Source organism: Microcaecilia unicolor, chromosome 5 (assembly GCF_901765095.1).
Source record: "Microcaecilia unicolor chromosome 5, aMicUni1.1, whole genome shotgun sequence".
Classification (NCBI taxonomy): domain Eukaryota; kingdom Metazoa; phylum Chordata; class Amphibia; order Gymnophiona; family Siphonopidae; genus Microcaecilia; species Microcaecilia unicolor.
In genome coordinates, this window is record NC_044035.1 from 222,251,439 (window position 1) to 222,395,617 (window position 144,179).

At 45.0% G+C, this 144,179-nt stretch overlaps 1 long non-coding RNA gene across 2 annotated transcripts; it reads left to right on the top strand.

Moving 5' to 3' along the window:
* The first annotated feature begins 9,843 nt into the window (after positions 1-9,843).
* Positions 9,844-113,401, top strand: LOC115470552. Of its 2 annotated transcripts, XR_003942220.1 has the most exons (4): positions 9,844-9,934; positions 17,450-17,580; positions 110,694-110,794; positions 113,237-113,401. It is a non-coding gene; the product is annotated as an uncharacterized LOC115470552 (long non-coding RNA). The 2 variants fall into 2 exon arrangements; XR_003942219.1 differs by lacking the exon at positions 9,844-9,934 and having other exon boundaries at positions 17,408-17,580.
* Positions 113,402-144,179: the final 30,778 nt, after the last annotated feature.

Consider the following 144,179-nt stretch of genomic DNA (forward strand, 5'->3'; position numbering starts at 1 on the left):
AGACCAGTACTGAACACAATACTCCAGGTGCGGTCGCACCATGGAGCGATACAACGGCATTATAACATCCGCACACCTGGACTCCATACCCTTCCTAATAACACCCAACATTCTATTCGCTTTCCTAGCCGCAGCAGCACACTGAGCAACTCATGAAAAAACAAGCTCATTGAATCTATTTAACAAAAAGGTATGATCTACTATATCATAAGGCCCTAATACATCAAACTACAGCAGCACTGATGGAACTCCATGGCTTAACAGCTGCTTAACCTTAGTGACTAATGTTATAAGCAGGGATTCGGTACTGTGCATTGGCTTGAATCCATATTGAGAGCTATGTAAACTTTGAAGCGAATCCAAAATGACATTACTTGAGATGCCACCAAGGATTCCATTAATTTATTTAGCCATGGAGGCATATTTTCAAAGCACTTTGGGAGGCTAAGTTCCATAGGTTTCTATGGAACTTTGGGAGGCTAAGTGCTTTGAAAATGAGCCTCATGGTATACTAGCCACAGAATAAAAGTTGGACACTACAGACAAATCAGCACCTGCAGATTTGTAATTGACATCAATATAATGTTTCCTAATTCTAAAGGAAAATGCCCTTTACTTGGGAAGCCTTTTACAAAGCCACGCTAGTGTTTTTAGCTCATGGTAAAAATCGCTAGCAATAAACGCTGAGATGCCCATAGGAATATAATGGGAGTCTCGGCATTTACCGCCTGCTGATTTTTATCGTGAGCTAAAAACACTAGCGTGGCTTTGTAAAAAAACCCACTAAACATGTTATTTATCAATAATGTTAACCATTGAACCAGCTCTATAGGGATATTTCTTAATACTACTACTACTACTACTTATCATTTCTATAGTGCTACTAGACGTACGCAGCACTGTACACTTGAACATGAAGAGACAGTCCCTGCTCAACAGAGCTTACAATCTAATTAGGACAGACAAACAGGACAAACAAGAGATAAGGGAATATTAAAGTGAGGATGATAAAATAAGGATTCTGAACAAGTGAACATGGGTTAAGAGTTAAAAGCAGCATCAAAAAGGTGGGCTTTTAGCTTAGATTTGAAGACGGTCAGAGATGGAGCTTGACGTACTGGCTCAGGAAGTCTGTTCCAGGCATATGGTGCAGCAAGATAAAAGGAACGGAGTGTGGAGTTAGCAGTGGAGGAGAAGGGTGCAGATAAGAGAAATTTACTCAGTGAATGGAGTTCCCGGGGAGGAATGTAGGGAGAGATGAGAGTGGAGAGGTACTGAGGAGCTGCAGAGTGAATGCACTTATAGGTCAATAAGAGGAGTTTGAACTGAATGCGGAAACGGATAGGAAGGCAGTGAAGTGACTTGATGAGAGGGCTAATATGAGCATAACGACCCTGGGCAATAATATAATAGGCAAAATTTGCCTGCCAACTTTTTTTTAGCTTAGAGTGAACCATGTGCCAGTGGGATTGCATGATATGAACCAGTCTCTGCACTATCTTAGAGAATGGTAGTAGACATGTAAAACTTCTTCTTCTACCTGGTATCTGTCAGCGATCAGCAGGTCTCTGTGCAAACCATGCTCTTACATAAGCTTGTTTCACTGACTTCAATGGGTAGCCTTGTTTTAAAAATCTATCCTTCAATGAATCAGCCTGTTTTTTACAGTCTTCCACTGTAGAACAAACTCGCCTCAGGTAGAGCAACTGGCTAATAGGAAGATTGAACTTCAACTTGAACAGATGAAAATTAATAAAATGTAAGAAATTATTATTTTCTACAGGTTTCCGATATAATGAAGTCAAAAAGACATTATTCTCCATTCTAATTCACAGATTTAAAAATTCTATTTTACAAATATTATTGATCATCTGAAAATGCAAATTCAGATCCAAGATATTCATCCAATCACAAATTTTTTTTAAACTGCTCCTCTGTGTCAGTCCACACAAAAATATATCATCTATGAATCGTTTCCATAAAAGTGTATGCTGGAACTGAGGGGCTGTATAAATATATTGAGATTCAAATCTGTCCACATACCAAGGTCCCTACATAAGTACATAAACATTGCCACACTGGGACAGACCAAAGGTCCATCAAGCCCAGCATCCTCTTTCCAATAGTGGCCAATCCAGGTCACAAATACCTTGCAAGATCCCCACAAAAAAGTTCAATACATTTTATGCTGCTTATCCCAGAAATAAGCAGTGGATTTTCCCCAAGTGAATTTAATTCAGAACTTTTAGTACAAGAGCAGTGCTGGGCAGACTTCTACAGTCTGTGCCCTGAGAATGGAAAGGACAAATCAAACTTGGGTATACATATAAAGTATCACATACCATGTAAAATGAGTTTATCTTGTTGGGCAGACTGGATGGACCATTCAGGTCTTTATCTGCTGTTATTTACTATGTTACTATCTATATAAATAATTCTCACCTTCAACGTTCTGAAGCTCACTATGTGGCAGGGAAACACTGAAGCCCTGTAGTGTTCTAGGCTGTCAGCACCACTCACTCTCACTCTCACTCATAGACCGCCCTCAGCCACACCCCATCCACACATAATTCACAACCCCAACATTCTAAACGTAAATTTGTAGTTGCAAGATCCCATGAGTGTCTGCACCGCCCTCACGTCACAACGTGATGACGTAGAGGGCGGAGCTATCACACTCAGCGAATCGCATAACAAGACGAAATGTGACGTCAAAAGCATCACAAACAGTATCCCCACAACTCCGGGATACTGCTGGCTAAACTGAAGCCAAAACCATACCTGCCATCTTCGCTGACAATATTTCCAAGTTGCTGCCTGCTAAACATGCCCCTCGCAATCGTCCTGCTTGCCCCACTTCCACTCCGGGCACCCCTGCCGCACACCCCTTCCAGCATCACGTGGTTATTCCTGTAGCCGCTAATAGCTCTACCTCCCTCCCGGGACTGCTCTCTCCTTCCTTCGCTCTGCGCCCACAAAACCTTTCACTCTCTCCGGAAACAAACTGCTGGTGGAAGCCTAGCCCGGCTCTTACTCTCTTCCTCAACCATTCAATGCCGCGTGAAAGAAAAACAATGCCCTCGAGGCCTCAGCTTCTGTGCCTGCATATTGCACACAAAAAAAAACACACACACCGATTCCCAACGCCAACATCCGCCCCACAGCTGAGGCTTCAAAACTGAAGGAAGGGACACGACACAAACACTGCCATGTGAAACAAAAACAATGCCCTCCAGCCCTCAGCTTCTGTGCCTGCCTATTGCACACAACAAAAAAACATAGAAACATCTTATACTACAGCAAAGCTCTGCTCTCTGGCCCTCATGATCAAAAGCAAACTCTGGCGCTAGAGGCTGTTAACGCCATACTAGCGCCAGAGTTTGCAGCCGACCCATGATCAGAGCCCTCAAGTGCCTGAAACAGCGCACTCGAGGGCTCTCAGCGTAAGTAGCATGCAAATGCATGCTAAACAGGGCTTCTAGCGCAATTAGCTTGCAAATGCATGCTAATTGGCGCTTAACGCATTCATCCCCAATGATCAGCGACCAGCGCGCCAAAGATTGGGTCGCTGGCTGCAGCAAAATCGCCAGCTCCTTGCTGGTGTTAGATTTTGCGGATCATTGGGGAGGAATGGTGAGCCCTGTCCAGCATGCAGTTGCATGCTGGCAGGCCCCTCTTCCCCCCCAAGGCAAATGCGAACGGGGGGGCTGGAGGTCCGGTGGACCTCCGGTCCCCCCGACGATCCCCCCCCCATGTTCACGGAGGGCTGGAGATCCGGTGGGTCTCCAGCACCCCCGAACCCACGCCGCCTCCCAAAAAACGCTATCCTACCCTCCCACCCACCAACGGTCATCATTCCTCGACATCGAGACAGGCTTGGGTTCGGGCTGCTCTTAGAGAGCTTTTGTCTGATACCGATGATGAGCGCTCGTGGGAAGAGGAGGAAGACCCCAGATACTTTTCGGAGGAAGAGTCATATGGGGTTCCCTCTGATCCTACTCCGCCAAGAAGAATGTCTCCACCTGAGAGTCTTTCTTTCTCATCCTTTGTTCGGGAAATGTCTAAGGATATTCCCTTTCCTATGGAGGTTGTGGATGAGCCCAGGGCCGAGATGCTCGAGGTCTTGGATTATCCTTCTCCGCCTGCTGAGGTTGCAACACCCCCCTTGCATAATACGCTCAGGGAAGTTCTTATGCGAAATTGTTCGTTCCCTCTTTCTAATCCAGTGGTCCCCAAAAAATCTAAGTCCCAGTACAGAGTCCATGGAGAACCTGTAATGATGAAGTCCCAACTTCCTCACAATTCCATGGTAGTGGACTCTACTCTCAGAAGAGCCAAGAGTACTAGAGACCATGCCTTGGCGCCCCCAGGCAGAGAGTCTAGGATTCTTTTGGGAGAAAAACGTTATCAGGCCACTATGCTCGCAGCCGAGATCCAAACATACCAGCTCTACACGAGCATCCACTTGCGGAACTCGGTGAGGCAACTGTCTAGTTTGGTTGAAGCACTTTCTCCGGAGCTCGCCGAACCTTTTCACCAGGTGGTCAGGCAGCAGAAGGTGTGTCGCAAATTCCTGGCCAGGGGTACTTACGACACTTTTGATGTGGCATCCCGAGTATCTGCTCAAGGTATTTATTTATTTATTTATTGCATTTGTATCCCACATTTTCCCATCTCTTTGCAGGCTCAATGTGGCTTACAATACAATCATAGAAAATAGACATTTAGTGTTACAGAAGAATCTTGGGTAACATGATAATGCTAAAACATAATCGTAATATAGCAAGCAGATATTATAAGACAGTTCTGAATATATGTGGAGGAGTGGTGTCTGTTCACATTTGTTGATCTTTGTGGTATGCCTTATTAAAGAGATGGGTCTTCAGTAGTTTGCGGAAGTTGGTTAGTTCGTAAATCGTTTTTAAGTTGCGCGGCAGTGCGTTCCATAACTGTGTGCTCAGGTAGGTAAAGTTTGATGCATGCATTAGTTTGTATTTTAGACCTTTGCAGTTGGGGAAGTGCAGATTAAGGAATGTGCGGGATGATCTTTTAGCATTCCTGGGTGGTAAGTCTATCAGGTCTGACATGTAGGCTGGTGCATCTCCGTGAATGATTTTGTGAACTAGGGAGCATATTTTGAACGTGATGCGTTCTTTAAGTGGGAGCCAGTGTAGTTTTTCTCGTAGGGGTTTAGCACTTTCATATTTTGTTTTACCAGTGTTCTGGGCTGTCTGAAGTTTCTTGATTATTTGCTCTTTATGGCCAGCGTAGAGTGCGTTGCAGTAGTCTAGATGACTGAGCACCATTGATTGTACCAGGTTGCGGAAAACAGTCCTTGGGAAGAAAGGTCTTACTCTTTTTAATTTCCACATTGAGTGGAACATCTTGTTTGTGTTTTTCGCGTGGCTCTCAAGTGTTAGATGTCGATCGATGGTAACTCCAAGAATTTTTAGGATGTCCAAAATTGGAAGGTTTAGATTTGGTGTGTTGATGGTGGTGAATTTGTTCGTGTTATGTTGAGAGGTAAGTATTAGGCATTGGGTTTTTTCTGCATTAAGTTTCAGCTGAAATGCATCCGCCCATGAATGCATGATATGGAGACTTTGGTTGATTTCATTGGAAATTTCTTTTAAATCTTGTTTAAATGGGATGTAGATCGTTACGTCATCTGCGTATATGTATGGGTTGAAGTTTTGGTTTGATAATAGTTTGGCCAAGGATATCATCATTAAGTTGAATAGAGTGGGTGAGAGGGGGGATCCCTGTGGGACTCCGCATTCAGGTATCCATGTGGCTGAAGTAGTCGAGTGGATGTCACTTGGTATGATCGTGTGCTTAGGAATCTCTTGAACCAATTGAGAATGTTACCTCCAATTCCGAAGTACTCAAGGATATGTAGTAGTATTCCATGATCAACCATGTCGAAAGCGCTTGACATGTGTGAAGGGGAGGATAAGGGTTTTGCACAGATGGAAGTGGAGGAGGGAGAAGGAAGGAGGCTCAAGAGCCGAGGGAGACAGAGCAGAGCCCTACCTTTAATCATTCCTCAGAGAGAGAGAGAGAGAGAGAAGGAAAAAGGTAGTGCCCCCTAGTAAATGGAGGTGGGAGAAGGACTACATTTCCCAGCATCCCCGGGGAAAACCCTGGTATAGGGATTATTGGCCCCAGCATTCCCCGGGAGAAGGCTCTGACAAGGCAAGGGAGGGGCACCTGGAACATAATCAAGTAAGAGAGGAACAGCAGACCAGGGTGGAGGAGAATGAGTCCATGGACTGGCAAGCTGCTGGAGAGCAGGAGCAGGAGGCAGGCTCTGAGGAACCTATGGACCTTTCCGCCTGGGCTCATGCCTTGAAAACTAAACTGAAAAACCAGGTGAACTCTTGGTGTCAGAGCTGGGCTGAAAGTGGAAAGGGGAAAGGTCATGCGGGAGAAGAGTCAGTGAAGTAATAGAGTGACCCTGAATGGGGGGGGGGGGGGGGGGATCTTTTCCTCTTTCCCAAAAGAGTTCAGGCTGTGTTCTTCGAAGAGACTGTGTGTCTGAACTGAGTGCTAAGGCATTAAGCACTGTGGATTTTGAACTGTTGGGAAAACAAACCTTCTTTTGTGTGTGGGAGGGGAAAGTAAGCTACACTGTTTTTTTTTCCTTTTTGTGGGCTGAGGCCCACAGAACTGTGTGTTTTGGACTGTTTGCAGAAACCTCGTGGGGGTGGACAAGATACAGGGATTCTTTTTGGGGTGTGAAGTTGGACTACAGGGGAACCTATCTGTGGGGACTGTTAACTGGGCTCCAACGGATTTGTGCAGCCGTTGGAAGGGAACTTGTTTTGTGTTTCTGCTGTACCTGGGCCCTGAGAGGAAAACAGGAGCAATTGTTTTGAAGGGCTGCAGGATTCCTTTTGAAAGTTACTGAACTGTGAATCCCTGACAATAAAGGAGTGGTCGCTAAACATGGCCGTTTTCCACAAGATCTTCCGAGAGTGGGGCACCCCCTCGGTGGATCTTTTTGCCACTCAGATCAATCACAAAGTCCCTCAATTCTGTTCCAGACTTCAGGCCCATAATAGACTAGCGTCAGATGCCTTTCTCATACATTGGGGGACAGGCCTTCTGTATGCGTATCCTCCCATACCTCTAGTAGGGAAGACTTTGCTGAAACTCAAGCAAGACTGTGGAACCATGATTCTGATTGCGCCTTTTTGGCCCTGTCAGATCTGGTTCCCTCTTCTTCTGGAGTTGTCCTCCAAAGAACCGTGGGGATTGGAGTGTTTTCCGACCCTCATCACCCAGAACGAGGGGTCACTTCTACATCCCAACCTCCAGTCTGGCTCTCATGGCCTTGATGTTGAGAGCTTAGAAATTGCCTCCTTGGGTCTTTCAGAGGGTGTCTCCTGAGTCTTGCTGGCTTCCAGGAAAGGTTCCATGAAAAAGTGTTATTCTTTCAAATGGAGGAGGTTAGCTGTCTGGTGTGACAGCAAGGCCCTAGATCCTTTTTCTTGTCCTACACGGACCCTGCTTGAATACCTTCTACACTTATCAGAATCTGGTCTCAAGACCAACTCCGTAAGAGTTCACCTTAGTGCAATTAGTGCTTATCATCAACGTGTAGAGTGTAAGCCTATCTCTGGTCAGCCTTTAGTAGTTCACTTTATGAGAGGTTTGCTTCTGTCAAAGCCCCCTGTCAAACCTCCACCAGTGTCATGGGATCTCAACGTCATTCTCACCCAGCTGATGAAAGCTCCTTTTGAGCCACTGAATTCCTGCCATCTGAAGTACTTGACTTGGAAGGTCATTTTCTTGGTGGCTGTTACTTCAGCTCGTAGAGTCAGTGAGCTTCAGGCCCTGGTAGTGCATGCACCTTATATCAAATTTCATCATAACAGAGTAGTCCTCCGCACTCACCCTAAGTTCTTGCCGAAGGTGGTACATAAGTACATAAGTAATGCCATACTGGGAAAAGACCAAGGGTCCATCGAGCCCAGCATCCTGTCCATGACAGCAGCCAATCCAGGCCAAGGGCACCTGGCAAGCTTCCCAAACGTACAAACATTCTATACATGTTATTCCTGGAAATTTGGATTTTTCCAAGTCCGTTTAGTAGCGGTTTATGGACTTGTCCTTTAGGAATCCGTCCAACCCCTTTTTAAAGTGTCGGAGTTCCATCTGAACCAGTCAATTGTCTTGCCAACATTCTTTCCCCGTCCACATGCCTGCCCTGGTGAAGACAAGTTGCACACCTTGGACTGTAAGAGAGCATTGGCCTTTTATGTGGAGCGGACAAAGCCCTATAGACAGTCCACCCAGTTGTTTGTTTCTTTTAATCCCAACAGGAGGGGAGCCGCCATCGGAAAACGCACAATCTCTAATTGGCTGGCGGATTGCATTTCCTTCACTTACACCCAAGCTGGTCTGACTCTGGATGGCCATGTCACAGCTCACAATGTTAGAGCCATGGCTGCGTCAGTGGCTCACATGAAGTTAGCCTCTATTGAAGAGATTTGCAAGGCTGCAACGTGGTCTTCAGTCCACACATTCACATCTCACTACTGCCTTCAGCAGGATACCCGATGCGACAGTCGGTTTGGGCAGTCGGTGCTGCAGAATCTGTTCGGGGTTTAGAATCCAACTTCACCCTCCTAGGCCCATTTTGTTCTGTTCCAGGCTGCACTCTCACGTAGTTGTGTTTCTTTTCAGGTCAATTTCTGTTATGTCCTCGCCGTTGCGAGGCCGAATTGATCAATGTTCATTGTTTTGAGTGAGCCTGGGAGCTAGAGATACCCCAATTGTGACAATAATCAGCCTGCTTGTCCACGGAGAAAATGAAGATACATACCTGTAGCAGGTATTCTCTGAGGACAGCAGGCTGATTATTCTCACAAACCCACCCTCCTCCCCTTGGAGTTTCTAGTTTCTGGTTTGCTTTTTATTAAACTGAGGGACTCATGCTCGTGTCACGGGCGGGAAGCCATTTGCGCAAGTGCGGTGCATTCTGCTCGCGCGACGGAGCGTTCAAGAGACTTCTTTGCTTGCTTTCAAGATTTTGCTGGTCTCCTGGGCCATCACAGACAACAACCTAATCCTATATAATAATTCTCACCTCCAACATTCTAAAACCTGGATGCCTGTGTCCGTAACCTTCTGGGTCTCCGAAGCCTCAGCTGACGTCACTGCACCCATTATGCCGTCAAACCAGGGGGAAAAAAAAACTCGCAGCTGATCCTGTCCCCCACCCCCACCCCCACACACAACTGGCTCGCAAAAATAGTTGCCCGCCAAAACACAAACTGAACATGCTCGAGACTACCTGAGTCAGGTAACCTGACGGCAAAGATGCGCTGAACAGCGGAACACCGGTGCCCGCAGTGAAGCGGTGAACACCCTCCCTCCTCAGATACCGCTCAGCTGGCCTTCCCACGGACGCAAACAAAAGCGGAAACCGCTCAGCTCGCCTTCCCACGAACGAGAACAGAACAAAACAAAAACGGAAAAAAGAAGCAGTGACTGAAGCGCAGAAAACACCCTCCCCCCCACCAAAACAAAAGTGGAAAAAAGAAGCAGTGACTGAAGCGCAGAAAACACCCCCCCCCCCCCCCCCCCGCAACACCGGTGCTGGCTGTGAACCGGAGAAAAGCCTCCCTACCGTCAGTGAACCACTGAACAGTCTCCCTCATCAATTCTGCTGACGTTAGCGAAAAAAAAAAAAAAACCCAAACGCGATGAACACCCTCCCTCCACAGTTAACGCTGTGCTGGCCGACGCACACAAACACGGAAGAAAGGTAAGCAGGGAGGGCACCATCGCTAAATACAAAAATCCCTGTCTTCAAGTAGGAACCAAGAGAGAGGGAGGGAGGGGGCAGGGCCTGCAACACAGACATAAAGAGAGCAAGGAAAGGAGAGGGTCATGGAAATCAGTTCCACACAAACACAGAAGAAAGGTAAGCAGGGAGGGCACCATCTCTAAATACAAAAATCCCTGTCTTCAAGTAGGAACGAAGAGGGAGGGAGGGAGGGGGCGGGGCCTGCAACACAGACATAAAGAGAGCAAGGGAAGGAGGGAGTCATGGAACTCAGTTCCACAAACACACAGTCTCTAACATACACACACAGACACACTCTTAATCCCTCTGCCTCACTCTCACACACACTCACTCTCGGACTCCCACAGTCTGTCTCTCTGTCTTACACACACTCACACACACACAAACACTGTTTCTATGACCGCCCCTGTGGCCCGGCACACACACTCTCTCACAACAGACGGAATTAGAGCAAGGGAAGGAGGGGGTCATGGAACTCACACACACACACTCTCACAACAAACGGAATTAGAGCAAGGGAAGGAGGGGGTCATGGAACTCAGTTCCACACACACACTCTCTGTATCTCTCTGTCACACAAACACACAGTCTCTATCACACACACACACACACACACACACACACACACACACACACACAGACACACTCTTTCAATCCCTCTGTCTCACTCTCACGCACACTCACTGTCGGACTCACACAGTCTGTCTCGCTGTCTTACACACACTCTCACGCACACAAAAACTGTCTCTATGACTGCCCCTGTGGTCCTGCACATACACTCTCTCACATCAGACAGAAGGACAGCAAGGGAAGGAGGGGGTCATGGAACTCAGTTCCACATACACACTCTATATATCTCTCTGTCACACAAACACACAGTCTCTATCACAGACACACAGACACACTCTTTCAATCCCTCTGCCTCACTCTCACACACACTCACTCTCGGACTCACACAGTCTGTCTCTCTGTCTTACACACACTCTCCCTCACACAAACACTGTCTCTATGACCGCCCCTGTGGTCCTGCACACACACTTTATAGAAATTGTATGGTTACAAACAAACAAACAAAAAAACATTGCTCGCGCCCGTTTCCTTTAAAACAGAAACGGGCCTTTTTTACTAGTTGGAGAATAATCAGCCTGCTGTTCTCTGAAAATACCTGCTACAGGTATGTATCTTCATTATATTGGTAAGACAGATTTTAATAACCACATACTGAGCTATATTCACTCTTCACTTTTATATGCATGTTTCTTATTCACCTTTTATACAGTTTGTGATTTATTATATATGTAATAGTTCAATAAATAATGTACATTTTATTTTAGCATAAGTGCAAATCATAGCTAATATTTATAAATTTTTATTAATTTGTCACATCACAATTTATTCTTATTATATTTTGTATGCTTTATGAGTATGTCTCCTACTACTATCATTGTGGTATAGAATACTCATTTTCTATGTAAGCTTATTAGTTGCATGGATACCAGCACATCTTGTTTTGTTTTATATGCATACTAGTAAAAAAGGCCCGTTTCTGGAATGAATGAAACGGGCGCTAGCAAGGTTTTCCTGGGAGTGTGTATGTTTGAGACAGAGAGCCAGAGTGAATGTGCGGGTGTGTGACAGAGTGAGACTGTCTGTGTGACAGTGTGTGTGTGAGAATGAGAGTGTGTGACAGGGCCCCCTCCCCTGTTCCTAATGCCCCTCACCCCGTTCCCTCCCCTCCTTTTCCTCCTCCTTCCCACACTTTGGGTTCCTTAAGGCTTTCAAAAGTCTATGTACCCCCGTGGCCCTAACACACAGTGTCCGGATACCCCACCGCTTTCCTCCTCACCCCTCCCCCAAGATGTAATACTTTCACGTCCTTCATTTTTTTTTAAGTGTCCTATCTACCCTGTGTACAAATGCCCGGCATTCAGATTGTGTTCCTCTCGTAAATTTTCATTTCTTTCATTCATTCAGAACTTGCCCCCCCCCCCCCCCCCCCCGAACACTTTTGGTTCCTTCAGTCTTTTAAAACTGTCCTATGTACCCTGTGTGCTAATGGCCAGCATTGAGATTGTTTTTCTGTCCCCAATTTGCATGTCTTTCAGTCGTTCACAACTCCCCCCCCCCCCCTTCTCCAGTTTAAGACTTTTGTTTTCTTCAGTCTTTTAAAACTCTCCTATCTACCCTGTGTCCTAATGGCCAGCATTCAGATTGTTTTCCTTTCCCAAATGTTCATGTCTTTCAGTACTTCAGAACTCACCCCCTCCCCCCTTTTAACACTTTCGGTTCCTTCAGTCTTTTAAAACTCTCCTATCAACCCTGTGTCCTAATGGCCAGCACTCAGATTGTTTTGCTTTGCCAAATTGTCTGTCACTGAGGTCAGTGCGTGCCTGCCTAGCAAACCACTTCCGGCAGGCACAGTCCCAAGCACATCCTGTTGGAGATGAGAATTATTATATAGGATGTGATAAGGTGTAGTTCCCTTTATGAAAAGCAAGGCCCCCCCCCCCCCCCCCAACTGCCCACTCTGCCCAGAAAGTATGATAGAACTCAATCTTATAGGGTAACCATTTGGATTTGAAGTTGGTCCCTTGACCCACTCATACAGTTAGGGTGAAGACATGGGACCCCTCTGTGGGAGGTAGTAGTTTAGCAGGGAATGCTACGTGGGAGGTGACCACTGGGGAGGGGGACTAACCTTCTAGGATCTGTGAGCATAATTACCTGAGTGCTGGAAGGGCAAGGCAAGCATCCAGTGATTGAAATAAAAGGGTCATTAACATAAGATTTACATATGCAAGTAAAGCAATGGACATTCCTTGTTAATAGGGTTATAGAAGGGATAAAGACCCCTGATAGGCCTTGGTGGTTATCTCTTCTCCTCCAGACTTTGTGTGGGAACAGTTGGGGTGAATTGCTGGGTGGTTACCAACTCACCCTAACCATAAGGGGAGAGTCAATTCAAGACCCTACGGCTGGGGAACCTAAGGAGTGTGAGATGATTTTGTTGCTTTGCTGCTGGAAGGAGTTGTGGGTGGCCTGTTGGTGAAACAATCAAGGATTATATTTTGCTTTGGATTATTATCTTCACTAGAGGTTATTATTAAGAGATTCCAAGATGATTGTGGACTAACCTTTGGTTTGGACTATTATCAAGGGACTACAAAGGGATTGTGGACCAACCTTTTGCCTTGGATTACTATGTTTGTTGTGGAATAGTCACAGTTGTTGATGTCTGTGCCTTGCTCGTCAGTGCCCTATTCCATCTAGACCCATTAGAGTTACCTGCAGTTCTAGCTAGTAACCTGTGGGGTCACTGTTGAGTGGTGAAAGCCAAGCTGGTGATGTCATCAGTGCTGAGCCCTTCTTAAGCTGGCTTTTGTGTGCACTCAGTGTTCTGGCAATGATTCCTGATTGAGCTCAGGCCTGCCTGAGGCTCTGCTAATTCCATCTGCTGTTTCATCATCAGGCCATGGCCTGAAGCATTGCTGCAGATTTCTCCTTCTTGATCTGTTCCAGTGAAGCCTTCTTCCAAGCTTTGAAGTCCTGAGATCTCTGTTCCAGGGAAGCTTGCTTCCAAACCTTGAAGTCCTGAGTGCTCTGTTCCAGTGAAGCCTGCTTCCAAGTCTTGAAGTCCTGAGAGCTCTGTTCCAGTGAAGCCTGCGTCCAACCCTTGGAGTCCTGAGAGCTTCTTGCCCTTCAGCTGAGTCCTCAGTCATCCACAGTGAGTCCCTATTCGCTGGCTGCAGTGAGTAGGCTCTGTGCTGTGTTTTGGACTGTCTGTGCTTGGAGTGCAGAGGGTTCTGCGTGGGCTGTTCCTGGTTCCTGTTTGCTGCGCTGTACCGGTGTGTCTTTTGCCTTGGGAGCATTCGGCTCAGGTACTTCAGAGACTGTTATTGATTTGCTTGCCTTGGGAGCATCCGGCTCAGGCAGTTCAGAAACTGTTTGTTTCTACAAGAGACTATGTTGAGTTCCTTTACTTTTCTGCTGCTCATCTCTTGTTTCTGAGAGAGCTTGCCGCAGAGGTCCCACGGCTTACATGAGAGTCCTGACAGAATGAACCTTTATCTGACTGCCAGCGGTCTTACCGCTTCCAGCTAAGTGCTGCTGTTTTCTGTTGCCTGCCAGGGTGGGGCTTTGACTAGTCTCTTGTGCTCTTATGTTTGCTTCTCTTGTACAGCTAGGCTGTCTTACTATTTGCCAATATTGTATGCTTAAGGTCTTGTTTTGCTTTAGCTAGTGTTAGGATTTGCAGCGAGGCTGCTTATTGTCCTCTCTTCTCTTACATTATTGCCGAGCTGTTTGTTTGCCTTTTGATTTGTGTTCTTTTGCTGCCATTAAATCTACCATATTTCACCTCCACTTGCTATCCAGTCCAATTCTTTGGGATGCTCTTGGGACTGTCTACCTAGAGGTAGTTGAGTGATCCTCATGCAGCTGCCTCTGGGCCAAGGGCTCACAAATGTCACATGAATTATTGTAGTTGCTTTGAACTACTATAAAAGGATCATGGACTAGCTGGATGATCCAACTGGGACACTGCTGAACTTGGAAGGAGAGACATCTACATGGTCACTCGGCCCACACTATCGGGTGGGTGGTGATGTGAAAAGGACACTTAGCCAACACTATTGGGTGGGTGACAACATGACAAGGACACTTGGCCCACACTATCGGGTGGGCAGTGGTATGACAAGTTGTGGCAGTGATGGAATCAACTGAAACAGCCTGGAGAATAGTTGATATATGTCCCCTCAGGGAAGGGTCTCCTACCCAGGAAAAACCAGGTAAACAGTACCTTGACTGAGGGGAATGTGCTCAAGGGGTTTCTTTGTGATACAGAGGAACAGAGGGTTCCCATATTAGGCAATCTGCACGTGGGTTATGTTTTTTTCCATTCCACAGGACCATGGTGTCAGAGGCCTTTATGAAGTGGGCTGTGGAGCAGATGCAGGTCCAACCGAAAGCAATGGACTTTCAATATTCAAGAACTTTGGAGCAGTATGCACAACAAAAGCAGCCACTTCTATGGTTTTTGGAGACCCATAACCAGGAACTACAAAACCTCGTGTCCAGACTGCACCAGAAGAAGGTATAGTGAAGCTCTGAGGTGGGACACTTAGTTGATGTGACCAGGACACCTAGATTAGTGTGGCAGAAGGAGTTAACCCTCACTAAATTGGGACCAGAGAATGATACAGATGATTTTTTAACTACTTTTGAGTGGGTAGCCACTGTTGCAGGCTGGCCTCTTGAACAATGGGCTATCCGACTATCTCCTTACTTTTCTGGGGAGGTCCAAGTGGATTATAAGGCTCTGGATAGTACTAAAGCCCTGGATTATGCTACTGTGAAGTCAGCTATCCAGGACAGATTAGCCCTCACTAGGGAAAACTACTGAAGAAAATTTCAATGCCAGACTTTTTTGAAAGGGGATAGACTGAAGGTTGTGGCCCAGCACCTTATGGATTTGGCCTCCAGGCAGTTGGAGCCTGAGAAATGGTCTTGAGAGGAGGTGGCCCAGCTAATAGAACAGTTTTTGAACATTCTCCCTCCACCTGTAAAGACCTGGTTGACAAGGCAGAGTCCTGGGTCTATTGAAGAGGCTACCTTACTGGCCATGTGCTACACGACAGCAGAGGAAGGTTGGAGGGAAAAGAAAGATGAACCTGTCTTGAGAAAAGCCCCAGTCAACCCAGGGAAAAGGAAGGCCTACCCTAAACAGGTGATTTAACCAGCCAGAAAACATTTCTGACCAGTTAAATGGCTTTGAATATCGACCCATTTATTTTTCTTATTATTTGGTCCCTATATCTGGTTTCTGCTTTCCTTTCCTCTGTCATTTCTTGACTGTTTTCCCAAGGTCTCCTTGTCCAACATCCATCTTTTCTCTGCATCCCTATCCACCTTGCCAAGCACTGCCCCTGTGTCCCTGCCACATCCTCCCACCATGTTGAGCATCTTTCCGCTCTCTGACCCTATTCTTGTTCTTTACAACATAACTCTTCTGTATTCCTATTTCCTCCCCTCCAAGTGCCAGAGTCTTTCCATTTCTCTACCTTCCATCTTGTCCCCCACCATCCCAGCATCTCTTCCTCTCTTTCCCCCTCTTTCTCTTTCCTTCCCTTATTCCTGCAACCCAGCATCTCTCACTTTCTCTGCCCCTGTTCTTCAAACCAGTGACACAGCCATAAGGTCCCCCCTCACCTTTCACTCAGACCCCCTCTGCTTTAATGGCTGGCAGGGATACCAAGCCTCACCAGCCAAGGAGGTGTCCTACACAAGTCCTTTATGTGCTGTCTGAGCAGCACTTAAATCAGCAGGTATGCTTCAGCTGCTGATGTTTGCTTTCTCATGCATGCTCAGGTTGTGGCTGAAGTGCTTCGCCGACCAGAGCACTGCTCTGCCAGCATAGGCAGGACTCACGAAGGACACGTCTTCAGCTGGTGGGGCTTGGCATCCCCCACAGTAAAGGAATACTTTAATGTGGTGGCGGGGGGGGGGGGGGGGGGGGGGGGGGGGAGAATACCTGATCTCCTCAGTCCATCTTTAGATCCCCCATAATGGGCTTCTGGTTATGGCACTGCTTCAAACTTGCTTCTGCTGGTAGTGCCAAAGAAACTCTGCTTCTGCTGACCTAGCATCTTCCCTCTGCCTTGCCCCCACCCCCTGAAAAAAAGAACTGGAAGTAGCATCAGAGGAGGTGTGGCATTGCAGAAGAAAAGTCCTGTGCTGGCTGGAAGTTGTGTTTCTGTAGCACTACCAGCATAGGCAAGTTTGGAGGACCATAGGGGCTCGAGGAGGAGAAAGTGAGAGATGCTGGATCACTAGTTTGAAGATATAAATTGAAGATGGCTCCTTGCTCCCACTGGCAATCTAACAATATGTGAGATTGTGGCAGTTAGATTTGTGAGATGGAGAAGGGGCCTGAATGTGTGTGTCATGTGCCAACTGTCTGTGACTTGGCATGTCTGCCCCCTCTCCCAAGTAAAATTATTACTTTTTCTTTTGTTATCCTCCTACAGTTGCAGTACTTACCCTCCCTACCCTCACAGGCAATTTTTAAGCAGGCTTACTGTTCTGGGGTCACCAGGGAGCCTTTTTGTACCTTTGGCATCTGCAGCAGGAATGAGCTGTGTCAGCATTAGCACATGGCAGCCACTAGCGCATTGTAAATTTATGTGCGTGACCAAAGAGAAGCAAAAAAAGCACATGTAATTATTGAAATTTCATGTATGAACACTATTTTCCTCCCTAATTTAAACATGTCTACAGAGGGAAACTGTGCAAGTGCTTAGCCACGTTTGAGGAGGCACTTTTTATTCAGTCATGTTACCTTGGTAAATTCTTATTTACCTGTATAGATGTACTTGAATTGTACTTTCCTAGTGCTGTGAAAATAGTACATATACTAAATTTTCCATCTCATATTGATGTATTTCATACCACTTGAATTGTCCCACTGGTGATCCTCTAAGCCTCAAAATTGAAACAACTGAACAGAATAACTTTATTTTACTATATTCTAGAAGCAATTTGCATATGAACATAAAGGAAGCATAAGTGACTTGCTGCAAATGATTTTATTGTGATTTTGATTTAATTTATGGTTTTTTTTAACTTCTTGTTCAGGGAATTTTAGATTCTCTTCAGATCTCCAGAGGATTGAGAGGACTTCTGACATGATGGAAGCATCAATCATACAGGAAAAGGAGTTTCAGGCTTGTACTGTGAAAATAAGAGAGTTACTAGTGACAAAAGGGGTAACTATGACTGACTGTTTTGGTTATAGCAATTTCGAAGATGATGATAGTACTGTATAAAGATTGCCTCTGTACAATTGACATTGACCCTGAGACCTTCTGAGACCCTGGTAGTCTTGCCCGATTTTCATTACCTAAGAGGAGATATGTGAGGTCTTGGCAGAGAGAGACTGAAAGAAACAAGAAGCCCTATTTGGAGATCTGTTGTAGAGGAGGAGTGTGGACTCCTTCATCAACCCTGAATGTTAAGAGTGATGAAGGGGAAGACACAGTACCATGTGGCACATAAAAACATGCTATCTCCAGGGCTTGGCTGCCAATATCTGATTGGTGGATTATGGAATATGTCATGTAACATCTGTCTGAAGTCCCTTGTTGAAGTTTATCCTTTGTGTAGTGGAAAAACTGCTTATCCCAAAAATCTTTTTAAAAAACTCATGCAGAAGTATCTTTCATAGGTGTAATGAATGTGTAGAAGCTGAACTAGCCCTTTCATTATAACCCTTGCCAAAGCAGGTAAAGCATAAATCATTGATGCAGTAGAATGCTTTTTGAGTACTATCACTGCATCAAAGATTAACTTGATCTCCTAACATAATCTGTTGCTTTTTACGATAGTGTAAAACAATGACCTATGAATGTCAACAACATATCCCATGTTGTTGCATATTAAATGAAAATGAGCAGAAAAACCCCTCTCCCACCCTGGCTCTGTTAACTTACCTATGGGATCTATGCCTAATACCATGAAGCTGCCTACTCTTCACTAGGTCTCCTTCCCTAATCTTGTTTCCACAAATCTCTATCTTCACTGCCTTATTGTACATCCTTGACCTGTATTTCTATATTTGCTTAATTTTATGTAAGCCACATAGAACTGAGTTCTCGACTCAGATGCTTGTGGTGTATAAATCCAATTAAGTAAGTACACATGCTAAAAAGCACCCATATATTTTACAAGTGTGTGAGGGATTTGAATATTCCCCTTTCCCCCCATATTGAGTCATTGCTAAAAACATAAAACAGACAAAGCAGGAAATACTGGGGACTGAAGCATCTGCTTATTTGATTATTCTTAAAATGAAACACAACAAAGGAACTCCCAAAGATAGTATTTCCACTAAAGTAAACAGCTACCTCATGTCAGTGAATAAGTTCCTGTTACATGCCTATTACATAATCTTTAAATTGTTCAGGCCCTCGGACAACATGCCACATATAATCCAGATGAATGTGAGCATCACAGTACATGCTATGATAGATTGCTTGAGAAAGCCATTAATTTTCTGATCGATGTGATGAAGATGCACAGCGGATGTTGTCTAGATGCTATGATCCATATAGTTTGTTTTGCAAAAATAATTGTGAATGAGGTATAGTGATCAATTGGAATTGGTCTTCTGCTTAAAGAATTTTGGTACAACAGAACTTAAATGGCTGCTGATGTAATCATGTAGTAAAACAGAGATGTCAAGAGAAACATGGAAGCAGATCTAAAGGAGTTTGAAGCAAGACGTGCTCAGGACCTCTTTTGAGATATTTGTCCAACCAGGAGAGCATTTTCAGCTGACTGGACAATGAACTGCCTTTGACTTATTGTGTGTATACTGATAACATCACCTATTCACACTTTAATCTTCCTATTATCTTTTGGGTCAAATAAAATTAATTAGGGAGTCCTTTTACTAAGGTGCGCTGAAAAATGGCCTGCGCTAGTGTAGACATGTGTTTTGGTTGCGCCTGTAAAAAATGCCTTTTTTAACCAAAAATGGACATGCGGCAAAATAAAAATTGGTGCGCATCCATTTTGGATCTGAGACCTTACTGCCACACATTCATTTAGCGGTAAGGTCTCACACGTTAACAGTGTGGTAATCGTCTATGCGCATACAATGCCGATTACTGCCCGGTTATCGCCGCACGCCAGAAAATAAAATATATTTTCCAGTACGATAGCAGATGCATGTAAAAATTACTGCCCGTGCCATGCGGTAGCCGGGTGGCAGTTGCAAATTGCCATATGTTGTGCGTGCATAGGTGCCAATGTAGCTTAGTAAAGGGCCCTAGATGACTAGGGAACTGAGCATCTAAATGGGTCAATTAAAATAAATTAGATGGATAGGGACACATCACACTGACATATTACCTTATAACAGACGCATATTTTTGAAATGCATGCCAATTGCATACATTCCTTGTCATTGTTCACCTTATCTTCTGGTGCTCCTTTGGGCTTAGTGTCAGGTTCTGCAATATTCAAACCAGTTTAAGATTTATTCAAGTCAACAGCATTCATTTATTAAGAAAAAAAAGAAGGAGCTTCAGAAAGAAAATTCATATTTTAGGCCTTTATGGTACAACTGTTGCAAGTTCTTAAAATCTGACGTATAAATATATTGTAAATAAATAAGTTGTAGTCACTGAAATTACTGATCTTTATGTACAGTTGGCTCATTGAATTACAGAAAGACAATTCTAAAAGGGTCATTAAGCGGATGCTCTAATGGAAGTGAATGTTAAAGATTGTTTTTCAACTCTGTCTTTGACCAAAAGTTAACTTTTCTTGTAAATACAAAAATCAAGTTGAAATGCAGAAGAAAAGACACAGCTATAACCAATTTGGTATGTGACGGGGAGGATGGCATTTGTTTTCGGAAGTCCAGCTTGGCCACCTGGGCTTGGGAAAGCATGTGACCATGTTCCCACAGACCTAAGCAGAGAAGCATTCTGTAATTTTCCTTAGAAGCATTCTGTAATTTTCCTTAGCTCTGGGCATGGGCTCGGAGCCTAATAAAAAGGGAGGGCTTGTTACAGCAGAGTGGGAGCTCATCTGTGAGTAACGTATGGACTGCGCAGAGGGTTTGTTCCTGGTCTAAAACTCCTGGCTCTCGCTGTGAACCAGGCCCCCCCAGCTGATCTTAAGAGCCTGGATGATGGAGACCAGTGATGTTGTTTGTATAGTGTAATTATTGCTTCTTTTCCTGGTCTAAGAACTCTTGGCATTGCTTAGATGTAGAGACCAGTGATGTAATGATTGTTTATACAGCTAATTATTGTATATGTGCTAATCATTGTATATATCCTAATCATTGTAGAATTTAGCTCCTCTAATAAAGGTTTTCATTTACTTATTACGAATCCAAAAGAATCCACAGTAGTCTGTGTCAGTGAGACAGGCTGTAAATCCATAGCAGTTCAGATGCCTAATCCATTTCCTGCCTCTAGATAGAATTGCCTACAGCTAAACCATTCCAGATAAGCATATGTCTGATATGCTCCTAAATATCTTACAATTGATATTAAAATGTTTATCAGGATAGCAGAATGAAATATACTATACAAAATTTAAAAAGTATTAATATTTTATTTATTTACAATGGCTTGATATGCTACCAATCACACAAGAGAGCTGCTGAGCAGTTTACAGAGCTTTAAGGGAAATTAAAGAAAGGGAAACTCAAAAATGGGGGTGGGGGTGGGGGGGGGGGGGGGAAACATTGATAAGAAGTTGAGAGAGAAAGTAGAAAGAACTGTCCATGCTGTGAGGAAGATGGAGCCAGATGGGGAGCAGAGGATGACAGGCGAGAGAAGTAGTGAGGGAGAAGATTGCGGGGAAGGCTGTCCACACTGGGAGGCAAAGGAAAAGGGAGAGGTTAACCATAGGTGAGCTGGAAAAAGCCAGGATTTGATCTGGTTCTTGAATTTGGGGAAAGATGTTTCCTGGCTAATATCTAAAGAAAGGGGAGTTCCTTAGATGATGCCCAAGGTAGCAGAAGGCACAGTCACAAGAGATCCCTAGGCGAAGTCTGGCAGAAGAAGCAGGGAAAGAAGTTCTTGTTATGAAGAACACAATATATGGGAGGGGACATAAAGTGTTGAGCAGATTGGACAGGTAGTCAGGAGAACCAGGCACCAAGGCCTTGAAGACAACTGTAAGAATTTTGAATTTGAATTAGGCAGAGATTCGCAACCAATATTCATTCCTTGTAGTTAAGAAATTCTGGGACCAGATAGAACTCATTGCACATCATTTTTATGTCAAGTATTCTTCCTCGTGTACATTTTGGTCTTCAGCTCAATTAGAAGCAGCCTCTATTGGGCTGTAACACTACAAACCTTCATTTACAACTACCTGGGGAGTGTTCTATTTTACTGGCTCATCCCCCAACTCAGCCTCTGCAGCAACTGATCTCCGCAAGGGGAAACCAACATTGGCTCCTTCCAGAATCCAGTTACCATACATCCTAAGTCAGCCACTGGGTCACTTCTTCTCAACTCAATCCTTGAGGCACATCTAGCCAGTCAGACCTTCAGGATTTCCACATGAGTATGAAATTGATTTGCATACCAAAATTATTAATATGACTGTTGCGCAATATGATTTTTATTTTGTAATATTGATTTATTTCAGTAAAAATATATGGGCCAATATGAAGAAGCACTTACATGGCTGGCAGTGGGTCAACCACATAAAATGCCCCCCCCCCCCCCAACAGCATTCCAGTTGCTGAACTGCTGGAATGTGTTTTAAAAGGGGTGGGATTTGGGTTAGGCCAGTTGTGACGCAAATTTTCACCTCAAATAAATCAAAATGAATTTAAATAAAGACCCTATTACCTCCTTGGCTAACTTTTACATTGCTTATATGCTTAATGTATCCCTACAGTTGAAAGTTCTTCCAAATATCTAATCCCAATCTGTAGTTAAAAAACGTTTCTTTACTTCTTAACCCCTTTGTCTTCATTCTCAGTCCTCAAGGTCAGGTTTTCAGGCTGTCCCGAATAAATATACATGAGAGAAATGTACACACAATGAAGGTAGTAGGCAGGTAAATTTCCTTTAGGTATATTCATTAGGATAATCTGAAAACCTCACACATTGGCAGCTTTTGAGGTCTGGGAGTGAAGATCAAAGTCTGAGCCCTTTCCTAGAAGAGATGGGGACCTGATTTTTGTTATATTTGTAATTAATCCTTTATCTGTTTTTGAACTCTGATATCAAGTTAGCCAACCTCACCACCCATCAATCTTTTCCCTAAGCTAAATAAATATAGTAGTTAATGTATTGTCATAATTCATATTATCATGGTATCTATTTTATTCATGTCATTATTTTTACCCCCCCCCCCCCCCCCCCCCCCCGAAGTCTAGTCTTTGGCTGTCTGTGCTGTATACAGACTTTACACATATTAGTGTGTGACATTCACACTGAGTTCTGGAGAGTTAAGAGAGGGGGCATGCAAAACATGTGGGAAGCAATTTTATAACAATGTGTGAAATGTCCCCCTTAAATTTCCATTTAATGCACATTATCTAAAGACAAACTTAAAACAATTCATCTCATTATATTCACCTCTCTGGGACTTGGGTTTTTTTTTTTTTTTTTACTGTCCAGAGATATTTTCTAAAGACAACAAATAGGCACCTATGTTCTCAGAACTATCCATAATATCCATAATAGTGCACAAATTGTTGTGAGCAAATATACACCTGCTTTGATAGTATAAATATATAAATGTGTATTTTATATAATGCATGCATATACTGCAGCTGTGCTCCAGGTCTTTATGTAGACTCTGTAGAAATAGATGCAATCTTCAGGCATTCTTACTTTTTATACCACCTTGGCTATTTTTCTCACAATTGCTCCCCTTCATACTCTTCTTGCATAGATTGTAGGTCATAACATTTCTTTTTAAAAGTCCAGCAGTTTTTTTTGTGTCACAGGGCTCCTTTACCCCTCATATTTAGCAGGCAATAATGATTTTCTGACAGTTCAGGCCTGGTGGCAGACCTGGAACTATTTGCATTTTCTTCTTTTTCTCCTATTGCAGCTGAAATGGAAAGTGGCTTCTGGCCTGGATTATGTACCTTTTTTGGGAGGGAGTCAGAATCAGATGGGGCTGGGGGGGGGGGGGGGGGGAGAGATAAACTGGTAGAGGCAAATATGTGAGTTCTATCTGATATTCAGCCAAGACCCACACATGTGCGAGTGGCGAGCAGCAGTCTAGTTACACTCAGATATTGAATGCCTGCCCGGACAGGACACAGCATTGAATATCCAGGTCTAACTTAGTAGGTGACGGTCAGCTTTTGAAAACACGCTGACTACCATTGGCTAAATACTGACCGTCAAATGTATTGTTATCTTATCTTTTAGCTGCTTTGTGTCCATGGTCTACTTACTTTGTAATCACAATATATGGAAGGGGAAGGAGGTGCAGCTGGAGAGACTGGGTGTGAATGCTTATTATATCCTCACAGAGCCAGTCTTCTGTCATTGTCATTGTCCTATTTTGAATTAAGAACTGTTTAAAAGATACAAAACATGGAGTAGGGTTAAATGCTCAATATTCTCAATGAACAAGGGTGGATAGTGGGGTTTATGCTGGGATGGCTGCTTTTTAACATATTTATAAATGATCTTGAAAATGAGAATAATGAGTGAGATGATTAATTTTGTTGATGACATATAAGTACATAAGTAATGCCAGACTGGGAAAAGACCAAGGGTCCTTCGAGCCCAGCATCCTGTCCACAACAGCAGCCAATCCAGGCCAAGGGCACCTGGCAAGCTTCCCAAACGTACAAACATTCTATACATGTTATTCAAAGTTGTTAAATCACAAGAGAGTTGTGAAATATTGCTGGAGGACCTTAAGAGACTGGGAGACTGGGCATCCAAATGGCAGATGACATTTAACGTGAGCATGTGCAAAGTAATGTATGTAAGAAAGAGGAATTCAAACTATAGATACATGATGCAAGGCTCCACGTTAGGAGTCACCACCCAGGAAAAGGATCTAGGTGTCATTGTTGATGATACACTGAAACCCTCTGCTCAGTGTGCAGCAGTGGCTAAGAAAGCAAACAGAATGTTAGAAATTATTAGGAAAGGAACGGAGAACACAATTGAGAATATTATAATGCCTTTGCATTGGTCCATGGTGCAACCACACCTCAAATATTATGTTCAATTCTGGTAACCACATCTCAAAAAAGATATAGCAGAATTAGAAAAGGCACAGAGAAGGGCAACAAAAATGATAAAGGGGATGGTATGACTTCCCCCTGAAGAAAGTCTAAAGTGGCTAGGGCTCTTCAGCTTGGAGAAGAGACAGCTGAAGAGAGATATGATAGAGATCTATAAAACACTCAGTGGAGTGGAACAGGCAGATGTGAATCACTTATTTACTCTTTCCAAAAATATAAGGACTAGGAGATATGCAATTAATTTATTAAGTAGTAAATCTTAAAACAAATCGATGAAAATATTTCTTCACTCAACATATACTAAAACTCTGGAATTTGTTGCCAAAGAATGTGGTAAAAATAGTTAGCATGGAAAGGTTTATAAAGTTTTAGCCAATTTTCTAAAAGAAAAGTCATTAAGCTGTTATTAAGATGGGCTTGGGAAAATCTACTGCTTGTTTCTGAGATAATCAGAAACTGTTCTAATATAGCCATGCTTAGGTTTTTATGATCTGACTGCCAAAGGGGAAGGAAGGTAGGAAGGAAGGAAGGAAAAAGTCAGGTTTTAAACATGACATGGTCATGTTTGGTATGGGTTTATTAAAGTGATGTCCAATAGTCCCGGAATGCATTACGTGATCTATGGACCTCACATTTGGTTCATGCCATTTACAGTAACTGAGCTCCCAGTCATTTCTACTCTGTGTTCTCAGGTATGACCATATTGCTACGGGTTTTGAGATTCAGGCTCAAAGTTTTATGTCATTTAACAACACAAAATAATATTAATTTATCAGCTGCCAGGTGTAAATATATCTTGGAACTGATAAGAGGACATCAGCATTATACAGCAGCTTGAAACAAAAGGATATATATATATCCTATTCCCAAGATATCATTAATTCCATTTCTGTGGCTGCTTTTCTTTAGCTTACAGTAGTTTTGTTTCCAGTGTCTTTTAATTTAGAAGGCAGGAAAGTAAGGAAAGTCAGAGAAAAAAGAGAGTAATATGATTGTTGATAGAGAAAGGGAAACAAATGTGCATTTTTCTGTTTATAGAATATATATATGCATTGATATTTTTATGTTTATAGAGATATCTTATTTATGTGCTACAGATTTTTATGTATGTGCATTTATCAGTTTCCATTGTAATTTCTAGACTCCTGAGGCAGGCAGTATTGCCAAAACATGGTGCCATGTCGAGTCAACCTTTTAATATGGAATAAAGTGTATATTTTTCATTTCGTCTCCTTGGCTTTTTGGAACAGTCTTGTTGATCATGCTACTTCTCCTTTCCAATTTTCTTGCTCATAGTGGATCCTGTTTTTCCACTTTGGTGGTTGATCCTTATAATTTAGGAAGCAGGAAAGTAAGTAAAGTAAGAGAAAGCAATTTGGTTTTTGAAAGAGAAAGGGGATCAAATGTGCATTTAAAAAGGGTAATTTAATAAAATCTTTTTCCACAGGTAAAGCTTATTTTACATGTGTTTATGTTTATTAGTATTTGATATATCACATAATCTGGAGCACAGGTCAAAGCGATGTCCGCAGGGACCTAAAGGGACGTAGGGCCCTGTTTACTAAGCCGTGCTATAGGCACGCTAGTATTTTTAGTGTGCTAGAGTCACCCATAGGAATATATGTCTCTAGCATTAGTGCATGCTAAAAATGCTAGCGCACCTTAGTAAACAGGGCCTCTACAGTGCTCATGGCACACAACAAAGATTTAGTAAGTGACGTTTCACTGAAAAATGTCAGGTAATCTGTTATTGCTAAAACCTCTTATATTGCATTTTAACTTAACTGTTTCAAAGGCCTCTTTTATGGTCTATAAGATGATTATGGAGAAAAGTCATTGTGTGGCTATACAAAATTTTAAACTTTCAGTTTGATATATCACAAATCAACAATATTGTCTATTCTCCCATCTGTTCCTGAAATAAACTCACTTATGGGGCCTCTCATCAATTTAAAACTGAAACTGAAGCACTCACGTGAATCCTCCTTTTCTTCAGCCAAACAATAGGACCCTAACACCAGTGCAACCAGCAGAAGTGGAAAGAACTGGGATGCCATTCTGCTACTCAGTCTTCTGTTATCTGTGCACAGCTGAGATCTGGGATAGAGTTTGGGGTAGAGAGTGGTTCATTTTATACTTTCCTAATTATTAAATAAACCCCACCCTGACATTTACTTAGGGGCCACTTTGGACTAGTTATATTACTTTGCCTGTATTACAACAAAGAATTACAATAGCTTACTTGTTTCACTTTAAATGGTTTGTTCATACTGATAAGGAGAATAATGAGCTGGATTGGAACTTTGTTTGTTTCAGTGCCAGAAACTAAAATTCTTGAACCATAATCTAAACAGGGCCAAAATTATAACTACATAGTTTATCAAGTGCTGAAAAAACATCAGCAACAATGACGTCCAATAAATGATGCATTTTCCAGAGAAAATAATAGAAACATAGAAAATTATGACAGATAAAGGCCATATGACATATCCAATCTGTCCATCCAAATCATCTACTGTTTTTTCATGCCTCTTCTACACTTTTTTGAGTTCAGATACAGTCCTTCTCGCTAATATTTTCACCAAGAGGTCATTCAATTTATCCACCACCCTTTCCATAAAGAAGGATTTCCTTAGATTACTTCTGAGTCTATCCCCTTTTAGCTTCCTCTTATGCCCTCTCATTCCAGAGTTTCCTTTCAGTTGAAAGAGACTTGTCTTCTGTAGATTTATGCCATAGAAATATTTAAATTTCTCAATCATATCTCTTCTTTTGTCATTTTTTTCTACTGCTTGCCCTGGTATTGGTAGCATGGAATGTTGCAATTCTTTGGGTTTCTGCCAGGTACTTGTGACCTGGATTGGCCACAGTTGGAAACAGGATATGGGCCGGCTATTCCTATGTTCATATTGATGTCTATGAATCTGTCCCTATGTGCATTATGGCAGAGATCACTGACCATTTTAGTGTCACCTTCTAAACCAGCTCTTATCCTATTTATATCTTTTTGAAGGTGTGGTCTCCAGAATTGTATACAGTACTCAAAATGAAGACTCACCAGAGACATTATTACCTCCTTTTTCCTGTTGCCCATTCCTCTCCCTGTTCACCTAAACATCTTTCTAGCTTTGGCATTTATTTATTTATATTTATTATTTTATATCATTTATACCCCACATTTTCCCACCACTGGCAGGCTCAATGTGGCTTACAACATTTAGGAAACATAGAGTAAAGTACAATAAAGTGAAAGGGATATGGATGGCGTAAAGTTACAGGGGCAAGATAAAGTAATTGAGTTCAAAAAAATCTTGACTTTTCTACCTGTTTGGTCACCTTAATATTGTCAGAAATGATCACCTTCAAGTCCCACTCTTCTTTCGAGCGCAGAAATATTTCACCCCATGTGACTAAATGCCCAGCTACCCGCCTGGGGTTACCCCGCGGCCACTTAGAGGATCTATCCCCAGCACAACTCAGATCTGCCTACATCTGCTTCTTGTGCTCTACACTAGCACCCTCCTCCCACCAACTGAGTCACTACCACCTCTGGGTGAGTCTCCCACTCTTAAATTATCCCCAGTGATTTCTAGGTTACTGGAGGCCACACTCCCAGTGGTCCCACAGTTCCCAGAAAGCACTCACAGACCCAACACACAAACCACCAAGATTCTTTATCAGTTTAGACAGGCAGAGCCAACAAACTAAATATTGATTATTTTCAGACTTGAACAGTGAAACATAAAAAGTGCAATCAGCAAACAATGACAGATAACTACTACTACTTATCATTTCTATAGCGTAAAATATGGATCAATTATTAAACAAACTAAACATCTGTATACTGTCTAAACATTACCTGGGAAGATTAGGACATATAGCTGCTCACAAGTTATCAAATATAACTGTTTTACAGGGCCTTAGCAAAGAAATCCCTCTCTCTTTTCTTCCTGGCTTAGACTGGGGAAAAAGCCAGTAAAGCTCCTGGGCCAATCAGAGCACAGAACTACAACATTCAAAAATAGCTGGTTATATCACTGCAGCACTTCTTCTTTCTCTTTGTTAACTAAAGAAGGACAGATCAGTTCTTTATGACAGCTAAACCTGCTGGCCAAACAAAAGAACTTCTCTTCAGGAAATAATTAAGGCCGTTTTTTAAGGCTTAAAACACACTGTTCTGTCACACCACCTAAATTGTACTGCTCCTTCAGGTTTCTGTAGTCCAAGTGCTTAACCCTGTATTGTTAGCATTAAATCTTAGCTGCCAGTTTCTGGACCATTTTTCTAGTTTTTCTAGGTCCTTCCTCATGCTAAGCACACCATCAGAGGTATCTACTGTATTATGGAGTTTTTGCATCACCTGAAAAGAGGCAAATCTTACCAGACAGCCCGAGAGCTGAACCAAGGACTGATCTCTGTAATAAGAACATAAGAACTTTAGAACATGATTGATTATCTCCCAGTTAACAAAAGGTTATATGTGTATGCTTGATGCAAAGAGCTCCTAGCTCTCAGAGAATGAGTTCATTCTCTTGAGAATAAAGTAGCAAACTTGGGGGAACTGAGGGTTACAGAGAGGTACCTTGTAGAGAAGTCCCACCTTCAGTCTAGCAGCCCCTGTGGTGTCTAGGAGGGAGGTCTCCTAAAAGGAAAGCATCACCCTGGTGAAGTATGATGGCAGGGCCAATCTTAGCAAGTGCAGGGCCCTATGCAGACCAATTTGATGGGGCCCCACCCTAGCCCTGCCCCCATCCTAACTCCACCCCCACCCTAGCTCCACCCTCACCCTAGCTCCAGGGCTAGCCTCCCCTCCCTCCGAGCTCCCGGGCCGCTCCCTCCAAGCTCCAAGGCCCCCAGCTCCAGGGCTTTCCCCCCCTAGGGCTCCCAGCTCCAAGGCCCCCCTCCCTCCCTCCCTGTCATTTTTTAACACCCCCATCCAAAATCTAGTACTAGGTATGCCGAGAATACAAAACACTCAGGACCTATAGAGCAATTCTACCATACCATAAGCAGTCATTTCTACGAATCACACAAAGAAAAGGAAAACATCTTAAAACACTACAGTGAGCACTAGGATGAGTCTCGCGGCAGTGTTCTGAACTGTTTGGAACTTTTTCAACAGTGAGGCCTGGCAGCCTGCATAATTTCCGCTGCAATAGTCCAAGTGGGAGAGGACAAGCCAGTGGACAAGTGTGCGGAACAAATCTCTAGTAAGGAAGTATCTTATGCGCCGAAGCCTCCACATGGCATGAAACATTTTTTTGGAGACCAAGTGCACATGATTGTCCAGCTGGAGATGTGTGTCCAGTTGCACTCCTAAAAGCCGCAGGCTGGTGGCAATCGGAAGGGCAGAGCCCAGTACTGGGAGCATTGTGTCATTTACTGGGGTGTAGGTGGACGAGAGGATAAGACACTGGGTTTTGTCCTTGTTTAATTTGAAACGGAAGACCTGAGCCCAGTGTTCTATGGAGGAGAAGCAGGCATCAATGAGGTGGACAATTTCCGACACGGTGGTGTGAAAGGGAATGTAGACTGTAATATCATCGGCATAGATGAAAGGGTTGAGGTCCAGTTTTGCAAGAGCAGCAGCTAAAGGCATCAACATAATATTGAATAAGGCAGGTGAAAGTGGAGAGCCCTGCGGAACCCCACAGGAGGCCTTCCATGGGTCAGAAGTGACCGAGTTCACTGTGACCTGGTAAGTTCTTGTTGTTAAAAAACCCTCAAACCAATGTAAGATAGGACCCCCTATGCCAATAGAATCCAGCAGATGAAGTAAGATTTCATGGTCCACCATATCGAAGGCACTAGACATATCAAATTGTAGCAGTAAAACCTTCCGTCCAATGGATAGCTCTCATTTGAAGTTAGATAAGAGGGTGACCAGGACAGTCTCGGTGCTATATTGAGCTCGGAAACCAGACTGAGAGTGGTGGAGGATATCGAAAGCAGTCATGAATTCGTTGAGCTGGACGTTGACCATACTCTCCATTAACTTGGTAACTAGGGGTATCGAAGCCACTGGGCGATAGTTAGAGATGATGTATGGCTTAATCTTTAGGTTCTTCGGAATGGGGGTGAGAAGGATATTACCATGGCCTGGTGGGAAAGATCCAGTACTTAACATGAAGTTGAGGTAACTAGTCAGATCTTCAACAAAACACTTTGGTGCAACTTTCAAGAGGTGAGTCGGACAAACATCCAATCTGCAGGGTTTGTTGGAGAACTTAAGTAAAGCAGTGGATACCTTGTCAAGTGATAGATGGCTAAAGTTGGTCCAAATGCGATCAGCCGGACAGACACCCGTTGGCATGGTCAAAGATTCCAGGAAGTTGTCCACATCGGAGAGGCAGCTAACAGTGGAAGACCGCAAGGTCAGGACTTTCTCATTGAAATAAGTTGCAAGTTGGGAAGCAGAAGGAAGATCAGCACTGGAGAATTCTAGAGTACGGGTGTCAAGGAAAGAGTTTATCAGCTGATATATCTTTGTGATGTCCCGGCCAGCAGACTGTAGCTTAGTGGAAAAGTATTTGACCTTTGCTAGCCGGATAGACACCCGTTGGCATGGTCAAAGATTCCAGGAAGTCGTCCATATCGGAGAGGCAGCTAACAGTGGAAGACCGCAAGGTCAGGACTTTCTCATTGAAATAAGTTGCAAGTTGGGAAGCAGAAGGAAGATCAGCACTGGAGAATTCTAGAGTACGGGTGTCAAGGAAAGAGTTTATCAGCTGATATATCTTTGTGATGTCCCGGCCAGCAGACTGTAGCTTAGTGGAAAAGTATTTGACCTTTGCTAGCTGTGACAGCTTTTCCAAGCACCCAGCGCAAGATCCGATTTCCGTTTACGCCAAGTTCTTTCCAGACATCTTGTCTCTGTTTTTAAGACTCTGAGATCACCCGAGAACCAGGGCGTGGAGTTGCGGAGGTAGGAAGTCTTGAGGTGGATAGGTGCAATATGATCCACCACAACCTTGCAGTGATTTTCCCAGTCAGAGAGGTAGGTGGGCGTGGCTGGTTGCAAATCCACGCCGCAACCGTAAAGTGACTTCCAGAATAGGCTGGGGTCAATGACGCCTCTAGAGTAATATTGTCGAATTTGACGGGGCTGGGGGAGGCCTGAGGTTTGCCAGCGCAAAGAAAACTGCAACTGGAAGTGGTCCGACCAAGTTGTTTCATGCCAGCCAATATCATGTAGGGAAAAACACTTACTGTCCAAGAATTTATGCGAGAGGAGATCTAGAGAATGGCCTTTACAGTGAGTCGGACCAGCTGTAGGGCATTCAAGGTCGAAGAGGCGGAGAAAATCTAGGAACTGGGATGTATCCGGAGAGGCAGGATTATCCAAATGAAGGTTGAGGTCACCCAGAAGGAGTATATTTGGGTTATTTAAGCAGATGTGCGAGATGAAATCCAGTAGCTCAGACTGACTGCTAGACCAGGCAGCCGGGGGTCTGTAGACTTTGTACTTTTTCAAAGAGTGAAAAATCGATTCACTTTCATCCGTTCTACACTACTCAGCATTTTATAGACCTCAATCATATCCCACCTCAGCCATCTCTTTTCCAAGCTGAGGAGCCATAACCTCTTTAGCCTTTCCTCATACGGGAGGAGTTCCCATCCCCTTTATTATTTTGGTCGCTCTTCTTAGAACCTTTTCTAATTCCGCTGTATCTTTTTTGAGATACGGCGACCAGAATTGAAACCAATTCTCAAGGTGAGATCACACCATGGAGCAAAACAGAGTCATTATAATATTCTTGGTCTTATTTTGCATCCCTTTCCTAATAATTCCTAGCATCCTGTTGGCTTTTTTGGCCGCTGCTGCACACTGGGCAGAAGATTTCAGCGTATTGTCTATAATGACATCTAGATCTTTTTCTTTTGTAAGAACATAAGAACATAAGTATTGCCATACTGGGACAGACCGAAGGTCCGTCAAACCCAATATCCTATTTCCAAAAGTGGCCAACCCAGGTTATAAGTACTTGGCAAGATCCTAAAACAGTACAATATATTTTATGCTGCTTATCCTAGAAATAAGCAGTGGATTTTCACCGTCCATTTTAATAATGGTCTATGAACTTTTCTTTTTGGAAACTGTCCAAACCTTTTTTAAACTCTGCTAAGCTAATGGTTTTTACTACATTTTCTGGCAACGAATTCCAGGGTTCAATTACACATTGAGTGAAGAAATATTTTCTCTGATTTGTTTTAAATTTACTACTTCGAAGCTTCATTACGTGCCCCTTGTCCTAGTATTTTTAGAAAGAGTAAACAAGAGATTCACATCTACCCATTCCACTCTACTCATTATTTTAGAGACCTCTATCATATCTTCCCTCAGCTGTCTTTTCTCCAAGCCGAAGCGCCCTAGCCGCTTTAGCCTTTCATCATAGGGAAGTCGTCCCATTCCCTTTATCATGTTCGTCGCCCTTCTCTGTACCTTTTCTAATTCCACTATATCTTTTTTGAGATGCGGTGATCAGAATTTCACACAATATTTGAGGTGCGGTCGCACAATGGAGCGATACAAAGGCATTATAACATCCTCATTTTTTTGTTTTCCATTCCTTTCCTAATAATACCTAAGATTCTATTTGCTTTCTTAGCTGAGCCCCTAAATCTTTCTCCCACTCTTTTCTGTATTAAAACAAGAGTATTGCAAGGTAGCCATTAATAACGTATATACCCTTGGCTCTCTTTTGGTATGACTACAAGAGATTTACAAAAAAGCTCATGGTCTGACTCCTATTCTGCAAATCATAGCTATATCACAATGCTGTGCACAATACATCAACTTAAGTCACTAAAAATAATGTTTTGGTAGTAAGTTAAATTTCAATTGCAAAGACAGACCCAATATTTCTACTCCACTCAGGCCAAATTATAACTGCATTTTGTATTTGCAGTTTTGGATTCTACAAAAAGTAAAAATGCAAAAAAATAGAGAACCCACTATAAAATGAAAACATTACATTTGTTTTTGTGAATTCTTTTTTGAAACCCTCTGTGGTGGAAACTACTTCTTTTGTCAAGGCCACCACCCACTTTTTGAATATCTTACTAGAAGTTGACAACAACTGGGATGAAACCTTTTTGATGGTCACTTTAGACTTCAAACCATTATTCACTTCCATTCCACAAGACCAGGCCTTAACAGTCATCTAGAAGGTCTTGGAGATACGTCCTAAGCCAAATGAAGTCCCCACGGAATTTATTTTTGAGCTAGCCCGGATAGCTCTTAATGAGAATTTCTTTCATTTCAAGATATTTTGTTTTACAGTCATCTGGAGTAGCATTGGGAGCCACTTTCGCCCCTTCGTTGGCTAACTTGTTTATGGAAGAATTTGAGAGACAGTGGCTTCAGCATTCCCCATACAGCAATTTGATGTTTTGTATGGCGCCATTACATTGATGACATCTTTTAATTGCGGAAGGGCTCCAGGGATGATTTGTTTCAATTTGTGGAATGGTTGAATGATTGTGACCCAGTGATACAGTTTACCTTTGATTATTCCTTCAACAAAATACATTTTCTAGATGTGTGCATTGAACAAGAGAAGTTTGTGACTGACACAAACAAGAAATCTACTGATTGCAATACTTTACTGGAGTACAGAAGTTGCCATTCGAGAACACTGAAAAACAGCTGACCTTTTTCACAATTTTTGAGATTTCGCAGAATTTGTACCAATGATGAAGACATCAAAAACATGCAAAAGATTTATTTAATGATGTTTTAAAGAGGGGTTATGTAGGAGTATTTACCTGAGATCTCACCTTTGCTGGTCTTGGCCTATACAGCCATTGTTATAACAATATGGATTTTACAGCTTCTGGCCTGTATGCATCAGTAACCATCAGAAACCAGCTTGGTTACAAAAAGGAAAATTACTGCTGAACATACCATGATGACTTTATCCAAGGACATATTATTTGTTGCAAACTAGCCCAGTTATCTCCTGGGAAGATTGGAACAGAGAAACACACATGGCTCCAGGAGTATGGGATCAGACAGGGAGTTTTGCATGCCATCGATAACAGTTTCATGGCTACAACAAAGGCTCTTTTCATGACCATGAAGCTGGCTGAACATTATTACACCGTCTGTGATTGGTCCACAGGTATCATATGACCCATGGATGCCAAAAAGTTGGACTGAAGAAGAGGAAGAGAGAAGGGAGGAACAGAAGACTTGCAGGAGGATAGAAGGCTCAGAAAGAGCAAGAGACTGGTTTCCTAAACACCAGTGAACTGCATACCTTGTAACAAACTCACAAGGTTAGCTCAGCTACAATATACGGCCTTACCTAATGACTGTCAGGCTTATTTTCGAAAGAGATTGCCGGCGATCTTCCGACACAAATCGGGAGATGACCCTTAGAATCATCCATGAAGGATCTCATCCAAGATGGCCGCGGTATGATTGGCGTCAGCGGACGCGTTACGATCCAGCTCTAGTAGACACTGGAAAGAGAGCCTTACCTGCCGTTTGCGATGGGTAACAGACGGGGGAAGGTCAGGGAGACTCCCTCTCTCCCTGGAAGTAAACCCCCGCTCCAACAGTCGACACTTGAGCGGTTTGGAATCGCCTCTGGTTCAGAAGCGACATCTACTCCTGCTGCTGGAGCCAGCGTATCAGAGCTGGCCGACAGTGTCAACGGGGCTTCCCTGAGCCCTGTTCTGCGTGCAGCGCCCCCTCAACCAGGAAGGGAGTGCTTCGTGATGAGTCCTGCTGTTCAAACCCCGACGGAAGAAGAGAGCATTCAGGGAGGGAACCTACACGAAGCCGGAACAAATGCTGCCAGCTTGAATATACCAGAGGGTAGTTCTGCTCCTGTAGTTTCTACTACAATTGTGAGTATCCTGGAACAAACTGCTAGAGCACCTCAACTGGTTTTCGAGGGAAAAGAAAAACCTGCTGTAGTGACGTTAGAGTCACTTTGGGAACTGAATTCTTCCACTCTCTCTGCCTTACAGACTTTGATAGCAAAGAATACTGAAAGTATCAAGGCTATAGCCGAGACTGCATTAAAACAATTACAAATTAATGATTACCAAGCTATGGAGGTAAAAACTCTATCTGAAAAATTTGCAAAAATGGAACTTGTGGAACAGTCTTTGATTAAGGACAGGTGTTTTGCCTCTAAGCGCTTGGAGTATTTGGAGAATCAATCAAAGAGACTTAACCTGCGTATTATAAACTTCCCAAAATCGCCACTTATTACTCCAGTACAAATGGTTAAGAAATATCTAGTGGAAGTTCTGGGAATGACTGATAGTTCATTACCACCTATTACAAGAGCATATTATTTACAGAGTACTGGTAAAGTACCAGATAATTTAAATCCTTCAGGTGGAATGAATCTAACTGAGTTCCTAGAATCCTCTCTGGAGGTGGTCACGCAAAGGATAACTTTGTTGGTGACATTTGCCCTGGAGATAGATAGAGATGCAGTGCTTAGGCTGTCCTTGAGACATCTCAATTCTTTATTTTTGGGTTCAAAAGTAAGGGTTTTCCCGGACCTTTCCAGGGAAACCCAGAAGAGACGTAAGTTATTTTTGCTACTGCGTTCAAGGGTAGTAGCACTTGGTGCAAATTTCAATTAAAGTTCCCTTGTGTTTGTAGGATTCTATACCAAACAAAGCAATTTCAGTTTTTTGAACCCAATCAATTGGAGGATTTTTTGAAAAGCAAAGAGGGTGTGATTGTGAGAATTTAGACCCAAATGTAACACTGTATAGCAGCCTGGAATAGGTCATTCTGAATATGACGCAATCTTTTGATAAGTATAATTGATTGAGCTTTGTTATATTAGCTTATAATTATAAATATTTTTCCTCTTGGGTCAATTACATTTATTTGTGGACGATAGTTATTATTTGCTTTTTAGAAGTATGATTTTGTAATTAAAGATGGAATTATTGCATGTATCGTGTAATATTCAAGATTGATTGAATATTGTATAATGAAAAAATTTGAAAAATAAAATAATTAAAAAAAAAAAAAAACAAATCGGGAGATGGCCGGCCATCTCCTAAAACCGGCCAATTCGGTATAATCGAAAGCCGATTTTTGGACACACTCGCCGGCATTCCGTCGCGGAGGCAGCTAAACTTCAAGGGGGTGTGTCGGCAGGGTAGTGAAGGCGGGATGTGGGCGTGCTTACGAGATGGCCGGCTTCAGCTGATAATGGAAAAAAGAAAACCGGTGATGACGAGCATTTGGCCGGTTTTACTTGGTCTATTTATTTTCACGACCAAGTCTCAAAAAGGTGCCCAAACTGACCAGATGACCACCGGAAGGAATTGGGGATGACCTCCCCATACTCCTCCAGTGGTCACGAACCCCCTCCCACCCAAAAAACTTTAAAACATTTTTTTGCCAGCCTTTATGCCAGCCAGCTCCATGACAGCAGTATGCAGGTCCCTGGAGCAGATTTAAAGCCAGGTGCACTAATCGGTAAGGGAATCAGTAAGGGAAGGGCATGCATGAAGGAAATCGCATGCAAATGAGCTGCTCATTTGCACGCGAATTTCCTTTCCTAGGAGGGGAAGCCAGTCAGCCAGCTCGTAAAAAAAAAAAAAGGATCTTGCTGATCAGTTATGTTATGACTTACTTGTTCTGGAGTGCTGTATTTTGTGATACTGTTTTGAGAAATGTTCAAGAAAGACTTCATACAAATTTTAAAAAGTCCCTGCAGTGCATTTTCCCTTGATGACCATCCCTGACATGCACTTCCCTTAATGGCCGTCTTTCTCCCCGAACCGGGAAATCAAAACTGTTTTTGCTCATAGCTTTTTTAGTAGTAACAGTGGGATTTGAACAGGCCACCTCTGCATCACAAGACCAGTGATGTAAACAGTTGGCCACAGCTCCACTTAGTTGGATGTCCCTCCCTTTTGATTATACCCCTTCAGGTCTCTCTCAGCCAATCATCAGGGATGGCCATCAAGGGAAAATGCAGGGCAGGGACTTTTTTAATTTGTATGGTCTTTATTGAACATTTCTCAAAACAGTATCACAAAATACAGCACTCCAGAACAAGTAAGTCATAACATAACTGATCAGCAAGATCTAAATATCCAGAAGTACCAGTGCACTATGAATGATGGCCCCTCCCACGGCCAAATGCCTTGGATTTGGCCGGGTTTGAGATGGCTGGTTCCAGTTTCCATTATTGCTGAAAAACAAAGTTGGCCATCTCAAATCCGGCGATCTATGGCATTTGGCGTGCCCCAACCGTATTATCAAAACAAAAGATGGCTGGCCATCTTTTTCGATAATATGGTTCCGGACAGCTCTTTGCGGCGCTGCCAAAATAGATCGCCGGCCATCTATTTGGCCGGCGCCATTCGATTATGCCCCTCCACGCCATCCAGAATACAGATCTCGGACTTATTCCTGGACTGAGAGACTCGCTGAGGCTTCAGCTTGAGTCTCAGAGGATGAATCTGCTTCTTTACCATTGGAAGTCTGCCACAGATGGCAAGGTGATATGGATATACTACCTATGGTCATGGGGATAATTAGTCCTTAGATTTTGTCTGAGACAGATGGGTTTTATGTCATGACTTGTGGTTTGTGAATTTAGCTGTTAACTGTGTATTTTGCATAAGACGTGTGGTATAAGTTCTCATAATGATCATTAGGATATCAGCATTGTGATTGGTTGTGTAATCACTCATTTAGTTAGTCCATTAGGATAATCAAATATTATATCTATATTTTGGTGATAATCTATTTTTATAGCAAGTTATTTTGTATTTTGCTTCAGAACTATTTATATATATATTTCTTTAACCAATAAATAATATACTGTATATATATTCCATCTGTGGCATTGTTCCTTTTTCCAGCATAGCTAGCTAGCCATTGGGCCAAAGAGGTATGCTTCCCCTAGACACAAGTCCAGAATAATTGCTATTTAGTAGTGTTCTGTCAGCTAAGTACCTCCGGATATATATATTAGGAGTTGTCCTCCTGGATATATACCCCTACATACTGGAAGCTCGACGCAGTCCCTTTCTTACATATTCGGGCAGCTCGTCCAGTTCCCATACAGTTATCCTCATAATATATTAAGATCTGTGTACAAATGAGCGAGATATAAAAATAGAAGTTTGTTATTGACATCAAAAGGTTGTTCTGAAGATTCCAAGGAAGTTTGTGTAGTCAGATATTCAAAGGGTGGGGATGTGGTTATGAATGCTTTACACAAGAACTGGGAAATCATGAAGACACACAGGAGGGTGGGCTAGTGTTGTATGGGAATTCTTATTATAAAACACACCAGTGGCCCCTGTTGGGCCCTAAGGACATACTTTCTATTTTGCTGGCTAATTTGATGTTGTCACCAGGTAGTTTATTAAACTCTCCCCCCCTTGTTATTTCTTTCTTTTATTGTTGATTGGGTTGTTCTTGACAGCATAGCTATTCTTTGTACTAGTATGGTGCTTTACACGGTGTTATTGGTGATAATAAAGATATTTAAGAAAAAGAAATATGATCACTTAATAATTTGACTTGGCAAAAGATTTGGATTGTATTACATTTCATAGATATTTAGATTTAATTGCATAATTGGGCTGGCAACAAGTATTGAATGAACATACCTAGGAGGTCATACATTGGAGGTCATACATTGGATTTAGTTTTTATTGACCATGATTTCTATGAATACATTTTAACTTTCTTGTTGCTGATACTTGCTAATGAATAACTTCAACTGTGAAGGAAGGCAAGTAAAGTTTCCTCTCTATTGTGTACTTTAAATCTTCAATAAAATATTTGATTGGAGGAAAAGACTTCAGATGCTCGGCTTTCACTGAATAAATTTTCTTCAGTGTGAGTGCCAGGTGAGCTTCTTCATTAGCCAAAAACCTCTGTTTCATTATTTAAGTTTTGTTTAATTAATGTAATGCTCTTTATGTTCATTTACCATGTATATGAATTTAAATATATTTGAGGGCACTTATCTTTATTGTGGCTTTTGTATTTGGGTATTCATACACAGTATTCAAAATTATGCAGAAATTTGATAAGGATGAGTATGATCGACAGAGGCAGGAATTACAGCAGCAAATAGCCAAGCTCCAAGAGTCAGTACAATTGATGAATATAAAAAAGATAAATTGAGATGAGTGGGATTACCAACTGGATTGAGTATATTCATGGAATTAGAAAGAGCAGGAGCCCTTGAGAAGGAAGAAGGGTCATTGGGAGATTCTGATGAGGGCAGTAACGGAGCAAGTAGTTCCTCCTGAATCAAATCATCGGAGGACGAGATAATAGACAATCAGAATTCCAGCAAAGGCTGTTTAAAAGGCAATTTAAGATCACAAGTCAAACCTCCAGGGGTGACAACAGGGAGAACAAGGGCAAATCAATATCAGCAGTGAGCTTCTTACCTGGGGCAGAGTTAACGCCTGATCAGTTACATAAGTACATAAGTACATAAGTAGTGCCATACTGGGAAAGACCAAAGGTCCATCTAGCCCAGCATCCTGTCACCGACAGTGGCCAATCCAGGTCAAGGGCACCTGGCACGCTCCCCAAACGTAAAAACATTCCAGACAAGTTATACCTAAAAATGAGGAATTTTTCCAGTCCATTTAATAGCGGTCTATGGACTTGTCCTTTAGGAATCTATCTAACCCCTTTTTAAACTCCGTCAAGCTAACCGCCCGTACCACGTTCTCCGGCAATGAATTCCAGAGTCTAATTACACGTGGGTGAAGAAAATTTTCTCCGATTCGTTTTAAATTTACCACACTGTAGCTTCAACTCATGCCCTCTAGTCCTAGTATTTTTGGATAGCGTGAACAGTCGCTTCACATCCACCCGATCCATTCCACTCATTATTTTATACACTTCTATCATATCTCCCCTCAGCCGTCTCTTCTCCAAACTGAAAAGCCCTAGCCTTCTCAGCCTCTCTTCATAGGAAAGTCGTCCCATCCCCACTATCATTTTCGTCGCCCTTCGCTGTACCTTTTCCAATTCTACTATATCTTTTTTGAGATACGGAGACCAGTACTGAACACAATACTCCAGGTGCGGTCGCACCATGGAGCGATACAACGGCATTATAACATCCGCACACCTGGACTCCATACCCTTCTTAATAACACCCAACATTCTATTCGCTTTCCTAGCCGCAGCAGCACACTGAGCAGAAGGTTTCAGCGTATCATCGACGACGACACCCAGATCCCTTTCTTGATCCGTAACTCCTAACGCGGAACCTTGCAAGACGTAGCTATAATTCGGGTTCCTCTTACCCACATGCATCACTTTGCACTTGTCAACATTGAACTTCATCTGCCACTTGTTAAGCATAATACTAGGGTTTGTTCCAATGGTGCCTTATGATCCCTTTCATTTGAGAGTAGCTTTCTACAGGTTTGTATGTAAAGTGCAATTAAAGATTTATTTTTATGGAAAATCCTTTTGGTCCAGATATTTGTAAACCTCCATCATGATGGTATCCTCCAGGAGCAATGAACCCAATAGTGACTACTTTTAAAGAACTTGTATTGTGTGATTTGAAGATGATTGAAGAGAAACACCATATGGATAGGAGTTATAATCTTACTAAGGATCAATATGAGGCACTGAGAGATCTAAGTGAGTCACAAGATTTGGTTGTGATGAAGGTGGAGAAGGGTGGAGCCACATTGGTACAGACTCAAAGCAGTTATTTAGGAGAAACTAAGAGACAATTGGCGTATGAGATAGCATAACGGAAAATTGCAGATAATCCAGTTTTGGAACTGTAGAGAGTTATTAAGACCTTGGTAACAGCTGCCCTAAAGTGGGGCATGCTGACAACTAAAGAAGGCTCTTTTCTTATGAAAGAACATCCTCAGATGCCACAGATATATTTTGGCCTTAAAATCCATAAGGATCTAAATTGTCCACCTGAAAATCCAATAGTATCAACAAAGAATTTGGTCTTAGAACCATTGTCTAAGTTTGTGGATTGCTTCTTTCAAAAGGAAGCAAGCATGGTTCAATCATATTTAAAAGTTTCCTCACATTTATTGCACATACTAGAATCATTACTTTTATTTATTTATTTGTTACATTTGTATCCTACATTTTCCCACCTTTTTGCAGGCTAGATAACTAGAAGATAGAACATAGAAGATAACTAGAGTTATCTTCAACAATGTGGCTGGTTATGCACATGAATACCTCGAGGGAGCTTAAGAAGTTATAACTAAAGTATTGGATAGACACCCCTCACCACAGAGGATATTGTCTGAGTTTCTACTTGATTTATCTGAATTGCTGATACAACAGAATTATTTTTATCTTAAAAGGACTTATTATCAACAAATCCAAGGGGTGGCGATGGGGCTTTATTAGCCCCATCCGGTGGCACATTGTATGTGGACAGATTTAAATTTCAATATATTTATTTGGCCCCTCAGTTCCAGCATATACTTTTATGGAAATAATTCTTAGATAATATATTTTTTCTGTGGTCGGACACAGAGGAGCAGTTAAAAAATAATTGTGATTGGATGAATACCTTGAATCTGAATTTGTATTTTGTGATGACCTATAATAATTGTCAAATAGAATTTTTAGATCTGTGAATTAGAAAGGAGAATAATGTTTTCTTGACTTCATTATATCGAAAACTTGTAGAAAATAATAATTTCTTACATTTTGGTAGTTTTCATCTATTCAAGTTGAAGTACAATCTACCAATTAGCCAAGTGGTTCCCAAACCTGATGCTGGAGGCACCCCAGGCAGTCAGGTTTTTGGGATATCTACCATGAACATTCATGAGAGAGATTTGCATGCAGTGGAGGCAGTGCTTGCAAATATCTCTCAAGAATATTCATTGTGAATATTCCAAAAACATGACTAGCTGGGGTGCCTCCAGGATTAGGTTTGGGAATCAATCATCCAGTTCCTCTACCTGAGACAAGTTTGTTCTACAGTGAAAGACTTTAAAAAACAGACTGATTCTTTGAAGGATAGATTTTTAAAATGAGGCTACCCATTGAAGTCAGTGAAAAAAGCTTATTCAAGAGCATGGTTTGCACAGAGACTTGATGATCGCTGATAGACACCAGGTAGCTAAAGAAGTTTTACATGTCTACTATCGTTCTCTAAGATACTGCAGAGACTGGTTCATATCATACGATCCCTCTGGCACATGGTTCACTCTAAACTAAAAAAGTTGGTAGGCAAATTTTGCCTATTAGATCATTGCCCCTCATATTTATTGAGAAATATCCCTATAGAGCTGGTTCAATGGTTAACATTATTGATAAATAACATGCTTAGTGGGTTTTTTACAAAGCTGTGCTAGTGTTTTTAGTTCACGGTAAAAATCAGTTGGTGGTAAACGCCAATATGTCCGTTATATTCCTATGGGCATGCCAGCATTTACCACCAGCTGATTTTTACTGTGAGCTAAAGATGCTAGCGTGGCTTTCTAAAAGGCTTCCCAAGTGAAGGCATTTTACTTTAGAATTAGGAAACATTATATTAACACCAATTCCAAAATTTGCAGGTGCTGATTTGTCTGTAGTGTTCAACTTTTACCCTGTGGCTAGTATACTATCCAGCTTATTTTCGAAAGAGAAGGGTGCCCATCTTTTGACACAAATTGGGAGATGGGCGTCCTTCTCTCAGGGGCGCCCAAATCGGCATAATCGAAAGCCGATTTTGGGCGTCTCCAACTGCTTTCCGTCACCGGGATGGCCAAAGTTCCTGGGGGCATGCCGGAAGGGTAGTGAAGGCAGGACAGGGGCGTGCCTGGGTGCGCTTAAGAGATGGGCGCCCTCGGACGATAATGGAAAAAAGAAGGGCGTCCCTGGCGAGATTTTAGTCCACTTTATTTGGTCCCTTTTTTTTCAGGTCCAAGTCCCAAAAAACTGCCCAAACTGACCAAATGACCACCGGGGGGAATCAGGGATGACCTCCACTGACTCCCCCAGTGGTCACTAACCCCCTCCCACCCTCAAAAAAACAACCCACCCTCAAATGTCATACTCAGGTCCATCGCAGCAGTATACAGGTCCCTGGAGCAGTTTTAGTGGGTGCAGTGGACTTCAGGCAGGCGGACCCAGGCCCATTCCCCTCTACCTGTTACACTTGTGGTGGAAAATGGGAGCCCTTCAAAACCCACCCAAAACCCACTGTACCCACATCCATTCACCCCTTAGGGCTATGGTAGTGGTATATAGTTGTGGGGAGTGGATTTTGGGGGGGCTCAGCACCCAAGGTAAGGGAGCTATGCACCTGGGACCAATTTGTGAAGTCCACTGTAGTGCCCCCTAGGGTGCCTGGTTGGTGCCCTGGCATGTGTATAGTTGTGGGGAGTGGGTTTTGGGGGGCTCAGCACCCAAGGTAAGGGAGCTATGCACCTGGGACCAATTTGAGAAGTCCACTGTAGTGCCCCCTAGGGTGCCTGGTTGGTGGCCTGGCATGTGAGGGGGACCAGTGCACTACGAATCCTGGCCCCTCCCATGACCAAATGCCTTGGAGTTGTGCATTTTTGAGATGGACGCCCTCAGTTTCCATTATGGCCGAAAACCGAGGGCACCCAACTCTACAGCCGACGATCTCAGCAATGTTGAGATTTGGGCGCCCCCAACCATATTATCGAAACAAAAGATAGATGCCCATCTCGTTTTGAAAATACAGTTGGCCCCACCCCTTCGTGGCGCCATCCTCCGAGATGGGCGCCCTTAGAGATGGGCGTCCCCGATCGAAAATATCCCTTCACGGCTAACTAAATTAATGGATTCCTTTGTGGCATCTCAAGTAATGTCAATTTTGGATTTGTTTCAAAGTTTACATAGCTCTCAATATGGATTCAGGCTAATGCAGAGTACTGAATCACTACTTATAACATCAGTCATTAAGGTTAAGCAGATGTTAAGCTGTTGAGTTCCATCAGTGCTGCTGCAGTTTGATGTATCAGGGGCTTCTGATACAGTACATCATACACTTTTCTTAAACAGATTGAATGAGCTTGGTTTTTCATGAGCTGTCTTGGTTTGGTTTACAGAATTTCTTAAAAACAGGAGGCATTGTATTACAAAGAATGGGGAATTCTCAAAAAGTTGGAATCCAGCTTATGGAGTCCCCCAGGTCTCAACATTGTCCCCTATCTCCCCTTTATTAAACAAATCTTTAAAATCTGTTTAATAAATCCTTGGAGACGGGAGACGTTCTGTGGGATTGGAGAACAGCGGATGTGGTCCCTCTTCACAAAAGTGGTGATAGGGAAGAAGCTGGAAACTACAGGCCGGTAAGCCTCACTTCGGTTATTGGAAAAGTAATGGAAGCGATGCTGAAGGAAAGGATAGTGAATTTCCTGGAAGTCAATAAGTTGTAAGATCCGAGACAACATGGTTTTACCAAAGGTAAATCGTGCCAAATGAATTTCATTGACTTCTTTGACTGGGTGACTGGAGAACTGAATGAAGGACATGCTATAGACGTAATCTACTTAGATTTCAGCAAAGCTTTTGACACGGTTCCCCACAGGAGGCTCTTGAATAAGCTGGACAGGCTGAAGATAGGACCTGATGTGGTGAAATGTGTTACGATTGTGACCGTGACCTCTCCCAGACTTACCTTATTCTGGTGGTCAGCTTCTGTGCTGGCTTCTGTTTCTTCTTTCTGTGTTGCTAGAGCTGGCTCTGTGTCTGTGGGCTGGCTGCTCCCAGCATGAGTCTAATTGCTTTACTATACTGCAGCTGTGTGTGTTACCTGAGCTAGCTGCCTCTGTGTGCTGGTTGCTTCCAGCGTGGCTCTAATTGCTCTGCTATACTGCAGCTGTGGGGGTTAAGCCTGAGTTACCTCTAGCTGTTTCAGTATGCTGCCGGCCTGTGTCTGGTAGTGGTGACATCATTAGGCAGGGCCTTGATAAGGAAGTGGTGTTCTTCCCTTCAGGCCCGGGCCTTTGCAACGTTTGCATTTGCGCTTGCTATAGGGCCAGGTCAGTGTTAGTGCAGTGTGCACTTTTGACTCTTGTGTTTAGCTTTCCTGCTTTTCCCTTGGTAGCTCCCCTGCTTTCCCTTTTGGTGCTTTAGAAGCACTTTTGGGTTTGGTGCTTTAGAAGCACTTCTGTGTTTGGGGCTTTGGAAGCTCTTCTGTGTTTGGTGCTTTAGAAGCACTTCTGTGTTTAGTGCTTTAGAAGCACTGCTGATTTCTGTGTTTAGCTTCCCTGTTTTTTCCCTTTTGGCTCCCCTGTCTTCCCTTTTAGTGCTAGGAGCTCTACTGGTAGTTTGGTGCTTAAGAGCACCGTAGTTAGTTTAGGGTTGTAGAGCTGTTGTGCTTGGTGCTTAGGAGCACCTGTGCTAGTTTATGTGTTAGGTTCCCTGCTCTTTCCCTGTGGCTCCCCTGCTTACCCTAGTAGTGCTTAAGAGCACTCCTGTTATTATAGGGCTTTGGAAGTCCTTCTGTTTGTGTAGCGCTTAGTAATGCTGCTGTTAGTTTAGTGCTTAGGTCTGTTAGTTTACTGTTAGGAACACTTAGTTTAGGATTTAGGAGCACTTCTGTTGCAAGCTTGTATGAGTATCCTGGTCCCTGTGTTATCCGGTATCTGGTAAGTCCTGCCGGCCACTCGAACCCAAGGGCTCAACCCTTGGGGGGCAGTGGCTAAGTGCAGGTGAAGCTGTACGGACCAGTCCAGGGTGCTCCAGTCCGGGGGATTCCAGTCCAGTGTTCCAGTCGTGTCCTCCAGTCCGGGGGATTCCAGTCCGTGTGTTCCGGCTCGCTGGGCGGTGCCTACAGTCCTGCCGGTGCCGGTGTGCTTGCCCAGCGTTGGTTGGTGGGTTTTGCCTGCTGCTGTTGCTCCTCGTCAGCAGCCCAAGGGCTCACGTTTGCTCCAGAGCCAGGCCCCGCGGGCTCTGAATCTGAGAACCTGACAATATGGATTAGGAACTGGTTGACAGACAGATGCTAGAGGGTGGTGGTTAATGGAATTTGCTCAGATGAGGTAAAGGTGAGTAGTGAAGTGCCTCAGGGATCAGTGCTGGGGTCAATTCTGTTCAATATATTTGTGAGTGACATTGCCGAAGGGTTAGAAGGAAAAGTTTGCCTTTTTGCGGATGATACTAAGATTTGTAACAGAGTGGACACCCAGGAGGGAGTGGAAAACACGAAAAAGGATCTGCAGAAGCTAGAAGAATGGTCTAAGGTTTGGCAATTAAAATTCAATGCGAAGAAATGCAAAGTGATGCGCTTAGGGAGTAGAAATCCACGAGAGACGTATCTGTTAGGCGGTCAGAGTCTGATATGTACAGACGGGGAAAGGGATCTTGGGGTGATAGTATCTGAGGATCTGAAGGTGACAAAACAGTGTGACAAGGCGGTGGCTGTATCTAGAAGGTTCCTAGGCTGTATAGAGAGAGGTGTGACCAGCAGAAGAAATGAGGTGTTGATGCCCCTGTATAAGTTGTTGGTGAGACCCCACCTGGAGTATTGTGTTCAGTTTTGGAGGCCATATCTTGCTGTAAAAAGAATTGAAGTGGTGCAAAGAAAAGCTACAAGAATGGTATGGGATTTGTGTTACAAGACGTATGAGGAGAGACTTGCTGACCTGAACATGTATACCCTGGAGGAAAAGAGAAACAGGGGTGATATGATACAGATGTTCAAATATTTGAAAGGTATAAATCCACAAACGAACCTTTTCCGTAGATGGGAAGGAGGTAGAACTAGAGGACATGAAATGAGATTGAAGGGGGGCAGACTCAGGAGTAATGTCAGGAAGTATTTTTTCATGGAAAGGGTGGTAGATACGTGGAATGCCCTCCTGCTGGAGGTGGTGGAGATGAAAACAGTAATGGAATTCAAATATACATGGAATAAACACAAAGGAACCCTGTTTAGAAGGAATGGATCTATGGAATCTTAGCAAAGATTGGGTAGCAATGCTGGAAATTAGGAAGCAAACCCAGTGCTGGGCAGACTTCTACAGTCTATGCCCTGATCATAACTAAATAGATAGGCATGGGCTGGAGTGTACATTTTAAGGGGCTTGGATGTTAGCTTCAGAAATTTTAGTACGAGAACAGTGCTGGGCAGACTTCTACAGTCTGTGCCCTGAGAATGGAAAGGACAAATCAAACTTGGGTATACATAGAATGTATCATTTACCATGTAAAATCAGTTTATCTTGTTGGGCAGACTGGATGGACCATGCAGGTCTTTATCTGCCGTCATTTACTATGTTACTATGTTTAAATGCCTCATATTTTGATTCCTTCTTTGGTTTTATCTGATCTCTGTGGGAACTCATCCCATCTTTTCTTTTCTTTTACCCTATAGGTTTCAGTCTGCTGACCTTATAAGGTTGTTGATGGGCTTGTGGGTTCTCTTTGTTTGGTCTGGCCTGTGTTTGGAATATGGAAGGAATTCAGGAGTGAGGGTGGGGGTCCAATTTTATGTCTGTTTTTAAAGCTGTGTGGTTAAGGGACTTTGTTTTCTTATGAGGATGTTTTTTGTAAATGATGTTATTGTTCTTATGTGAAATTCACTATGCTATATTATTGTTGTTATCTGCTGTTCGTATGTTTTCATAAGGGTGGAATACAAAAAACCTTTTACAGGATATTGGCTTTGAAAAAGTATAAAAACAGAAACATCAGTGTTTTAAAATAATATTTAACACATGAGCCAAACAAAACTTTGCGTTTACTTCCTTTGTGAAACTAGAAAGAAGAGTTTGCGTTAGTAAATCAGATCTATATTTTATGGAGATTAAAACATTGAATGGAATAGAGTCTGCGCGGTGTCTGTTTCACTTCTTTATTTTAACAAGGATGATTAAGTATAGGTGATGTGCAGGGGCATAATCGAAAGGGACGTCCTCGTTTCGATTCTTATATCTAATAATGAAACTTATCTTCAACAATCAGATCCAGGGGCTCTGCTGCCCGACATGCATGTTTCGCTCAAATAAGAGCTGTCTCAAGGACCTCCCCTAAGATTTAATCTAGCGCCAGCTCTGACAAGTAAGTTCTCAGAAAAGGCAGAAAAGGTGAGTCAAAAGAGGGGTCACGGCCACAATCGTGACACCTGCATACTGGTGTCACTAGGGTTACCATATGGCTCCAGAAAAAGGAGGACACGTTGATCCAGTCCAGGTTTTGCTTCCATTGAAAGCAATGGAAGTAAAACCCAGACTGGCTCAATCTGTCCTCCTTTTTCTGGAGCCATATGGTAACCCTAGGTGTCACAGACCTGAGTATGACATCTGAGGCTGGCATAGAGGCTGGCAATCAATATTTTTAAAGATGTTTTTTGAGGGTGGGAGGGGGTTAGTGACCACTGGGAAAGTAACTGGAGGTCATCCCTGATTCTCTCCGGTGGTCATCTGGTCATTTCGGGTGCCTTTTTGTGCCTTAGTCGTATATTGATTGCCAGCCTCTATGCCAGCCTCAGATGTCATACTCAGGTCTGTGACACCTAGGGTTACCATATGGCTCCAGAAAAAGGAGGACAGATTGAGCCAGTCTGGGTTTTACTTCCATTGCTTTCAATGGAAGCAAAACCTGGACTGGATCAACGTGTCCTCCTTTTTCTGGAGCCATATGGTAACCCTAGTGACACCAGTATGCAGGTGTCACGATTGTGGCCGTGACCCCTCTTTTGACTCACCTTTTCTGCCGGTCAGTTCATGAGCTGGCTTCTTTTCTGCATGGTTGTGTTTGTCCTGTGTGTTCCAAGCCTCACCGGTGTTCAGTGTGTATTTCCTGTTTCTGTCCTGTAGGGTTTCCACTTCCTCTGTGTTTCAAGCCTCACTTTGGGTTCTGTGTATTTTCTGTCTCTGCCCTGTTATAAGGAAGTGGTTCACTTTCATTCAGGGCCTTTGCAATGCCAAAGGTCCCCAGGTTAGTCTGTGTGCTTGTGAGCACTTCTGCCTAGATCCTTGTAGCTTTGCTTTTAGCCTGTGTGCCCGTGGGCACTTCTGTTTCTGTTCTTCTCTGTTTGTTTGCTTTGTGTCCAGCCTACCCTGCCTTGCTTGTTCTAGTCCCTTCTACCTTAGCTTCAGCCTTAGTTCTGTGGTTTGTCTGTGTGGGTCAGCTTTGTATCCTGCTTGTATCTGCCCTGCGTGTCTTTACCTTCAGTTCCTTGCTGTTGTATCTGCCCTGCATGTCTTTACCTTCAGTTCCTTGCTGTTGTAACTGCCCTGTGTGTCTTCAGCTTCAGTTCCCTTCCTGCTCGAATATCTTGAATCCTGTTTCTGCCAAGCTTGTTTGTAAATCCTGAATCCTGCTTGAGGATCCTGAATTCAGCCAAGCTTGTTCCAGCATTTAGTTCCAATCCAGTCAAGCCCAGCTTGTTCTGGTATCCGGTTCCAGTCCAGCCAAGCAAAGTCCGTTCCAGCATTTGGTTCCAGTCCAGCAATCTTGTTCCAGTATCTGGTTCCAGTCCGGTCAAGCCAAGTCCGTTCCAGCATTTGGTTCCAGCCCAGTCAAGCCAAGCTTGTTCCAGTATCTGACTCTAGCCAAGCCAAGTGTATCCTGAATCCTGCCCAGTCTTGCTTAGGGGGTTTTGCCTCCTGCTGCCACTCGACAACAGTAGGCCAAGGCCTCACGTTGTTCCAGAGTTCACGCCTGGTTGCCCAAAGCCTGGGAACATGACAGAAGGTCCCTGGAGCAATTTTAGTGGGTGCAGTGTACTTCAGACAGGTGGACCCAGCCCCATCCTCCCCTACCTGTTACATTTGTGGAGGAAACAGCGAGCCCTCCAAAACCCACCACAAACCCACTGTACCCACATCTAGGTGCCCCCCATCACCTGTAAGGGCTATGGTAGTGGTGTACAGTTGTGGGTAGTGGGGTTTTTTTTTTGGGGGGGGTTGGGGGGCTCATCATACAAAGTAAGGGAGCTATGTACCTGGGCGCAATTTATTAAATCCACTGCAGTGCCCCCTAGGGTGCTTGGTTTGTGTCCTGGCATGTCAGGGGGACCAGTGCACTAGAAATGCTGGCTCTTCTTATGACCAAATGGCTTGCATTTGGTTGTTTCTGAGATGGACGTCCTTGGTTTTGATTATCGCTGAAAATCAGAAACGACCAAGCCTAGGGACGACCAAATTTAAGGATTTGGATGTCCCTGATGGTATTTTCGAAATGAAAGATGGACGTCCATCTTGTTTCGAAAATACAGGTTTCCCCACCCCTGGATTAGGATGTTTTGCGAAGATGTCCAAATCAAAACTTGGACGTCCCTTTTGAAAATGCCCCTCTATATCTTCTTTGAAATACGGCAACCAGACTTGAATACAATGCTCAAGGTGAGATTGAGTGGAGGAGTAGCCTAGCGGTTAATGCAGCGGACTTTGGTTCTGGGGAACTGGGATCGATTCCCGCTGCAGCTCCTTGTGACTCTGGGTAAAGTCACTTAACCCTCCGTTGCCCCAGATAGATCGCTTTGGATGTGGTTGCAAAAACTGTAGAAAAGATCACACCATGGAGCGATACAGAAGCATTATAATATTTTTGGTCTTATTTTGCATCCTTCTAATTTATTCCTAGCATCTTGATTGGTTGTTTTGGCTGCCGACACACACTGGGCAGAAGATTTCAGCATATTGACCACAATGACACCTAGGTCTTTTTCTTTTGTGCTGACTTCTAAAGGTGGACCCTAGCATCAGATAACTATAATTTGGATTATTCTTCCCAATGTGCATCACTTTGCATTTGTCTACATTAAATTTCAACAGCCATTTGGATGCCCAGTCTTCTACTACCACTACTACTACTTATTCCTAAGGTCTTCCTGCAATTTTTCACAACACGCATGTGTTTTGACAACTTTGAATAGTTTTGTGTCATCTGCAAATTTAATCACCTCACTCATTACAGATCATTTATATATATGTTAAATAGCAGCGGTCCCAGTAGAAATCCCTGAGGCACTCCACTGAGAAAAATGGCCACTTAATCTTACTCTTTGTTTTCTGTCCAATAACCAATTCTTAATCCATAGAAGGACATTGCCTCCTATCCCATGACTCCTTAATTTTCTCAGGTGTCTGATGAGTTACTTTGTCTAAAGCTTTCTGAAAATCTATACACACTACATCAAATGTGGAATGCACTACCAAAGAGTGTGAAAACAATCCATGACCATCTAAACTTCAGGCGATCATTAAAGACCTATCTGTTTTGCAAGGTCTATCCTACTGACCCATCTTAAATGTCTCAACTCTGCAATGCATCAAAACCTTACATCGTATTGGACATTATATATTCCTTATTTCATAAGTACATAAGCACCGCCATACTGGAAAAAGAAGGGTCCATCAAGTCCAGCATCCTGTCTCCGACAGCGGCCAATCCAGGCTTCAAGAACCCGGCAACTCCCCCCCCCCCCCCCCCCCCCCCCCAAAAAAAAAAAAAATTAATAATGTTCAATGGACTTTTCCCTCAGGAATCTGTCCAAACCCCTTTTAAATTCCGTAAGGCCAGCTGCCGTCAATACATTCTCTGGCAACGAGTTCCAGAGTCTAACTACACGCTGAGTAAAGAAAACCTTTCTTCTATTTGTTTTAAATCTACCATATTCTAGCTTCATCTTGTGTCCCCTGGTTTTGTTGTTGTTTGAAAGTGTAAACAAATGCTTCACATCTGTCCGCTCTAATCCGCTCATTATCTTGTAGACTTCTATCATATCACCCCTCAGCCGCCTTTTCTCCAAGCTGAAGAGCCCTAACCTTCTCAGCCTTTCCTCATAGGGAAGTCGTTCCATTCCCTTTATCACTTTTGTCGCCCTTCTCTGCACCTTTTCTAATTCCTTTATATCTTTTTTGAGATGCGGCGACCAGAATTGGACACAATATTTGAGGTGCGGTTGCCCCATGGAGCAATACAACGGCATTATAACATCCTCGTGTTTGTTTTCCATCCCTTTCCTAATAATTCTCAACATTCTGTGCGCTTTCTTAGCCGCGGCAGCACACTGGGCAGACGTTTTTAACGTCTTATCCACAATGACTCCCAGATCCCTTTCTAGGTCCCTTAACCCCTAACGCGGAACCTTGCATGACATAGCTTTAATTCGGGTTCCTCTTACCCACATGCATCACTTTGCACTTGTCAACATTGAACTTCATCTGCCTCTTGGACGCCCAATCCCCCAGTCTCGCGAGGTCCTCCTGTAATCTTTCACACTCCTCCTGCGACTTGACGACCTTGAATAATTTTGTGTCATCTGCGAATTTAATTACCTCACTAGTTACTCCCATTACTAGGTCATTTATAAATATGTTAAAAAGCAGCGGTCCCAACACAGACCCCTGCAGGACCCCACTAACTACCCTTCTCCACTGAGAATACTGACCATTCAATAGTACTCTTTGCTTCCTATCTTTCAGCCAGCTCTTAATCCATAGTAATACCCTACCTCCGATCCCATGACTCTCCAGTTTCCTCAGGAGTCTTTCATAAGGCATTTTGTCAAACGCCTTTTGAAAATCCAGATATACAATATGCACCGGCTCCCCCTTGTCCACATGTTTGTTCACCCCCTCAAAAAAATGCAGTAAATTGGTGAGGCAAGACTTCCCTTCACTAAATCCGTGCTGACTTTGTCTCATCAGCCCATGTTTTTGTACGTGCTCTGTAATTTATTCTTGATATTAGCCTGTACCATTTTGCCCGGTACCGACGTCAGACTCACCGGTCTATAATTTCCTGGATCTCCTCTGGAACCCTTTTAAAAAATTGGCGTAACATTGGCTACCCTCCAGTCTTCCGGTACCATACTTGATTTTAGGGATAGATTGCATATTGACCCTTATTGTACTTGTATACCCTAACCTTACCTGACCCTTATTTTATAATGTGTTTAACATCTACCGGACCTGGCAATCGCCTTTACGGTATTATGTAAGCCACATTGAGCCTGCTAATGGGTGGGAAAATGTGGGATACAAATGTTACAAATAAATAAATAAATCTGCTAACCTTTATCCACATGTTTATACACGTCTTCAAAGAAATAAAGCAAATTGGTGAGGCAAGACCTCCCCTGGCTGAACCCCTGCTGGCTCATTATCTACCTCTTCATTTTATGCTATATACTCCAATTCTCCTATCTTACTTTTAAGGCTTCTAACATTTGTATATAGACACTTAAAATTGTCTTTTTTCATTGCATCTACAGGCTGCTTTCAAGTTAATGGGGAGAATTTGCATCCTTTACTCTGTTCTCACATTGAACACTCCTGGTTTTCTTTCACCATTATGGAAACCTCTCTATCGAGATTCCTTAAAGATTGTGTTTTCATAGTACCCTTCAAGAATGCTCCACACTGAACCATTCCCTCCTGGGTGATTGTTGGCTCTCCTCTCCTCCATTAAAGATTAGGATTTAAAAGAGGAATTGTAGGATATTGATAAACAGAGTTAGAATTTTAAAATAAAAAAAAGCAAGCAAACCTTATTAGCTAGTCTCCATACCCTTTTCCCCATAGTCTTAAAACTTGAAGTTTCTGCCACAGCTTAAAGTTTAGGACTTAAAATAGGAATTGTAGGATATTGATAAACACAGTTAGAATTTTAAAATAAAAAAAGGCTAGCAAACTTTATTAACTAGTCTCCATACCCTTTCCCCCATAATTTTAAAACTTCAACTTTCTGCCACAGCATTAACAGTCTCTCGAAGGCACAGAAGGGCCCAGTGAAGTCCTCATTTGGCTTCCTGTACCTCCCTCCCACATTTTCCTATGTCATTGGTACTCACATGTACCAAAACAGCCAGCCTAAAATCCTTTCTAGGTGATGCATAATCTAACAAGCACCTCCAGGGCTCCAGGTATTATTGTGTGAGCTCCAAAACCAGGTGGCTATAGTCGGGCCAGGTTTCTGAACACACTGCAAAGCACCAGAAGTGTTGTAGTTTCACTATCCTCGTCTCCTGTCCTCAAAGGGTGGAAGAGGAAAATTAAACTAATTTAGGAGGGTGTTATTCTTCCCACAATCCGATGACACCAGACACTGATGGTCAAATAATTCACATGTATTTTATTTGTCAATAACCAATTACTTTTAAACAGAATAAACTTTTCATCAATGCTTTTATAACTAAGTTTTGCTCAATGAACCTTTAAAAACCCCAATACTATTAACCCCTGTTTCTTTCTTTTGCAGGTCAACCCATTAACCACAAAACCAACTACATCAGATAAGTAATCTATATATTTTCCTTATAACTCTATTTTCAAACTAGTGAGTTTTTTTTAGTTAATTTACTTTCCTTTTCTTTCTCTATACAAGAATTTGACTCTTTCTGTATTGTTTTTGTTTTTTTAGGATTCACACTTCAATGATGGAACCCAGAACCACAGGTAAGTATGTATGTTCTAATTTGTTTGTGTTCGAAGTCACTTAGCTGTACTCCCAGGCAGCTGTTGTCCGAAGCGCAGAAGTCTTTCTTGCGTTGGGCCCAGGTGTACACTCCGCTCGCAGACAGGACGGCTTGGTCTTCACCCTAAACCTGACTTTAACAACTTAAAGGGAGAGAAAACCCTATTTCCCTAATGGAATTTTCATGTAGAACCTCTGGGTGTCAATTAAAAAGGAAATGTTGTGGCCATAAACTTTTCCAAAAATAAAATAATTAAATATCCCTGTTCTTCCGGACCTGTCCTTCCTTTTATTTTTCCCTGCTCTAGAGGAGCACTAGTGTTGATACACTCACACACCACTCCAGCTAATCCACCCTGAACCCTATTAACCCCAATCCAACCCTTTTAAAATTTAACTCACCTTTCACACAATCCCCCTCTCTTCCATTACCAGCATACAAATAACTTTTATTTCTTTTTCTCTATCACACCATTCAGTCACCTTAAACACCTATATTCTCTCACAACCCCTGACACACAGCTGGACACAACCTCTCTCCTCGGTGTCTTCAGCTCCTCTGACTAACTGTCCACAGCTCCGCTGCCTAGGCAACGGAACTGCGGCCAGAGTTCTGGAGACGTCTCAGCCAATCAGTTGTCCTTCTCAAGATTCCACTTCCCTCTGCTGACCGGCGGAATCTTGAGCAGCACAACTGAAACTCCACTTTATTTTTACTTTTCCCATAGAAAATAATGGGAAAAATACTCAGAACCAAATTAAAAAGTCCCAATTCACCCAAATTTTACCAGAATCACTCCCAAATACTAAACATTACTTCCTCTATTTAACCCTGTTTTTAAAATTTGAATTTAACATTTTTTAACGTCCGTCCTCTTTTTCCCCAAAAACACCCCCTTAAAAATCCCAAAATTATTTTAAAAGTATCCCAAAAATTCTCATACCTCCCCCTGAACCTACCCCGTTGAATTAAAAAAATTAACCCTTTCATGACCACTTAAAACTAAACCCCCTCCAAAAGACCCCCTAAAAATATTCTAATTCAAAAATTAACCCGACAGAAAAATCAACTAAAATTCCGCGAACCTGAATCCAAAAACAGAATTTAAACTAAACCAATCCCTGAATTTTTAAAAATAAAAAATCATATTTACGCAATTTAAAAATAAATAAATTAAAAATGTGGGTCAACAGACCCCTTGCCTGAACCAGGATTTTCCCCTCACTCGACCTCTATCCTCAGTTCCGGTCTCCGACGTCTGTTGGCGAAAACGGAGCACAAAATAAAAAACTTCCGAAGCCAGCCCAAAATTTAGGCCCAGGCTTCGGCCTAAATGGTGAACGCGCGCTCCCGATTCGTGCATGAGGCACGCTGCCTCATGCACATGCTGCACGATTCTCCCTGTTTCTGCCGGCCACACCAGCCCCATTTCGGGCCCGCAAACTCCGCACCCGGCCCAGGACGACCAGAAAACCACCCGGTTCTCCCGCCACACCGGGGATGTGCCCAACTGTCCCCGGGCCCCGGGAAAAACACCGCAATGCCTCTGGCAGCATCTCCTTTGCCGGACTCTTCTTCCCCCGGCACCACCCCGCACCCGGAGCGCTCCTCCCACTCCGATTCACGTCCTCAGGCCCAACACAGCGCCGATGCGCCATTGCACTGCTTCCCATGTTTCCTCCTGCTCCGGTCCCCTTCTTCAGGCCTGGAAACGTGCTCAATCGCTCCCGGGCCCCCGAAAACCCCAGTGCAGCCCTCCACCACGTCACCCTGGGTTTAACGGCCCTTCCCCTTCAAAATTATCGGCCTAGAAGCGGCCCAAAACCCCAAGGAAGTCCCGGACTCCACTGCCTCACCCAAACATCCAACGCCCTCTCCCAGCCAGCCTGCCCTGCCAGGAGTCTGTCTCCACCCCGGAAACTGCCCAGAAACAGCCCCGGAGCCTCTCCCAGGTAAGTATTATTTTTTTCCCTCCTTTTAACCCTTAACCCCCTGTTACAATAAGGTCCGCCACCTTCGCACCAGGAAGGCAGGTCACCAGTCGATCCCCATGTCCACCAGCCACCCAGCTATCTATTTGCCTAATGATCGAATCACCAACTACAACAGCTGTCCTAACCCTTCCCTCCTGGGCAGCACTTGGAGACTTATCCTCGGTGCGAAAGGATAGTACATCCCCTGGTGGGCAAGTCCTGGCTACAGGAGTGCTTCCTATTTCACCAGCATGATGCTGTTCTTCTTGGAGACCTCCCTCCTCCAAGGTAGCACAGAGGCTACCAGACTGGAGGTGGGACTTCTCTACAACATCCCTGTAGGTCTCCTCTATGTACCTCTCTGTCACCCTCAGCTCCACCAAGTCTGTTACTCTAGCCTCAAGAGAACGGACACGTTCTCTGAGAGCTAGGAGCTCTTTGCATCGGGCACACATATATGACATCTCACCAACTGGGAGATAATCATACATGTGACACTCAGTGCAAAAGACTGGATAACACCCCTCTCGCTACTGGACTGCTGACTCCATCTTAGTAGTTTGAGTTTTTCAATAATTTAAAACTTGCTACATTATTAAGGATATTAGCCTAATATAAAAATGTCTTTTAGTTTATATAGTATATTGTATGATTTATTTAGTGTTTCCTTCTTAGATGGTAATGAAATGTATTTAAAATTTTATAAGAGCACTCCTTGCTTGTTACCCTAATTGCAATAAGTGACTATAAATGAAGAGTTGTCCTAGGGGTGGGCAAGAAGACTAAACTAAATCCTGCAGTGCCTGCTAGAGTCTATCTGTTAATGCTGTGGTACAAAGTTCAAGTTTTAAAACTAAGGGGAAAAACTATAGAGATTGGTTGATAAAATTTGCTTTTTTATATTTTTATTCTGCCTATCACTAACCTACAATTCGTCCTTTAAACCCCAATCTTTAAGTTCCCAAAGCACAAAGCAAATTGGTGTTCACTTACCAGAGAAATGTCCTCTTCTCTCAGAACTTCTCAGAAAGGTATTTAAATGTATCTATCATATCCCCTCTCTCTCGCCTTTCTTCCAGCGTATACATGTCTGGATGGCAGGGGGAGGGGATGAGAGAATAGATGCTACATGGTAGAGGGATGAGAGAAGCAGAGGGTTGATGTTGAATGGAAAGAGAAAGAGAGGAGATGTTGCATGGTATGTGGATACAACATAAAAGTAGCCATACTGGGTCAGACCAATGGTACATCTAGCCCAGTATCCTATTTTCAACAGTGGCCAAACCGTGTCACAAGTACCTGGCAGAAACCCAAATCGTGGCAACATTCCATGCTACAAATCCCAGGGCAAGCAGTTGCAACCAGTGGTGTTCCTTGGTTGGCTGCCACCCACTCATCGCCTCCCCATCCCCCAGTGCATCATCTCCAATCCCCCCCCACCAGGTGCATCGCTCTTACCTCCTGGGGGTGCTGGGAGCAGCCATTTGGCTGTCAGCTGGCTCCGCCAGATCCCTGCCCCGGAACAGGAAGTAACATCAGAGGGAGCAGAGAACCAGTGGAGCCAGCTGACAGCCACACAGCTGCTCCCTGCACTTACCTGCAGTGTACACCCGGGGTGGACTGCCCCACCCTTGGTATGCCACTGGTTCCATCCCTTTTGCACACCAGCCTGTGATGCCAACAGGCTGTAACAAGGAGAGAAAGGGAGAGACTAGTACCTAATCCCAAGGACTAGGTGTGGCCAACAAACCCTGGATATCTTCATCTGACCAACCGCCTTTCCCCAGGAGTTGAGTCCCCGGGTGCTGGCAGCCAGTGAGACTTGTCCCGAACAAGGAGGAGTCAGGAACAGATGGGTAGTGGCTAGAACGGAATACTGTCTCACTGGGCTGTAGCAGGAACAGAGTCAGAGGCAGGCTAGATTGCCTGTAGCAGGAACAGAGTGAGAAGCAGCCTAGACTGTAACAGAATCAGGACTCACTTGGTGGTAGCAGGAACAGAGTTAGAAGCAGACGACTAATAGGAGCAGAGTTGGAACTCGCTTGGCTGTAGCAGGAACAGAAAGCAGACTTGACTGTAACAGGAACAGAGTCAGAACTCACCTGGCTTTAAAAGGAACAGAGTAAGAAGTGAACTAGACTGTAACAGGAATGGAGTCAGAATTCACTTGGCTGTAGCATGGACAGAGTCAGAAGCAGACTAGACTGTAACAGGAGTGGAGTCAGAACTCACTTGGCTGTAGCATGGACAGAGTCAGAAGCAGACTAGACTGTAACAGGAGTGGAGTCAGAACTCACTTGGCTGTAGCAGGAACAGAGACAGAACTGGGCTTCTTCTGTCAGCAAATCAAATGAGGAATGCCATTGCCGACGTGCCGAGTGCTCGGGGAAGGAGGTTTAAAAGGGAGGATGCCGACATGAGGAGAGCAGGAGAGAATGTGTCAAAGCAAGGGTGCGCTCCGGTGCGAACCTAACATAGTAACATAGTAAATGACGACAGATAAAGACCTGTACGGCCCATCCAGTCTGCTCAACAAGATAAACTCATTTTACATGGTATGTGATACTTTATTTGTATACCCAAGTTTGATTTTCCTTGCCTTTCTCAGAGCACAGACTGTAGAAGTCTGCCCAGTACTTTTTTTGTACTAAGTTCTGAAGCTAACATTGAAGCCCCTTAAAATTTACACTCCAGCCCATCCCTATCTATTCAGTCACGATCAGGGCGTAGACCGTAGAAGTCTGCACAGCTCCCGTTTTGTTTCCAATTACCAGCATTGCCACCCAATCTCCGCTAAGATTCCTCGGAACCATTCCTTCTAAACAGGATTCCTTTGTGTTTATCCCACGCATATTTGAATTCCATTACTGTTTTCATCTCCACCATCTCCCGCAGGAAGGCATTCCACATATCCACCACCCTCTACGTGAAAAAATACTTCCTGACATTAGTACATAAGTACATAAGTAATGCCACACTGGGAAAAGACCAAGGGTCCATCAAGACCAGCATCCTGTCCACGACAGTGGACAATCCAGGCCAAGGGCACCTGGCAAGCTTCTCAAATTTACAAACTTTCTATACATGTTATTCCTGGAATTGTGGATTTTTCCCAAGTACATTTAGTAGTGGTTTATGGACTTGTCCTTTAGGAAACCATCTAACCCCTTTTTAAAATCTGCTAAGCTAACCGCCTTCACCACATACTCCGGCAATGAATTCCAGAGCTTAATTATGCGTTGGGTGAAGAAACATTTTCTCTGATTTGTTTTAAATGTATTACACTGTAGTTTCATTGCATGCCCCCTAGTCCTAGTATTTTTGGAAAGCGTGAACAGACTTTTCACATCCACCTGTTCCATTCCACTCATTATTTTATATACCTCTATCATGTCTCCCCTCAGCCGTCTCTTCTCCAAGCTGAAAAGCCCTAGCCTCCTTAGTCTTTCTTCATAGAGAAGTTGTCCCATCCCCGCTATCACTTTAGTCGCCCTTTGCTGCACCTTTTCCAAGTCTACTATATCTTTCTTGAGATGCAGCGACCAGAATTGAACACAATACTCAAGGTGCGGTCGCACCATGGAGCGATACAACGGCATTATAACATCCTCACACCTGTTTTCCATACCTTTCCTAATAATACCCAACATTCTATTCGCTTTCCTAGCCACAGCAGCACACTGAGCAGAAGGTTTCAGTGTATTATCGACAACGACACCCAGATCCCTTTCTTGGTCCGTAACTCCTAACGTGGAACCTTGCATGACATAGCTATAATTTGGGTTCTTTTTTCCCACATGCATCACCTTTCACTTGCTCACATTAAACGTCATCTGCCATTTAGCCGCCTAGTCTTCCAGTCTCGTAAGGTCCTCTTGTAATTTTTCACAATCCTGTCGCGAGTTAACGACTTTGAATAACTTTGTGTCATCAGCAAATTTAATTACCTCGCTAGTTACTCCCATCTCTAAATCATTTATAAATATATTAAAAAGCAGTGGTCCTAGCATAGACCTCTGAGGAACCCACTAACTACCCTTCTCCATTGTGAATACTGCCCATTTAACCCCACTCTCTGTTTCCTATCCTTCAACCAGTTTTTAATCCACAATAGGACACTTCCTCCTATCCCATGACCCTCCAATTTCCTCTGTAGCCTTTCATGAGGTCAAATGCCTTTTGAAAATCCAGATACACAATATCAACTGGCTCCCCTTTGGCCACATGTTGGTTTACTCCTTCAAAGAATTGAAGTAAATGGGTCAGGCAAGATTTCCACACACAAAAGCCGTGCTGACTTGGTCTCAGTAATCCATGTCCTTGGATGTGCTCTGTAATTTTGTTTTTGATAATAGCCTCTACCATTTTCCCCGGCACCGACGTCAGACTCACTGGTCTATAATTTCCCGGATCTCCCCTGGAACCTTTTTTAAAAATTGGCGTTACATTGGCCACCCTCCAATCTTTCGGTACCATGCTCGATTTTAAGGATAAATTGCATATCACTAACAGTAGCTCCGCAAGCTAATTTTTCATTTCTATCAGTACTCTAGGATGAATACCATCTGGTCCAGGAGATTTGCTACTCTTCAGTTTGCTGAACTGCCCCATTACGTCCTCCAGGTTTACCGTGAAGTCAGTAAGTTTCTCCGACTTGTCCGCTTGAAATACCATTTCTGACACTGGTATCCCACTCAAATCTTCCTCAGTGAAGACCGAAGCAAAGAATTCATTCAATCTCTCCTCTACCTTTTTATCTTCCTTGATTGCCCCTTTTACCCCTCGGTCATCCAGCGGCCCAACCGATTCTTTTGCCGGCTTCCTGCTTTTAATGTACCGAAAAAAATGTTTGCTGTATTTTTTTGCCTCTAATGCTATCTTTATTTCGTAATCCCTCTTAGCCTTCTTTATCTGCGCCTTGTATTTGCTTTGACACTCCTTATGCTGCTTCTTGTTATTTTCAGATGGTTCCTTCTTCTTTTTTCTGAAGGCATTTCTTTTAGCCCTAATAGCTTCCTTCACCTCACTTTTCAACCACGCCGGCTATCTTTTGGACTTCTGTCTTTCTTTTCTAATTTGCGGAATATGTTTGGCCTGGGCCTTCAGGATGGTATTTTTGAACAGCGCCCATGCCTGTTGTACAGTTTTTACCCTCTCAGTTGCCCCCCTAAGCTTTTTTTAACCGTTCTCATTTTATCATAATCTTCTTTTTTAAAGTTAAATGCTAACGTATTTGACTTCCTGTGTACGGTTACTTCAAGATTGATATCAAAACTGATCATATTATGATCACTGTTATCAAGCGGCTCCAGTGCCATAACGTCCCTCAACAGATCATGCGCTCCACTAAGGACCAAGTCTAGAATTATTCCTTCTCTCGTCGGCTCCTGTACCAGCTGCTCCATAAAGCTGTCCTTGATTTCATCAAAGAATTGTACCTCTCTAGCGTGTCCCGATGTTATATTTACCCAGTCTATATTTGGATAATTGAAGTCACCCATTATTATCACATTGCCCATTTTGTTTGCGTCTCTGATTTCTTTTATCATTTCTGCGTCTACCTGCTCATCCTGGCGAGGCGGTTGGTAGTACACTCCTATCACCGTCCTTTTCCCTTTTATACATGGAATTTCAGCCCATAATGATTCAAAGGTGTGATTTGTGTCCTGCGGAATTTGTAATCTATCTGAGTCAAGGCTCTCGTCAATATACAATGCTACCCCTCCACCAGTCCGGTCCACCCTATCACTATGATATACTTTGTACCCCGGTATGACAGTGTCACACTGGTTATCCTCCTTCCACCAGGTCTCAGTAATGCCTATTATATCCAATTTTTCATTTAGTGCAATATATTCCAACTCTCCCATCTTATTTCTTAGACTCCTAGCATTTGCATATTGACATTTCAGAGTATGTTTGTTGTTCCTATTTGCATGATGCTTAGTACTTGACACTATTGATTTGCCATCCTTTTTCTGATCTTTAGTTGTATTTAAGGGCACCTGGCCTACCACGATCTGTTGTGCAACCTCACTATCCAGAAACCCTATCTTCCCTGTTTGTGAGGTATCCTTGCAAGATACCTTATCCCGAACCATGTGCTTTTGAGCGACTGTTGGCCTTCCCCCCATTTCTAGTTTAAAAGCTGCTCTATCTCCTTTTTAAATGCCGATGCCAGCAGCCTGGTCCCACCCTGGTTAAGGTGGAGCCCATCCTTTCAGAATAGGCTCCCCCTTCCCCAGAATGTTGCCCAGTTCCTAACAAATCTAAAACCCTCCTCCCTGCACCATCGTCTCATCCACGCATTGAGACTCCATACCTCTGCCTGTCTCTTTGGCCCTGCGCGTGGAACAGGTAGCATTTCAGAAAATGCTACCCTAGAGGATCTGGATTTGAGCTTTCTACCTAAGAGCCTAAATTTCGCTTCCAGAACCTCTCTCCCACATTTTCCTATGTCATTGGTGCCCACATGTACCAAGACAGCTGACTCCTCCCCACTACTATTTAAAATCCTATCTAGGTGACACGTGGGGTCTGCCACCTTCTCACCAGGCAGGCAAGTCACCAGGCGATCCTCACGTCCACCAGTCACCTAGCTATCTATATGCCTAATGATCGAATCACCAACTTCAACAGCTGTCCTAACCTTTCCCTCCCGGGCAGCACTTGGAGACTTATTCTCGGTGCGAGAGGATAGTACATCCCCTGGTGGGCAGGTCCTGGCTGCTGCAGTACTTCCTACTTCACCAGGGTGATACGCTCCTTCTATGAGACCTCCCTCCTCCAAGGTAGCACAGAGGCTACCAGACTGGAGGTGGGACTTCTGTACAACATCCCTGTAGGTCTCCTCTATGTATCTCTCTGTCTCCCTCAGCTCCACCAAGTCTGCTACTCTAGCCTCAAGAGAACGGACATGTTCTCTGAGAGCTAGGAGCTCTTTGCATTGGGCACACACATATGACATCTCACCAAATGGGAGATAATCATGCATGTGACACTCAATGCAAAAGACTGGAAGCACCCCTCTCGCTGCTGGACTGCTGACTCCATCTTAGTGTTTTTGAGTTTTTCAATAATTTAAACTTGCTACAGTATTAAGGATATTAGCCTAATATAAAGGTGTCTTTTAGTTTATATAGTATATAGTTTGATTTATTTAGTGTTTCCTTCTTAGATGGTAATGAAATATATTTAAAACTCTGTTAGAGCACTCCTTGCTTGTTACCCTAATTACAATAACTGACTATAAATGAAGAGTTGTCCTAGGGGTGGGAAGACTAAACTAGATCCTGCAGTGCCTGTTAGATTCTATCTGTTAATGCTGTGGTACAAAGCTTTTAAAACTAAGTGGAAAAGACTATGGAGATTAGTTGTTAAAATTTGCTTTTTATATTTTTATTTTGCCTAACACTAACCTACAATTCCTCCTTTAAACCCCAATCTTTGTTCCCAAAGCACAAAGCAAAGTAGTTTACTTACCAGAGAAATGTCCTCTTCTCTCAGAAATTCTCAGAACTTCTCAGACTCCTGAGTCTGCCCCCCTTCAACCTCAATTCATGTCCTCTAGTTCTAACGCCTTCCCGTCTCCGGAAAAGGTTCATTTGCGGATTAATACCTTTCAAATATTTGAGTGTCTATATCATATCTCCCCTGTTTCTCCTTTCCTCCAAGGTATACATGTTCAGGTCAGCAAGTCTCTCCTCGTATGGTTTGCAACTCAAATCCAATACCATTTTTGTAGCTTTTCTTTGCACCGCTTCCAGTCTTTTTACATCTTTAGCAAGATACAGCCTTGAAAACTGAACACAATACTCCAAGTGGGGCCTCACCAATGACTTGTAGAGGGGCATCAATACCTCCTTTGATGTCAGACTACCACCGATGCAGCACTTCACTAGACTGTGCTGCAAGCATGGTGCCATGCCTCCCTGCTGCACAAGAACACTGAGCTCTCTGCCATCATCCACTCGCTCCTGAAATGACACCAGGTAGAGAGCACAACAATTCCCATGTTTGATTATGAACGTTTCCTCCAGGAACTTGTCCAAACTTTTTGTAAACCCAAATACTCTAACTGCTGTTACCACATCCTCCGGCAAAAAGTTCCACAGCTTAACTATTCGTTGAGTGAAAAAATATTTCCACCTATTAGTTTTAAAAGTATTTCCATGTAACTTCCTCGAGTGTCCCCTAGTTTTTTTGTTTTGCAGTATATTTTATTGAGTTTTTGTAATTATACAAAAAAACAAGTAAACAATACAAAAAGAGAAGAAAAACAATGTCAGTATGCAATACAATCTTATCTGGACACAAAATGAGGATAAGATACTTGTTTTAACAAAGGTTGGACTATAATACAATTTGTAAGGTTTGTAGGCATTGTTCCAAAGGATCCCAGACTTATTTCTTAGAAAGTGTTGTACAATGTTTCTCTGCCATGGCAAGCTCAAATTTTTGATGTTGTAGTACCAAAAATGGAGGTTGAGTAGATGAGCACATTTCCAATTTTGTAAAATATGCTTTTGAGCAGTGGTAAGCAGAATATCTAATAATTTTGCTTGTGAGATTGATAAGTTCAACTATTGTGAGCATGATTTGAAGATTATTATTGAAGGTGATATGTCATGTTCAAAAGACAAAATCTTCTTTATGATGGACCATATTTCTTGCCAAAATTTAAAGATGTGTTCACATACATAAAGCATATGGAGTCAAGTACCAATACTTCGAGATCAATGGCAACATTTATCTGAAGGCCAGAGACCAGCAATAGCAAGCTTACGAGGTGTCCAGTTGACTTTATGATACAGAAAATACATAGATTGGAGTATTGAGGCAGAAGAAAAAGGTTTCATTACTTTTGACCAAAAATAAGACCAAAGTTCTTCTGTAAGTGCTTGTCCTACTTCTGCTAGCCAATTATTTTGAAGCACCAAATTAAAATTAAATGTAGATTTGATGAAACATTTGTAGATATTGGAAGCAGTGTGACCATTTATAAGTAATGTTTGTGTGTTAGAAAAAAGTGAAGGTGCTTGATGAGACAAATGAGAAAAAATAGGTAATGCACTGATACAATGCGATAATTGGAACCATTTAAAATATGCAGAAGATGGCAGAGAGAATTTTTCACTTAATTCTGAGAAGGGATGAATAGTTTTGTTTTCATTTACTGTATCTGAGAGAGTCCAGATTCCTTTATCAATCCATTCCTTCCAAAAGAAAGGAACTTTATTTATTAGTATATATGGATTATACCATGTAATAAGACAAAGAGAGGGAAAGAGTATGCAACTTATCCAATTCTAACAATGATTTAACAGTAGAGGTTATTACAGAACCAACTTTATGAGGTGGTAGAAGTAGAGGAGAGTAATAGAGGGAGTGGAATAGGATGTGTCATAACTTCTTCACGCATCAGCCATACTGGTTTGTAAACAGGATTTTGATATAACCAATTGCAACCTTGTTGAGAGATGAAGGATTTGTGGTAAGTTAGAAAATCAGGAAACAATACATCCCCAGCATCTTTAGTATTTTTAAGTTTCCTAAGGGCAATTTTAGGCTGTTTGTTCCTCCATAAAAAGACACTCAATAACTTATCTAATTGAGAATAAAAGGAAAGAGGAAAAATTAAAGCATACTCAGGATGTAATTAATTTTAGGAGATACCATCATTTTGATAGTTTCAAGGCAGCCCCACCGGGATAGAGAGAGTGGATGCCAGGAGTGTAACAACAATTTAAGATAGTTAAGAATTACATCAGCATTATATTGAATAGTGTCTGTCAATGAAGTGTATAAATCAGTTCCAAGATATCTGATTTTGGCTTTGCCCAAATTAAGTCAAAGGAGGTAGCAATATCAGGAAGGGCATATGAATTAAGTGGTAAGAGTTCAGTCTTTCGTTGATTGATCTTGTAACCAGAGAAGTGTGAGAATTTAGTGATAAGTTGGAGAAGATTGGGTAATGATTGATATGGATCAGAGAGATATAATAAAATATCAGCAGCATATGCTGAACATTTGATTTCTATATCCCTGTGAACAATACCCTTTATATGTGAGTGAGATCTTATTGCAATCAGCAACGGTTCAAGTGCAATATTAAAAAGATAGGGAGAAAGGGGACAACCTTGTCTCGTACCACGTTTGAGGGCAATTATTTCTGACAATGAATTAATAGTAATGACTCTAGCAATAAGGTTAGCATATAAAGTTTTTATTTTGCGTAGAAATTCAGTGGGGGACATCCAAACCAGAACAAAACTGTGAATAGATAATCCCACTCTACCCTGTCAAAAGCTTTTCCTGCGTCTAGAGAAACAGCCACTAGAGGCCGAGAATAAGAAGTTGCCAAATGAGAAATATGGAGAAATAAACGAGTATTATCACTAATGAGCCTAACTGGCATGAAGCCAACTTGATTAGGATGAATGATTTTAGAGATAATTTTTTTATTCTATTTGCTAAGATTTTGGCATAAAGTTTATAATCCATGTTTAATAAGAATATAAGATGATAATTAGCTACTAAAAAGGGTCTTTATTTGGCTTGGGTATTACATTAATAATTGCTTCAGAAAATAAACTTTGAGACACACTCCAGCTTATTTTCGAAAGAGAAGGACGCCTATCTTTCGACACAAATCGGGAGATGGACATCCTTCTCCCGCGGGTGCCCAAATCGGTATAATCGAAAGCCGATTTTGGGCACCCCCAACTGCAGTCTGTCGCGGGGACGACCAAAGTTCATTGGGGCGTATCGGAGGTGTAGCGAAGGCGGGACTGGGGTGTGTTTATTGGCCGAGGAGAGATGGGCGTCCTTGGCCGATAATGGAAAAAAGAAGGGCGTCCCTGGCGAGAATTTGGTCCGCTTTATTTGGTCTCTTTTATTTTTAGGTCTAAGTCACAAAAAAGTGCCCTAACTGCCCAGATGACCATTGGAGGGAATCGGGGATGACCTCCCCTGACTCCCGCACTAACCCCCTCCCACCCTAAAAAAAAACGACTTTAAAAACTTTTTTTTGCCAGCCTCTATGCCACCCTCAAATGTCATACTCCTGTCCATCGCAGTAGTATGCAGGTCCCTGGAGCAGTTTTAGTGGGTGCAGTACACCTCAGGCAGACGGACCCAGGCCCATCCCCCCGTACCTGATGCACTTGTGGTGGAAAATGGGAGCCCTTCAAAACCCACCAGAAACCCACTGTACCCACATGTGGGTGCCCCCTTCACCCCTTAGGGCTATGGTAATGGTGTATAGTTGTGGGGAGTGGGTTTTGCAGGGGGTTTGGGGGGCTCAGCACCGAAGGTAAGGGAGCTATATACCTGGGAGCAATTTGTGAACTCCACTGCAGTGCCTCCTAGGGTGCCCGGTTGGTGTCCTGGCATGTGAGGGGGAGCAGTGCACTACGAATCCTGGCCCCTCCCATGACCAAATGCCTTGGAGTTGTTCATTTTTGAGATGGGCACCCTCAGTTTCCATTATCGGCAAAAACCGAGGGCGCCCATCTCTACATCCGGCAACTCAACATTCAGGTCGATCATCTCTAAGGTCGACCCAAATGTTGAGATTTGGGCGCACCCAACTGTATTATCGAAATGAAAGATGGACACCATCTCGTTTCAAAAATACAATCGGCCCCGCCCCTTCACGGCACCGTCCTCGGAGATGGGTGCCCTTAGAGATGGGCATCCCCTCACTATCATGGGATAAAGTATTAAAGAGAGATGTAAGAGTTGGAGAAAGGTCTTTTTTAAACAATTTATAAAACTCTACGGGAATCCCATCTGGATCTGGAGTTTTCCCATTGGGAGTATCCCTAATGGCAATATGAAGCTCTTGTTCTGTGATCTGATCTTGAAGAAATTTAATATCAGTTTCTGACCATTATGGCCTGTCTATTGAGGAAAGAAATTGTTCAATTTCAGGGCCGTGCCAATACGGTAAGCCAGGTAAGCGCCGCAGGGGGGCGCCTGCCTTCAAGGGCGCCGTCGAGTTGAATTAAAAAAAAAAAACCTTACCGCGTTGGCGAACTAGTGGGCGGGGCACCAGTAGTAAAAGCAACAAGCAGGCACGCTTGTCTCTGTCTGCTTCCCTGCCCTCTCAGTGTCCATCAGAGGAAGGCGGGACGCAGAGAGGTCAGGGAAGCAGACGGAGAGACGAGCGTGCCTGCCTGCTTGCTGCTTTTACAACTTTCCTTCCTCGTGCACGTATTGATGCGGTGCCGGTGCTATTTACAAAACTGTGACTCACAATAGGAGAAAAGTTGCTGCTGTAGTATTAGCTCAGATCAGATTTCAGTTTCACAGGCTGCTCGTAGCAGGAGAGAGGCTGCCTGCGCCTTTAAGTGGTTCAGGAAGTGTGAGGTTCAGGAGAGCCGAGGCACGCACAGCCCCCGTCTTTACTTCTGTGTTAACAGAGAGTGCTGCTGTGCCCATTGCTAAGCTGCACAGACACAATGTGGCTGTTTATCACATTTGGCATTGGTCCAATTGGTACTACTGCTTTTGAAAGCATGTTTTTCCAGGAAGAAGTCCCTGAATCCATTTGCTTTAGACTCCCGGAGACCTCCTGCATCACTGGTGATTGACAAAGCAGAGAGGAGAAAAGTGATCAAACAAGGTAAAGGTCACAGGCTGGACTGGGCACTCTCCTGTCCTGGAGAGGTGCTGATAGAGCTTAAGAAGACGATCATAATTCCAATTCCAAAAAAGTTCAAAGTTGAGGTTGGGGATTATTCCACTTATCAGCCTATTTCAAACCTTTCCTTATTTTCTAAAGTTTTAGAAAGGTTTGTACTTGGACAACTGGCTGATTATGTTGAAAGGAACCAGTTATTGCACAGCCCACAATCAGACTATAGACGTCATCATAGTACTGAATCTTTGTTATTGGCAATTGTGGATAGTATCTTAGTGAAAGCAGATCATGGTTGCAGCTTGATTTAACTGTGGCTTTTGATACTGTATTTCATCCCATACTGTTAAAATGTTTGCAGGATATGGGGCTAGGTTCCACAGTTTTAACATGGTTTAGTTCTTATTTTACTGATTGCAAAACAAACTGTGCAATGAAACAACACAATTTCTTCCCAGAAAACTTTGTCAAGGGTTGTTTCCCCACTAATATTTGAACTCTATCTGGCATCATTAGCTAAGATAATTGGAAACTGGGAAGTAGAGTTTCATTTCTTGTGATGATATTCAGTTGATTTTTTTGTGTAAAAGACAAGCAAGTGCTATGATACCATGCCGATCCATGGCACGGAGGAGAACGAAGCGTTAATTTATGGTTTGAAGGTACTATTCCCAAAATTTAATCAGTCCCCCATTCTCAAGAGTTAGTGATCAGAAGAAAATTAAAATTATGAAGAAAGGCAGGGCATCCTGCTTAAATAATGAATGACAAGTGCATATAAGAGACTACATTTTACTGTTAGTATGTCAAGGTATTTTGTTCCGGACATATATGGTATAAGCAGAGCAAGCAAGCTTTCCTGTTCAATTTTGCTACTTAAAACAACAATTACTGTACTTTTAACAGTGCAAACACTGATTCTACATGATCCTTACAGTTCTGCAGCCCTGTGCTTCAGGAAAAAAGGTTTTCTCCTTTGCAAAACAAACAGAGCCCAAGGCTATTTGCTGTGATTGACAAAGTAGGGCATTGACCCTGGATGAAACATAGAACAGACACTGATCATTTTAAAAACACTTTACATGTTGATAGTAAGGAAATTTGCTAACACTGCTAGCCGAAATTCACCAAAGTGCATTCTATAGAATATGCTAATATGCTCTACCCCATCCTTTGCCCCCCCCCCCCCAATGAAACAGTCAAACTACGCCCATGGCTGCTGCTGCCTTCCCACACGCAGCGCTCGGCTCTTTGGCACCGCCCAGCTCTTCCACGCGCCTTGGAGCCAGGCAGGTCCGGGGGGGGGGGGGGCGCCCCAACTGATAGTCTGCAGGGGGGCGCCAGAGACCCTAGGCACGGCCCTGTTCAATTTCATTATGAGAATAAGAGATTCCAACTGATACAGCTTAGAATAGAAATGTTAAAATGCTTTAGAGATATCTATCCTTCAATGATGTAACAGTTGTCTGTGTGGATAATTTAATAGCAGGGATTTGAACTTTAGATCATTTTCTTTTAAGATAATTCACTAATAATTTACTACTTTTATCCTTTTCAGTGTAATGTTTAGAGTGAAATTCAAAAATTTGTTGCCCTGCTTTAAGACTAAGCAATTTATTTATTTTAAATTGCATAAAGTATTAAATAGAAGAGTATTCCCCGATTATAAATAATTGGTTTCTGTGATTTTAATTTGAGATTCAAGTTGAGTAATTTGAGCATTATCTTTCTTAGTTTTATAAGAAGCTAAGATATAAATTCACCTCACAGGGCAGCTTTAAAAGCTTCCCAAACCATTATTGTAATAATTGAAGTGGGAGTGTTACTTAGAAAAAAGTGTTCAATTAAGGTTTTTTAACTTTAAATATATTTCTTTGTCAGTAAGAAGACTAGGGGATAATCTCCATTTTTTAGGAGATAGGGCTAACCAGTTTAGTGTTAAAGAGATCGGTGCATGATCAGAGTCTACTATTGGTGAGTTGGTAGAGGTGTTTATTGTCTCTGCTAAAGTATTAGAAATTAAGAAATAATCCAATCTGGAAATACTTTTATATGGAGCAGAAAAAAAAGTGTATTCTTTGGATGTGGGGTTGCATAATCTCCAAGGATCAACAAGGTGCAATTGGTCTATAAAAGAATGTAAGGTGGTGGATGATTTAGATGGTGATAATTTAATTTGTATCTATGAAGATAATAATCCAAGGGAATATTGAAATCTTCAGCAATAATAATAGTGAGAGGATCTAGCGACTGAATAATTTGAAACATAGTAAGAGTCAACATTTGGAGCATAAATATTAATCAGCAGAACTGGGATATTATTTAGTGATACTTTAGCAATTATCTATCTACCATCAGGATCGATAAATCCCTGTATGATTGCTAAATAAAGAGATAAGGGTTTAGTTATCCAAACCAAACAATGGAAAAATAAAGAGATTATGCAATTATGTAAGTAGATTACACCTGTGTTTAAGAGAGAACCAATTATATGGTAAAATCTAGTAAATTAGTGTACCAAAGATTTTTTTTAGTACAATTATTATAACCATCTGAAGCATATACATTGCTTTGGAGAATTAGAAGAAGAACCATGACATGTATAATGTGGATAGACAACCTTATAATACTATTAAACAGTAATGAAAACATTTTGAAGCCTTGAGAAGTGAAAATGAGCAAAGCACAAGGATTTTGTATATGAAACACAAACCATTCCTATGTTGAGGAAAGGTCAACATCTAAATATTGTTGTAGCTGCTCAGGAGAGTCAAAAAAATTAGTATTATTGTGCAGGGTTACTGTCATACGAGCAGGGTATTGTAGCCCAAACCTTCTGCTTTGTGGTTTGATGATGAACTAAATGAACTGCTTTTATTTGGAATTGAACTACTTGAAGGTGAATGCTGCTGTTGGAACTGTTTATCAGGTCTATTAGAAACCTGCATGGAATAAAGTCCTTAAGATTGAAGTTGCTGGTGGACATTTATTTCTTGACTGTACCGGGAGCCTGTGGCTGGAGGAGATTGTTCTATCCTTGGCTGCACCGAGAGGTACCTGGTTATAATACGCATAAGCAGAGTTTCTTCATTCGTTAAGGGGCGATTGTTAAAGAATTTGTAAGGTGGTGGATAAGTTATACCTTTGGCCATATTTCCCATCAGATTGTTTTAAAGGTTGCTATTTAAGAAGGCCATTCATACGTTCAATTAGGCTAGAAGCTTGTGGATAACATGGTATATGAAATATCCATTCAATATTATTATCGGCAGCAAACGCCTGCACCAATTTACCAGCAAAATGTGAACCATTATCACTTTGAATTTGTAAAGGAACACCATAATACAAAATGAGTAATTGTATTGCTTTGAGAATACTATACTGGTTTGCACGTTTGCAAGGGTATGCCAACAGATAGCCAGAATATGCATCCACCACAGTACAAATATATTCACAACCCCAAGAGACTGATAGAGTTCCCACAAAATCAATTTGCCAAATTTGACCAGGTAACTTACCGCGAGCCAGTTGTCCAGTAGTACTTACAGGTAAATGTTGCTTTTTTAAATGCTGACAGATTGGACAAGACAACATAACATCCAAAGAAAGACAAATACCTCGTAATTGAGCCCACCTATGGATTGCCTTCTCGACCATATGTCCACATTTTTGAAGGGCCCACTGAGCCATGCCCTGAAGATCCACCAAGTTGGGATCATCCTTGGTTGTGATTGCACAGGCGTGCATAGTGGGGGTATCAATGGTAGCATGTCTGCAATAGAATTATACAGACATTCTAATGAATCAGTAGGGCTATGGGCGTCCACATGGTATACAGTAACAAAATTACTAGATACTAAGGAAAATATATCTTGCCACACTTCTTTACCCCATACATCTTGAAAGTGAATTTGCCAATTGTTTCTGTGCCAAGTGGGCAATCATAGCACTAGTCCATTGGCTACTGACCAAGAATCAGTATACAAATGACATTGACCGGGCATTTCATGTCATAATGCTAAATAGATAGCATATAATTCTGCATATTGGCTACTTTTGCATTTACCTTCTGCTTGTAAGAGTTCTTTAGTTACAGGATTATATGCTATAGCTTTCCAATATTATGTATTTCCTACATATTTTGCAATGCCATCAGTAAACCATGTTGGCTTTTGCATATCAGGCATCAATTCACGATATGGTCTCCCCCAAGACACCAACTTGTTCATGGAGCATTGAGGTCCCACTCGGACCTGACTTTACTCTATCCTGAATATACCACTTCCATTTAATAACACCAGCTTCCTGGGCATGTCCTATATGATGTGTTCTTGGCATACTTTGTATCCACTGCATAATAGGAATTTGGGGTCGCAGTATCACTTCATTTATTTTATTTTTTATTACATTTGTATCCCGCGCTTTCCCACTCATGGCAGGCTCAATGCGGCTTACATGGGGCAATGGAGGGTTAAGTGACTTGCCCAGAATCACAAGGAGCTGCCTGTGCCTGAAGTGGGAATCGAACTCAGTTCCTCAGTTCCCCAGGACCAAAGTCCACCACCCTAACCACTAGGCCACTCCTCCACTCCACATGATTAAATGTAATTTGTTCTGTGTCAATTAGAGCCCAATAACAGGCTAATAATTGCTTCTCAAAGGGAGTGTAACATTCACCAGCCTCAGGGAGTGTCCTACTCGAAAACCTAATGGTACTCTCTTTCCATCTTGTTTCTGCCATAAGCTCCAATTAGTATACTTATCTACAACTGTTACATGCAATTCAATGGGTCCTGACAAGACAGTTTGTATAGTTTGGCAAGATCAAACACAATTTGTTGTTGATCTGTCCATTCAAACTGATATTTCTTACATGTTACACGGTATAATGGAGCTAGAATCTGACTTAAATGAGGTATATGGTTTCTCCAAAATCCAAATGACCCAATGAAGTGTTGTGTCTCTTGCTTAGTGGTGGGAGTGGGGAATGCCAAAATTTCTCTTTAGCTTTGGGCAAAATTTCTGTATGTCCCTTATGCCACTGAATCCCCCAAAATGTACAAGTATCAGCGGGCTGATGTATTTTGTCTGCATTAATCTCCCCCCCCCCCCTTTTTGTTTTAGATGTTCAACAATCTGATTTAAGGAATTTCCTACTGCCTCTTGTGATGAGCCCTGTATTAAAATGTCATCAATATAATATGAGATTTAAACATTATTATATGTAATTTCATCTAACTGCTCTGCTTCAATTTTATGACAAATAATAGGGCTATGAATATATCCCTGTGGCAACCTAGTGAACGTCCTATGACGTCTCATCCAGGTAAAAGCACACTGATCTTGATTTTCTTCAGAGATTGGAATGGTAAAAAAGGCATTAGCTAAACAGCATACCATTGTCCATCATATTTTTGAATTTGTTCTATTAATGTGATAGTATCAGGAATTGCTGCAGTTAGGGGAGGCGTATGTTTATTGACCTCCCGGTAATCTACAGTCATTCGCCATGTTCCATCACTCTTATGGACAGGCCACACAGGACTATTTCAATCTATGATTGTGGTACATAGGACCCCAGCTTCAGCATTCTCATTAATGGTCTTTTGAATCTCTTGTTGCCCTCCGGGGATTCTATATTGCTTTAAGGTTACTACTTTAGTACATGGAGGGAGCTTTAAAGGACTTTGCTTCAGCTTCCCAACAGTAACCTTTGTGATCTTATATATATCTACTATAAGAGTATGTTTTCCTTTTTTGACAATTAATGTCAAGTCTCTCAGAATTTCCTATCTTTAAAGGGATTTGAGTTTGCACAGCAGAAATTTCTTTACCTCCAATACCAGTAATAGTAAACTTTTTCCCTTGAAACTGGTGGGGGTTCCCATATAATAAAGAGGTCTCCGCCCTAGTATCTATTTAAGCACTCACTCACTGAACATTCCTTCTCCAATAAATATCTAACGGTAAATGGGGTTGTTCATCCTTTCACCATGACACCTATCATGTCCAAAATTCCGCCGCACGTCTTATCTACCGTGTGAACCGATACTCTCATATCACCCCTCTCCTCAAGTCGCTTCACTGGCTCCCAATCCGCTACCGTATACAGTTCAAGCTTCTCCTATTGACCTTCAAGTGCACTCAATCTGCTGCCCCCCATTACCTCTCTACCCTCCTCTCCCCGTATGTTCCCACCCGTAACCTCCGCTCTCAGGACAAATCACTCCTATCTGTACCCTTCTCCACCACCGCTAACTCCAGACTCCGCCCCTTCTGCCTCACAGCACCTTATGCCTGGAACAGACTTCCTGAGCCCATACGCCATGCGCCCTCCCTGCCCATTTTCAAGTCCTTACTCAAGGCCCATCTCTTCTCCCTTGCTTTTGGCGCTTAACCACCTTCCCCATTCCTGTTACCTACACTGACTACGTAGTCTGTTACCGTTAGATTGTAAGCTCTCTTGAGCAGGGACTGTCCCTCCCCATGTTTAAACTTGTACAGCGCTGCGTAACCCTGGCAGCGCTATAGAAATGCTAAGTAGTAGTAGTAGTAGTATACTTAGCCACCCCCCCCCCCATTCCTTTTTTGGATGTGCCAGGGAGGTCATAGTATGTAAGAAATCAGTCAAAGCAGGGTATAACTGTGCAGAAGGTTCCCTATGAATTGGGGATTCTAGTTTCTCCTCCTCACCTCCCTGTTTTTCATTTTTCCCCTTTTCTTATACGGTTTTAACCTGCCGTGCTCTCTCTTTGCGTGCTAAACCCCGCTTCCAATTCAACTGCCACATTTCCTGCATAGTTATTCCATCTATATCTTGTCTTAGCACCCCATCTTTCAGGAGGGCAAGAAACATATCTCGTCTTGAAATCCTGTTAGAATCTGTCTGCTTATCCAGACGGGCTTCTCTAGCTCTAAATTCTGTTTCACCTCTTGCTGCATTCATTCCCCATTCTCCTAAATCTCCCAATTCTCGTATTGTTTCAATAACTGTTTGTATGGGATTCCCTGTTTGTCCCATCAATGTTTTTATCATCCTATTGCGCAATGGTACATTTTACCCTATTTGTAACATATCCTCAGGAGTTTGAGTTACTACTGCAGTTTTCATAGCTTCTTCCTTTAATTTTTGTATAGTGTCACCTCGGTACTGGTCCACCGCTCGAGGTGTTGCCTCCTCCTTGCCCTGATCCGGGAATCACCTCCGCACTGCTAGTAATCCTCCTTGCTGGTATTCAAACACAGATCATGCTTCCTCTGCTGAGTTCACTCCCGCCTGAAGTCCGTCAATCAGTTCCAGGACTGGCGGGCTACTGAAAAAGATACTCCTCTTTGGGTAGCCAAAAGAAAACAGTTCCGTCTACTGGGACCCCCTGTGTCCGTTCTCCCCTTCCTCCCCCTTTGTCCTGCGGGACAGTAGTTCTTTTCCTCAGGTGGAGGCCGTCATCTACTTTTAGCAGATCACGCCTGCAAAGTTGTTTTAGGCCAGCAACCAGGTCTATCGGCTCCCTGGCTTCTCTCCAGCCAGGCTCCCAAGTGAACAATGCTTCTATACGGGTCCTGTTCCTGGCACAGGCCCCTTCAGTTCATTTCTCTCCCCCTTATAGAGTTCTAATCCAAAGTTCAGTTCTCAAGTTCAAATGCTATCTTGTTGCAAACTTTCCCGCTGCTGTATGAGTTCCCCTAGGTTCTAGCAGTTCCTTGTCAGCTAAACCTAGAGACCCACCTCCCTCATTTGTCAGCACTCACTCCTGACAACCACCCACACAGGGTTAGCACTCATACAGTCTGTTTTCCAGGACTTACTTTCCTTTGGTCCCCTCCTGGCCCCGAGCAAAAGCTGAGATATCCATCTCCTCTTGTTCCCCCCCTCCTTCTCCCTCTTGCCAGTCCATATGCTCAGCCCCTCCCTCCCCCAGCAGGTGTTCCTCATTCCCTTCCTCAGACTTCATTTCCCAATCAGCCTCCTCCCCCTTGCTTCTCTGAGAAGGCAAGTCCTCCACCTCCTGTTTCCTGCTCAACTCAGGCTTCTGGGACTTGTAGTTTCCCCTCTCTTCCCCCCCTTTACTTTGCGCGGCCTTCTGGGATCGGTAGTTTCTGTAGTCACCCTCTTTCCCCTCTTCCCCTCTACATGGAAGCAGGGCCCCTTTTCTCCCCTTCCGCTTCTGCTTATCAACCCATTCCTCACATACCCCCCCCCTTAAGTGATTGCTAGCCCGCATCTTCCTCCTACCTTCTCCTTCAGGGCTAGCAACCCTACTCAAAACATCCACATGTGGTAGCAACTTCCCTGCCCTATGTTCAATGTGATATTGGAAGGGTTGCAATGCCAGATACCACCTCGTCAGCCTAGCATTGCTATCCTTCATCTGCGCTAACCACTTTAAAGGGGCATGATCTGTAAACAGCTTGAATGGCCGCCCCTCCAGATAAAACTGGCATTTCTGTATGGCCCATTTTACTGCCAGACATTCCCTCTCAATGGTAGCATACTTAGTTTCATGAGGAAGCAACTTTCTGCTCAAATACAACACCGGGTGTTCCTCCTCCCCGTAGACCTGCGATAGCACTGCCCCCAACCCGGTGCCAGAAGCATCCGTGTGCAGGATAAATTCCCTGTCAAAATCTACGGCCCTAAGTACTGGTTCCTCACACAGTGCTTGCCGAAGGGCCACAAATGCCCCCTGCTCTGCTTCTCCCCACCTTAACCGATTGGGCTTATCTTTCTTTAACATTTCAGTCAGGGGAGCTGCCAAAGTAGCAAAGTGAGGAATGAACCTTCGATAATACCCCACTAGCCCCAAAAATCCCCTCATCTGTTTCTTGGACTCAGGGCGGGGGAACAGTTGAATACTTTCGACCTTGCCCTGTAATGGCCTTATCTGTCCATTCCCCACTTTATAGCCCAAATATTTCACCTCCCTCTGAGCAAAATAACATTTCTGGGGGTTAAGAGTAAGCCCTGCTTCCCTAAAAGCCATCAATACCTTCCCCACCTGAAGTAGATGGGACCTCCAGCCCTGGCTATGAATAGTGACATCATCTAGATATGCTGCTGCATAAGCTTGATGCGGTCTCAATACCTGATCCAACAGGCGTTGGCAGGACGCCGCAGCGGAATTCAAGCCAAATGGCATCCGCTTGAACTGAAACAGGCCGAGAGGAGTACAAAATGCTGTTTTCGGCCTGGCTTCAGCAGAGAGCGGAATCTGCCAATAGCCCTTTGTCAAGTCCAACGTTGACAAAAACCGGGCTGACCCTAGCCTATCCAGTAATTCCTCTATCCTCGGCATCGGATACGCATCCGGAGTAGAGAGGGCATTTACTTGACGGAAATCAATACAAAAACGCCATGTTCCGTCAGACTTGGGCACTAGCACGACAGGGCTTGCCCAGGGGCTGTGTGATTCCTCAATCACCCCAAACTTCAACATTTCCCTCACTTGCCTATTCACCTCCCGCTGCTTTATGGGAGACAACCTATAGGGCCTCTGTCTTACCACCTTCCCTTCCCCAGTAGGGATATCATGCACAATCAGACGCGTTTCCCCTGGGCAAGGAGTCAGCACATCCTCAAATTCCCCCAAAAGAGCCCTTATTTGCTTCTTTTGGTGCCCCTCTAACGCCTCCCCTACCTGCCACTCCCCCTGGGAATCCATCTCAGATATCTGGGGACCTAGATCCTCCTCCACTAAGTCCTCTGCAGTGGCCCAACATACCTCTCTGGCATGCCAAGGTTTGATCAAATTGACATGATACGTCTGCTTTCTTCCCCGCTCATTCTTCACCTCATAAGTGACGGGCCCCAACCACCTGGTTACCGTCATAGGTCCTCTCCAGTTACCACTAAATTTGTGCGGATTATCCGAGACCATAATCAGCACTTTATCCCCTATCCCAACTTCCTTTTCCCGGGCTTTTTTATCATATGAAGCCTTCTGATATTGCTGGGCAGCCTGCAATTTGTCTCTAGAGTAGACCCCCAACCGCCTCAAGCGCCCCTTTAAATCATGCAGGTAAGATACCACTGTATTATCCTCTAGCTCCGGGGGTACCCAACGCTCCTTCACTATATCCAAGACTCCCCTTGGAGCTCGACCAAAGAACAACTCGAATGGGGACACCCCTAGGGAGGCCTGGACACACTCCCTCGTTACATACAGGACAAACGGTAGTAACTGATCCCATTGCTCCAAACGAGAGCCCAATCCCTTCCTAAGCAGTGTCTTCAAGGTCTTATTAAATCTTTCTACAAGTCCATTGGTCTGCGGATGATAGGCAGCCGTACAAATGTGGACAGTACCGAAGGCCTCCCATACCTGGGCCAGTGTCTGTGATCTAAAATTGGACCCCCTATCAGTGAGCACCACCCGCGGAAACCCTACTTCGCAAAAAATGCGAATCAGTTCCGCAGCAATGACTTTGGCAGAAATGCTACGTAAAGGAATTGCCCAAGGGAAACGCGTGGCCATATCCATAATCACTAAAATATAAGAGAACCCCCGTGTAGATTTTTGAATAGGACCAATTATATCCATCGCAATCCGCCCCAGAGGGACCCCTATTCGGGGCAAGGGATGTAAAGGTACCCTCCCCGGACCCTGTTCTGATACCTTCTGACATAAAGGACAAGACTCACAATATCTTTCAACCTCTTTATATATACCTGGCCAATAAAAGCGTCTTAACAACTGGGAGACAGTATTCTGGGCTCCTTTATGCCCCCCCAAAGGGTGATCGTGAGCCAACCGTAACAGTAGGTTCCGAAACCCCTGCGGCACTACTAACTGTCTCCGTACCTCCCCCAACCCCTCTCCCGAAATTTCCCGGAAAAGAAGTCCCTGATCCCCCACAAAACCAGGGCCCTGAGCCCTTCTGCCCCCCTCCCTTACTCGCTCCCAGGCATATTGCAGAGTGGGGTCTGCCCGCTGCTCCCTCTCAAAAGAAGGGAATTGCTCTTTTAACTCCCCTGCCGCCTCAGGGAAATCAGTCTCCTGCTCCAGTTCTTTCATTGAAAGAGCTCTTTGACGTTGAACTGTCTTCTTATGCCCCCCCGTATCTCTGGTTTTCCCCGGGGTACCCAGTATCTCCATCTGAAACGGAAATATCCGAGATAAAGCCTGCTCCTGCTCCCCCTCTCCCCTCCGCTGGGCCCGGGTAACCACTAAACCTTCTTTCTCTCTTAAATACTGCGAAAATGGGGGCCAATCCCTTCCCAGAATAAGGGCTCGCGGCAACCTAGGCAGAACCGCCACCCAGACCCAATGCACTCCCAAAGGACCCACTATCCTAACATGCCGCAGCGGGTATCTACTAGCGGCCCCATGCACACACTGTATCGTGACCTCCTGTCCCTTCCTCCCAACTCTCCCTGCTCCTTTCACCATGATCTGTTCCCACAAGGACTGAGCCAGCATAGTTTGATCCGCTCCGGAGTCCAACAGTCCTTCCACCTCCACCCCCATCACTTCCACCTGTTGGCAGAATTCCGGCCTGCCACCCCTCCTCCCTCCAGTCACCAATTGCAATTTAACAAAACAGTCTCTCTTCACATGGCCCTTCCTCCCACAACGATAACACATTCTCTCGTCCACCTTACTTCCCTCCCAACTCCTCATGGCCTTTACTTCAGGAACCTTGCTACCCTTAGGACTACCCACCCCCCCCCCCCCCTTGCTGGGGCCCTTTGCGAGCACAATGCTGCGACTCGAGGAAGCACTCCATACTCTGAATTGCTTCCTCCAGGGTCCCGCAGCCCCTTTTTATTAAATCTACTTGCAGACCTCTGGGCAAGGACTCCAAGAACTGTTCCAGAACTAGCTCTTCCATTATTTGCTGCATTGACCGTCGTTCTGGCTCTAACCATTTCCCCGCCAAATCTCTTAATTTCTGAGCCAGCACCCTTGGAGTCTCCCCTTCCACCCACTTGAATTCCCGAAACCTCCTCCTGTACGCATGTTTGCTTAGCCCAAACCTGTCCAAAATAGCTGCTTTCAGACTTGGGTAATCTGTTATATGTCCAGTAGGTAGGGCCCGAAAAGCCGCTAAAGCCTCCCCTGACAGCGCAGGAGCTAGCCTTATTGTCCACTGCTCCTGCGGCCATCCCGCTGCCACCGCCACCCTCTCAAAAGCCCCCAGATAATCTTCAATATTATCAGCATCAGTCAACTTTCCCCACGGTAGCCAGTTCACCCCCGTATGCTCTACCAGTCCAGCTGGCCCTTCGCCCCGTAAAGTTGCACCACTCTCACCCAGCAGCGGCCTTCTTCCTCCGCCCTGGAGGAATTCCTGAAATAGGTCCAAAAGGGGTTGCTGCTGAGCTCTGGAAGCCGCCAACGACTCCTCCATAAGTTTATGTGCCATCTCCTGTTGTTTTTGGAATTGGTGCGTCATAAAGGCAAACATCTCCTTCGGATCCATCCTGACCACCTTGACCCTCCACCTACAAAAAAAACAACAGAAAAACACCAAGTGTGGCCTTTTCACAATACTCCAACTTTTCACTCCAACCCCTCCCAGCTCCCGATATGCTCAGCAGAAGCTGGAGGTTTGTCCGCTTTCGGGTTTAAGCTCCCCAGCTCTCCTGCTCGAATCCCTCCTCCGCGTCCGCTTTCGGCTCACTGGAACCTGGGCTCGATCGATCCCACCACTGCCACCACTTGTCACCTCGGTACTGGTCCACCGCTCGAGGTGTTGCCTCCTCCTTGCCCTGATCCGGGAATCACCTCCGCACTGCTAGTAATCCTCCTTGCTGGTATTCAAACACAGATCATGCTTCCTCTGCTGAGTTCACTCCCGCCTGAAGTCCGTCAATCAGTTCCAGGACTGGCGGGCTACTGAAAAAGATACTCCTCTTTGGGTAGCCAAAAGAAAACAGTTCCGTCTACTGGGACCCCCTGTGTCCGTTCTCCCCTTCCTCCCCCTTTGTCCTGCGGGACAGTAGTTCTTTTCCTCAGGTGGAGGCCGTCATCTACTTTTAGCAGATCACGCCTGCAAAGTTGTTTTAGGCCAGCAACCAGGTCTATCGGCTCCCTGGCTTCTCTCCAGCCAGGCTCCCAAGTGAACAATGCTTCTATACGGGTCCTGTTCCTGGCACAGGCCCCTTCAGTTCATTTCTCTCCCCCTTATAGAGTTCTAATCCAAAGTTCAGTTCTCAAGTTCAAATGCTATCTTGTTGCAAACTTTCCCGCTGCTGTATGAGTTCCCCTAGGTTCTAGCAGTTCCTTGTCAGCTAAACCTAGAGACCCACCTCCCTCATTTGTCAGCACTCACTCCTGACAACCACCCACACAGGGTTAGCACTCATACAGTCTGTTTTCCAGGACTTACTTTCCTTTGGTCCCCTCCTGGCCCCGAGCAAAAGCTGAGATATCCATCTCCTCTTGTTCCCCCCCTCCTTCTCCCTCTTGCCAGTCCATATGCTCAGCCCCTCCCTCCCCCAGCAGGTGTTCCTCATTCCCTTCCTCAGACTTCATTTCCCAATCAGCCTCCTCCCCCTTGCTTCTCTGAGAAGGCAAGTCCTCCACCTCCTGTTTCCTGCTCAACTCAGGCTTCTGGGACTTGTAGTTTCCCCTCTCTTCCCCCCCTTTACTTTGCGCGGCCTTCTGGGATCGGTAGTTTCTGTAGTCACCCTCTTTCCCCTCTTCCCCTCTACATGGAAGCAGGGCCCCTTTTCTCCCCTTCCGCTTCTGCTTATCAACCCATTCCTCACAATAGCATCTTTTAAAGTGAACCATCCTTTCTCTGTATTTGGCCATTCTGATTCTAAAGCATATTTATGTGATGCCCTTTCTGCAGCTAATGCTAAAATATTAGTCATTCGTTGTCCCCTATACTGTTGGAACACATATTGAATAACCGGTTCATTTGATATGGGCCCAAATTTGGCAGCATCCTGTGCATCTATACTAATGCCTCCAGTGCTCATTTCAAATAAACACACCAGCCACCCAATTAGAGGTTCACCTGGTCATTGTTTGAACCGTTCTAAAAAATCCTGCACTTTCTGCTGCGTAAAATCCTTTGTAATTTGCTGCTCCGTCCATCGTGGATTAGTGTGGAACACGATCTCGGCTACAGACTTTGGTTCAGACCTTAGTTCAAGGCTTGCAGGACACAAGCTGAGTGACCAGTGTTTCTCAGAAATACAGGCTCTGATCACAATCACTCTGGGTGTAAACAATTCTAGGAAAGAAGGAAAGATAAGGGTGCAAGCAGTTCAGAGAATGGAGAAATGGTCAGTATGCACACACAAGATAACATGGTTTAGTAAGATTAAGGGGGAAACCAGATGGCCTGACTATGATAACCCCTGTGGAAAACTACCTAGGTTTCTGAGAACTATGACTTCCTTACAGTGAAATATAATGTTGCCTAAGATAACCATATATAACTGCATGCACTAGAATATAGTGTAATAGAAACTGATCTCCCATGAGAAAACTTATTGTACCTGCTTGGATAAGAGAGTAAAGATTGGATTGCTTTTCTCATAAGTGCAGCCTTGTCTTATATCTCCTCAAACTGGTAATTGGTCTTATCACTCCTTGGGGAGGTAGAAGAAAGACTAAAATTTCTTACAAATTTGTGACATCAATAGGATTGGACCTGAGTCAACGCACAACCCTCCAGTCGGCCCAAACTGACCCCCTGGTTGACCCTTATCTGTGTCCCAGTGAACGACAGTCCTGGTTCAAGTCGAGAGATCCACGTTGGGATCGAGTCGAGAGATCCAAAGTATCCTGGTTCGAGTTGAGAGCACCGGTGTCCTTGGTCTGAGTCAAGAGATCCAGAAAGTGTCGTAAGTTCTGCTGCATAGAACCCGACATAACAGACGGTCCTGGTAAAGACGAAGATCGGTAAGTCACACAACAATTTCTTTCATTACTTTTTGAGGTAAAGTGTATAAGCCATGGCTACACCTCTTGATGCAGTAATTAAGTACTTCCCCATAGATAAAAAGGAACTTACCACCCTTTGTAATAAGTGGTACAAATGGAATAAAAAACAGACAGATTTGTGCTGGCCTATAAAAGGATCATTTGATGCCAGTACCCTGGGACTTTAAGGTGATCATTTATGACAATATTAAGGTGACCAAACTGGTAGAAAAGTCAAATGCCAAAGCTAGAAAGATGTTTAGGTGAACAGGGAGAGGAATGGGCAGCAGGAAAAAGGAGGTAATAATGCCTCTGTATAAGTCTCTGGTGAGTCCTCATTTTGAGGACTCTTTGAGTGACCAGCTGGGGTCGGGACCATCTGACGCGACCATCGGACCCAGATGAGGATGCAGAGGTTCAACAGGCTGTCCGGACGGGCAGTGTCACCTAGAGCGGGATACAGGAGGCACCGTTGACCCGGGTCTTTTCTCGGATATCCTGTCTGGGGCTGGGCCAGGAGTCGACAGCGGCTTCCCCCGTTCCTGGGCCGCGATGCTGCCCCAGTCCGAACCCTGGCACCCATCCATACCCTCGGCCTTGTTACGTGTAAGAAGGAACACCCGCCTGTGCCCATCCGTGCCTCTAACACTGCCGACCAGTCAGCGACCCCCAGCTCCACCACACATCGCGAGGAGCATCAGCCGGCTGGCCGCCGGCCCGGGGGCTGCAGGGGAGGAGGAGCGCAAGTGCACAGCGCACTCAGCCAGTGAACTGACGGAGGGTGAACCATGGCGCAGTTTTCAGCGGTGGACTGGGAGACCCAGCACAGGTGATCAGTGAGGCACGTGGCCAGCTGACCGTTCTGCACCGCACGCACCGATGACAGCGGTGAGAGCAGCCCCATCCACTGGCGAAGGAGAGTTCCCTCTGAGCTCTGTGCTGCCTCTCTGCTCAGATTCGCTGCTGGCGCGGGACAACGAGGAAGGCAGAAGACATCTATCAACAGGAACGCAGCAGATGGCAGACGAAGGAATCGAGAGAAACAGACAGCTACCACAGAATCTACAGGGCCCCTGTGCAAGGCTGTGAAGGTAGGAGCAGCATCTGGAGTGAGTAGCGACGCCAAGCCCTTGCCGTAAGAGATCCCATACCAAAGAACAAAATCCTATCACGCATCAATTCATCAGAACATGACCTATTAGGAACCCACAGTGACCCAAAACCAAAATGAACACCTTCAAACTACTCCTAACAATTTACTCCCCAACACTAATCCACATAATTCTAACAACCTCACTTACAGAAAGCAACATCATACCCATACTACATATTCATCAAAGACTGACCAGACACACCACATCTCATCAAACTGACTATAACTCAAATAAAGGAAAAACACGAACATGCGGACAATCACAACAGAAGGGAAAGACAGGTCATACCAAAATCACACCAATAAAGAAGTGACAACTAATATAAATCCACACAACACCAAACACAGAAGACCCATACCAAACAATTCAAGTGGGTTATACCACCACCAGATCCACAGTAAACAAAACAGCAATACTAACAGACTGGATTACATCAGAAAATCTTGATCTACTTTTCATCACTGAAACATGGATCCATGACCAAAAAGACCCTATAATCCTAGACCTGTGCCCTCCAGGATACAAAATCACATACTGGACCAGGAAGGATAAGAGAGGCGGAGGCATAGCACTAATCTATCGTTCCCACTTTACCACCGAAACCACTGCCGAGTCCATAACACCTCAACTCGAAATTGCCTCATTCAGAATACACAACAAATCCCTAAGCAATCAGTTGAACTGTGTCCTGTTTTACAGACCACCAGGTAAATGGAATGAAAGCCATACTAACTTCATGTACTTCATCTCAAGCACATGTGTTACCAACCCCAATATACTAGTATTAGGAGACATCAACCTTCACCTAGAAGACCCAAACTCGACCTACGCATGAGAATGTAAGGAATTCCTCCACTTATGGGATCTCAAATGGCCACAAATGCAAGCAACCCACATCAAAGGGCACACACTCGACCTCATCTCACACAAACTCTCAACTGACCAGAACCTAATAATAACAGATATCAAATGGACAGATCACTACAAACTAAATTTATTCCTAAACTGGCACAAGAAGGGATCATACCGTACACAAGAGCACACAACCTACAGCACAAGAGATCAAGTAGATGCGAAAACATTCTGGCAACAGATATATAATAAAGATTGGACAGCACAAACGGACTCTATATACTACCTCATAGAATGGGATAAAAGGTGCAAAAACATACTAGATGAAATAGCACCCTTACGAACAAGAACCTCACGTAAGCTTAACTCAATACCATAGTTCAACGATGAACTGAAAAAGCTAAAAACGCAAACCAGGAAACTCAAACGAGCATGGAAAGAAACAAAAAAATGAACATACACTTAATACATGGAAACAAACCCAAAGGAAATATAAATATGCAATAAGACAGGCCAAAAGAACATACTATAAAACTTAAATAGGGACAGATTACAAAGACTCGAAGAAATTATACCAACTCGTGAACAAACTCTTAGACACCACCTTGGTCACTACAACAAATACATACATTCCACCCGCAGACAAACTTGCTAACTACTTCAATGATAAAATTGTAAACCTACACAATACTCCACCTCAGGACAACATCGATATCAAAAAATTCCTCAATGAGTTAGACCCTACCTTTGGGGAATACCCAGCTGATCGAACCTGGACAAACTTTGTTCTCTTTACCTTCAAAACAGTTGCCCAGACACTCACTGTCAACTAGACACCTGTTCCAGCTACCTAATAAAATCCGCCCCTGACTGCTTTATTGCTGATCTCACATCCCACCTAATTTACATGCTCCAGCAAGGCCTCTTCCCTAAGGAAAATGGTAATATCCTACTCACCCCAATACCAAAAGATACCAAGAAAAAAACCAAATGAAATCACTAACTACTGTCCAATAGAATCTATCCCGCTGGCAATCAAACTGATGGAAAGCTTTGTAACCAAGCAACTTACTGATTATATAAACAAATTCTCAATACTACACAAATCACAATCAGGATTTCACCCCCTCCACAGCACTGAAACAGTACTACTCACTCTCCTAGCCAAATTCAGACAGGAAATAGCAGCATGCAAAAGTATCCTTCTCTTCCAATTCGACATGTGCAGCGCATTTGATATGGTAAACCATAACACAGACAGCCCAAAACACAGCAGCCAGACTTATATTTGGAAAAACGCGGTTTGAAAGCGCAAAACCCCTCCACCAAAAACTACACTGGCTCCCAATCAAAGAACGTATTGCCTTCAAAATCTGTACCTTGGTCCACAAAATTATTTACGGTGAAGCCCCAGGATACATGACAGACCTTATTGACCTACCAATCAGAAGCACATCTAAATCAACACGAACATATCTAAATCTGCACTACCCAAGCTGCAATGGTCTTAAATACAAATCAACTTACACATCCAGTTTTTCCTACACAAGCACACAACTGTGGAACGCGTTACCAAAAGCCTTGAAAACAATGTATGACCACCTAAACTTCCAGAAATTACTAAAGACTAACCTGTTTGAAAAGGCATACCTTACCGATCCAACCTAAATACCTGATCCCTGCAACACAACAAAAGTAAAGTATGTATTGAACACAACACAACTCTTCCGCTGACTGTTCCATTTGAACTCTTTATTACTGAAACAGGTGGGAAATCAGGAGACGAAAGGCAAACTTTGGTTCCAAACAAGGCAACTTTATTGCTAGCAAGTGAACAGCACCGAGTAGTCTCGGGACACTGTGTGTCATAAATCATCTGACACTTACATTTATACTTCCCTACTGGGCCTGCGCATTTGGCCCCTTACACATCACAACTGGCATGCGCAGTAAACATTTGTAGTTCTTACAGTACAAAAGTGTAGTCCCAGTACATACTCACGTCATAACACTGAAATGATACTGGCAAGAAAAACGAAACTTAGCAGCTTATTCTTCACACACACACAATGCTCCTTTCTAGCACAGGAGATAAGGTTCGGCTCAGGAATGCAGGGGGTGTCAGCACCCTCCAAGGTCGCGTTGCTACATGCAAGCTGGTCTTGTATAGGCCTTGCAAACTACTGTTACAAGCTATATGTCTAATAGTCCTGCATTCTGTCCTTACATTAGTAAACAACAACCTTCTTTCGTTAGTAAACAGTAAAACTGGATAAGGCACAAATGTCCAGTGCAGTAATAAGGTGTGGCTAAACAGCCAAAAGCAGAGGTAGAGTGCATAAGTATACGTCCATCAGTAGGCACAAAAACATGAGGTTGTTCAGCAGTATTCGGGTAGTATTCGGCGTTCCACTCCTTCATTCCCCCCTTTTGATACTTGAACATCCATTCTGGTGGAGAGTATCACCTCCATGAACCCTGAAAAGGAAAGAAAGGACAAGGATAGTCAGCGAGGGAGGCAACAAGCGAGCCCTAAGCCCTTGCGCAGCCGTTGGTTGCTTCGCCGGGGTTGAGACGGAGGGTCCCTAGAGGAATCCCCCCCCCTTTGTAGCCGGTCTTTTGCTGGCACAAGGGTAATGGCCCATTAAGTGACTCAGGGGGTTCAAAGTGCACATCAGCCACAAGGTGCTTCATCGTAAGCTTCATCAGACTGGGGAATGGGGGAGTACATCTGGAGAGCCATGAGCTGGGCAGCAGCCCGGCGGTCAGCGATGCTCTCCATGGTGGAGCGGAGACACCTGAAAACAAAGGGAAGAGATAAAGGAATTAGTAAACAGGACAACAAAAACAGGCCACCCATGACAAGGAGGCCTTGCAGGCTCCCGGAGGTTGGCAACCAGCCGGTTAGGGAGGAAGTCCAGTCCCACGCGCTGTTCCAGGTCTGGACGGGGACGTGGGCTAATTTGACCATCCGGTCAGTTATCTCTTTGATGACATGGCTCTGGTCATCAATCTGTAAGCAGCAATTACTGAGGTTAAACTTGCCACACACCCCGCCCTCCTGGGCTAGGAGGTAGTCAAGAGCCAAGCGATTTTGGTAAACTGCGGTAATGAGCTTAGTGTTTTGTCGGGCTAGGATATTGAGGGCAAAGGCCGAATCGTTAGTAAGGATTTCAAGCACGGCCTGTAGGCGAATAATGCGATTCAGCATATAGATAGGGGTTCGGTACCCGTATGTACCATCTTCAGCCCATGTGGCCGGTCCATAGTAATGAATGATGCGTTCTGGCGGCCACTCGTTATCTTTCCAGTCTCCAATTTGGACTTTGGGCTTGGTGTTTAGAAAGGACCGTTTACGTCTGGCAGGGTTATCTGGCCCCTTTTCCACGTATAGGGGGATACCCAAAGTTTCGCCAACTCGCAGGGGCAGAAGGAAAAGCTAGGTCGAACAGTGCCCAAGAGACAGGTACCGTACCAGCGGGCCGGGAGCTGTTCGTAGGCCCTGCGCCCGCAGATATAGTAGTAGCCCTCCGGGGCTACCCACTTGAGGGAGGCGTTTCCTCCGTATGTCCATGTCGTGTTCAAGGTGGGTTCTGTCCAAATAGGCTCCGGGGCGGGCAGGTTATCCGTTTGCCACCAGGTCGTCCGGCTTCCATTATACTGAAGGACCCCCGTGCAAGCAGAATCTCCCACTGGTACAGAGTACCGCTTCGATGGCGCTCGACTAGCGCAGAGGGTACCTATGATATTTGTTCTTAGGGCCCATTCGTACGGCTTCGGCCGTTGGGGAAAGGTAATGTTAGTGGTGTTGAGTGCATCCCATGTTTGCTGTCGGATCTCTCTCGCTTCCCAGGGCCATTGTTCACCCATGTCGGTGCCTCCACAGACGAAACAGTTGGCAATTCCCAGGGAGAGGGCAATGTTTTCGGCCAAGTTGAGGAACATATTCCGGGCTTCTGGGGAAATGGGGAATTTAGTCTCGGTCTGTTCAGCACGAGCGATTTCATCGAATACCTCTTGGTAGCCGACGACAGTAGTCTGGTAGTGCGTAGGAGGCTTTGTTTCGAGGCTCTGATATATGGTAATATATGTCATCGGATCCATTCCTCCTCCGTCAATGCCAAGGCCCCACGTCCCTCTCCATGGCATATCGTGTCCTCGAATGGGCCAGTCTAGGGACACATAGTTACCAGAACCTCGACGAAACTCGCCTAGGCCGGTGCAGCCGGCATATCCTCCACCCGTATAAGCACATACTCGGTCCCAGCCCGAGGCTCGAGTGTCACCGGCACATGGGAGCCAAACCCACGGAGAGCAGCATCTCACGTCTGGACTGAAGGGGCAGACATACTTGTGGTCGTTCACATATGCCTTACGCCAACTCTGGCTGCCACATTTGCGAGACCAAGGGTGTTTGTCCATGGCGACACAAACGTCGAAGGTTAGGGTTGCTACCGTTTGGATGCCACCGACAAGGATGCGAGTGGAATTTATGTAATACAGAATGCCATCTCCCTCGACTCCCGGAGGCCCGGCCACATACGCAGGGAGTCCTACACTGAGGGTGACATTGTAGTATCTTGGCTTGGTAGGGCTATGGCAGATAGTGAGATTGCCTTGGAGGCATCTGTGGAACTGTTGGAGGCCATTCGGGGTTATGAGGGCACAAGTCGGGAGAAGCCGGCAATCGCCTTCCGGAGGCTGCGTCTGGTGAATGAGGGTGGTAACCAGGTGATATCCTCCCTCTATACGATGGCGCTCCAGGCGCAAACATTCAGTGCAGTTCAGGCTCAGGGTGGCAGGATAGCTCGGGACTGCACACAGGAGAAGGAAGATGCTCAGCATTATAGATTTGGTGGGAGGTATCCGAGCTTTTGCAGCAAGAAGATAATGAGGCCCACGATGAAGGCTGCGATAAACAGGGAGCCAAAAACGCAGTGGGTCCAGAAGCTGAGTTCCTGTTGCTGGGCAGGCATGAATCTGGTGGTTCACGTCTTTCTTAAGGTCAGTCGTAATGGAGCGTCTGGATGGTGATGAGCAGTCCAACGCTTCGGGGTGCTGTTAGTGGGAGCGGCAGGTTTCAGTCGGGTCCAATGTATCCACACCGAGCTTCCTGCAATTTTAACAGCGGTTGGGGTCGTTAGGAGAACAAGGGAGGGCCCCTTCCATTTGGGCTTTAGACAGTCAGATTCATCCCACTCTTTTACCCAGACCTCATCTCCTACCCTGAACCGATGTGTGGGATTGGTGAGAACCAAGGGAGCTACTCTTTCAGTGTATTGCTGGATGTCTTGCACTACCTCGTGTAATGCTTTCATCTGTCTCACTAAGGAACTCTCGCCCTGTATCTGCAAGGAGTCGGGAAAAGAGGGTAGTGGTGGTGGCCTAGCATACATCATCTCGTAAGGTGTAAGGCCGGTAGCCTTGGGGGTACACCTAAGATGTAGCAAGGCCAGTGGAAGCAGATCGGGCCATTTGGCTTTGGCTTCTTGGCATAGCTTGGCTAGCTGGTTCTTCAGGGAACGGTTAGCTCTCTCCACTATTCCACTGCTTTGGGGTCTCCAGGCACAATGTAACTTCCAATCGAGGCCCAGTCTCGTACTGAGCTGTTGAGTTACTTCACTGGCAAAGGCAGGACCGTTGTCGGAGTTTATCTGCTTGGGGAGACCGTATCTGGGTAAGATTTGATGAAGCAGTAGGGAGGTGACTTCTTTAGCCATTTCCGTTCTAGTGGGCTGGGCTTCAATCCATCCGGTGTAGGTGCACACGGCGACGAGGATAGCTTTGTAGCCCCGGGCCGGGGGCATGTGTGTAAAGTCAATCTGGCAGACTTGGAAAGGGCTAGTGCCTCGGAGAACATGTCCTGGCATAGGACCGGGCCCCGTTCGAGGGTTGTTCCGGGCACAAGTTGCGCATCGGCTGGAAGCATTTTTGGTCCACAGGGACAGTTTGTTGATATAGTAAGTTTTCTCGAGTAGGCGCCCCAGGGCGTCCCTGCCCAGGTGGGTGCGGTCGTGAGCCTCCTTGGCTACCGTCCAGGCCAGGGCTTCGGGTATCCATATGCGCCCATCCTGTAGTACCCACCAGCCATTGCGTGACTCCAGGCCCTCTTGCCGGGCCCACTCAGCCTCTTGTGGGGCATAGATAGGGGTCTCTGTGGGGAGGTGAACGACGAGTACAGGGTCAGAAGAGTGAGTAGAGCAAGGGAGCAGACTTGCCCTTTTTGCGGCATCATCCGCTCGTTGGTTACCGCGGGCAATAGGGTCCGTCCGGCCGGTGTGGGCCCTACAATGCATTACAGCTACTTTCTTTGGCTTCCACACCGACTCGAGTAGTTGGCAAATCTCAGTGGCATTTGCGAGTCCTTTTCCCTCAGCTGTCAGAAATCCCCTCTCCTTGTACAAGGCTCCATGCACCTGGAGGGTGAGGAAGGCGTATTTGGAGTCAGTGTAAATGTTAACAACTTTTCCTTCAGCCCACAGGAGGGCTTTGGTGAGGGCGATCAGCTCCGCTTTCTGGGCTGACGTTCCGGGCGGCAGGGCCATAGCCTCGATCACGTGGTCCTCAGATACAACAGCATAGCCAGCTCTTCGACTTCCCTCTATTACTTGGCTACTTCCATCGGTGAACAGGGTGATGCCCCCTTGCCAGGGTTGGTCCTTGAGGTCAGGTCTGCTAGAATGCACTGTGGCCATTATCTCCTCACAGTCGTGTAATGGCGGTTCAGGGGCCGGGAGGAGGGTGGCAGGATTGAGGTTGGTCGTGTCCAGGATCCGCACCTCCGGATTTTCGCACAGGAGGGCTTGGTATTTAACCAATCGGGAGTTGGTCATCCATCTAGGTCCGTGGCTCTCGAGTAGGCCGTGGATGGTGTGAGGTGTGGTCACAAAAAGTGTTTGGCCAAACGTGAGTTTATTGGCCTCATGTATCAGCAGACAGGCCGCTGCAATGCTTCGGAGACAGCCCGGCCATCCTCGTGCCACGTTGTCCATGCTCTTGGAGAGGTATGCTACAGGGCGTTGCCAGGTGCCGATCAGTTGGGTGAGGACTCCAAGTGCCAGTCCCTTCTTTTCGTCGACGAACAAGTGGAACGGCTTAGTCACATCTGGCAGTCCGAGCGCTGGTGGGGCCACAAGGGCCTCCTTGAGGTCCTGAAGGGCTTTCAGTTCGTTTTTCTCCCACTGGAGGTTTTGGCCCTCGAGTTCAGGTCCTTTTAGCTTGGCGTACAGATCATGGGTCAGAACAGCGAAGTTGATGATCCATATCCGGCAGTATCCAGCGGCTCCGAGGAGTGCTCGCAATTCCTTCTTATTCACAGGGGTGGGTTGGTTGCGGATAGCTTGGGTTCGGGGGGTACCGAGCCTTCGGGTTCCTTCTCGGAGGCGAAACCCCAGATACTCGACTTCGATCTCGCATATCTGGGCCTTTTTGCGACTGGCCCGGTACCCCTGGGCTTCCAGGGTTTTCAAGAGGTAAAAAGTAGCTTCTGCACAGTCCGTGTACGTTTCCCGGGCCACCAACAAGTCATCCACGTATTGGACGACCGGCCCGTACTCATCTTGGTACATTTTCAGGTCCTGGGCGAGCTGGTCACCAAAGAGGGTAGGGGAGTTCTTGAATCCCTGGGGGAGTCGGGTCCAGGTAAACTGCTGCTTATTACCAGTCTGTAAGTCTTCCCACGTGAAGGCAAACAACTTTTGGCTATCGGCAGCAAGAGGGATGGAGAAGAAGGCGTCCTTCAGATCAATGACACTATACCACTTGCTCTGGGCTGGCACTTGGGCTAAAATGGAGTAAGGGTTCGGTACGAGAGCAACTATGTCGGCCACCTGGTTGTTGACCTTCCTTAAGTCTTGGACGGGCCTGTATTCGGATGTTCCTGGCTTCTTAACGGGCAACAATGGGGTATTCCACGCGGATCTGATCGGTTTAAGGACCCCTTGTTGGAGGAGTTTCTGTAGATGAGTTTGCATACTATGCCGGGCTGCATAGGGGATGTGGTATTGTCCTTGGTTGACAACTTGAGCATTTGGTTTGAGTTCAATCCAGATGGGGATAGCGTTAATGGCCAGTCCTCCGGGGTTCACTTCTGCCCATACACCAGGCACTTCATCCATTATGGCTCGCCTCTGCTGGGCAAAAGGGGTATTCTGGTCGTAACGGCAGCTGCCAGGCCCTACGGTTGGGGGAGCGTGTAGTCTCCATTCTTCCCTTACCGGGCAGATAAGTGTCACTGGCCGATCTTCAAAGCGAGCTTCCACTTCACCCGTGGTCTTGAACTTCAAGGTGGCCTGGAGCTTACAGAGTAGGTCTCGACCAATCAAGGGGACTGGACATCCAGGGATGTGTATGAACTGATGAGACACCATTGTCCCTCCGATCTGGACTTGGCGTTCCTTGAGGAGGGGGGCTGCAAGGGATTTCCCGGAGGCTCCCACAATTGGTATAGTTTCTTTCGTGGCTGGGGCTATGGCGGTGGTGATAACAGATCGTTGGGCCCCCGTGTCTAGTAAGGCCTTCATAGACTCTGTCCCCACCCGAATTTCCACCAGAGGGTCAGTGGGGACTCTGCCCTCCCGGTCTCTTCATGCGGTACTGTCTCGGGTAGCCTCCATAGCCATCTGCCATTCCCTCCGGTCATCCCGTCCCCTGTCTCTTCGACCCCGGCTCCGGCCTCGTCTGGGGGCCCCTGCACGGTCGTCCGTCTCCTCCTCTCTGGGCCGGTCCCATGTTTCTTCTTCTCTCGGGTGGTCCCGTATCTCCTCTGGGCAGTCAGCCCACCAGTGCCCTTCTTGTCTACAATTTGCACACTGGTTACGTCCTATGGGGGACCGTGCTCCTCTTGTCTTTCTGCCCCTCCCCCTTGGTCTAGACCTCAAGCGTTCTTCCAGTACCGTGGCCAACACATCTGCCTTCTCCCGCATCCGTCTAGTCGACTCCTTCCGGGCCTCTGTCTTCTCTTCTTGGTCGCGATACCCGAATACGCGGTCAGCTATAGCTTTTAATTGGCTGAGGCTCATCCCTTCAAACCCTTCCGTTCTCTGCAGCTTTCTTCGTATATCCGGTGCTGACTGGCTAACAAAACTCATAACTACGGTTGGGAGGTTCCTGGGGTCTTCGGGGTTTATCGGGCTGTGCCTTCTAAATGCCTCCATAAGCCGTTCCAGAAAATCCCCCGGACTCTCGTCCTTTTGTTGGACTACACTGTGAATTTTCCCCATATTGGTAACCTTCTGTTTCCCCTTCTTTAAGGCGGCCAGGTACGCCTGCTGGTATCGGCGGATAAGGGTTTGGCCTTCAGCGGTTCGGTAGTCCCACGCAGGAGCAGCGAGGGGCGCCTCCGTCTCTATTAGATTCTGTAAGTTGGCATGGGTGGGGTTCGCATCCCGGACAGCTTGCTCCATATTTTGTTGTAAAAGGCGGCGTTCTTCAGTGGTCAGGATGTGGGCGCTCAACTGCCTAAGGTCTCCCCAAGTCGGATTATAACTGTATATAATGCCTTCCACCAGCTCCACCAACTGCTCGGGTTTCTGGTCGTAGGACGGCCCATGCAATTTCCAGTTATACAGGTCGGCACTTGAGAAGGGAACGTGGCTATAAACTGTTGATTCAATGGGCTGGCCCCCCCCTTCCGCCGGGTTAGGGGTATAGGTGGTAGATTGTCGAACTGGGAATAGGTTAGTGGCTCCCTCTTTCCTGCTCGAAGGGAGGGCATTGCGCGGACTCGATTGGGGGAACCGAGTAATGTTCTTCACAACCCGTTTACTCTTCCGTATGGTTGCGGGGCCCGGTGACTCAGGTGAGTCTGGACGGGACGTCTCTCCGGCCTCCGACTCTGACCCGGAAGCATCAGCGTTATCCGGGCCCTCCTCCAGGCTCGCGATGTCGGGGTATATCGGGGCATACGGCGGTGGCGCGATGTCGTCCTCGTATGCTTCCGCCGTAGCAAGTATCGGGGCCTTCGGAGGCTTCTTTTTGGGCAAACCCTGAACTTTCCCTAGGGTTCCCTTTGGGGGTTTCATTCTAGAAAGTGTGTTGGTCGTACTGGGCGTAGCTCCTACCTTACCAATGGTAGCAGGGGGCGTGGTCTCAGTGGCTTCAGCGCTAGGGGCGGTAGGCCGTATAGGGGCGGGCCCTGCGGCCTTCTGAACGGCAGCGGTTGCCGAGCTTTGGAGAGCGAAGGCATGGGTCGGCAGGGCCTTAAGTTTAGTTTTCCGGCATTTCTCTGCTTTACCACCATGAGGGCGGCCTTTTCTACCTTCCGTTGGGCCCAAGCCGGCGGGTCCCGGACTACATCCAACCACGCTTCTATGTATGGGATGTCCTCGGGACAGCCTGGGTTTCCCTCAACCATAACAATATTCATGACCGCCGCCACTTTTTCATACTCGAATGACCCTCCCGGGGGCCATCCGGCAATTCCTAGCCCTGGCCACATAAATTGACATCTCTGTATCATCCCGGCCCTGCTACATTTATCTTGGTCGAACACTTCGCTAAAGTGTTCCGTCATTAAGTCTAACGGTGAAGACCCACCCCCGCCCATCCTAACCTGAGTGCCAAAGGACAGGTGACGGACAAAGGGGGAAGGGGCGGTGGAGGAGTAAGGGGTCTCGTTCCACCAGACACAAAAGGGTCAACACTCGGCCTGACCAGGACGCGGTCGCCCGGCCTGGAACTGCAAGCCCATTCACACACTTTCATACGCCACAAGAAACCCTCCCGTTCGCCGCTCGGTTTCGTCGCCGGAGCCTAGTGAGTTTCGGGACCTAGTCGTATACCAATAGTCCGTATTAGTCACTGGCTAAAAGAGGGTGATCACGCCTCTTCTTCGGTCCTTACTGGGCCGGTCACTACGTAGAGTATACTCGCCTGTCCGCCGGGGTCGCAGGCTGCGCCGTCGTACGCTTCTTTCTGAAATAGAAAAGGTGCCTTGCCGGAACCACACAGCCCCCTCTACAGTCAGGCGGAGTTGATCGACCCTCCTCCGGGAGATGGACGCTGAAATCAGCGGTGGCCACTCACCACCTTCTCGGGTGGGGATCGATAACCTGACCCGACCGCAGTGGGGGAGGGGAAGAATATAATCCGATTCCCCTTTCTACTTCTGTCCCATCTGGGTCGCCAATGAAACAGGTGGGAAATCAGGAGACGAAAGGCAAACTTTGGTTCCAAACAAGGCAACTTTATTGCTAGCAAGTGAACAGCACCGAGTAGTCTCGGGACACTGTGTGTCATAAATCATCTGACACTTACATTTATACTTCCCTACTGGGCCTGCGCATTTGGCCCCTTACACATCACAACTGGCATGCGCAGTAAACATTTGTAGTTCTTACAGTACAAAAGTGTAGTCCCAGTACATACTCACGTCATAACACTGAAATGATACTGGCAAGAAAAACGAAACTTAGCAGCTTATTCTTCACACACACACAATGCTCCTTTCTAGCACAGGAGATAAGGTTCGGCTCAGGAATGCAGGGGGTGTCAGCACCCTCCAAGGTCGCGTTGCTACATGCAAGCTGGTCTTGTATAGGCCTTGCAAACTACTGTTACAAGCTATATGTCTAATAGTCCTGCATTCTGTCCTTACATTAGTAAACAACAACCTTCTTTCGTTAGTAAACAGTAAAACTGGATAAGGCACAAATGTCCAGTGCAGTAATAAGGTGTGGCTAAACAGCCAAAAGCAGAGGTAGAGTGCATAAGTATACGTCCATCAGTAGGCACAAAAACATGAGGTTGTCCTGTTGTTCAGCAGTATTCGGGTAGTATTCGGCGTTCCACTCCTTCATTACCACAACATCACTTTGTATTTGTTCACACAGCAGTCTGCGAACGCCTCTCCGGTACTATGTAAGCCACATTGAGCCTGCAAACAGGTGGGAAAATGTGGGATACAAATGTAACAAATAAATAAAATAAATAAATAAAATAAATTTTGGAGACCACACCTTCAAAAAGATATAAACAGGATAGAGCTGGTTTAGAGGGTGACACTAAAATGGTCAGTGATCTCTCCCATAATGCATATAGGGACAGATTCATAGACATCAATATGAACATAAGAATAGTCATACTGGTTCAGACTAATGGTTCATCTGTCCCAGTGTGGCCCAGTATCCTGTTTCCAACAGTGGCCAATTCGGGTCACAAGTACCTGGCAGAAACCCAAATAGTAGCAACATTCCATGCTACCAATCCCAAGGCAAGCAGTAGAAGAAAGATGACAAAGAAGAGATATGATTGAGAAATTTAAATATTTCTATGGCATAAATCTACAGAAGACAAGTCCCTTTCAACTGAAAGGAAACTCTGGAATGAGAGTGCGCCTATAGCATGGCTTAGTAAACAGGGCCCTACGTCCCTTTAGGTCCCTGCGGAGCTGGCAGAGGTAGTGTGGAGCCCACAACAGCTCCCTAACAAGCAGTACAGATGTCAAGAGTTTAGCTGAGTGCACAGCACATAAAGAAATGACCCCAAACTTGATAAGAAAATTATGTATTTCCTTGAAATGTTATTAATTTTATGTCAAAGTTATTTGCATAATAACAATAAGAAAAAATAGAAAATTATTAATAACAATAATTATAATAGAAAGAAGTGTATCAGAGGCATTTGAGACAAAGGCAGTATATAAAAATGTAATATTATACATTAATTTAGTCAGTGTTTTGAAGATAAGATTCAAGAGGGGACCAAATTAGACATATACAGATCCATTTTTTCAGCTATGGACACTTCAAATTTGTAATGTTGCAGCACAGACTGCCACCAAAAGTGTACGTTAAGCAGGTTGGAACTTTTCCAATTAGACAGCATAATGTTTTAACCTATTGTAATAAGTATGTCAAAGAGTTTTTGTTAAGGATCAGAAAGCTGAATTTGAGGGAAACAAGACTTATAAATTACAATAGAAAGTGAAATATCAATTTGTAATGCAAAAATAGTATCCATCTTATAATTGAAAGAGAAAAACGCCTAGATTTCGACCCAAATTGGGAGATAGATGTTTATCTCACAAAAACGAATAAATCAGTATAATGGAAAGCCGATTTTGGACGTTTTCAACTGCACTCCATCGCGGAAGCGTACAAAGTTGACGGGGGCGTGTCGGAGGCGTGGCGAAGGTGGAACTGGGGCGTGGTTATCGGCCGAGGAGAGATGGGCGCCTTTCGCCGATAATGGAAAAAAAGTATGCGTTTGTAGCTAGAATTTAGGGCACTTTTCCTGGACCCTGTTTTTTCACGAATAAGGCCCCAAAAAGTGCCCTAAATGACCAGATTACCCCCAGAGGGAATCGGGGATGACCTCCCCTGACTCCCCCAGTGGTCACTAACCCCCTCCCACCACAAAAAGTGATGTTTCACAACTTTTTATTTCACCCTCAAATGTCATACCCACCTCCCTGGCAGCAGTATGCAGGTCCCTGGAGCAGTTGTAGGGGGTGCAGTGGACTTCAGGCAGGTGGACCCAGGCCCATCCCCCCCCTACCTGTTACAATTGTGCTGCTTAATGCTTAGTCGTCCAACCCCCCCAAACCCACTGTACCCACATGTAGGTGCCCCCCTTCACCCCTTAGGGCTATAGTAATGGTGTAGACTTGTGGGCAGTGGGTTTTGAGGGGGATTTGGGGGGCTCAACACACAAGGGAAGGGTGCTATGCACCTGGGAGCTCTTTTACCTTTTTTTTTGTTTTTGTAAAAGTGCCCCCTAGGGTGCCCGGTTGGTGTCCTGGCATGTGAGGGGGACCAGTGCACTACGAATCCTGGCCCCTCCCACGAACAAATGCCTTGGATTTATTCGTTTTTGAGCTGGGCGCTTTCATTTTCCATTATCACTGAAAAACAAAAACGCCCAGCTCACAAATTGTCGAATAAAACATGGACGTCTATTTTTTTCGAAAATACGGTTCGGTCCGCCCCTTCACGGACCCGTTCTTGGAGATAAACGCCCATGGAGATAGACGTTTCATTCAATTATGCCCCTCTATGTATCATAGACCATGGGGCTCATTTTCAAAACAAAAAATGTTCAAAATATATCATAAGTTGGCAGAAGGATATTTTTCTCTCAAAAACATCCAAGTTGTGATTTTTGACTCTCCGATTTTATTCTCCACAGTTCATCCAAATTTCTAGGTATGTGTTGGGGGTGTGTTTTGGGTAGACATGGACGGCAACAATGGAACAAAACAAAAATGTCTGGGGCCAAAATTAAGACAATTTGGCTAGTGTTACGTCCCTCACCTGTTCAACGCTCCTCCTGGCTAAGTCATTCCTCAGCTTTGTTCAAGAGGGACAAGGTTCAGTCTTAGGAGGGTCGGTTTCAGTTTCCTATGTCTGGCAGCCATCATCCGGGTTGGATCAAGGACAGCAGCCATCTTGGCTAGCTCAGGAGGGGGCAGCCATCTTGGAGTAACGAGGTCAGGAAGGAAGCCCATATTTGGACGAAGGCACCTCTGCTGATGGGGGCAGCCATCTTGAATCAGCTGCACATACTTGAGCCTAATTCCTCCACTACTTAAAGCCCTGCCTTCAGTCCTTCATTGCTTCGGCCTCATTTGTTCTGAGGAGTTGCTGTCGGAGTGCTGTTCACCGACTTTCTTCTGTTCCTGATTTCCTGTGTACCGGACCTTGGCTAGTCTTCTCGGATTACGCTTGTTTGCTGCCTGCCTTGACCCTGGACTGAATTGACTATTCTTTGCCTGTTGGAGTTCTGGTTCTGGACTATGTCTGTTTCTTGCTATTCTGGTCAGTGGCCGTGCAACCCCGCCGGTTCCAGAAGTCCTGGTGGCTACCTGCAGCTGGGAGCTCATCTCCCGGTGAACGGTGGTCGCTTCCCAGGTGAAGCTAGGGGTTGTCTGGCTGCCTGACCGAGTGCGGTGTCACTCCATCTCTGCCATGCTCAGTCGGGGCACAGGGGCTCACTACTACCGGGTCATAACAGTAGGCTGAAGCCATGAGCTCGCCAGACAGGTCCGAGCTGTCTCACCTGGCTCAGGTTCTCCACCAGCAGCAGGAGCAACTAACCCGCCTGTCCAGCGCCTTGCAGAAGGTCTGCAGTCAGCTACCAGGACTCCAGCGGCAGGCGGCTGTGGTCTCTCCAGGCTCTAGAGCGGAGACTTCCGCTGCACGTCTGCGACTTCCAGAGCCACCTCGCTTTGACGGTACTCCCGCAGCTTGCCGGGGGTTCCTGAACCAGTGTCAGATCCTGTTTGAGCTGCAACCGGAGGCTTTCCCGTCTGACAAAATAAAGGTGACCTACATCATCTCCCTGCTTTCCGGTGCCGCGCTGGCTTGGGCGTCGAGTCCGGTTCTGGCAAACCTGGAGGAGTTCTTGCGGCAGTTCCGGATGGTATTCGACATTCCTGGCTGACCTTCTTCTGCCTCAGGGGAGCTGCTGCGGATCCAGCAGGGCTCCGGGTTAGTTGGGGCGTATGCTGTCCGGTTCCGTACCTTGGCCGCGGAACTCAGGTGGAACCAGAAGGCCTTAACAGCCATTTTCTGGCAGGGTCTGGATGGCCAGATAAAAGACGAATTGACTGGCAGAGAGATTCCCGCTACTTTGGACGCCCTTATTGCACTCTGCACACAAATCGACATCCGGTTCCAGGAGCGAGCCCAGGAGAGGGCCACGCAGCCGGCACCGCAGAGATCCAGAGGCCTTCCCCGCCGCCCAGAGACGCCCAGGTCCTTCGAAGAGGGTTCAGAAGGAACCAAGGAGGAACCCATGGTACTGGGGCGGCATCGCCTGTCCGGGGAGGGGAGGAATGGCGCTACTTGCTGGAGGGAGCAGCACATCCGGTGACGGTGATCACTGACCATAAGAACTTACTCTACCTCCAAAATGCCACCAGATTGAATCCACGCCAGGCCTGGTGGTCTCTGTTTTTTGCTAGATTCGACTTCCGCCTCATTTTTAGGCCGGGGGAGAAGAACGTCCAGGCGGATGCCCTGTCCCGCAGTTTTGAGGCTCCCGGGGACCAGGAGGAGCCCTATCCCATGCTGAACACAGCCTGCATTCCCGCTATACCCGGGGCTAGTGCCGCGTGCCAGAAGGCAGTACCCGTGAGTCTTCAAAGGAGGGTGCTACGCTGGGGGCACGCTTCTGAATTCGCCGGACACTTCGGGTTCCGCAAGACTCTCCATCTGATCTCCCGAGCGTACTGGTGGCCCCGATGGTGCAGGATGTGCTGCAGTACGTGTCCACCTGTCCAGTGTGCGCCCGAACTAAGAGCTCTCATCAGAAGCAGTGGGGTTTGATGCAGCCCATGCCGGTACCGCAGCAACCCTGGGAGGACCTGTCCATGGATTTCATCACTGATCTGCCGGCCTCCCAGGGTAACACTGTCATTTGGGTGGTGATCGACCGGTTTTCCAAGATGGCCCACTTTGTGCCTATGAAGACCTTACCCACAGCTGCCAGTCTTGCCTCCAGTTTCATCACCCACATTTTCAGGCTCCATGGATTGCCCCAAAGGATCATTAGTGACCAAGGCTCCCAGTTCACCTCTCGTTTTTGGAGAGCATTACGTTCAGCCTTTGGGGTAACCATGCTCTTCTCATCGGCGTACCATCCGCAAACCAATTTACACTACTAACACGGGTTAAATATCTTAATTATCGGTCAATCCAATCATCTATCCCTCTACATTGACCTAATCTTCTTTTGTCAGAATCAATACAAGATTTTTATTTGTTACAAACACATTACTTTATTCAATTTAAACATAGTTAATAAAAGTTTAACAATCTACTTATATAAGGACTATGTTCTGTATTAACGCCTATGATACTCTGTATAGTTTCTTTAAACTTTCATGACACAAGAACGTCAATAAAGCCAGATGACTTATCTTGTCTTCATTTCAAACGACGAAATGTTACGTATTCCACCATATAGTTCATAAAAGAGTATCCATAATTAGTCCGTTGATAAACAGAAAACAAAATCCAAAACAGGATGAAATTCACAATATCCTCGGAGTGGGTCAATATTCTCTGAAACAAATGACTCCACTCAAACCGGATCCTTCTGTCAGGTTTTTCTTCACAGCGATGTTTAATCTCACATTCATACATATATATCCACAGATCTCATCTGGGATGCTTGCTCTCTAGCTGGATAAGCTATGGCAGAGAGCGTAAGCATCCGCAATGGCAAACCCAAGGCTTGGGTGCTTCCTAGGGATTGTTTAATGTCTTTTCAATAAGATGGTGGAAAGGGTCAACCAGACGGTGAAGGCGTTCCTCCGGGCTTACTCTAATCAGCGCCAGGATGACTGGTCCTCCTTGTTACCCTGGGCTGAGTTCACCTACAATAACAGTCTACATTCAGCTTCCCGGACTACACCTTTCAGCACCATGTTATGTGCGGCTGCTCGGCATGCCCCTCGCTGGCCTACCTTTTTAGAGATAGAAGATGCTATATGACCTCAAGAAAGGAGTGATGCTGCTGTTGAAAGCAAGGAGGGTTCTATAGATTCCAGGGATGAGATACAATTGTCCTTCTTCAAGCAATGATTTATTTGAAGCCACTTATAAAATTTGACATGTGCTAATGAAAAATGTTCTTGCAATGTCAAAAAAGACATTAATTCTTTGTTACTCTGACAAATATTTTTCAAGGTCCAAATTCCTTTTTCTCTCCATTCTTTCCAGCACACAGTGGGGGGCCTTTTTACTAAGGCGTGTAGGAGTCTATGCGCATCCAACATGCATCAATTTGGAAGTACCGCCCAGCTACCGCGTGCCTCGGGTGGTAATTCCATTTACATGCACCCGATACATGCGAGGCACTAACTTGGCGGTAATTTCAGTGTACATACGCTGATGATTACCGCCCGGTTAACACGTGAAACCTCATGGGTGGCAGTAAGGTCTCAGAGTCAAAATGGACACGCACTAATTTTTATTTTTTTGCATATTCATTTCCCCCCCCTCCCAAAAGGACTGTTTTGTAGGCACGCTGAAAAATGGACCTGTGCGCCTCCAATACACGCTCCTATACCAGTGCAGGCCATTTTTCAGCGTGCCTTAGTAAAAGGGCCTCTGGATTTGTTGATTTTAATTTGAGAATTAAAAACCATAGAGACATATATAGTGAATTGATAAAGGAGTGATCCAATGTTTTGTCAAATTGAATAAGACAATTATAGGTGGAAAGTATAATCAAATTTGATTACACTCTCCACATAAGTTGTAGCGTGTTTTATAGAATTAGGATATATATGCAACTTCCTGGATCTCTCAGCTCTGTATACCCTTACTCATGCTTTACTGACCTCACAGACTGACTAATATAACTCAGTTTATGCAGGTGTTACTAAACATCTGCTCTCAAATGTCTCCAAACATTACAAATCACTACTGCTTGTGTACTATGTGGCAATCGTAGATATGATTCCGTGACCCCATTACTGATTAGATTAAACTGGCTACCCATTCAATAGCACATTTGGTTCAAGGTTCCCTGCCATGCATATAAGGCCTCCTATCTTGGAGTTATCTTTCTGCCTTGACCATTTCCTACATGCCCTCCCATTTTCTTAGATTTCTTGATGCACATTACATGGTTCTCCCAATTTCCAAACAGATACATTATGAATCATCTCATGGCTTTCAATACCATCTCTATGCTGATGACTCCCAAATTTACCTCTCTACCCCTGTAATCTCAACCAGCATCCAGACCAAGGTTTCAGCCTGCCCTTCTGATATCGCTGCCTGGATGTCCCAACATCATCTAAAACTTAACATGGTAAAAACCGAGTTTCTCATCTTTCCCCCTAAACCTACCTCTCCTCTCCCCCCTTTCTCTATTTCTATGGATGGCACTCTCATTCTCCCTGTCTCATCAGCTCGCAACCTTGGAGTCATCTTTGACTCCTCTCTCTCCTTCTCTGCTCATATTCAACAGATTGCCAAAACCTGTTGTTTCTTTCTCTATAACATTAGCAAAATCCGTCCCTTCATCTCTGAGCACTCTACTAGAACCCTTATCCACACTCTTATCACCTCTTGTCTTGATTATTGTAATCTGCTTCTCATCGGCCTCCCTCTTAGCCATCTCTCTCCCCTCTTCAATCAGTCCAAAACTCTGCTGCGCGACTCATTTTCCGCCAAAGTCGCTATGCTCATATTAGCCCCCTCCTTAAATCAATTCATTGGCTCCCTATCCATTTCTGTATTCAATTCAAGCTTCTCTTATTGACCTATAAGTGTATTCACTCTGCTGCTCACCAGTACCTCTCCACTCTCGTCTCTCCCTACGCCCCCCCCCCTCGGGTACTCTGTTCTGTTGATAAATCTCTCCTATCCGTCCCCTTCTCCTCTACTGCTAATTCTAGACTCCGTTCCTTTTGTCTTGCTGCACCTCACGCCTGGAATAGTCTTCCCGAGCCTGTGCGTCTAGCTCCGTCTTTGGCCGTTTTCAAGTCCAAACTTAAAACCCACCTCTTTACCGCTGCTTTTGACTCCTAACCACTACTCACTTGCCCTGTCCTTTAACTTCACCTATTTATTCCCTTACCCTTAATTGTTCTGTCTGTTAACTTGTCTTATCTAGATTGTAAGCTCTTTGAGCAGGGACTGTCTTTTTGTGTATGGTGTACAGCGCTGCGTATGCCTTGTAGCGCTATAGAAATGATAAATAGTAGTAGTAGAATCCACTAGCAATTCGGCCCATTTCTTCACACTTCAAAACTTTGGAATGGATTACCACCACCTCTTCATAATGAACTGTAATTTAGAAGGTTAAAGTCTTTGTTCAAACTTTATTTTAGTTAGCCTTTGGAAATCAGACCATAGATGATGGGCAATGCTCTCTGGGGATTTCCCCTCTTCATTATTATCTTTTTAATGCTCTTCTCTGTGCCATTTCTAATTCTGCTACATCTTTTTTGAGATGCGGTTACCAGAATTGCACATAATATTTGAGGTGTGGTTGCACCATTGACAAATACAAAGTCATTATAATATTCTCAATTGTGTTCTCCGTTCCTTTCCTAATAATTTCTAACATTCTGTTTGCTTTCTTAGCTACTGCTGCATACTGAGCAGAGGCATAATCAAAAGCCGATTTTGGGTGTCCACAACTGCTTTCCGTCGCCGGAACGACCAAAGTTTACGGGGGCGTGTCGGAGGTATAGCGAAGGCGGGTCTTGGGCGTGCCTAACACATGGGCGTCCCTAATGAGCACTTGGACGACTTTACTTGGTCCTTTTTTCTTACAACTATGCCACGAAAAGGTGCCTGAACCAACCAGATGACCACCAGAGGGAATCGGGGATGACCTCCCCTTACTCCCCCAATGGTCACAAACCACCTCCCACCCTCAAAAACATTTTTTATATATTTTTTCCAGCCTCTATGCCAGCCTCAAATGTCATACTCGGGTCCATTGCAGCAGTATGCAGGTCCCTGGAGCAGTTTCAGTGGGTGCAGTGCACTTCAGACAGGCGGACCCAGGCCCACCCCCCCCTACCTGTTACACTTGTGGTGGTAAATGTGAGCCCTCCAAAACCCACCAGAAACCCACTGTACCCACATCTAGGTGCCCCCCTTTACCCATAAGGGCTATGGTAATGGGAGAGAGAAGAGAGCTACTGAGCGATGCATCGAGTGACCCTGTGTGTATGATGACTCCCTGCTGTCTCCCCTCCACGTCCCCATCTGACTCTTCCCTCATTAACTCTTTTCATCACCTTCCTCCCATGACCCCCCTCTCTCTCTCTTTACACCTTCCAGCTGTGATGTCTCCCTCCCCTCTCTACTCTGTCCCCCCATCCCTATGAATCCCCTCCACTCTGTCTCTCTCACCCCCTTCCCCTTGTCTCTCACCCCCCTACTTGGCTGTCTCTCTGCTCCCCCCCCATCTCTCCCCCTGTCTCTTTCTTTTCCTGATCTGGTCTCTCTGTATTACCACCAGGCTGTTCACTCACTGCACATTTGCAGAAGGGAGGGGTGGGTGGGGAGGTCGTAGGTTAGCACTTTGTTGCCCTTTTCTCTTATGCCTTTTCCCTACGCCTGGAATAGACTTCCTGAGCCCCTATGTCTTGCCCCATCCTTGACCATCTTTAAATCTAGATTGAAAGCCCACCTCTTTAACATTGCTTTTGACTTGTAACCACTCGCCTCCACCTACCCTCCTCTCCTCTTTCCCCTACACATTAATTGATTTGCTTGCTTTATTTTTTGTCTACTGGATTGTAAGCTCTTTGAGTAGGGACTGTCTTTCTTCTATGTTTGTGCAGCACTGCGTACACTTTGTAGTGCTATAGAAATGCTAAATAGTAGTAGTAGTAGTAGTACAGTTGGGAGGAGAGGGTTTGGGGGGCTCAGCACACACGGTAAGGGAGCTATGCACCTTGGAGCAATTTCTGAAGTCCACTACAGTGCCCCCTAGAGTGCCCGGTTGGTGTCCTGGCAAGTCAGGGGGACCAGTGCACTAGAAATACTGGCTCCTCCTCCCACTGCCAAAGGGCTTGCATTTGGTCGTTTCTGAGATGGGCGTCCTCAGTTTCCATTATCGCCGAAAATCAGAAACGACCAAGTGTAAGGACGACCATCTCTAAGGATGACCTAAATTTCCAGATTTAGCCGTCCATGACCGTATTATCGAAACTAAAGATGGACGTCCATCTTGTTTCGATAATACGGGTTTCCCCACCCCTTCACGGGGATATCCTGCGAGGACGTCCTTAGAAAAACTTGGGCGTCCCTTTCGATTATGCCCCTCCATGTTGTCTTTAGGAAATATCCCTGGACAGCAAAAAAAGAAGAATAAAAAAAAGGTCCCACAGAGGTGAATATAATGAGGTGAGATGTTTTGTTTCTCTTTAGATAATAGGCATAACATAGGAATTTAAGGGGAACATTTCAATTAGACACATTGTTATAAAATTGCTTCCCACATGTTTTGCATGCCCCCTCACTTAACTCACCAGAACTCAGTGTGACTGTCACACACTAATATGTGTAAATCCTGTATACAGCAAAGACAGCCAAAGACTGTTGGGGGGGGGGGGGGTGTTAAAATAATGACATGGATAAAATAGACACCTTGATATTATGAACTATGAGAATAGATTAACAAAGAGAGATATATTTAGTTTAGGGAAGTTAAGATTGATAGATAGTGAGGTTGGCTATCTTCATAACAGAGTTCAAAAACAGACAGAGGATTAATTACAAAGATAACAAAAATCAGGTCCCCATCTCTTCTAGGAAAGGGATCAGACTTTGATCTGCACTCCCAGACCTCAAAAGCTGCCAATGTGTGAGGTTTTCAGATAATTCTAATGAATATACATAAAGGAAATTTACCTGCCTACCACCTTCATTGTGTGTACATTTCTCTCATGCATATTTATCCGGGACAGCCTGAAAACCTGGCCTTGAGGACTGAGAATGAAGACAAAGGGGTTAAGAAGTAATAAACGGGTTTCAACTACAGATTGTGATTTGATATTAGGAAGAACTTTCAACTGTAGGGATACATTAAGCATATAAGCAATGTAAAAGTTAGCTAAGGAGGTAGTAGGCTCTTCATTTAAATTCATTTGGATTCACTTGAGGTGAAATTCTGTGTCACAACTGGCCTAACCCAAATCCCGCACTTTTAAAACAGATTCCAGCAGTTCAGCAACTGGAATGCTGTTGTGGGGGGGGGGGGGGGGGGCATTTTATGTGGTTGACCCACTGCCAGCCATGTAAGTGCTTCTCTCTATTGGCCCATTAATTTTTACTGAAATAAATCAATATTACAAAATAAAAATAATATTGCACAACAGACTTAGGGTGCATGTTAACTGGATTCTGGAAGGAGTCAATGTTGGTTTCCCCTTGCGAAGATCTGTTGCTGCAGAGGCTGAGTTGGGGGATGAGCCAGTAAAATAGAACACTCCCCAGGTAGATGTAAACGAAGGTTTGTAGTGCTATAGCCCAATAGATGCTGCTTCTAAGTGAGCTGAAGACCAAAATGTGCACGAGGAAGAATACTTGACATAAAAATGATGTGCAATGAGTTCTATCTGGTCCCAGAAGTTCTTAACTACAAGAAATGAATATTGGTTTTTAATCTCTACTTGATTCGAATTCAAAATTCTTACAGTTGTCTTCAAGGCCTTGGTGCCTGGTCCTCCTGACTATGTGTCCAACACTTTATGCCCCCTCCTATACATTTATTTTTGTTACATTTGTACCCCACGCTTCCCCACTCATGGCAGGCTCAATGTGGCTTACATGGAGCAATGGAGGGTTAAGTGACTTGCTCAGAGTCACAAGGAGCTGCCTGTACCTGAAGTGGGAATTGAACTCAGTTCCCCAGGACCAAAATCTACCACCTTAACCACTAGACCACTCCTCCACATTAACTTCTTTCCCTGCTTCTTCTGCCAGACTTCGCCTAGGGATCTCTTGTGACTGTGCCTTCTACTACCTTGGGCATCATCTAAGGAACTCCCCTTTCTTTAGATATTAGACAGGAACCATCTTTTCTCAAATTCAAGAACTAGATCAAATCTTGGCTTTTTTCAGCTCACTTATGGTTAACCTCTCCCTTTTTCTTTGCCTCCCAGTGTGGACAGCCTTCCCTGCAATCTTCTCCCTCACTACTTCTCTCGCCTGTCATCCTCTGCTCCCCATCTAGCTCCATCTTCCTCACAGCATGGACAGTTCTTTGTACTTTCTCTCTCAACTTCCTATCAATGCTCCCCCCCCCCCCCCCCCCCCCCCATTTTTGAGTTTCCCTTTCTTTAAATTCCCTTAAAGCTCTGTAAACTGCTTAGCGGCTCTCTTGTGTGATTGGTAGCATATCAAGCTATTGTAAATAAATAAAATATTAATACTTTTTAAATTTTGTATTGTATATTTCATTCTGCTATCCTGATAAAAATATGAATATCTATTGTAAGATATTTAGGAGCATATCAGACATATGCCTATGTGGAACGGTTTAGCTGTAGGCGATTCTATCTAGAGGCAGGAAATGGATTAGGCATCCTCTTAATGACCATTATAGAATTGTCTTTCTGTAATTCAGCGATCCAGCTGTACATAAAGATCAGCAGTTTGAGTGACTGCAACTTATTTATTTACAATATATGTATATGTCAGATTTTAAGAACTGATAACAGCTGTGCCATAAAGGCCTAAAATATTAATTTTATTTCTGAAGCTCCTTCTTTTTTTTCTTAATAAATGACTGCTGTTGACTTCAATAAATGTTAAACTGTTTTGAATATTGCAGAACTTGACGCTAAGCCTGAAGGAGCACCAGAAGTTGAGGTACGCAGTATCAAGAACTGTGCAAGACTGGTGTGCATTTTGAGAAAATGCGTCTGTTTTGAGGTAATATATGTCAGTGTGATTTGTCCTTTGAATAAACATTTATATTCAGGAACATATCTAATTGACTTGAATCTTTCTAGAGGAACGTGGGAGCTTTTTTCCAATTCAGTGGAATCTGTACTCAAAACCCCATTGACAAAACTGATAGAGAGATGCGTAATACTGAAATCATTGCTAAGTGCCTACTTTTCTTACCTAGCCCTAACTCTGCTCATGTTGTCAAGTACTTTTATGCACTTAAAATTACTTGTCTAGGGGAAATAGGTTCACCTCTAGTCAGTTTGCAAAAGGGTCAATTTAGATGCTTAGTTCCCTAGTGATCTAGAGGCCCTTTTACTAAGCCGCGCTGGCGCCTACGCACACACATGTGCCAATTTGAAACTAACGCCCAGCTACCGCATGGCCTGGGCAGTAATTTCATATTTTACGTGCATCCGCTATCATGCTGGAAAATATATTTTATTTTCCAGCATATGGCGTTAACCAGGCGGTATTTGGCATTGTATGCGCATAGACAATTACCACACGGTTAACGTGTGAGACCTTACCGCTAAGTGAATGGGTGGCGGTAGAGTCTCAGACCCAAAATGGTCATGGACCAATTTTTATTTTGCTGCACGTCCATTTTTTTGGTTTAAAAAAACCCCACATTCTTTACAGGCGCGATTAAAAAATGGATCTGCATGTACCCAAAATACACGCCTACACTAGTGCAGGCCATTTTTCAGCGCATCTTAGTAAAAGGACTCCCTAATTTATTTTATTTGACCCAAAAGGTAATAGAAAGTTTAAAGTGTGAATAGGTGATGTTATCAGTATACACAAAATAAATCAAAAGCAGTTCATTGTCCAGTCAGCTGAAAATGCTCACCTGGTTGGGCAAATAGCTCAAAAGAGGTCCTGAGCACTTTTTGCTTCAAACTCCTTTAGATCTGCTTCCATGTTTCTCATGATATCTCTGTTTTACTATTTGATTACATCAGCGGCCATATAAGTTCTATTATACCAAAGTTCTTTAAGCATTCTTTAAAGCATTCTTTAAAATTCCAATTGATCACTGTACCTCACTCACAATTATTTTTGCAAAACAATGCATGGATCATAGCTTCTAGACGACGTCCGCTATACATCCTCATCATATCCATGAGAAAACTAATGACTTTCTCAAGCAATCTATCATAGCATGTACTGTGATGCTCACATTCATCTGAATTATATGTGGCATGTTGTCCAGGGGGCCTGAACAATTTAAAGGTCATGTGATAGGCCTGTAACAGGAACTTATTCGCTGATATCGGGTGCCTGTTCACTTTAGTGGAATTACTTTCTTTGGTAGTTCCTTTGTTGTGTTTCATTTTAAGAATAATCAAATAAGCAGATGCTTCAGTCCCCAGTATTTCCTGTCTGTTTTATGCTTTTAGCAATGATTCAACTTGAGGGAAAAGGGGAATATTCAAATCCCTCACACACTTGTAAAATATATGTGTGCTTTTTAGCATGTGTACTTACTTAATTGGATATATACCCCACTAACATCTGAGTCGAGAACTCAGTTCTATGTGGCTTACATAAAATTAAGCAGATATAGAAATACAGGATAAGGATGCACGATAAGGCAGTGAAGATAGAGATTTGTGGAAACAAGATTAGGGAAGGAGACCTAGTGAAGAGTAGACAGTTCCATGGTATTAGGCATAGATCCCATAGGTAAGTTAACAGAGCCAGGGTGGGAGAGGGGTTTTTCTGCTCATTTTCATTTAATATGCAACAACATGGGATATGTTATTGACATTCATAGGTCATTGTTTTACACTATCTTAAAAAGCAACAGAATTATGTTAGGAGATCTAGTTCATCTTTGATGCAGTGTTAGCACTCAAAAAGCATTCTACGGTGTGGATGATTTATGCTTTACCTGCTTTAACAAGGGCTAGTTCAGCTTCTACACATTCATAACACCTATGAAAGATACTTCTACATGAGTTTTTTTTTTAAGTTTTTTGGGATAAGCAGTTTTTCCAGTACACTAAAAAATAAACTTCAGACAGAAGATGTTATAGGACATATTCTATAATCCACCAATCAGATATTGGCAGCCAAGCCCTGGAGATAGCATGTTTTTATGTGCCACATGGTACTGTGTCTTCCCCTTCATCACTCTTAACATTCAGGGTTGATGAAGGAGTCCACACTCCTCCTCTACAACAGATCTCCAAATAGGGCTTCTTGTTTCTTTCAGTCTCTCTCTGCCAAGACCTCACATCTCCTCTTAGGTAATGAAAATCGGGCAAGACTACCAGGGTCTCAGAAGGTCTCAGGGTCAATGTCAATTGTACAGAGGCAATCTTTATACAGTACTATCATCATCTTCGAAATTGCTATAACCAAAACAGTCAGTCATAGTTATCCTTTTTGTCACTAGTATCTCTCTTATTTTCACAGTACCTTCCTGAAGATCCTTTTCCTATATGACTGATGCATCCATCATGTCAGAAGTCCTCTCAATCGTCTGGAGACCTGAAGAGAAGCTAAAATTCCTTGAACAAGAAGTTTAAAAATAAACATTAATTAAATCAAAATTACAATAAAATCATTTGCAGCAAGTCACTTATGCTTCCTTTATGTTCATATGCAAATTGCTTCTAGAATATAGTAAAATAAAGTTATTCTGTTCAGTTGTTTCAATTTTGAGGCTTAGAGGATCACCAGTGGGACAATTCAAGTGGTATGAAATACATCAATATGAGATGGAAAATTTAGTATATGTACTATTTTCACAGCACTAGGAAAGCACAATTCAAGTACATCTATAAAGGTAAATAAGAATTTACCAGGGTAACGTGACTGAATAAAAAGTGCCTCCTCAAATGTGGCTAAGCACTTGCACAGTGTCTCTCTATAGACATGTTTAAATTAAGGAGGAAAATAGTGTTCATACATGAAATTTCAAAAACTACATGTGCTTTTTTGCTTCTCCTTGGTCACTCACTTAAATTACAAGGGCAAAGTACATGGACATATTTACCCCCCTGTTTACTAAAACACACTAGCGGCTGCCGTATGCTAAAGCTGACACAGCTTAGTAGACAGGGGGGTTAGTATGCATACTTTGTACCTGTTCCCTTTGAGAAACGGTGCAATATCTCTTGGCTATCCATTTACTTTGCACGCTATAGACCAGGGGTTCTCAACCCAGTCCTCTGGACACACGTAGCCAGTCAGGTATTCAGGATATCCACAATGAAGTAGGGTAACAAAAAAAAAAAAAAGTAAAGTAATGATGTTACTTGGGAGAGGGAGCAGATATGCCAAGTCACACACATTTGGCATGTGACACACACATTCAGGCCCCTTCTCCAGCTCACAAGCCTAACTGCCACAATCTCACATATTGCTACATTGCCTGCAGGAGCAAGGAGCCATCTTCAGTTTCTGTCTTCAAACTAGTAGCATCTCTCACTTTCTCCTCCTCCTGCCCCTATGGTCCTCTAAACTTGCCTATGCTGGTAGCACTGCAGAAACACAACTTCCAGCCGGCACAAGGCCTTTCTTCTGCCATGTCCCACCTTCTCTGATGCTACTTCCAGTTTTGGGGGTGCGGGGCAAGGCAGAGGGAAGATGCTAGGCCAGCAGGAAGCAGAGTCTCTTTGGCCCCGCCAGCTGAAGACGTGTCCTGCGTGAGTCCCACCTGTGCTGCCAGAGCAGTGCTCAGGTTGGCGAAGCACTTCAGCCACAACAACCTGAGCATGCATGAGAGAGCCAACATCAGCAGCTGAAGCGCACCTGCTGACTTAAGTGCTGCTCAGACACCACAGACAGGACTTGTACAGGACATCTCTTTGGCTGGCGAGGCTTGGTATCCCTGCCAGCCATTAAAGCAGAGGGGCGTCTGAGTTAAAGGTGAGGGGACCTTGTGGATATGCCACTGGTTTGAAGGACAACAGGGCAGAGAAACTGAGAGATGATGGGTTGCAGGAATAAGGGAAGGAAAGAGAGAGGGGAAAATACAGGAAGAGATGCCGAGATGGTGGGGGACTGAAGAAATAGTTGCCAGGACAGTGGAAGATGGAGAGGATAAAGATGCCAGGATCGGGGGGAGAAGAGATGCTAATACCTGTGGGGAAAGAAGGAAGAGGTTGAACCCCCAAGGGGGTGAAAGAAGAGAGAGGAACAATTGCTGGACCCCTGGGGAGGGGGAGGGGCAGGAGGGAGAGTTGCTGGCCTGGGTGGGGGGAGGGGACAAGATGGAAGGTAGAGAAAGCGAAAGATGCTGGCACTTGGAGGGGAGGAGATAGGCATACAGAAGAGTTATGTTGTAAAGAACAAGAATAGGGTCAGAGAGCGGAAAGATGCTCAACATGGTGGGAGGATGGGGCAGGAACACAGGGGCAGTGCTTGGCAAGGTGGATAGGGACGCAGAGAAAAGATGGATGTTGGACAAGGAGACCTTGGGAAAACAGTTAAGAAATGACAGAGGAAAGGAAAGCAGAAACCAGATATAGGGACCAAATAATAAGAAAAATAAATGGGTCGATATTCAAAGCCATTTAACTGGTCAGAAATGTCTTCTGACTGGTTAAATCACCTGCTTAGGGCTAACCGCTAATTTTCAACAGCACTTAACTGGTTAGTGCTGCTGAAAATAACAAGTTGGTGCATAAATAAAAACTGGCTATGTTGGGGGCACTCCAGGGGCAGAGTCTGCACTTGGCCAGTTAAGTGCTGATATTCAGAACTTAAACAGCCAGGTTAACTGCATAAATAGGACCGCATAAAAGTCAGTCCTATCTTTTTAAGGTAACCCATAGTTGGTTAAATTCTGAATATCGGACATAGGTAGCAAAAGACAGGGTTCAAAAGTACACAAACACAAACAGCAAAAAAGAAGCACAAATGGGCCTTCAAGACTGGAACAATCGAGAGTCCTTTAATTAATAGACCCAACACAGGCTGTGTTTCGGAGTGACTATGGCTACCTCAGAGGTCTGACAAAAAGACATTAAAATACAATGTAAATAAAATAAAATACATCAAAATTGTGCTACCACGCCACCGCCCATCTGACAGTGTGGGCCAAGTATCCTTGTCACATCGCCACCCACCAATAGTGTGGGCTGAGTGATCATGTAGATCTCTCTCCTTCCAAGTTCAGCACTGTCCCATTTGGATCATCCAGCAAAAGTGGCCAGTCCATGATCCTTTTATAGCAGTCCAAAGCAACTACAATAATTCCAAAACAAACATAATAATCCAAGGCAAAAGGTTGGTCCACAATTCCTTTGTAGTCCCTTGGTAACAGTCCAAACCAAAGGTTAGCCAACAATCACCTTGTAGTCTCTGAGTACTAATCCACAGTAAAGATAATAGACCAAAGTAAAGGGAAGTCCATGATCACCTCATCAAAATCCACCAACAGACCACCCACAACTCCCTCCAGCAGCAAACCAAGGAACTTCGGTCCAAGGACCCAATGATATCCACTCCTACCCTATCCATGTGTGATTCTACTACAGAGAAGGGAATTAAGGGACTTTTCTCAGGGAGCCGTTGAGACGTTTTCTGGCAGTCTGGACATGACCTACAGTATTCTCTAGTGGTACTGTGTTCTCCTAGATGTCCTGACAAGGGGTGGTCATGGGCCAGCGTGATTAAGGTCCTCCTAAATACCTTATGAATCATTAGCTGTTTGTGCTCTCCTTGCTCTCTACCTAGTATAATGAGTCATTTATCTTAGTAAAGTAGAGAGAGCATTCTTCCACCTCATCCTTCTCCTCCACCACCTGGTCCCAGTATGTTTTAAGAGTTGGGTCCTCTGACTGTTCTCTAGGGAAATGTTGAAACCTATCTATTATATCTTGACTGAGGGCTCTATGTTTGTTGGGAGCAAAAATCCTTATAATTTATCGGCTCTCTTATTGGTCTTATTCTTCTTGTTTTTCCTAGGACTTCCTAGGACATCTTGGGTGGCAAAAGGAAAATTTCTCTCAGGCTCAAGTCCTTGTCCTCAGGTTTGGAGTTATCTTTGAATGTGGTTGCAACCCAGGCTTCCTCCAGGGACAGAATCTCCTCCATTCCCTCCCAGTCTCTCCCCTGAATCAAAGGGAAAGGTAATTTATCCACTATTGCTACTTTCAAAGGAAGAGTTCTCCCCTTCTAGGTTAGTCCTATCTCATATGTAGGTTCCCTTTCAACAACCCCATGAACACAGTGGACCTGCACTATTTCTTTAAAATTTCCCACCCCCTGTCCAATTCTTAGGCTCCTGGCCAAGGTTCCTGACATAAGTGATTGGTTACTCCTAGTATCTACTAGAGCTTCAATTTCTACCCCAACCACCCATACCCCCCTTCTCAGGGCCTGCTTGTCTCCTGGAGGCCTCCCTAGCTGTCCTATGCCTGTTCCTGAGAATGAACAGTCCATCTGGGGGCAGACGTTTTGGAATTGTCCTTCCTCCCCGTAAGTAAAGCACATCAAGCTCGGGAAGGCGTCCTATCTGGGGTCTGAGAAAGGTCTGTTTAAAATATATTTTAAAAACCCTGGCTTGTATTATTGATTGATTGATTGATACCAGTGGTATAGTGAGGGATTATATTTTATTTTTTAATTATACATGAATCATAATATTTAAACATTTGACTAATTCTCTCTCTTTTTTTTTGTTTATAGTTTCAAACATTTTTACAAGAAAACTTGTATGGAAAAAAGTAACATCACCCCACCTAAAGAAATTATTAACATAAGATATCTTTTAAGTGACAATTACAACTAAAGTCCACAATTTGGAGCAAGGCACAATTCTAGGATTTATCTTCAAAAAAGGAAAAATAAGAGTAGGAAGTAATTCCCAAGTATACATTCCTACGGAGTAGCTGTTACCGGAACTTCTAACGAGGGAGTCAATGTCGGGTCCTGTTTAGAGTCCAGAAAGATCTGCAAATGTTCACTTTCAAAAAAAACATACTTAACTGAATGCAATTTAACAACACATTTACAGGGAAAATTGAGCCAGAAAGTTCCTCCCAATTGAAAAACTCTTGATCGGAGTTTCAAAAAATACTGACGTCTTTTTTTAGTTTGTCTGGAAATGTCCGGAAAAACTTTTAACTTTACAATTCAGAAAAACTTCCTGTCTATATTTGAAAAAAGTCTTTAGGATCCAATCCCGGTCCGGCTGAAGAACAAACTCCACAATTAAAGTGGCAGGTTATACTCCCAATAAATCTTCTTCTATAATTTGCGATAAATTTTAATTTAACTCTTCAAATGGTATTTCTGTATTTGTTAATATTTGATCCGAAGGTTTCTTAATATAGGGAGCAAGGTAATAAATTTTCGAAACTGGTGGATAGAGTTGGTCGGATACTTTTAAGACTTCTGAGAGATACCTCTTAAAAGTTAATAAAGGAGCCACAGTTGGCACTTTTGGGAAATTTATAAATCTTAAAGTTTTTATCCTTTGTTGATTTTCTAAGTTTTCTATTTTCTTTTGTAATAAGATGTTTTCTTTAATCAATGCTGCTTGGCTTTCTTTAGTTTTAACTATATCTTCTTTAATTGTTTGCTCAAAAATCTGAGTTTGTTGCATCTGTTTCTCCAATTCTACCACTTTGCCCGGGAGTGTTTGAGTAACCATCAATATCGAGATGTTTTCCAGGGTATTTTTTTCTGGTTTCCTCACTGCCAAAATGTTAACGTGCAGTTGAGTCTCTTCCTGGGCTCTCCCACTACACACGGCCTCCACCTCCCTCGTCTCCATTCCAAAACCGCCGGTGGAACTCCCAGCTGTGCCTCACTGCACTGCTGCACTCGGCAATCCATTGCTCACAGCTGCCCCTGCTCCCAGATCAGTCATCACCTCATCAGGTCTGAGCAATCTGGGGCATCCATCTTGCAGTGTTGCCGGCATCACCGGAGGACTCCGCTCTTCAGGGCTCAGTGTGATGTCCCCTTCAAGCGGGGAAAGCAGTTCTCCTCTCGCCGCTCCTCCCTGCTGCGAAGCATCTTGCCCAACCAATACTCCTCGGTCAGTGAATCGATCCATCGGGCCCGACTCTTTACAGAATATTGGCTTTGAAAAAGTATGAAAAGAGAAACTTTAGTGTTTTAATATAATATTTAATACATGAACCATGCCCTGCAGCCACCAAACAGAACTTTGCATTTAATTCCTTTGTGAAACTAGAGAGAAGTGTCTGCAATTAGTAAATCAGATCTATATTTTCAGGAGATTAAAACATTGAATGGAAGCAAGTCTATGGTGTCTGTTTAGCTTCTTTATTTTAACAAAGATGATAAAGCATAATAGACATAGGGATCAATTTTAGTAGCTGGGGAAAGATAGAATGGTAGGAATCTAATGATTCATATAATCCAGAGCAAATGATGATGGATGAGGAATGTGAGGACTAATGCAATTCTTGTGGGAACATGATCCAGGAGAAGAGGAAGAGTGTGAAGATGTGATGCGAACCGCAAAAAATCAAACTATTTGGAAGTTAGGCAATCGCCTAAGTAATACCAAATTACCTGTTGTTGACCTGTATATTGTCAGCAGGCCACCACCTTCAGGCCTTCCTGCAGGTATGAACTCAGCTGACCCTGGAAGGGCCCTTCCCTGGACACAGCACTCCCAGAAGCAGACTCCAATATTATGCTTAAAACCGCTTTATTCCATCAGCAAGGCCAAGACATTTCCTCTTCCAGACACAGTCCTTGGTTACAGCACATATCACCCCTAGTTCCTCCCCCCCCCCCCCCCCCCCCACTGGCCACAGTGTCTGGATACAGTTTAAATCATTCACTGCTTCCCCAGCATGGCCTGATTCCTGGACACAGTTTTAAATCACTCACTGTTTCACCAGCATGACAGTGTTCTGAACACAGTTCAAGTCACTCACTGTTTCCCCAGCATGGCACCACTTTTGGACACAGTTTAAATAACTCACTGCTTCCCCAGCATGGCATGACTTCTGGACACAGTTTAAATAACTCACTGCTTCCCCAGCATGGCATGCCTTCTGGACACAGTTTAAATAACTCACTGCTTCCCCAGCATGGCATGACTTCTGGACACAGTTTAAATCACTCACTGCTTCCCCAGCATGGCATGCCTTCTGGACACAGTTTAAATCACTCACTGCTTCCCCAGCATGGCATGCCTTCTGGACACAGTTTAAATCACTCACTGCTTGCCCAGCATGGCATGACTTCTGGACACAGTTCAAATCACTCACTGCTTCCCTAGCATGGTATGACTTCTGGACACAGTTTAAATCACTCACTGCCTCCCCAGCATGGCATGACTTCTGGACACAATTTAAATCACTCACTGCTTCCCCAGCATGGCATGACTTCTGGACACAGTTCAAATCACTCACTGCTTCCCCAGCATGGCATGACTTCTGGACACAGTTTAAATCACTCACTGCCTCCCCAGCACTTGGGAACTCTCAGACTTTGCCTTGGCAACAGAGGTCTTCAGTCCTGTTCTTGTCCTTGTTGGTCTGTTGCGATTCCTGCCTTGAAAGCTTGTTTTGCCTGTTTTTGACCTTGCTGGTTTCCTGGTTTATTCTACTGTCTGCTGCCTGCCCAAGACTCTGCTTGCTTCCTGGTTTGTTCTACTGTCTGCTGCCTGCCCAAGACTCTGCTTGATTCCTGATTTACTATTAATTGCCGCCAGCCTACAGACTCTGTGTGGTTCCTGGTTTCCCTGCTGCTTTGCTGCCTGCCGGTAAGACTCTGTGATTCATGGACTATTCTCCTGCTTCTGCTTAGTACTTCTGCTCCAGTCCAGCTGCTCCAGTCCATCCTGTACCCGTCTGTCTGTGGTCTGCCTTGCCTCTTGTTTGGGTGATTTGCCTGCCGCTGCTGCTCCTCAGCAGTGGCCCAAGGGCTCACTTTTCCTCACCAGCGTGACAGCCTCAGCCAGAAACCAGTTCTTCCCTACATGGTCAGGGAAACATACATGGTCAGGGATTTCCCTATTGGCTGATAGCCAGCCTGGGATAGTCAGGGCTCAGGTATATCCTTGAATGCCTTCTTGCCCTTTTTCCTTTTCTCTTTGATATTTTCTCCCCTCCACCACCTCTTCTTGACTTTCTGCCTTTAAACCACCTTTGCTGGAACTATTGGCCTTTCTCATGCAAAAGAAGCTCTACAGCTTGGCAGAGCCCCGAAGACAGACAGGAAGAATTTTGGATGCTGTTTCTGTATGTTCCTGGCTTCTGACTTGTATGCTTTATTCTTGAAATCTGCTCACCTTAATCCTGTGAGATACATCGAACTACAGTATGTAAATAAAAAGATAAGTTACTTTAACTATATTAAGTGTCTGAGTGTTATCTGCACATATCTCTGGGAAACTTAAACAACTGTAATAGCCGTAGAGAGACAATATAGACTGCAAGCAGTAAAGAGCTTACAGCGGGCTGCCTCATGACCCAGATTGGGAAGGCAGGATAGGCTGTAGCTGAGAGCTTGTAGTAGAAACTGCCTAGCTGGCAGGCCGAAGAGGACTGTGGGTTAGTTGCAAACAGAGCTCACAGTATAGGTGGCTACCTAGCGGCTCACATCAAGATGCACACGCATTCTTTTTTTTTTTAATTATTTTTATTAGCATTTTCAGAAAAAACCCAGAAACCCAGAATACAACATCAGCATAAGTTCAGCAAGTACATACATCTGCATTTTTACCCTTTTCCCCCTCTCCCCCCCCCCCCCCACCAATCCACCCAGGTACCCCTAGACCTTGCATTACCTTAGAAATGCCCCTTCTTACCCCTATTACACCGCTAGACCCCGCCATTCCAGATACAGAGCCCATGTTTTACTGAACTTAACCCCTCCCCCTCGCCTTAAGGCTGTAAGTTTATCCATTAAACAGAAATAATCTACCTTCGCTAGCACCTGATCCACCGTAGGTGTTGCAGTTTGCTTCCACATTCTGGCAATTAATGTTCTAGCTGCTGAAACTATATGTGACAGAAGGCAATGATGGGAAGCACGCCCGCCCCCCTTCGGGATATTCAACAGACATAAGCCAGAGTGTAATGTGATCTTAGTACCTAGCCCTCCCCGCAGTCGGGCCTGCAGACTCTGCCAGAACTGCTGTATCACCGGGCACTCCCACCAGATATGCCAAAATGTTCCTACCGCCCCACATTTACGCCTATATTGCGTCTCACCTGTTTTAAAAATGCGGGCCAGTCTGCTAGGGGTCATATACCATTGATATAGCATCTTATACCCATTTTCCACCAAGGGAGTCGCCACAGAGAAGGACAGTAATCTTTTAAAGATCGTTCTCCATGCAGCAGGTTCATAAGAAGTGGAAAGTGAAGTCTCCCAATTATGTATACATTTAAGGGGCTGAGACCTGTGAAGCAAAGCTCTATAAATCCGGGAGATCCCCCCTCCCCTCCCCTCCCCAGCTCTCATTGCCAATTCTAGCTCAGTTACAGTCAGGGATAGTTCCTCTCTTGCTTTCCGTTGTATAAAATCTCTAATCTGCAAGTAATGAAATCTATCCCTGTTTGCCAGCCCTAATTCACCTTTCAAAGTGTCAAACGAGTGGCACTTCCCATCCTCCCAAATCTGGCCCAACAGTTGTAGAGACGCAGCTGACCATAGCCCATACACCTTCTCCAGTCTACCGGGATCAAAATCGGTCGCATACACAATGGGTGTAGTCAAATGATACCTGCGTCCTGGGACCCAAGTGGCTCTACAGCGTGCCCATTCTCCCAGAGCCACCCCCATCTGTCCACTCAAGTCTGACAACAAACCCCTCAGCAGCGGTAAAGGAAGCCACAGTACCACCCATATAGGTACCCCTTTCAACCCCCACTGTGCTGCATAAGTCCATAGCTTATTCGGCCCTCTCTGCACTGTGGCCAGCATCTGGAACAGGGCTGCTCTATAGTATAGCTCAAAATTTGGCACCCCCATTCCCCCATCCCTCCTATGCTGATATAAGATCCTTCGATTCACTCGGGGTGGTCTCTTGCGCCAAATGAAAGCAAACATTTTTTTGTTTAGTGTATTGAAAAAAGTATGGGGAATGGGGATCGGCAATGCCATGAAAAGATAGAGCAACTTTGGGAGCATGGTCATTTTTACCGCCGCTATTCTACCCATCTATGACATCCGCAAACCCCCCCCCCCCCCCTCTCTCTAACTCGTGAAGCAGCTCCTTTAATTTAGGGGCAGCATTTACCCGAAACAAATCCCCAGTTTTCGGCGTCAAATTAACCCTCAAGTAACGAATGTATCTATGGGACCATCTGAAGGGAAAAAGGGCTTGTAGCTCTTCCTGCAACCCCTCTGGAAGTTGTATCGGCATAACCTCCGACTTTTGGAGATTAATCTTAAGGCCCGCAGCCACCCCATAATTCTCAAGAATATCCATCACCGCCAGTAGGGAAGTCCTAGGATGAGATAATGTGAGCAGAACATCATCAGCATAGAGCATGAGTTTAGTTTGTCTCCCTATTCTAATGCCTTGCACCTCAGGGTCATTTCAAATCAAAATCGCCAGAGGTTACATGGCTAACGCAAAAAGCAAGGGGGAAGAGCACAGCCCTGTCTTGTACCCCTGAACAACTCAAAGGGCTCTGAGTCAATACCATTAATTCTCAATTGTGACAGGGGGTGTTGATAGAGCGCTGTAACCCAACTAAAGAACTGCCCACTAAAACCCACTCTCCGCAACAATTCAAAAAGAAATGGCCACAGCACTCTATCAAATGCTTTCTCCACATCTAGTGAGAGAAAGACCGCTGGGTGCCCCACCTTCTCAATTCTGTCCAGTAAGTATTGTGCCTGCCTGGTATTATCAAAGTTTGCCTGTGTGCTATGAACCCCGTCTGGTCCTCATGAACCAGACAGGGTAACACTACTTGTAACTGACATGACAGGATTGTGGTTAGAATTTTATAGTCTGTCCCTAACAGGGAGATTGGCTGATAGCAACTGCAGCTTTGTGGATCTTTATGCGACTTAAGAAGCAGGACCATGCTGGCCAGCCTCCGATTGAATAGCATTAAACACTCTAAGCAGAAGGGGTGCCAAAATAGAGCCATAACATTTATAAAATCGATTGCTGTAGCCATCTGCTCCCGGCGCTTTCCCTCCAGGTAAACCCTTAATGGTCGTAACCACCTCCTCAAGCTCTATACGTGCAGAAAGCCGGTCCTGCTCCGCCTTGCTTAGCTTTGGCATCTCCACCCTGTCCACTGCCTCTCCCACAAGAGGATCTTCCTGCTTATACAGCATCTGATAGTATTTTACAAATATTTGTTGGATATCCTCTAGGTGCTCCCAACTCTGGCCCTCCTCATCTCTAACCTTACCAATGGCATTGCGACTTGCCAATTGCTTCAATTTATACGCTAAAAGTTTGCTAGCCTTATTATTAAACTCATAATATTCCTGTTTGGTTCGTTGCATTTGTTCCTTAATAATAGAGAGCTCCAAATTTAGTAACTGTACTCTAGCTCTATGCAGCTCCTCTTGTTGACTAGCACTAGCTTGTTGCTGTTTAACCAGCATTTCTAACTGCTGAACAGTCTGTCTAAGCTCTGCTTCTTTCTCCCTGGATTCCTTCTGTGTATGTGAGTGCAATGATATCAACTTCCCACGGATCACCACTTTCAAACTCTCCCATAAAATCTCTGGCCATATTTCTGGTGTATCATTAAATTGCAAAAATTCTCTAAGTTCCCCCTCAATTTGCTTAACATGGATAGGATCATCCAATAACCCATCTGGGAACCGCCAATTTCTACCCCCCCCCCTCCCCCGGGCACATGAAAGCCCCGCAAGGTGATAGTAATCGGGGCATGATCCGACCAAGAGCATGTATGAATCTCTGTGGACTCTGTCCGAACTATTCCTGCATCCCCATCCACATATCAATTCTCGAGTAAGTGTATGTGGTGCTGAATAACAAGTATAATCCTGCTCATCCCCATGCATTACCCTCCAAACATCCACCAGCCCCACTGATTCAAGAACTGTAGTAATTTATCCCATTCTGAATGTGCATAGCCAGCCATCCCCGTGGAATTATCTACCGTGGGATCCATTGTCACATTAAAATCTCCGCCCAAAAGCAACTCCCCCTGCACATAATTTGTCAAATGAGCGCTAAAGGACTCAAAAAACTCCCCTGGGACTGATTTGGAGCATAGACATTAACTATGGTGTACACTTGTCCCTCAAGGGTAACCACCACAATGACAAATCTTCCCCCAGGATCCATCTTAACCACTTGAACCTCCCATGCATGGTCATACTTAAAGAATATCCCCACACCCGCCGTTTTATTATGCTGCTAGATATTGAAGGGGGTATTTTGGATTACAAATTAAATATTCATGTTTGGGCAGCAAGTGTGTTTCTTGAACCAACATGAGATCAGCACCCACCCGATTCGCATCTCTAAACAGCCTTTTACGTTTTATGGGAGTATTGAGCCCCCTTACATTCACAGATAAACACGTAAACTGAGTCATCAGGGTTCAAAGCAAGTATAACTATGGGCCTTCCCCAAGCTATTAGAGCACTTCCATAGCCTATGTATAATAGTAACCCCCTCCCGAAGAACACCACCTCCCCCTCCCTCCCCCTCTTCCCATTTCAACCAACCAACTCGTCCCCTCCCCTCAAAAACATTAAGATTCTCCCTTATAACACCGCAGAGAGGTGTCAAATGAAAAGAGGTGACATGATCTCTTTGCTCCCCTCCGGTTACAGAACTTCCAATAGAAACTTAAATTAAGATATATATCTTATTCACAACAGTATCTTATTCAGCTGCTTAAACAGGCAGACTGCTCAAATTTAACTCCACTCATACAGCAAACAGACCAGATGGCCTGACAAAGAGTCATCCCATTCCATGCAATCAGGTCAGCTGTCCATCAGATTTTTGACGCTGCAGGCGCTTGTTGCCTTTTTCAACTCGCTGCCATCTTGGACGTGCAGGTAGGGATGTCGCTCATGAGCTTCCTGCTGTGGTCGTAGGCTCCGCAGTACCTCCCTCTGGTAAGATCTCCTGAGCCTCCTCTATCGATTTACTTTGCTGTATACGGCCATCTCTGTAAAAAACCATGGCAAACGGATGCCGCCAACGGTACTTGATCCCCAGTTCTCAAAGCTTAATAGTAACTGGCTTTAATGCAGCTCTACGCTTCAGGGTTGCTGCAGCTAAATCTTGATAAATTTCGATGTCATAAGTGTCCCATTTAAAGTTATACATTTTGCGGGCCGCCTGCAACACCTGCTCCTTTAATTTAAAGTCCTGAAAGCAGGCTATAATGTCTTTGGAGAGATTACCTCGTGTAGAGCCCAAGGCTCTGTGGCAGCGCTCCAACAAGATCCTCTCGGGTTCAATCATAACACCCGACTCCTTTAACAATGAGCTGACAAGTTGCTGCACCATTGCTTCACAGTCCTGATATAACGGGACCTCAGGTAATCCCCGGAAACGCAGATTGTGCCTACGCCCCCGGTTCTCAATGTCTTCAATCTTATCTGTAAGTTGCTGCATTTCTGCCTGCGTTTCGTCGCATCGTCGATTTATCGAACTTAATTCCTCCGCCTGATCATCCATTCGGGTCTCTGCTTCCTCCACTCTGGACCCGAGCTCCCGGATTTCCCCATGCAGGTCCGCTCCCAGGGTGGCCAGATCGGTGCACACTGCTTTAAGATCGCAACTGATCACACTTAGCCATTCTTTAAGCTCGTCAAAGGACTCCGCAGCCGTCTTAGCAGTTTCCACCGGTGATCCGAATAGCTCTGGCGGAGATGCTTCTCCTGGTTGTTGATCCTGCTGCGGGGCCTCCAACTGTGAGCTCGCCATGCGGTTCGCAGTAGCGCTTGCAAACCCGAATTGGGTACGATCTGCCTGACGATTCATCTCCAAAAGATAAGTATGCAATCCTTGAGTCACCGCAGCTCAGCTCACTCGATTTCTTTACTGCTGGGAACTTAAACTTGCACAAGAATATAGTTTAATGCGAAGGGGAGCAGGAGCTAATTTTTCATGTGACCATTGCAGTCGATGATGTCACTTCCTCGATGTACACGCATTCTGAAAAGAAACAGAACCAAATAATTATGTACAACATTTTAGAGATTCTAAGTCAGGTTGTTTGTTTTCTATTCTAAATTAGGGGCCCTTTTACTAAGCCGTGGTAGACTCTACGCACATGCAGCACACACCCAAATGAAACTACTGCCAGGTGTAACCTGGTCACTCTTCCAAGTGGGACCAAGGCTGTCCCTGCTTAGCTTCCACCAACTCTTGCAGGCTGTGCAAATCAGTTCACCTCTCTGTCGAGACCTGCTCCTTCCCACCGGGTCTCTCCCTCCGTTAGTCTGCTTCTCCTGCTCTTTCCCCACATGACTTCAAGGATTCCAGCCAACTCAAAGTTTTTAGAAAACCACAAGGCTTTATTGCTCAAGAACTTTTAACACAGCATTAGTCTTCATTTGATCCCCTCTTCTTCAACATGAAGGATCCATTTTAGCATTAACATTCACTGCTTCAACATAGTTCAGTCCTATTTCTAATTAGTACTTGTAATCTTGCTTACAATACTATAATAACTCTCCTCAGCATTATCGTCAATGAGCAGACAATTTCTGGGTTAGTTGCCTCCACCAGTTTCTTCCCCACTGGCTCACTTTTGCCTCACCCACCATCCACAGTTTAGGCAATACAGAGGCCACAAAGGCTTTTACCTTCTCCCCTCGAGTTTGAGCCAAACCAGCCACCTCCATACACTCCTACTCCTCTGCTCCCTCCACTTCCTCTTTATTGTATTCAGTGTCCTCCTACTCCCTGAGTTCCTCCAGCTGCTGCTCATCTCCTGGATCAGAACTCATCTCCCAATCATTCACTCCTCCCTCCCCTTCCTGAGAGTCCTGCTGAAACCTCAGTGGCTTCTAGGGAGAGTAGTTCTTTCCCTGAAGTAGAGATGTCACCGGCACTCTGGCCACTAGAGGGTGAGTTGTTTGCCTCGAAGGGATGAAGGAGACAGGACGCTGACATTTAAAGGAACAGCTACCTCCCTGTTCTCGCCCCAGCACTGCAGAGTGCTCACACACCCCCCTGCTTAAACAATTGCTAGTCTTCTCTTGCTCTTCACTAGCAATTCGAGACATGACATCAGCATTTGTTAAAAGGTTCCCGGATCTATGCTCCACCTGAAACTGATAGGGCTGTAAGGCTAGGTACCACCTGGTCAGTTGGGCATTACTATTTTTCATTTGTCCTAACCACCTAAGGGGAGCATGACCTGTTACCAGGGTAAAACTGCGCCTATCCAAATAGAAATGAGAGATCTGGACCGCCCATTTAATGGCCAGACACTCCCTCTCTATGGTAGAGTACCGAGCTTCATGTGGTAACAGTTTCCTACTCAGATACATGAGAGGATGTTCCTGGCCCCCATGTACCTGTGACAATACTGCCCCCAATCCTACGCCCGAGGCATCAGCCTGTAGCACAAAGGGTTTTGAAAAATCCAAGGCTCTTAACAGTGGTTCTTGGCAGAGGGCTAGCCTTAATTCATCAAATACCCCTAGTCCCTCTTCTTCCCACCAAAGACTATTCGGTGCCCCCTTCCTAAGTGTTATGTCTGGAGACATGAGCCCTTGTGCCCCGACTGAGCACGGTGTAGATGGAGTGAAACTGCACTCGGTCAGGCAGCCAGATGACCCCTAGCTTCACCTGGGCAGTGACCGCCGTTCCCCGGGAGTTGAGCCCCAAGGTGCATGCGGCCACCAGGACTTCCGGAACCGGTGGGGTTGAGCAGCCACTGACCAGGCAGGCGGGAAACCAGAGAACAGACCAAAGTATAGGCAGGCAGCAACACAGCGGATAGTCGAGATTCAGTCCAAGGTCTAGGCAGGCAGCAACACAGCGGATAGTTGAGAATCAAACCAGAAGTCAGGATACACAGGAAAGTAGACAGTACAACACGCGAGCACGAGCTCCAAACCTCCAAGCAAAAGAAGCTGAAGCACTGAATGCAGAGAGGGTTGCTCCTAAATAGCCCCCACCCTCAGGGAGATCAGGAACAGCTGACAGAGGGCAGGAGAGTCAGGAGGCGTAGCCATCCACAGGAGACCCCGGATTGGCTCACCGAGGGTAGGAGGCGGCGTCAGCCGCGCCGGTCAATCCGGAGACACCAAGGCGGAGCTAAGGTTCCTGGGCTCCGCGCCCGGAAGAAGACGATCCCCCTAGGAGCGCCGGCACTGCCAACATGGCCGGCCTTCCGGAACACCGGAACGGCACATCGGTGCCGCCATAGACGCCCATCGCGAGGTGCGGGAAGCGGGAGCGTCGATCCAGCCTGCCTGGCCGCTTCCTGCTACTGGAGCGGAGCTGGAGAGTGGATCCGCTGCGAAGAGCGTCGCACAGGTGGGGGACACAACACTAAGTTTGTAAGAGGAGTGGCCAGGGATGCAAAATGAGGTATGAATCTCCTATAGTACCCCATTAAACCCAGGAAACTTCTCAACTCCTTCTTATTCCTGGGACAGGGAAACTCCTGGATACTCTTCACATTATCCCAAAGGGGGGTTATCTGCCCGTCCCCCACCCAGTATCCTAGATATTTTACCTTCTGTTGCCCAAAACAGCACTTTTGAGGGTTCAGGGACAAACCCGCTTACCGGAAAGTCCCCAAAACTGCTCTCACCCTTGTTACATGGGAGGGCCAGTCTTCACTCTGAATGATAACATCATCTGAATATGCCACCGTGTATTGCTGATGCGGCTGTAACACCCTGTACAGCAGTCGCTGACAGAAGGCCGCAGCCGAATTGAGGCCGAACGGCATTCGCTTAAACTGATAGAGTCCCATAGGAGTGGAGAAGCTGTTTTGGGTTTGGCCTCAATCGTCAACAGGATCTGGTCAAGTCCAGCATGGATAGGTACCTGGCAGTTCCCAATCGGTCCAGAAGCTCATTGATATGTAGCATCGGGTAGGCATCCGGAATGGAAAGAGCATTAACCTGCCGAATGTCGATACAGAACCGCCACGTACCATCCGACTTGGGCACTAGCACTACTGGACTTGACCAAGGGCCGAAAGACTCTTCAATGACGCCAAAATCAAGCATCTCCTGTACCTGATGGACTACTTCTTGTTTCTTTAGGGGCGAGAGCCGATAGGGTCTTTGCTTGACCACCTTCCCCGGCTCAGAAATGATGTCATGTATAATAAGATGAGTTCGTCCTGGGCAGGAGGTCAGAAGATCATGAAACTCCATCAGGAGTGCCTGAATTTCTTTCCGCTACCCCTCAGTCAGAGTAGTCTGGGGACCTAATTCTTCCTTGGACTCCACCATACCCTGACTCCACAACCCCCTCCTTTCCTGCCAAGGTTTGAGAACATTAACATATGTCTGGCTTCTCCCTTGCTCATTTCTCACCAAATAAGTCACGGGTCCCAACTTTCTTACTATGGTAGCCCGTAGCCGGGCCCCGCCATCGTCCCATGAAATTATGAGGAGAATCTGAGACCAATATCAATACGCGGTCTCCTACCTCAAACGTCCTCTCTACACTCTTGCTGTCATAGTAAAGCTTTTTGGTATTCCTGACTCCTCTCCCATTTCTGCTGGGCACAGTTAGCTAGTTTATGCAACCTCTCCTTCAATTTTATTAAGTAACTAGCCACATCCCGATCCTCCTCCTCTGGGAGAACCCACTGTTCTTTTAACACATCAAGCACCCCCCTGGGGTGGTCTCCCATACATTAACTCAAATGGGGAGACCCCCAGAGAGGCTTGGATATTTTCTTTGCAGACATAAAGAGTGAATGGCAGTAGTAGATCCCACTCTTCATGGCAGGAACCCAACCCCTTTCTCAGCAACATATGCAGCGTTTTATTGAATCTTTCTACAAGACCCTTGGTCTGTGGATGGTAAGCAGCAGTTCGGATATGCTGTATCCCAAAGGCCTCCCATACCTGAGCTAATGTCCTTGACAGAAAATTGGTTCCCCTATCCATAATAACCTCTCTGGGAAACCCCACCTCGCAAAAGATATGAATTAGTTGTGCCGCAATAACTTTGGCCGAGGTGTTACGGAGGGGCACAGCCCAAGGGTACTGAGTTGCCATATCCATAACAACCAGGATGTATGAAAAACCCCTCCGGGACCTAACAAGGGGACCGATCATATCCATGGCTAATTGGGTAACAGGTGCTCCTATACAAGGTAGGGGCTGCAAGGGCACCTTTCCTGGCGCCCGTTCTGATACTCTCTGGCACTGAACACAGGAGCTACAAAGTAAAGTCATCCAAGTGCTTGTCAGGGACGCCCTTTTTTTCCATTATGGGTCAAGGACGCCCATATGCTAGGCACGCCCAAGTCCTGCCTTCATTACGCCTCTGACACGCCTCCGGGAACTTTGGTCATCCCCGCGACAGAAAGCAGTTGAGGACGCCCAAAATCAGCTTTCGATTATGCCAATTTGGGTGACCCTGGGAGAAAGATGTCCATCTTCCAATTTGTGTCAAAAGATGGGCGTCCTTCTCTTTTGAAAATAAGCCTAATAGTGGAATTAGAAAAGGTTCAAAGAAGAGCAACCAAAATGATAGCGGGGATAGAACTGCTCCCATATGAGGAAAGGCTAAAGAGGTTAGGGCTGTTCATCTTGGAAAAGAGACGGCTGAGGGGGGATATGATTGAGATCTACAATATCCTGAGTGGTGGAGTGGGTGGAGGTGAGTCAATTTTTCAGTCATTCAAAAAGTACAAAGACCAGGGAACACTCAATGAAACTGCATGGAAATACTTTTAAAACAAATAGGAGGAAATATTTTTTCACTTAAACAATAGTTAAGCTCTGGAACGTGTTGCTAGAGGATGTGGTAATGGTGTTTAGTGTATCTGGGTTTTTAAAAAACGTTTGGACATGTTCCTGGAGGAAAAGTCCATAATCTGTTATTGAGATGGACACGGGGTAAGGCACTGTTTGCCCTGGAATTGGTAACATGGAATGCTGCTACTAATTGGGTTTCTGCCAAGTACTTGTTGCTACTGCTAGACCCAGGATATTGGGCTATATGGACTATTGGTCTGACCTAGTATGGCTATTCTTATGTTCTTATGTACAAGTTTGTGTTACATGTAAATATGAAGAAATGGCAGCATTGAAAAATAAGTATTTTGGATACTTTCCTAAAGGTTTAGGCTCCTTTAGAGGCTTTTTCCATCTTACTTTGTCTATAACATATTGTTATTTGCTCTTTATGTGCTCAGTGAGATTTGTAACCCAACTAGTGAACTTTGTAAGACATTTTTGTGGAGTTATATTATTATTTCAAATAAAACAGTTCAAACAAAACAAAAATTCCTGAGTTTGCTAAAGGTCAGAAGGGTATAGATAATGCATATATTTTTTTTCTGAAAACCAATGCTCAAAGTGAAATCGAACCCAAATACAGGATAGAGTGTGGACCTGCAGACATCACTGCCCAGCATTGCAAGAATAAGGGATGTTGCTTTAATTCAGCTACATTTGGAGTGATTTGGTGCTACTATCCCCATCCAGAAGCAGGTAATATTCATGCTCTTTACAGGGGCATCATCAGTAAAAACTAAAGCAAAGAATTAATTTATCCTCTCTGCTATGGCCTTGTCCTCCCTGAGTGTCTGTTTTACCCACTGGTCCAACTAACACCCTCATAGGCTTCTTGCTTCAAATGTAGCTGAGAAAAAGTTTATTATGAGTTGTTGTTTCTAGGGCAAGATATTTTTCAAGTTCTTATTTTTGCCTGCCTGATCAGCGGTTTGTATCTAACTTTCTGTTCCTTATGCTTTTTCCTATTTTCTTCATTTGGATTAGCGTTCCATTTTTTTGAAATATGTTCTTTTGGCTATAATAGCTCCTTTTGCCTTACTTTTTAATTATGCTGGCAGTCATTTGGTTTTCTTTCTGCCATATTTAATGCATGGCATATATCTGGTCTGGGCTTCTGGTATTTTTAGACAACATTCATGCCTAATGTAAACTGTTATCAAGACACTCCCTCCCTCCCCATCCCATTTAAGTTCTTCCTCTCCCTAATCAAGGCAAACTCCCAACATATAGATACTCCCTCCATCTAAAGCAATGAGCTCTCTTAACTGCTCCCCTAATTACATATAAAGTACTTTCAACTTAACCAGGAGCACCTAAGATCCCAAGCAAATGTAACTAGTAATCTTAGGCACATTATCAGTTGTAACAGTTTGTGACTGGAAATTCTCCTATATCTACTGGACCAAAATCTGTCCAGATGGATTTAGTGCAGTTATTTGTGTAACTGTGGTTAGCTTTCTAAACTTAGTTCACTAGGGCTGCAAAGGTAAAATTATGCCTTACTGCAGATAATTTTCTTTCCTTTAGTAGCAGCAGATTAATCCATGAACTGGTGGGTTATGTCCATCTACCAGCAGGTGGGGATGGAGATTACAAAGCTAAAGGCAGCAATACCAGATGGTCAGCTCCTCCTTCACTTCAGTATATGTCTCATCACCAAGCAGAATCAGACAAGAAACCAGGAAGGCTTCCTCACCAACCAAACACAACAGAAACTCGTCAGTCTGACTTAGAGAAACCACAAGTGCAATGGACTCCTCTTCAGTGGTTTCTGTTCTCTCTTTTTTTTTTAACTAAAGACCAGGACAAGAACAGAAAGGTAAAACAATCGCAGCTGACAGAGGGCGGGTTCCTGGATTCATCTGCTGCTACTAAAGGAAAGAAAATTATCAGCAGGTAAGGCATAATTTTACCTTCCTTAGCATATGCAGCAGATGAATCCAGGAACTGGTGAGATGTACCAAAGCAATCCCTAATTAGGGTGGGAAGTCGCTGCTCCCCAAGACAGAACTGCTGCTGCAAAGGCAGCATACGAATAGCAAAAGCACACCTGTTCCGCCCAAAAGGTGGTCGGCAACCTCATGGAACAAGGCTGCAATGCCACTGGCGGGATGCGAACTGCCAATAAATCCACGGAAATAAAATATCTGCAATCCAACGAGAAATAGTCAGATCAGAGGCTGCTGTCCCATGGCATGGACCAGCGAGAAGGATAAAGAGATGATCCGAACACCAAAAAACATGTGACACCTGTGAATGCCGGAGAACCCTCCGAAAATCCAGAAGACAAAGAACCATGTAATCCGCATGAAAATTCCCTTCTGAAAGGAGGGAAGAAAGAGAGGCTGATAAAGAAGAAAAGCCAAACCACATCCGGTAAGAAAAGGAGGAACCATACGCAGGTCACTCCAGACTTAGCAAATTGCAGAAAGAAGCTCGGCACGGCAGTGCTAACAATTCAGACACTCTGCGTGCCAAAGAATTGGCAACCAAGTACTCCACTCGTGAGTAACCTCCTAAGTGAAGCCTTCTGCAAAGGATCAAAAGGAGTCTGAAGCAATGCTCAGTAGACAAGAAGTCCTAAGCTAGGCTTGGAGATCAAGAACAAGGTTTCGGGGCAAACAAGGTCACAGCAGCGGAGGAGCAAAGCACTCTGCAAGAAATGCACCACATTTGGGTGTGAAGCCAGAGAAGAGCCTGACACTCTCTTCCAGGAGCAGGCTACCGCCACCTGCATCCGAAGCAAATAAGAGACTAGGCCCTTCTGCAACTCATCCTGCAAAAAGAATCAATTGCTGAGAAACAGATGCCCGCAATGGAGACCAAGTGTGGGCCGCATACCATGCCTCACAAAATCCTCTACACCTGAGAATACACGATAGAAATGGACCGCTTACAAGTTAGAAATAGAGCAGCAATCACTGTGTCCAAAGAACTCTGTTCCTCAGAGTTGACCTCTCAAAAAACCAGGCCTTAAGACCAAAGCGAGAGGGATCCTCCACTCTGTAATAGACCATGAAGGAAGAGCCCGGAGTCGAGTGGAATCCGAAATGGACCACCCAGTCCCCCAGGAGCAGCACCAGATCCACATACCAAGGGCGCTGCGGCCAATTCGGAGTTACCAGAATGACTCAACCCCAGTGGCAAGTGATCCGAAAAGAACTCAGTCAAAGAGAGGCTATGGAGGAAACACTGATCGAAGAACATCTTCTGGGTAAAGAAACAGCTAAACAACCAGCCCTGCCGAGTCGCCCTCCCTCCAACGACAGAAGAAAGAAGGCACCTTGGCATCCAGCCAGGACGCCATCAGATCTACCTCCGGAGCTCTCTACCTGAGGCCAAACTGGAGAAGCACTGGTGTGGAGTAACCATTCTGCTGAGACCAGAAGACAGCAGAAAAAGAGAAATTAAATGAATTCTTTGCTTCGGTCTTCACCGAGGAGGATTTGGGGGGGACACCGGTGCCGGAAAGAATATTTGAAGCGGGGGAGTCGGAGAAACTAAACAAATTCTCTGTAACCTTGGAGGATGTAATGGGTCAGTTCAGCAAGCTGAAGAGTAGTAAATCACCGGGACCTGATGGTATTCATCCCAGAGTATTAATAGAACTAAAAAATGAACTTGCGGAGCTACTGTTAGAAATATGCAATCTGTCCCTAAAATCGAGTGTAATACCGGAAGACTGGAGGGTAGCCAATGTTACTCCGATTTTTAAGAAAGGTTCCAGAGGAGATCCGGGAAATTATAGACCGGTGAGTCTGACGTCGGTGCCGGGCAAGATGGTGGAGGCTATTATTAAGAATAAAATTGCAGAGCATATACAAAAACATGGACTGATGAGACAAAGTCAGCACGGATTTAGTGAAGGGAAGTCTTGCCTCACCAATCTAATGCATTTTTTTGAGGGGGTAAGCAAACATGTGGACAATGGGGAGCCGGTTGATATTGTATATCTGGATTTTCAGAAGGCGTTTGACAAAGTGCCGCACGAAAGACTCCTGAAGAAATTGCAGAGTCATGGAATCGGAGGTAGGGTATTATTATGGATTAAGAACTGGTTGAAAGATAGGAAGCAGAGAGTAGGATTGCGTGGCCAGTATTCTCAGTGGAGGAGGGTAGTTAGTGGGGTCCCGCAGGGGTCTGTGCTGGGTCCGTTGCTTTTTAATGTATTTATAAATGACCTAGAGATGGGAATAACTAGTGAGGTAATTAAATTCGCCGATGACACAAAATTATTCAGGGTCGTCAAGTCGCAGGAGGAATGTGAACGATTACAGGAGGACCTTGCGAGACTGGGAGAATGGGCGTGCAAGTGGCAGATGAAGTTCAATGTTGACAAGTGCAAAGTGATGCATGTGGGTAAGAGGAACCCGAATTATAGCTACGTCTTGCAAGGTTCCGCGTTAGGAGTTACGGATCAAGAAAGGGATCTGGGTGTCGTCGTCGATGATACGCTGAAACCTTCTGCTCAGTGTGCTGCTGCGGCTAGGAAAGCGAATAGAATGTTGGGTGTTATTAAGAAGGGTATGGAGTCCAGGTGTGCGGATGTTATAATGCCGTTGTATCGCTCCATGGTGCGACCGCACCTGGAGTATTGTGTTCAGTACTGGTCTCCGTATCTCAAAAAAGATATAGTAGAATTGGAAAAGGTACAGCGAAGGGCGACGAAAATGATAGTGGGGATGGGACGACTTTCCTATGAAGAGAGGCTGAGAAGGCTAGGGCTTTTCAGCTTGGAGAAGAGACGGCTGAGGGGAGATATGATAGAAGTGTATAAAATAATGAGTGGAATGGATCGGGTGGATGTGAAGCGACTGTTCACGCTATCCAAAAATACTAGGACTAGAGGGCATGAGTTGAAGCTACAGTGTGGTAAATTTAAAACGAATCGGAGAAAATTTTTCTTCACCCAACGTGTAATTAGACTCTGGAATTCATTGCCGGAGAACGTGGTACGGGCGGTTAGCTTGACGGAGTTTAAAAAGGGGTTAGATAGATTCCTAAAGGACAAGTCCATAGACCGCTATTAAATGGACTGGAAAAATTCCTCATTTTTAGGTATAACTTGTCTGGAATGTTTTTACGTTTGGGGAGCGTGCCAGGTGCCCTTGACCTGGATTGGCCACTGTCGGTGACAGGATGCTGGGCTAGATGGACCTTTGGTCTTTCCCAGTATGGCACTACTTATGTACTTATGTACTTATGAGTGATCAACATAGGAAAAGCCCGCAAAGTGGGCCACAGAGAAACGGAATACAAGGTCCTCTGACCATTCCATAGGCCACATGCCCCAGTGGCCAGGGCCCAATTCTGAGTCCCACCCTGTTGAAGAAGAAGCCACCACCATCGTGGTCTCGGTTGGCTGAAGCACCACCTGACCCACAACGTGTCCCGAAAGGCTAGAAGACGTACAGCACCAAAAGCAGGTCCAGCAGGGAGATTGGTCACACAGTCTCCCATGACATCCACTGCCCTGGAGGCAGAAGAAGGAGGCAAAGGGCTCTTCAACCTGAGAGGCTTGCATCCAGAACCACCACCATCCACTTTGGAGGTGCCAAAGCATCCCTTCCTCAGGGAGGAATTGCAGAGCACCAGTTCACGAGCAGCTGCAGTTCATGAGCAGCTGTGCTGAGAAAAGCAACAGAAGATGCTGCTGACACTCCTGGGACACAGCTGATTACCTGCTGAGAAGCAAGAGCTGCAGATGTCACATGTGAGCACAGCCCACAGCACTACCTCCAAAGTGGCTACCACAGAGCCGAAGACATTGAGCCTGCAAAAAGGTGGGATAATGTGGGGTACAAATACAATAAATAATAATAATAATAATAAACGCACTGCCAGGCCTGAGGACTCGGCGCCCCAGACTATGCACCTGAGTGTAAAGCTTGACCCTCCAGTCCTTGGTCAAGAAAAAATCATACCAGAGCTGTCTGGGACGGGACAAGTGGCTCATCAGAAGGGTGACCACCCAGTCCAAGGATTCCAACAGCGAGAAGACCCAGGAAGAGCCAGTTTGACTCTCGGTACTCTTTCAGAGCAGGGTGTACTCTGAAGCCGTCCTTGCGGATAATGGCGCAACACTCCCAAACCTAGAAAAATGTGCGTGGAGCAGTAGCCATACTGAAAGGCAAAGCCCGGAACTGAACATGAGGGCCCAGAACGGCCAACTGAAGAAACCGCTGATGAGGGGATCAAAGAGGAAAGTGTAGAAATGCTTTGTAGTGAAGTGCAGGGAAGAAAGCTCAACTGAAGTAGCTCTGCCATATAGCTAGCTGTCCAAGACAAAGAACAAGTGCAAAAGTGCAATAAAAGCCGTGGAGGGGCATAATCGAACGTCGCCGGCCAAATAGATTGCCGGCGATCTATGTTGGCGGCGGCACTATGGCTGGCCGGAACCGTATTATCGAAAAAGATGGCCGGCCATCTTTTTTGTAGATAATATGGTTTAGGCAGGCCAAATGCCGTGGAGTTCGCCGGGTTTGAGATGGCCGGGTTTGTTTTTCAGCGATAATGGAAAGTTTTGTCGGCCATCTCAAACCCCGGCCAAATTCAAGGCATTTGGCCGTGGGAGGAGCCAGCATTTTTAGTGCACTGGCCCCCCTGACATGCCAGGACACCAACCAGCCACCCTAGGGATCACTGCAGTGGACTTCAGAAAAGCTCCCACGTGCATAGCTCCCTTACTTTGGGAGCTGAGCCCCCCAAACCCACTATCCACAAATGTACTGCACCCACTAAAATTGCTCCAGGGACCTGCATACAGCCTCTAGGACTTATTGCTGTTGTATAACTTTGGCACACCAGTTCACACCTGAAGACTAATCTCTCTGAAAAAGTCCTTTCTTGAAATAAGCACGTTTACTCACAGTTAACTGCAGATCAGAGGTTGTGCCCCACTGGCAAAGAGTCCCCTGTTACTAAGATTAGCAGTAGGTCAGAGCTGGCACAATGGTATACAATGCCCTCTTTCAGCACCATTCAAGATAAGAACTACGTTCTCTAACGTGGGTAACACAGGAAAGGGAACGAAAACTGGCTTACAAAAATGGCCACTACTGCATGGACTACAACAGGAAACAAAACAGGGCACACTCTGACCCAGTTAGCAGGGGGGGAAAGCACCATGGGAGTAGAGCCCAGTACCCTACACCCACCACAATGCATTGCTAATGTGACTCTGCAGCGCACCTAACAGAAAAGGTGTCACACTCACCCGAGAGCCACATCGCAACCAGGGAAAGGCTGTCAGAGGATACAACACATTCTGCTGTCATGGAGGTGGGTACGGCATTTGAGGCTGGCATACAGGCTGGCAAAAAAGGTTTTTAATTTTATTTTTTTAGTATGGAAGGGGGTTGGTGACCACTGGGGGAGTATGGGGAGGTCATCCCCCATTCCCTCCAGTGGTCATCTGGTCAGTTGGGGCACCTTTTTGAGGCTTGGTCGTGAAAATAAAAGGACCAAGTAAACCCAGCAAAATACTGCTTAACGCCGCTTTTTTTTTTCCATTATCGGCGAAAGCCGGCCATCTGGTAGCCACGCCCATGCCCATCCATGTCCCGCCTTCGCTAATCTACCGACACGCCCCCTTGAACTTTCGCCGGCGAAGCAACGGGAAAGCGGCGATGCTGTCAAAAATGCCGCTTTCGATTATACCGATTTCGCCGCTTTTAAGAAATCGCCGGCCATTTCCCGATTTGTGTCAGAAGATGGCCGGCGATCACTTTCGATTATAAGCTGGTTAGAGATACATTCGACATATAGCTAGCTAGAGGTGCCGCTGATATAGTGGAGGCTGGAGCTGGTATGCAATAGTTTGACCAGTGTGAGTATGCAATTCTAGAAGAGCAGAGCTGCTGTGGGAAACCGACACAGCTAACCTTTGGCACTGTTAGCTGCCCCAACTATGAAATGAACTGCTTGTCAAGGCAAGCAACATGGGAGAGTAAAGTAAAACATGCCCCCTATGAAAAGGAGCAGAGGTCCACAGCTTCTAATTTGATGCACAAACCAGCCTTAAACCTGTGACTTTCAGGTTGAAAGCCAGCCACCTTCAAGAAAAAAAAAAACTATTTTGCTAAAACAACTACACCTGGAGATAATGTACCCAGAGGTTCCATGGTTACCATGGAGCCCAGAGCACTAGCCCCAGAAAATAGCAATATGTAACATTTCCCACAGAAACCTGCAGCCAACAGCTGTAAGCCTACAAACTCCCTTATAAAGGTTCAGAAAAAAAAAAAAAAAGAAAAACCTACAGCACCTAGTATTCTCAGGCAGTCTCCCATCCATGTAGAAACAAGGCCCAAGCCTGCTGAGCTTCCAACAAACAGAGATGAGCAGGCACACTTAGGGTGTTGTGCCTGTAGGAAATGCCTACACTGCCAAAGTAAATAGAGTTCCACAAAAGAAGTGAGGGAAACTTTCAGGGTGTTAAAGTAACTGCCCTCTGAGAAAAAACTGAGAGGACCAAAAACCCTGTAAATGAAAATACAAAACTGGCCCTTTCAGAGGCCCAACACACAAGGAGCCCTACTCTGATGCTGTTCACTGTTTCCCACACTAGGAACAGCCTTTAACCAACACAGGAATTATAAGAAAATCTTAACTCATCACAGGCAGCGAGGCCTATTGGAGACTGTTGCCATCAACACACCCACTTAGGCAAACATGGCTTTCCAGCTCAGACGATTCCTGCTGCCTCTGTGCAGAAAGGAACTGCCCTGAAATTACTCCCACCTAATAGAGGAAGACAGGGGAGCAATAGACTCTACTGCTGTGCTGGAGAACAAACATCCCCTCTTCGGGACAGGGTCCATCAGTGGTAGGGTTACCATATGGCTCCAGAAAAAGGAGAACAGATTGAGCCAGTCTGGATTTTACTTCAATTGCTTTCAATGGAAGCAAAACCCAGAATGGATCAATGTATCCTCCTTTTTATGGAGCCATATGGTAACCCTAATCAGTGGAGACTGAGACAGGGAACAAGCCAGAAATCTCCAAAGGCTGAACTGTCAGTTCCCCTACCAATTTGCTAAATAGATACTTTTGTTCGGTTTTCACTGAAGAAAATCCTGGAGAAGGACCGCGAGGGACTGGCAAAAGTACACCTGAGAATGGAATGGATATAGCACCGTTCATGGAAGAGTGTGTGTATCAACAACTTGAAAAGCTAAAGGTGGACAAAGCCATGGGACCGGACGGGATCCACCCCAGAATATTGAGGGAGCTCAGAGAGGTTCTGGCGGGTCCTCTTAAAGATTTGTTTAATAAATCCTTGGAGACTGGAGAGGTTCCGAGGGACTGGAGAACGGCAGAGGTGGTCCCTCTTCATAAAAGTGGTGATAGGGAAGAAGCTGGAAACTACAGGCCGGTAAGCCTCACATTGGTTATTGGAAAAGTAATGGAAGCCATGCTGAAGGAAAGGATAGTGAATTTCCTAGAAGCCAATAAGTTGCAAGATCCGAGACAACATGGTTTTACCAGAGGGAAATCGTGCCAAATGAATCTCATTGAATTCTTTGATTGGGTGACAGGAGAATTGAATCATCGACGTGCTATAGACGTAATCTACTTAGATTTTAGCAAAGCTTTTGACATGGTTCCCCACAGGAGGCTCTTAAATAAACTAGATGGGCTGAAGATAGGTCCCAAAGTGGTGAACTGGATTAGGAACTGGTTGACGGACAGACGACAGAGGTTGGTGGTAAATGGAGTTCGCTTGGAGGAGGGAAAGGTGAGTAGTGGAGTGCCTCAGGGATTGGTGCTGGGGCCGATTCTGTTCAATATATTTGTGAGTGACATTGTCGATGGGTTAGAAGGTAAAGTTTGCCTATTTGCGGATGATACTAAGATTTGCAACAGAGTGGACACCCGGGAGGGAGTGGAAAGCATGAAAAGGGATCTGAGGAAGCTAGAAGAATGGTCTAAGGTTTGGCAATTAAAATTCAATGCGAAGAAATGCAAAGTGATGCATTTAGGGAGTAGAAACCCACGAGAGCCTTACGTGTTAGGTGGGGAGAGTCTGATAGGTACTGAGGGGGAGAGGGATCTTGGGGTGATAGTATCCGAGGATCTGAAGGCGACGAAACAGTGTGACAAGGCGGTGGCCGTAGCGAGAAGGTTGCTAGGCTGTATAGAGAGAGGTGTGATCAGCAGAAGAAAGGAAGTGTTGATGCCCCTGTACAAGTGGTTGGTGAGGCCCCACCTGGAGTATTGTGTTCAGTTTTGGAGGCCGTACCTCGCGAAGGATGTTAAAAAAATGGAAGCGGTGCAAAGAAAAGCTACGAGAATGGTATGGGATTTGCGTTCCAAGACATATGAGCAGAGACTTGCTGACCTGAACATGTATACCCTGGAGGAAAGGAGGAACAGGGGTGATATGATACAGACGTTCAAATACTTGAAAGGTATTAATCCGCAAAAAAGTCTTTTCCGGAGATGGGAAGGCGGTAGAACGAGAGGACATGAAATGAGATTGAAGGGGGGCAGACTCAAAAAAGATGTCAGGAAGTATTTTTTCACGGAGAGGGTGGTGGATGCTTGGAATGCCCTCCCGCGGGAGGTGGTGGAGATGAAAACGGTAACGGAATTCAAACATGCGTGGGATGTGCATAAAGGAATCCTGTGCAGTAGGAATGGATCCTCAGAAGCTTAGCCAAAATTGGGTGGCGGAGCAGGTGGGGGAAGAGAGGTTGGTAGTTGGGAGGTGAGGATAGTGGAGGGCAGACTTATACGGTCTGCCAGAGCCGGAGATGGGAGGCGGGACTGGTGCTTGGGAGGCGGGAAATACTGCTGGGCAGACTTGTATGGTCTGTGCCCTGAAAAAGGCAGGTACAAATCAAGGTAAGGTATACACATATGAGTTTATCTTGTTGGGCAGACTGGATGGACCGTGCAGGTCTTTTTCTGCCGTCATCTACTATGTTACTATGTTACCAGACTTCTGCAACATATAGGTATACAGAACAGCAGAATGAACTCAGGGAAATGGTCAGAAGACCCCAGCACCAGAGAAGCCCACAGATCAGCTGACATGCATCCCGAAGAACAAGGCACACCACAGAAGGACCATCAGATTCCTTATGAAAACCTTGCCATCTAGAACCCATCCACCCGAGGTGGGCATAAAAACTCCCCTGAGCCTGAAGCTATTGAGGGGAAACCAGAGAGGGATCCCAACGCCCCCAGCTTCAATGCGGCACCCAGCTGCCTCTCCTGAAACAGCGGATCTACCGGAGAGGGTAGTAAAGCCACTTTTGTACCCTAAGAAACCACCAAAGGGGCTACAGACACATGCTGAGGGGACAAAAGCCACTTCAACCAGTGGATGTGACGAACAAGAAGGACAAGATCTGGGCACAAAACAATTCCTCCGAATCAGGAGAGGTCAGTACAAAGCCTGAAGGGGTCCCCATACCAGAGGCAGGCCCCCCAGAGACGAACCCTGCAGTCCAGCTGACTGCGAAGCTGCCAACTCAGCCAATGGCCAGAAAACAGGAGCCGTGTCGGGAGGCACCAAAAGAAAATGGCACGCATGCCCGATGCCTCAGAGCAGGAATCCCACTTAGGAGAAAGGAAGTCCCTGGTGCCTGCCTGTACCTCAATGCACCAGGCAATGCAAGACCCCGCTGCTGTCAATGCTTGCTCTCAATACGAGCCTCCAAAGGTGGCCTCTGCTGCTAATACTGTGTTTCCCCCAATGGCAGAAAAAGTAAGAATTTACTGGAAATGTACAGCCAGACTTCCCGCCAACAGCAGGACCTCCCAGGCAAGCTTGTCGCCAAACTAGCTCAGCAGGCTACACACACACAGAGTGACTCCAAAGACGCTGCGCCAAGGCTCCTCTCAGCAGCCTGCTGCCCTTTTGCAGTTGCTTTTTCTTTAAACAGCTGAAAACAGCAGCAAATACAAGGTCTTTTGTGGACTAGAGTTTATTTTTGTTTTATTTTTTAAGTAAGGAAGGCTACAGTTAGGGTTACCATACGTCCGGATTTACCCGGACATGCCTTCTTTTTGAGGAAATGTCTGGGCGTCCGGACGGGTTTTGCCAGTCCGCCCGTTTGTCCGGATTTCTGGACAAATGGGCAGGCGGGCGGGTCTATCCTATCCTCCCCTCCCCTTCCCTTACTTACTATCTAAGGCCCTGGTGGTCTAGTGAGCTCTTCGGGGCAGGAAAGAGCCCCTCTTTCCTGCCGGAGCGCTGCCTTACCCTGCATTCTGTTGCTGTGACGGTCTCGGGATTCAAAATGGCCGCCGACAGTTGAAGCGGCCTCGTGAGACTTCAACTCTCGGTGGCCATATTGAATCCCGAGACCGTCACAGCAACAGGATGCAGGGCAAGGACAGAGCTCCAGGCAGGAAAGAGTCACTAGACCACCAGGGCAGTAGATAGTAAGTAAGGGGAGGGGAGGTGACGAGGGGAAGGGGAGGTGATGGAGGGGCAGGGGCGGGGAATATGTGACCCAGGGGAAGAGGAATATGTGACGGGGGGGGG